We start from the raw sequence: 142686 nt of genomic DNA, 5'->3' as shown, positions 1-142686 counted from the left end.
TGATATTGTCCTGGAGGCCACTTAAACTCTCCTCAATTTTTTATATTCTATTTTTGTTTTGCTCTTCTACTTGGGTGTTTTCTGCTACCTTACCTTCTGCATTGCTGGTTGAATCCGCTTCATCTAATCTACTGTTGATTCCCTGTAATATATTCTTCATTTCCGTTATTGCATCCTTTATTTCTTACTGGTTCTTGTTCATGGTTTCCATCTCTGTTTTTATGCTTCCTATCTCTCTGTTGAAGTTCTTCCTGAGATCAATGAGCATCCTTATAACCAGTGTTTGGAACTCTGTGTCTGATAGATTGCTTATCTCCATTTCACTTAGTTCTTTTTCTGGAGCTTTGTTCTATTCTTTTATTTGGGACATGTTTCTCCCCCCGCCCCATTTTGGCTGCCTCCCTGTGCTTGTTTCTATGTATTAGGTAGGGCTGCTATGTCTTCTGGTCTTAGCAGAGTGGCTTTATGTAGTAGGTGTGCTGTGGGGTTCAGTGGTTACCTGAGCCACGTACTCCACGTGTCTCTCTTGTGTGGGTTGTGTGTGCCCTCCTCTTGTAGTTGAGCCTTGGTTGATAAATGCACATCAACGGAAGGGACTGACCCTACGGCTCACTAGTTGTGAGGACTGGCTTTGACTACAGTGGAAGAGTTGTTGTGCAGAGGCTGATTCGACAGAGCAGGAGCTGCCTCAGCAGGACTCTGGTGCCTGCCCAATCTGCCCCTTGGGTGTGTCATACTTGGAGATGGCTGGGTGATGGTCCAGCTTGTTTTGAAGCTGGCCACTGGGGGTACCAGCCCCAGGACCACCTTGGAAGGGATCCTCTGTAGGTCAAGTTTAGCTATGACCCATGCCCCAACCGGGGCCACCCAGCACCAGCCAGAAAAAAATCCACAGATGTCTGCCACCTGTGCTGTGCTTGGAGGTGCCTTGAGAGGCCAAGCCATGAACCAAGGCTGGCTGCCGCTAGTGCCATCTTAGGGCTGCTCAGCCAGAAGTACAGGATATGCTCAAGTCAGATGAACCTTTGAGAGACCCTAGGAAAGTCTGCAGCTTGAGCCAAGGCTGGTGGTCTGCACGAAAAAGCCACTGGAAGTGGCTTTGGTGTGCCCCAACTTCGGGCGGGGCCAGGTCTCGAATTGCCAGGGCGTGGTAAACGAATGGCAGAGACTCAGATATGGCGGCTGCCTGCGTCTGCACGCGGTGAAGGGGGAGGGCTAAGCAAAGAAACAATGGCCTCCATCACCTCCCCATCCAGGAGAAAGCTGCCTCTCCAGCCCCCATCCTAAGCCAGACAACTCAGTTCCCCACCATATGTTCCCGCTGCCTTTCCAGCTGCTGCCCCAGCCCTGGAGCTCAGAGCCAGTGATTCAGTTGGTGGGTAAGTCCACACGTGTGCAGTCCCTTTACGAGAAGCCCCTGTGAGTGCGGCCGCACTCAGTCTCACTTAGTCACAATCTCCGCTGGTTTTCACAGCCAGAAATTATGGGGACTTCTCTCCCCAGCACTGGAACCCTGGGCTGGCGTGGGTCTGAGACCTCTTGTTCCTCTGTCGGATGGGGAGGACCTCCATAGCCAAAATATCCCTCCTGACCTTTAATGGTCACACATGGGTGGGAGAGCAGGCGGTTCCGTGTCTCTGCCCTTCCTATCAGTCTGGAGGTGGCTTCTGCACATCTTTAGTTGTAGGGCTTCAGTTCAGCTTGATTTTAGGCGATTCTTGATAATGGTTGTTTTGTAGATTAGTTGTAATTTTGATATGGTTCTAAGAGAAGGTAAGCACAACGTTTACCTACTGTACCATCTTGGTTTGAAACCTCACATTATTAGTTTTTTAATTGATCTGTAGAAACTCATGATATAAGGAGGAAATTAGCTTATTTTCTCTGATATGTGAATTTTTTTATAGTTTGCCTTTTGATTTGTCAAGGGTGACTCTTTTTTGCTATTCAGTCATTTTATTTTTTTATTTTAAAATTTCTACATAGTTGAATGTCTCAATCTTTTCCTTTATGGTTTCTAACGCTTTGTGATATGCCTGGAAAGGCTTTGCTGCTCTATGATTATTTAAAAATTATCCCATGATTCCTTATGGCATTTGTTCAAACATACATAAAGAGAAGACTAGAATGAGCCAGTGGTTGTCCCATCAACTTCAACAGTAATCAGAACACGGCCAGAGCCTGTATTATTTCATCTATACCTCACCCGTTCCCCCTATACCTCCATTATTATTATTTTATTATTATTTTTATTGGGGTAGGGGAACAGGACTTTATTAGGGAACAGTGTGTACTTTCAGGACTTTTTCTAAGTCAAGTTGTTGTCTTTTCAATCTTAGTTGTGGAGGGCGCAGCTCAGTTGACATTGTTAGTTGTAGGGGGCGCAGCCCACCATCCCTTGCGGGAGTCGAACTGGCAACCTTGTGTTTGAGAGCCCACTGGCCCATGTGGGAATCAAACCGGCAGCCTTCGGCATTAGGAGCACAGAGCTCCAACCATCTGAGCCACCGGGCTGGCCCTACCTCCATTATTTTGAAGTAAATCCCAAACAACATAATTGTATGATTTTTTTTTTTAATGCTTAAACTTCTGATCCATATGGAATTATTTTAGAGATCCAGCTTTGTTTCTTGCAGATGCCTAACCCAATCTCTCAATGGTTTATTGAATAAACCATGTTTCTCACTGATTTGAAACGCCACCTTTATCGTACACTAAGTTCCCATATATATGTAGTTGAGTTTATTCCTGTCTGTGCTTTGTTCTCAACCTTTGATTCATCCGTTTATATACATGCTCCAGTACCACTCTGTTCTGATCGTTGTAGCTGTATAGTATATTTTGGTGTTAGGTTAGACTATTCTCTAAGCCTCCCCCAGACACTGTCAGACACTCTGCAGACGCTGTCAGAGAGTGAGGATCCGAGGTGAGGCATGGTGTGCAGGTTTGCACCCAGCTTTAGCCATAACTGTGCACATCAAGGCTCTGGCTGGGATAAGGCATAGCATCACCCTGTCAACCAGAGCAGGGTCCAATTTCTGACTTTGCCACTGAGACCTGGATGAGCTTGAACAGTTTACCTCACCCTCGGGGCCTCTGTTAGGAGGACCTCCCTCCCAGCTCCAGAATTCTCCCTTTCCGAGATTCTGGGGGTAAGGGAGCCTCAGGAGTACCAGGCAAGGTTGTGAAAAGATAACCAGTGGCCTCTACAGGAAGTCTCATAGATTAACACAGGAGATTGGCTCTCTGAGGAACGGAAAGAGTAATTAAGCAAGAGACAAAACTGTTAACAGTTCCAGAGCTTGTGAGCTCCTCGGGGTAGGGGTTGCCTCATCACCAGGTCCGGGAGGGACAGGCTGCATGCACGACTGGAGACTTTGAAAGGTGAGAGCCACCTGGAACTGCGATGCTTTTTTTCTTTGGCGGGTTGAGGCTGAGAGACGGAGTAGTGGTCCCTATCCAACTCCTATGACACGGTACAAAGGGCTGAGTCCTCTTCTCTTGTGAATTTGGGGCTCTCTCTATGGGGGTGATGGAGGGCACTTGGGCAGGAGACTGGAGTAGATTGCCTGCCTTAAATGGTCGTGAGACCTGGGGCAAGTCACCTGGCTTCTCAGAGCCTCAGTTTCTCTATCAAGTTAGTGAGGGGAAGAGAGGGTGAGTAGACTTGAACAAGGCACTAAGTGGTCTCTCAGGCCCACCAAATTGGGCGTTTGGGACCTGTGACTGTTGCTATTATTTGTAGTTATTGAAGTAAATAGGGTGAAGAGCAGACCTAGCTCTCGCCCATGTGGTGAGAGAATGATGGAATTGGGGTGGCCCTAAGGCACCTGCAGACGCTGCATTGCAATTCTGCCACTGTCCCCACCCCATCCTTCTTGTACAGCTTCCACTTGCTGACTGAAAGCCTGTGGTGCCTGCTCCCCTAACGGAACCCCACAGCAGGGAGCTGTTTCTTTCCTATAGATTGCTTGGGAGTGGGATTCATTTGCTTTCAAGTTTGGCTTTACACTTTGTATGATTTTTTGGGGGAGGAATGTGAGGGGAGGAAGTCATGCTGAGGGGTGTGCTCCTGGTAAGGGTGTGGGGCGGCAATGATCCAGTCTGGGGAATGTGGCAGAGGAGGGGGTGCTGACCGAGGGGTGCCCCTGCTGACTGACTGTGAGGAGTGTTATTCTGAGTGAATGTGTGGGCAGAGACCTCCATACATGCCAACGTCTGTGATAGTGGTCGTGTCCAACTGTGAGAGAGCTGACCATGAGGGAGTGGTGGTGACGGCTGGCTGAGTGAAGCAGGCTGAGAGGGAGGGTATGTGCGTACACATGTACACCTGTGAGAGGATTCACTGAAGGCTGTCCCCTCTGTCTCTCATGCCTGGCCATGAAGGGGGCACAAACTGTTTTCAGAGTGTGCTGTAAGGCTGTGAGGGGGGAGTACACTGCCTCTGACTGATGGTGACAGGTACTTTGAGGTGGCTGCAGGGCACCTGCTGCTTTTCTGCCCCAGGCCTCCTGACAGGCAGAAAGCGAGCTGCTGGGTACCACCCCCCCATGGGCTGGCTCAGAGGGCTGACGTGAGGCCCGAGGCAGAATGGGGGCTGGGGGCTTCCTTTTATAAAATGTCAAGGGACTGCTGAAAATGGGCTGTGGATGTGCTACACCTACCGTGTTTCCCCGAAAACAAGACCTCGCCGGACCATCAGCTCGAATGCGTCTTTTGGAGCAAAAATTAATATCAGACCCAGTCTTATTTTACCATAATATAAGACTGGGTCTATAATATAATATATTATAATAATGTATAATTATAATATATATTATAATATATATAATATATTATATATAATATGTAATATAATACCAGGTCTTATATTACTTTTTGCTCCAAAAGACGCATTAGAGTTGATTGTCCAGCTAGGTCTTATTTTCGGGGAAACATGGTAGGAACTCGCCGGGAGGGATATTAAAAACATCCTATGTCTTGGGATGTGGTCACAAGGCATTTATTTCAGGATTCTAATTTCCTTGACTTGTGGGAGCCTGACAGACTCAGCGTTGTGGTATCCATATCACATAGACTCTTCCCCCAGTACTTTGTTTCTAGAAGCTTCCGCAGTGAGAATCATATCTTGTTGCTTCACATGTTTTATCGCCATCAACGGAAATGCATGTGGCACTTGCGTTTCCAAGCCTCACCACCCTGAGCAAAGCCTGCCCACTCTGCCCTGCTCCAAGAAGCACTTGTCCCACCCACAGTCTGCTCTATCGGTGATCCACAGAGGGGCCTTCTGCCCATCAAGGAGGTACCTCTCCAGGAAGTGGTCTGGAGGGAAGTCCTCCTGTGACAAACCAGGGGAGTGGAGCTGCTGCTGGCTCTCCTACCGACTTCATGGCTTGGGCAGGTCTCTGAGTCTCAGAGCCTCCTTCCCTCAGTTTTCTCATCTGTCAAGTGGGGATAAAGCGTATCTGTACAGTACCTGGCTTGTATGAGGCTCGAATGAAATTTCACCCTCATCCATGTCATCCTCACCACTGTCATTGCCACCTTTATCCAGCCGTCACTGTGTGCTAGGCATGGCTGTGAGTGATTTACATGGATTATAGATTCAACAAATGTTTGCTGAGTGCTGACTGTATGTGAGGCACTGTTCTAAGCATTTGGGATAGAGCAGTGAACAAAAGAGTGAACTCCGGACTCACATGAGGCTTATATTTCAGTAAGAGGTGATGGAAAATTTACAAAATAATTGAATAAGAGACTATTCTGGGAAGGTGACAAATGCTAAGAGAAAGTAAAGTCAGAATGGGAGGTGGCGTTTCAACTTTAAATATCTTGTCTAATCCTCACCACGATCTTGTGGTCTCATGGTTCAGTGAGGAAACTGAGGCACAGGGATGTTAAATGGCTTCCCCAGGTCACATAACTAGTGAGTGGCAGGACTGGGAGAGGCAGAGTCTGTCTGGCTCCAGAGCACTGTGACTGGAAGTCACCTCCTTTCTTGGGTCTCCTTTTCCACGTCCATGGGACGAACTGCCAGGAGGAAAAGGCACCTTTTCCTAATTCACCCAAGGGAACCATCCGCATCATGGTATGCCTGCTTACCACTCTGCTGGCATTCAGTTGGTGCTCAGTAAATGCTTGTCACTTAAGTGCATGCTAGATCTGGGGAAGGGGTTGGGCAGAAGGAAGTCTTCTCAGAAGAGGCATGCTGGTAACTGTTCTTTGGGAGGAAAAAAATCCCTGATTTGTAGCATTTGCCAGTTCGCATGGAGTAAATACTGATTGCAAGTGGCTGATTGCAAGCCCCTGAGTTAGGAAGAGATGTGCACAATTGGTTCCAAGAGCCCCTAAGAACTGGCTCCAGCACACCACTGCCGTTTTACATCTGTGATCTGAAAACTGCATCTGAAACAGACTTTGAAGGGCCCAAGAGTGAGAGACAAAGAGACAGTGATGGAAAGAAATAAATGGAGAAGAGAGATTCTACTTAACTTTAAAGTTTGGGGGCCTCCCTGGGGTGAGAAATTGCTTCATCCAAGTCCTATGCAACCAGTGTGAGGGAATTTGCCCAAGGGGAGGCTGGACCAGTGTCTCCAGTCCACTGGAGTGAGCCCGTCATCCCTGAAGCAGAGTTCCCTGACCTTCCACTCAGCCTGTCTGTGACCTTTGGCCCCATCCAAGGAAGCCCAGAGGGGGTGCACATGCTGTTCACTGCTTCTAAATCCTGCCCGCCTCCTTTAGAGCTCAAGTCCCATGGCCCATAGGAAGCTGCCTAGCCCCTCCCACCCTATACAGTTTTGTGTACCCCAGATTTATTTTTCTCAGGGCAGGCCCCGACTCTACCCCTTCCAAACTCCAGCTTCCCTTTCTCCTGCTCTGGGGCCTCACCTGGGCAAATCCTTATCCACCAAAATCTTTATTAATTGAATGACTGACCTAAGACCTTCAACAACAGATGAAAGGACCCTAATTAATGAATTGGACAACCCTTACTTGAGCACCTACTATGTGCTAAGGAGCTGGGAGCAGTGTGGACCAAAGTGCACAGTGACATCTATGGGGGAGCCCAGGCCATCATGGGGCCACAGACAAGGAGGCACTGAACCTTACTTGAAGTGTGGGGAGTGGCTGCAGGGAGGGCTTCTTGGAGGAGGTGACCTCTATGCTGAGGAAGGAAGAGATATCAGCTAGGTGAGGGGATAAGATAGTCAGGGAGGTTGGGGCAAAGGGAAGAAGGGTGGGTGGGAATCTGGCATTCTGGGAATGGCAAGTGGTTCAGAAGGATTGACGTGGACCGTGAGGGTGTGGGGGTGAGGGAATGAAGAAGGGGCGTGTCATGTAAGGCCATAAGAGCCACTTGGGGAGCTACTGATTCCTTGGTGTGTGTGCCAAAGGAGTAGAGAACTGGTGTTGAGGAGGAAAAGAGGTGAAACTGAGAGAGGGAGGAGTCAACTGTGGAGGGATCCCCTCCCAGAAGGTGGGATGTGAGAAAATGAGTTCAAAGGAACAGGAGACAGGGCTCAGTAAGCTGTTCCTGGTCCTTCAGACAATGTGATTTTGGACGACCCTATGTAACCACCCCCGAGTCAAAAAATAGAACAGGGGCTCTTTTACATAATGGCCAGAGAAGACTTTGGACAGTTGAGCAGAGATCTGAAGAAGATGAGGGCATGTGGATACGTCGGGGAAGAGCATTCCAGGCAGAGGGAACAGAAAGGGCAAAGGCCCTGAGTGGGATCTACTGGTGGCCATGGGGAGAGGGGTGGCATGAGGTCAGAGAGACCAGTGGGGTTTTCTCCAGGGGTAATAAGGGTAATAAGGAGCCATGGGAGGGTTTTCAACAGTCACTGACTGTGCAGCAGTCTAGTGCTTCTCACCATACTTCATCTCCAGGCAAAAGCAGCATGGAGACTGGACAGAAAGTGACCCGAAAAGGCCGGAAACTGGGCTCCAGCCGCCGGCGGCAGACACGAGAGCCTGCTGATGGCCAGGATGCTCCTGTGGCTGCAGAGCCAGAGTCCTGGTCCTCCCAGGCATCTGCAGAGTTGCAGCGCTTCTTTCAGGACTCCGGTGCCCAGGAGAGGGGCTTTGTCACCCGTGAGGACCTGGCGGTGAGTCCAAGACCCCATGTTCCCCTCAATCCCTTTTCTGCAGCCTCCTAAGACTTCCCCTCCCAGGAAGGTGGGGCTTGCCTGCTCTTTCCCCTTTCTTTCAAACTTTGATTTCAGAAAAAGTGAGGAACTTGTTTATACTAATGTGTAAATGACTGATACAACTTTATGTGGCCCTCTCTTCCAGAGACATTAACATTTTAACAAAGGAAAAGGCTTTAAGCCCAAGAAGTATCTTGCAAATGATGTAATTTCAGCCCCAGTGAACAGGAAAATTTGGGGGAGCAGTTAGAGTCCTGGAAATCAGACCATATCAATGGCTATAAACTTCAGTGAAACATAAGATCAGCCATGGTTGTGTGTCCTGATAAGGAGTCTTAGGCTGTGTCCTAGACCAGACTGACTGATTTTTCTTTGTTTTTTCCTCATTCCATGCAAAGGGGCTTAGGTGGGTTGTTAGAGTCTCACCGGACCTGCTGTCTCCTCCTGATACTGCTTCAAGCTCCAGACTTGATGCTTCCCTCATTAAAACTGACCTTTCCTATATTCCAGCCTCAGGGCCACAACAAAGTATGAATGGCTGATGTTAAAATATAATTTTCTAAAGGGTAAAAAAAAAGGAGACTTTCAAGTAAATGTAAAATCAACACTTATCAAAAGTCTTACCTAATTAATTATTGTATTAGTTAATGAGGGAACCAGTAAGATGTATGATGGGTTCAAAGAGCATTTGAGAGGTTAGGATATTTATAGGCAATTTGACAAAAGAGAGTTAGGATAAATTGCTGAGTTCAATTTTAAAAATTGCTAATGTCCAGCAGACCATAAACCTTTGGGGTTGTCTGTTCTGCTAGACAAAATTATTTTCATCTCTCCTGTACACAAATCTTCAAGTTAACAAGTAACTTCAGTAAGTGTGGGAGTTTTTATTCCCTCCTCCTTCTTTCACCTCCCCTCCCCCCCACTCTGGTTCAAGCCGTTGTTTCTCAGTCTAGTTGTGTAGGACACAGCTCCCTGGCCCACGCTGGTGTTATGAGCCTTGCGCTACCCCCAGGAGGGGCAGTTGGTCTCTGGTCAATGTCCGTGGCTCACAGCAACCCACGCCCAGCTCTCCACCGCAGTCCAGCTCTCAAGCTGTTGTTCACAATCTTAGCTGTAGAGGGCACAGCTCACTGGCCCATGTGGGAATCGAACCAGCGACCTCCACCTGAGTCACTGGGCTGGCCCAAGTCTGGGACTTTTAATTAAAGGTAAACAGTGAGATGAATTAAATGCATTGTTCTAGTCCATACCTTTTTGCCTTATTTTCAAGTTTCAGATAATATTTCTAGGATCATAATCTCCACACTTTCTTCTTGATATGAAAAAGGCTGGTCTTATCAGATTTGGCTTGATTATTTCCATAGGCACAGCAAGGGTGGAAATGAAGCCTGGGCCTCCTCGAGCTTGTTCTGCAAATCTAGGCTTTTGATACATTGAGCCATTTTAGCTTCTGTCCAGAAGTTTTTATATGGAATCCGAGATTGCACTTTTAAAATCTCTGTTATTTACTCTTCTTTCTAAAGCGACCATCTGTCTCAATTTGCCTGGCACTCAATTTGCTGGGATGTGGCACTTTCAGGGCTAAAACTGGACAAGTCTTGGGCCGATGGGGATGAGTTGACCTCCCTACTTCTACTGTGTTTCCCCAAAAATAAGACGGGGTCTTATATTAACTTTTGCTCCAAAAGATGCATTAGGGCTTATGTTCAAGGGATGTCATTTTGAAAATCATGCTAGGGATTAGTTTCAAGTTAGGTCTTATTTCGGGAAAACATGGTATTCTAAAGCAAGAAAACCTACCCAAGACTCTCTCTCGACCAACTTTCACCTGTAGCCCCTATCAATGTGAAGGACGTCCTTTCTTCTTGAGGTTCCCAGTTTTTCTAGGATCCCTCTCCTGCCCACAAATGGCTTTCCTTATCACCTGGTTCCTAGGAGGACTTTGCAGACATTGGCTCCCTGGGTGTCCCTTAGAGTAGACTTTTTACACCTGATTAAATGAGAACTATTGTCCAATATGACACTACAGTTACAAAACTGATTTATCTAACTATATCCTAGCATAAAAGATTTTTACTGAACCTGTGTAAATAACTACATTGCCATGGAAAATAAGGAGATTCAGTAAAAGTATTAGTTTTTGAATCAGGAGGGGGTCAGTGAGATACAGATACCATTTAATATGTTTAATTTCAGTTTACGAAAGCAATAATCTACTAAACTGAAGATTAGAGAGAGCTCGAGAAGACAGAAAAAGAACTTTCTTATAGATCTATAAAAATAGACCAATAAAAATAACACCAACTGTATTCCTAACAAATAACCACAGCTAGATTTCCTTGAATCATTCATTCAGTTCCCTGGAATTCTTGTTCTGCTGGATCGTGGGTGAGCTGGCTGCTTCTCGACTTGAAAGAGTCCTAGAAATCGTCAGCCCCCTAGCTCAGTTTAAAGGTTGGCTAAAGTCAGCTGGGCGTCCTCCCAAGTGAAACATCAGTTGTTCAGAGAACCTGGTGCGGTTCTTTCCTACAAGGCTTTGGGTCTGTCCTTTGTGGAAGACACAAACTGTGGCCTGCAGCTTTTAACTGAGCCTGCAGGCAAGGGTAGGAAAGGAGAAACTTATTTAGTAACGACACTGAAAGGCTGTGGTTATTTATTACAGTAACCAATAATATCAGAGTGGAAGAGAGTAAAGTTCTCTCTTGGGATACAGTACATAACTATTTCATGACGTCACCAGTATTTGCCCTGAAGATAACATATTATGGATAGCAAAGGCATTGAGAAATTTCCAGGGCCTTCCCAAAAGGCATGCAACTTCTGAAATAGTTCTATTTATAGCATTTTACCTATGTAAGCTTAGCCTAGGAAAGGCTGGACATCTCTTCTGATGTGACAGTTCTTCCCATGATGCTTTTCTTTTTTGCACCAAAGCCATATTTAATATCAGATTTTGTTACAGGTGAAAGCGTCAGTTTTTATTTTCTTCTACATGCAACAAATATTACAACATTTGTCTTTATTGATAATGATCAACTTATTATATTTTAGCAGATATGAAACACAACTGTATTAATAAATCTCAATGAACTTTTAAAATACCTTATAAGTTATCCAAAAGGACATTAGAAATATTTCGGCATCAAGTATTTGAAGTAAGAATTTCTTTATAATTTTTGAAAATGATTTTTTAATGTTTTTTTTAATTGAGGTATAATTGACATAGCATTAGTTTCAGGTGTACAACATAATGATTTGACTTTTGCATGTGTTGCAAAATGATCACCACAGTAAGTCCAGTTACCATTAGTCACCATAAAGTTACAAAAATTTTTTTTCTTGAGATAAGAACTTTCAAGATCCACTCTCCTAGCTATTTTCAAATAAGCAATACAGTATTATTAACTATAATCATAACGCTATACATTTCATCCCCATGACATGCATTTTATAACTGGAAATTTGTACCTTTTAACCCCCCTTCACCCATTTAGCCCACTACCCACCCTCCACCTCAAGCAACCACCAATCTGTTCTCTATATCCATGAATGTGGGATTTTTAAAAAAATTATCGTTGTTTTTAGATTCCACATGTAAGTGAGATCATATGGTATTTACCTTTTTCTGTCTGACTGCTTTCACTTAGCAGAATGCCCTCAAGTTCCATCCATGTTGTTGCAATTGGCAAGATTTCATTCATTTTTATGGCTGAATAATATTCCATTGTATACATGTACCACATCTTCTTTACCCATTCATCCATAGATAGACATCTAGGTTGTATCCATAACTTGTCTATTGTAAATAATGCTGCAGTGAACATTGGGTTGCATATGTCTTTTTGAATTAGTGTTTCCATTTTCTTCAGCTAAATACCCAGAAGTAGAATTACTGGATCATATGGCAATTCTATTTTTAATGTTTTGAGGAACGTCCATACTGTTTTCCACAGTGGCTACACCAATTTACATTCCCACCAATAGTGCACGAGGGTTCGCTTTTCTCCACACCGTCGCCAACGCTTGTTATTTCTTGCCCACGATGCTCTTATAATAGTGGTACAGTAGTTAATAAATATAGAGAAAGATATCCTGAAGTTTTTTTCTAAATTTAGGATCTGATCTTGGGAAGCAAAATGAAAAGAGCTATCAGAGAAATAGTACTTGGTTACCTATTTAATCAAAGTGACCATAAAATAAAATATTTTGAAATAAATAAGAAGGTAACACAATTGCAAGGATGTTTAGCTCTTTCATAAGAGAGTTACCTTAGATTTTTGTTTTTAAAAAATTAGAACATGATAAAGCCAAAACATAGCAGAGAAAATTATTCTGTTGAGATATGGAATCAGTTATCTGCGCAACTTACACAGAAGATACATAGTAACTTCTTTTTAACCCTTGCTAAGAGCTCTAAAACCAATTTATCATTTTAATCGAAATGGAGCCCTATTCTAGTTTTGCATTAACTGTAACACGTGGCAGTGAAAGTTTCACACATTTTAATTTATTTTTAAACCCATCAAAATTGAGGCAAATTTGGCAAAATGCTAGCATATTTCATAGCTCATTTTCAGACTCAGGTATTATAAATCAAGGCAAATAAGATTTCCTTTCAGCAAACCCTTTACAATTTTCTATGTCTATTCAGGTTTTGCCTTTTTATATTTTTTCATGTTCTGGAACAACCAGACACTTTAAGACAAAGCCACTTCCTTATCCCTTGGAAAGTAACAACACACCCCACTTTCATTGTAGACACAATGTATTTCTCTGTCACTATTATTCCCAGTATATCTCAAACACCTGTAGTGATTATAACTTTTAACCAAAGTAATTAACCTCTATTTCACAGAATGAACTGGGGAGTAAATAGCTGACTTATATTAAGCATTTTAGTAGACTAGTAAAGCTCCCAAGGACAGATGACATGACTTTCTACAATCACACATATTCCTTGCATAACTTTTTTAAAAATTGTGATAAAACATACCTAACATGAAATTTACTGCTTTAACCATTTTTATGTGTGGAGTCCACTGATATTAAGTAATTCACATTGTTGTGCAACTATCACCACCATCCATCTTCAGAACTTCTTCATTTTCCCAAACTGAAACTCTGTACCCATTACACAGTAACTCTCATTCTCCTATTTCCCTAGGCCTGGAAACCCCGATTTTACTTTCTGTCTCTATGATTTGACTACTTTAGTTCCCTCATATAAGTGGAATCATATACTATTTGTCTTTTTGCAATTGACTTACTTCACTTAGCGTGATGGTCTCAAGATTCATCCATATTGTAGTATGTGTCAGAATTTCCTTCCTATCTAAGGCTGAATAATATTCCATCGTATGTATGTACCACATTCCATGTATCCATGCTTCCCTTGATGGACATTTGAGTTGCTTCCATCTTTTAGCGGTTGTAAACGTTGTTGCTATGAACATGGGTATACAAATACCTACGAGTCTCTGCTTTCCCCTCCATAAGTATTTAAAGTGCCAAAAATGAATTCACTCATTAACATGATCCAAAGATATAGCTGCTTTCCAGCATGTGAAAGTAAAATGACATAAACTTAAAATTATGCTTAGCAATGAAGGTTTCAGTATTAAGATGTTCTTAACTTAATTTAATATTAATTCAGGGTTTTCAAATTAATGAGGATCTTGGAAACTGTTTAAGGCGACACACTACAAAGTATAAGTACTGTTGATATAAAGTTTGTTAGAATAATTAATCAATATAGTTGAACACAAATTTACATTTTTATAATCTTAAGCATTATGTGCAGATAACGTTGGTTTATTTGATCAGTAAGACAAAATAAGAAGTGTAGGATATTCAGATTTACTAATTTATTCACAAAAAATAGATCCAGATCTTATGAAAAATAAAATGTATGCTTGTATCATACTAAATATAAAGCAGAGAAAACACAGATAACTATTTTGTGTGTCTTGCAAACCAAAATTATTAAACCAATCTAATTTGTCCAAAGATTCACCTTAATTATATGAACCTGGCTCCTTAAAAGTTTTCTGAGCAAACAATTTCTAGTAAGAGGGATTTTAAAAAAAACGTTTAGCACCTTTAAAGCATTAGAAGTTCAGTTTCTTTATTTTCTGTGACTTCGGGAAACATTAGATTTATATTAGCACTTATTTGTCCCTACAAACCAACAAACACAGAACCCCTGGAAGAGACATAGTACTCTAAGTTACTAATAACCTGTAGAAAAAGATTTCATACTCACAATAAAATTAAAAGCTACTCTGAATTACAGACACGTAGACGCACTGACATAGAGAATGTCTGGCTTCATTTCTACAACTTCAGCTGTAGGTCAAAAGTCAACACAGCAGCACAAAAACTCAGCAGTCCAGATCTCACAGAGCTGTTCTTCTTCCCAGTAGGTATACAATTCCTGACTGATTTGAGGTCACATGTAGAAAAACAAACACCACCACCAACAACAAAAGATTAGCAAGTCAGATTTTCTATTGTCTCGCAACCAACCGACACTAGGGGTCTGTCATGTATGGCAAAGAGATCACTGAATGGTTCGTCCATAAAATTGAATTCCCCATCATTGCTGCCACCAAAAGCAAAAACACAAATATAGCAAAAAGGAAAAGGAAAAAAAATAATTAAAGAAAGAAAAAAACTAGAGAAACGGAATCAGCAAACTGAAAGTTCTATCACACTTGGGATTCCCTCCGCGTGCCAAGAAAGTGCCTGGACTTCCAGAGCCCATGGGGGCACGTCTCCAACAGTGCAGTTTATTTGGTTCTGACACAGAATCCACTGGGGCATCTCCATGGAACTTCTCAAACTGTTCATTTCCAACGAGGTAAATCATGACCCTTAGGCGAAAATAAAATGAACACATATTGAAATTTTTATTATGAATGATCGAAAGCATTTTAAAAGCGAGGTAATTTAACAAAGAAATGTCAAAATCAGATGGCTGAGTTAGATTTTTAAAAGCTGATTAATGTCCAACAGGCCATAAATCTTTGGGGTTGCCTATTCCAACAGACAAAAACAATTTACATTTCTCCTGGACAAAATCTATAAGTTAACCTATGACTTCATTTAATGTGGACCTGTCATCAGTCCCATGAGATGAATTACTCGTATTTGCAATTCTATAGTCTAGAAGATGTTTATGTGGTTTTTGCTCCTGGCAAATACTGAAAGGAAGTGCTGTGCACCTTTTGGACTTATTTTTAAATGTTTATTATTTTTTTAAGTTTTATTGGGGAATATTGGGAAACAGTGTGTTTCTCCAGGGCCCATCAGCTCCAAGTCGTTGTCCTTCAATCCAGTTGTGGAGCTCAGCTCCAAGTCCAGTTGCCGTTTTCAGTCTTTAGTTGCAGGGGCGCAGCCCACCATCCCATGTGGGAATTGAACCGGCAGCCTTGTTGTTGAGAGCGCACTCTCATAACCAGCTGAGTCATCTGGCCGCCCCTCTGGAAGCTCAGCGGCAGCTCGCTGTCTTCAGTCTAATTGTGGAGGATGCAGCTCACTGGCCCATGTGGGAATCGAACCGGCAACCTTGCTGTTCAGAGCTCACGCTCTAATCAACTGAGCCATCCGGCCACCCCTGGACTTATTTTCAAGTTCCAGATAATTTTTGGACACTGAAAAACACATTCTGGGAAGGATTAACTACTGTCCTCTATTAGGGTTCTAAAGGCATAAGACGTAGAACAGATGAATGTTGGATGAAGAAAGGAAACAGGTGTGGAGAAGTTCAAGGCGCTGCTGAGAGGATGGTCTTGCATGGGGGCTGGGAGTCTCAAGGGTAGGCCGTGGGTCAGGTTAGGCATGGGACTTCAAAACATGGGGAGAGGGGACGTGGGGATGGCTGAAGACAAACATCCCCTTTTCGAGGATGGCTCAGAGCCTTCCCCAGTGGGAATAGCACTCAACTTACCCCTTCCTTACAGATGGCCAAGTTCAGCTTCCTGGTCAGTGAGGAGGAGCCGGAGATGATCTTTGACTGGGTGGATATGGAGCGAAAGGGACGCCTCTCCCTTGAAGAATTCAGCTCGGGGCTCAGTATGTCTGTCCTGGGAGGGCCCCTGGGGACTTACTGCACAGCCAGTGTGCCCAGCACGGGGCGAGGCTGGGCTGACAGGAAGGGCAACAGTGACACTTTACCAACCAGAGGACCTTCACAACATCCCTGAGAGAGTTCAAGGCAGAGATGAGAATCCTGATTACTGTGAGATGAGAACACCAGCCTGGGTGGGAAGGCAGTTGGTTGCAGGCAGATGTGATCCCTTCTTTTCCCACCAGCCAAAGCAGTTCATTGGTTGGGGGCTCCCCTGAGTATCCCCCCTCCTCCAGAGAGGCCTCCAGGCTTGCTTTCTGATGCGTGGCTTGTCTTCTCCCCAACAAAAGGCTTCTCTTGAGCAAGAGGTTAAGCACCCCCCATCCTTGAGACCACAGGCCTTGTTTCTGGCTGTGGAATTCTGGCTTTGGTTAAGGGAATTCTAGGTCCCAGTGAGCAGCAAAGGGTGAAATTTAGTGGGTGGGACTTCCCAGGTTCTTAGCCCCCACTGGGCAGGGCTACTCCGACACCTGCTTCTCCACACAGGCCCAATAGGACCTAAAGAGACCAAGGCTGACAGGAAACAGCACTCCCATTGATCTCGATGGGGGAAGACCTTTTGGCCCAGGGAATGGAAGGTGTGGTGTCCTCGTAGAGACCCTGCAAAGCATGGCTCAGCCTTAAATGTCTGCAAAGCCACCCAGAGTTTTTAAGTCTGCTGAGTCTCCAAAAGTTTGGGGGACAACAGAGACAGAGGCCAAGAATCTGTATTTATAAGTTGAGACCACCCCAGGAGGTGGTTGCTTCAGTTCTGGTGATTGAGAAGCCGAGAGTGGGAAGAAGGAATTGGGGCCTGGAATCAGGGTGGGGGGTGGGGTCAGAGAGAACATTGTCCATAGAGCTCCAAGGGCCATCTTCACATCTGTATCCAATTGTGCCCACAATGCTGGGGACTTCCCAATGCCTATGGAACAAAATCTAAACCCTTTCCTGGGGCCCAGAGGGCAGCACCATCCAGACTCTGCCAACCTCTTGGATCTCGCTCAATGCTACTTGCCTCCTCCAAAGGGCCAATATGGCTTCTACCTCAGGGCCTTTGCACGTGCTGTTCTCTCTGTCTGGCATGTATTTCCCTAGGAATCCACATGGCTTGCTCCGTCTTGTTATTCCCATCTCAGTTCCAATGTCACTTCCCTGGGACACTCCTGACCACTCCCTCTAAAGCAGACCCTGTCCAGTCTCTCAATGAAAATTATCTTCTTTACTCTTTTAGCTCACTTAGTAAATTTATTTTAAAAAATGTATCCATTTCAGCACTCACATGAATGTCAGCTCTATTAGGGATTTTGGCTAATTTTGTCCCCAACACATAGTAGATGCTCAATAAACATCCCTTGACTAAATGAATGAAGAATGTGTTGGCCGCTATGGAGCTGCTGTGTGACTTCCAGAAAGTCTTTTGGCCTCTCTGGACCTCAGATGTTCATCTGTAAAATGGGCACAGTGTCTACCTTGAGTAGACTCCCAAAGTTGACATGAGGAATGTATGAACCTGACCGACACAGATATAACTATTTTACCAACGGCTGGAGTAGGGTAAGGTGGGAGGTCAGGGGCTGAGCCCAACCCCACGCTGTTTCTTTGTGGCCCCTTCTGTCCCACAGAGACGATCTTTGGCTCAAGCCCGAGTACCCAGAGGCTCCGCAAAAGGAGGCCACTGTCGTCCAAGCGAGGATCTGTGGCCACCAGCTTCCCGGTGCTGGAGGAAGCTGACGCTGAGGAAAAGGAGGCATTTTTTGCCTTCATGGAGCAGCTGGGGGCTGGCCACTTGCTTTCTGAGTAAGGCCCGCACAGTGTGTGTGTGTTTGTGGCGGGGGGTGGAGAGTGGGAGGAGGGCAGGATAGGCACTGCCAATCAGTGTGGGCGAGGACTCCCCTGGATACAGTGTCAAGGTACAAATCCTGGTTTGGCCACTTGTTAGTGGTGTGACCATGGGCAAGTGACCTAACCTCTGACCGGTTTCCCGCACTACAGAGCGAGCATAACAGCTCTTATGAGGCCATGTGTGGTGATGCCTGCTCACGAGGAGTCCATCCTACCCCAGCCCCTCCTTCCCTGTCTGGCCCTAAGAAGGATTATGAGCTGAGGTGTCAGCTTCCCAAGTGTACTTACAGTCTTAAAAACACAAGGCTTCCTGAGGGTGCCTTTCTTAACCCAAAAAGAGGGACCCCTCTAGAGTGATGTCAGACATGGTGATGCCGTGGGTTGGCAGGTTTGGAGACAAGAGGGCATTTCCTCCAAACTGTCTCAGGTTCTGGGCTGCGGTTTACTCATGCTTAGAGAATGGGGGCCCTGCCTAAAAACGCCCCTGTCACACCCTTTAGTTCCCACTGGGTCTACGGAGCCAGCAAGAGGATCGCCCAGGTTCACCCACCCCACAGGGTCCTGTGAGGACAAGCTCTAGAGGGCGGGGCCCCGTGTTGTGGGGCAGGCAAGGTGGGATGTAAGGTACAGGCTGGCGGGTAGGTGTGGTGGGGAGCCATTTACTCACTTGGAGGCTTGGCCTGGGCTCAGCCCTCTGGCACCTGTCTTTACGACTTAATTAAATCCATGTGAAAGCAGCATTTATTAAGTGCCAAGCCCCAAGCTTTCACTGGGTACTTTCACTGGCCAAGTCTCATTTCTAGCAAACTTGCTGGGCAGGTATCAGCCTCCCCATTTTACAAATAAGCCCAGAATGGGCATGGGACTTGCCGAAGGTCACACAGCTACAGAGTGGGAAAAGAGAGAAGGCAGATGGAAGGCCTGGGCAGTCAGGCTTCTAAGGCCTCCTCCCCACAATTCATCACCAAACCATAGAGAGACGAAGTGTTATGGGGGTTAGAGAAGGGAGAGGGCACATCTGGGAGGGGTTCCTGGAGGAGGTGGCATTTGATTGCACCTGTAGGTTGTAAATAGATTTTTGTAGCCCAGGTGCCCAAGTCTCTTGAAGTGTTGCCATTAACACCAAGGGCTGGGGCTCCCCCTGCTTCTGGCCCCCCTGTGTCTCCTCCCCTCCCCAGGCAGGCAGAGATCTGGCAGCTGTGGGGGAAGCTGCGGCAGGAGGAACCCCAGCTGGCAGGCAATCTGGAGGGCTTCCTGGCCAAGATGACCAGCCGCCTGCAAGAGGCGCGGGCCGACAAGGAGGCTCTGGAGCTGACCCTGAGGAAGTGAGTGGGCCCGGGGGTCCTCTCCCATTTGGCATCTGGCACATAGTGAGTGCTCGCTACGTTTTAGTTGAACCTTAATTGAATTCCCTCAGCTCCAGAAGAATGGAGGCCAGGGCTCCACAGCAGGCCCTGGGAGCTGGACGGGGAAGAGCTGAGCTGGAAGAAGGGGTGACTTAGGGGACCTGTGGGGAGGACAGAGTTGGGCCCTTAGCAGGAGTTGGAATGCCAAGTGTGTCTTGGTGCGGGCAACTGTGGCATCCAATTCCAGGAGCACTGCTCACGAGGGTTACAATGTATGTGGTGGCCCTGGGGTTGGCAGGGGCACAGCCTGCAGCGGATCTGAATTATGGAGGTAGGGTGATAGTGGGGACAGGAAGTGGGGACAGAATGATGGGGCAATGGGGACCAATATTGTGATGGTTACAGGAGTCTGTGTGATGGGATCAGGGCGACAAATGTCAAGGGCGTAGGGGTCAGGGGCTGTGATTAGGATGACTGTTCTCAGAGTGACAGGGGTCAGTAACCACTGACCCCTGAGGTGAGCAGTAAGTACGATAGACTTCAAACTGAGGTCCAGTCCACCTCTGCCAGCAGCCGGGTCCCAGGGTGCTGATGGGCCGCCTGGCCTGCCTCCCACCCCTTCCAGGCGGGACTCTGACCACCACCGAGAGGTCCAGCAGCTGTACGAGGAGATGGAGCAGCAGATCCGCCAGGATAAGCAACGACTGGAGGCTGAGGTGAGCGGCCCGCTGCAGCCTGTCCCTTCCCCGTGCCCTGGACTCCTCTGCGGGCTAAGCAGTGGGGCCGGTGAGTGGCCTGTGAGGGGTAGCAGGAGTTGCTGGGAGTGGATCTTCTCATACCCCTCATCAGAGAGGTGGGGTGAGGACAGCTGAGTCTGAGCCCCCTGCCCCTCTCTGCCGGGTCTCACTGTGTCCCCTGAAGCCAGTCCTTCCGCCCTCTGGGCATGTTTCCTTGTTGCCATGATCTAGGGTTGCTCCAGGGAAGTTGTCCTGAAACTTCCTCCTTGCTGGGACGTCCTGGACCCTGGACCCCAGGCCTGGGTGGAGGTGAAGTGTGGGGAGGGCCAGCCCAGCCCGGCTGGGTCTTAGATTCTACAGTATGGGAGCTGAGACCTCTCTGCTCCCCAGAGCGCCTCCCGGAACCTGGCACTCAGCTCACAGATGCAGGAGGTCCTGGAGGCCAAGGAGCGTGAGGTGCACCAGCTGACGGAGGGCCAGAGGGAGGTGAGTGACAGGGCCTCCCCAGGAGCCCAGTTTCTGAGGATTCACAGCCTCTGACACCCCTCTCCTAAGGATTCACTGGGCTGGTGGGGCTCCCATATGAGAGTAGCCCCCTGGGAAAGAGGTGTCTTGGGCCCTTTTCTGAGATGAGGCCAGGTAGTACAGTGGGAGCACTGGGACACGAGTCAGAGGTCTAGGTTCAAATCTCTGGAGTTCCAATGAAGAGCCATGCAAATCTGAGGAAATATCTTTGCTTATCTTGGCCTTAGCTTCTCCATCTGTAAAATGGGAATAGACAAATCCACTGCATCTCCCAGGCTAAGTTAGTCAAGTGGGGTAATAAATGGGACATAATTAGCCTGGGCAAACATAAGGTCTGAATGCTGAAGAGGCTTGGTGATAGACTGGTGTTCAGCTCTCATCTCAATTATCAGCTGAGTGACATTGGGCAGGTTTTTAACCTCTCTGAATCTTGGTTTCCTCATCAGAGAGATGGACATCAGAACTCTTGCCTTAGCAGGCTGCTGTGATGATTAGAGATACTATATTTGAGGGCTTGAGATGGCACCTGGCACCTAGTAGGTGCTTTATATGTCACAGTTGATACTGACTGAATCTGACCTGGCTTCCTGGTAGAATACCTGCTGCGCTGACACCCAGGTCTCGCAGCCTGTGGTCACTTCCAGTTGGCACCGTGGCTAAGTCTTTGGGTCTGAGACTTTGCCCCACTGTCTCTGCCTTCCTCAATTTCCAAACCACTGACCTTAGTAAAACCGCCATCTGTGGTGACCAGGACATCTGTGTCCCTTCAGCACTGGGTACAGTCCCCCACCATTGCCTTGGCTGGCCCTGTCACCTGGTCTCGCCTTCCCAAAACGGGTTGATGTCCCAGGCACCTCTGCAGCAGCAGCTCCTTGGAAACTGAGGCAGTCCCCTTCTGCCAAGGGAGACGTTTGGACTTTCCGCATGGGACAATTATGTCCTGTCCCCTGTGGATGTGAAGCCTCTCCCCTCAGGCCCTTCATTCCTTCACCCAACAACTATTTAGGGCACACCTACCATGTACCAGGCAGAGTTCTAGGTTCTGAGGAATATGATAGACACAAATCCCTGTGTAGCCAGGGAGACGGATGACAAACAATATAAGCAAGTAAATATTAGATAATGAAAGTGCTAAGGAGAATAAAGTAACGCAGGGCCAGGGGACAGAGGGTTTTGATAGAGGAGCCAAGGAAGGCCGCACTGAGAGGATGACATTGGAGTCAAGACCTGAAGGAAGTGAGGGGTGGGCCATGGGATACCGGGGGGAACAGCAGTCCAGGCAGAGGGAACCGTGAGTGCAAAGGCCCTGCGGCGGCCATGAGCTACAAATGTTCGAGGAACAGCAAAGAGACGTGTGGGCTGGAACAGAGGGAGGGGAGAGCGGGAGTGGGAGAGGCGGTCAGAGACGGCACAGGGCTGCGTTAGGAGAGTCTGTTAAGGACCCTGGAGGCCATTGTGAGGGCTTTGCTTCCCACTCTGTGGTCAAGCAGCTCTCCATCTCCAAGTCACATGACTTGCTGCTGGATCAGGCGCTCCCTGCAGACCAGATGGGGCTGAGCAGCCATTGCAGAGCCTTGAGCAGAGGAGGGTATGGTCCTATTAACGTTTCGGGCCCTTGTGGAGCTGGCAGTTTGTGTTTCTTACACAGTTCCCTCTCTTATCCCTACCCTAACAATTCAAATGTCTCTCCTGGGTGGGACGTCATGGAGTTAAGTAGGTCAAAGGGAGGTAACCACTGCCCTGCCCCCACTCCTATGTTTTAAGCTGGCTTTCTAGGAACCTGGAGTCTGTGCTCCACAGTGGCTTTGGGAGGCTGTTCGTTGCCCTGGAGGGCAACTGGGCATCTCACGTCCTCACCCTCCACCTCCTGCAGCTGGAGACCCAGCTCCACCGCCTCAGCAGCACACACCAGGAGGCCAGCTCAGAGAACCAGCAGCTTCAGCAGACCAAGCGTGACCTGGCTGGGCAGCTAGAGGAGGTGCAGGAGCAGCTGCAGGTGACCAGGGGGCACCTGAATGTCGCTAAGGGCCGTGTGTCCTGGCAGATGGAGGAGGAACCAAGGCAAGTGACTGCCATCCCTGGTTTAGTGTGAAGACCAGAGGCTTCCTGGAAGAGGGGAGGGAGGCTCTGAGTTCTCTGAGGCTCTGGTCACCACCCAGAACACACATCTCCCTCCTTGACGTCATCTCATGGCAATATTTCCTTGCTGAGATTATCATGCCCATTTCTCAGACGAGGAAACTGAAGTACAGAGAAGGGAAAGTCACGTGCCCAAGATAACACAACTGGGATTCAAACACACACACACACACACACACACACACACACACACACACACACACACACAGAGGCACTCACTCTATTTGTTACAGTTCAGAGAAGTGGGATGGGCCAAAATAGTCAAAGAAGGATTTCTGGAGGAGATGAGGCTTCATAGAGGCCTTGAAGGACGGTCAGGATTGGATGAGGGGGAGGAGTGGGGGGTACATGCCAGGTGAGAAGGACTCTGAGCAAAGAATGGGAAGGAGGGCCAGCTGAGAGGTGTGCAACTGATGGTCAGGGACAGGAAGGAGTGACATCTACCTGTCCCTCTCCTGAGCTTGGTTTCCCACACCTTTTCTAGTGCCCCCAGAGGAGGTGAGGAGAAGGCTCCCGACGCGCAGGCAGACTCCTCTGAGGAGGCTCCCCCACCCGGACTGTTTGGGGACAACGATGACTGGGACCAGCTCCTGAGCAGCTTCAACAGCCCCCCACACAGAGCCCTGAAGCTCTATTGGAGCCCACCCCCAAGCCCGAGAGCCCCTTCAGGCCCCCAGACACCTCGAGTGGTCAGGCAGATATCCATCTCAGATCAGCAGGAGTTTCTGTTTGGTCAGGAGCCATCTTTAGATCCAGATGGAGCTCCAAGGAGCCCCCCTGGGGTGCTTTCCAGGGCCAAGGAAAGGAAAGGAGAGGACCCAGATGGGCAAGACATCAGGCCAGAGCAGCCTGTCCAGCCTCACAGCCTAGAACCTGAGGAGGCGTCAGGACCTGGCCCTGAGGCCCACTTTCCCTGGGGACTCCCCAGGGCCCCAACTGGGGAGTCAGGGAGCCTGGTGGCAGCTGCACTCAAAGTGCTCATTCCTTTGGAGGATGGACCACCTCCCCAGGTGACCTCTCCCCCTCCCCAGGCCCCAGCTAGTCCCAGCAAACAGTTCCATGCCTCGTATCCGGATGATAAGGACTCCTGGCCTGGGCCTGTCCCAGCCAAGCCACCCAGGCAGAGAGAAACCTTCCATCAGGACCCACACACTGCTGGCTCTGAGCCAGGACTGGGGTCCCCAGGAGCTGGAGCCTTCACCCCAGGGCTGGCTGATCCCTCCCAGGGTCTGGAGCCTGGAGCCCAGGCTCCCACAGAGGGACCAGAGCAGGGCAAGCCAGGCCCGGATGTTCAGGAGGGTCTTCATGGGGGGCTGAGAGAAAATCATGGCCAGGTCCTTGGGCCAGATGGGCTGCCTGCCCTCCCCCACCAGAGTCTGGAAGAGGAGCTCAGGGCTGAGGAAAGGAAACAGTTGGGTGGAGAAGGGCAAGGCCTCAGTTCAGAGCAGTCAGTTGAGGCTCAGGGCCTGAAAACTGGGCATTCAGAACACCCCCAGCGAAATTCTCTGCCTGTTCCTCCTCCACTTGACACACCACAGGCTCTGGCTGAAGCAGAAGCCACTGCTCCTGGAAAACTGTCACCTCCAAGGGGCTCTCCCCTGAGAGGGGCTCAGCTTAGGGGTGGAGCAGGGCCCCGGGAGCCCATGCAAACCCTGCCCATCACGGCTGAGCTGGAAACACAACCCGTGTCTCCACCTACAACTGCTCACACAGAAGGAGACCAAGGTGCCCTACAGGGAGGGCACCTGCTCACACAGAAGGAGACCAGGGAGCCACAGGCAGAGAACAGGCCTGAAGACCCAGGAACAGACTCCGGGGAGGCTGGGCTGATCCAGTCATCCCCAGGGGACCCCACGGCCGGCCAGCCAACAGCCGACCCTGATTACATCTTCCACATCATCTTCCTGGGAGACTCGAATGTGGGCAAAACATCCTTCCTGCACCTGCTACACCAGAACACCTTCGCCACTGGGCTGACAGCTACTGTGGGTAAGAGCCCACTTGGGAGAGGGCAGCGGGGGAGGGAGGCTGTCAACGAGCCTGAGCAGGCCCAGAGCAAGCCATCCCTGAAGAAGCTGCAGGTTCTGTCCTGGCCACAGGTCCTGCCTTAGACAGTGTTTTATATGGGCATACACTTACTATTTTACTAATCACGTCTAATTACAGGTAATTTGCTTTTTTCTGCATTGATCTGATTAGCTTATAATGTGCCACATCAACAAAGCACCCTGCAATTTAGATGCCAGTGCTAGTTGATGCTGAAAACAAGCAAGTCTCCACCCACTGGTTGGGTTTGTTCATGACTAGGCCCAGGCCAGCCAGCCAAGCCCTGACAGGAAGTCTCCTTGGGCAAGCTGAATATCTTGCACAGAATGTATTTGTAGAGTGTGGTAGGTTAGGAACCTTGGTGCCTGAGTTCAAATCCCAGTCCTGCCACTTACTAGCCATATGCACTTGGACAAATGATTTATCCACTCTGAGCCCCCAAATCTTCATTGGCATAATGGGGACAGCAATAGATCTGACTTTGTCTTTTTTAATTTTATTGGGGAATATTGGGGAACAGTGTGTTTCTCCAGGGCCCATTAGCTCCAAGTCGTTGTCCTTCAATTTACTGTGTTTCCCGAAAATAAGACCTAACTGGAAAATAAGCCCTAGCATGATTTTTCAGGATGACATCCCCTGAACATAAGCCCTAATGTGTCTTTTGGAACAAAAATTAATATGAGACCCGGTCTTGGAAACATGATAGTTGTGGAAGGAGCGGCTCAGCTCCAAGTCCAGTCACCATTTTCAATCTTTAGTTGTTGAGAGTTTGCCCTCTAACAGCTTAGAAGTGGTTGTTAAGGATTAGTTCGGTTAATACATGTCAAGCTCTTAGAATAATATCTGGGCATGTAGTAAGTGCTAATAAATATGAGTTATTTTTATTGTTATTATTATCAGTAAATATTTTGTAATGTTGAAATCAGTGGCTCCTGAAAATGAAATGTCCCAAAGCACAAAGCTTCCTCTCCCTAAACGTATTGGGATATATGGCCATTTGAACGTTGTGTAGAACCACAGAAAAGCAAGCTCACGGAAATGGAGAAAAAACCCGCTTGGGGACAAAGATGGAGTGACCCATGACTTTGTGTCAGTCCGGGTGCATGCTGACTGGGGACCAGTGCCAGACCAGTGGATACATGACAGCCCCCACACAACTGAGGCCCATGACAAGTTCTCAATCTTTTCTTTGCCTAAGAATCCTCACCTGGGCAGTCAGTTAAAAACGCAGTGTCCTGGGGAGTGGGAACGCATAGCAGGCCTGGCCTGATGTTGCGTAGAGTCAGGGAGTCTGCTGAGCCACCATTATTTATCCTCTAAGTTACTGATTACTGACCACCTACAATGTACCTGGCATCTCACATACATGCCTTATTCCTTACAACAGTCTTCCCTATAACCGAGTCTCTCCCCCATTATTATGTAGCAAGATGATTCCAGAAAATTCAATCAAGAAAAACACAGATCACATAATTGTAAAAAGACAGAGCAAGCCAGCATGCACTGCTACCCGGTTTCCCCCAAAATAAGACCTAGCCAGACCATCAGCTCTAATGTGTCTTTTGGAGCAAAAATTAATATAAGACCCGGTATATATTATATTATATTATATTATATTATATTATATTATTATGTTATGTTATGTTGTTATGTTATGTTATGTTATGTTATGTTATGTTATGTTATGTTATGTTACGTTATGTTACATTACTTTACATTGTATTATACCCTGTCTTATAGTACTATAAGACCGGGTCTTATATTTTAAGACCCGGTCTTATATTATAGTAAAATAAGACCGGGTATTATATTAATTTTTGCTCCAAAAGATGCATTAGAGTTGATGGTCCAGCTAGGTCTTATTTTCGGGGAAACAGTACCTGAGATCCCAAATTTGTGATCCAAATCTGTCCCAGTTCCAGCTGAGGTTTGGTGCCCCCTGCTGGCTGTCATCCATCTGCTTAACCATTGCTGGGGATGATTCTGGCTTCCTAAGTCATGAAAATTCCCCCACTCAGTGTCACCCTCCTCCATTTGCATCCCCCTCTCTCAGAAGATAAGAATGATAGCCTGCCTGCATTTGAGAACAGGGCTGGGTGGAGGACCAGAGCCAGAGCCAATTGAGTTATATCTGAATGTGCATTTTTGCCAGGCTTTTCCATATCTATCCCCATTTTTCAGATGAGGAAAATAGAGAATTGAAGACTTGCTTCAATTTCTTGCCCTACCTGGGCCCCAAAGTTCATACCTGGGGCCACCTGCCTTCCAAGCACATGTACCCAGAAATGTTATTCTCATTTGGGTTCAGCGTTTCCCTCTCCCTGGGGCTGCTCATGTAAAAGAACAGATTCCTTGGGAAGGAGAAAACATCATAGTCCTAACCATTTATGTGGTTACATCATAATCTGTTTGAGGGGAGAGTGTGGGGACACACGGGTGGATTGAGGGGGCATGGGCAGGGACGTAGGAAAGTGGGAGTAATGGAGGAGTGACTCAATGCAGAGAATAATTGTTAAGAGCTGTTCAGTAGATTACACAGTGGGTATTTAAGCAGAGGCTCGATGTTATTACAGGGGTTTGGATTAAATAACCTCAGAGGTTCCTGCAGACCTTGAATTTCCTAAGACCTTCAGGAAAGAGGGCAGTAAAGAGAAGTGGATGTTACAGACAAACTTCTGCTTCACCATTTTGTTGAGGTTAGGTGTCCTGGGCTGCCATTTCTCCCAGCTTCCTGTGGAGAGTACGATGGTGGGGGGAGGAGGGCTATGGTTTCAGCCACCCCCAGGGGTCAGCAGCAGGTGCTCATAGGAGTCATCACCACAAGAGAAAAGTGTCTACCAGCTAAGGCTCATATGAATAGACACCCTTGTCCTGAGCTGGCCTGTGGCCTGCCGTGGGCTCCGCAGATCCAGGGCTCTGTTAGGAAAATGGATGGGGCAAAGGAGCCCCTCTCCATCATTCCCACTCCACCTGGATTCCTTGGGAAATGGGCGTTGGCATGAGGTGGATCCCAAAGATTCAAAATTTCCCTGGGATGTCACTATTATCGCCATACTTCCAGGGACACAAAAGGTCTGGAACCATGTCCCTGGGCGGGAGGCTGTGAAATTTGAGGGGTTGGGGTTCAGGGAGATGAGAATTAAGGATGATAATAAAAATTACCACCTCGCAAGCACTGCGTCACTCCCCCAAACTAGGCTACACCTTGGACGTAAGTCGTTTTATCCTCCCAGTTACCCTGCACTGTGAGTCTTTGTAAATTGCCACCTGGCAGATGAGGAAGGGAAGCTCAAAGAAGTGAATGGCTTGCCTGAGGTCACACAGCCGGTACGGAGGTGGACGACCAGCCTGATCAGTCATCTTCCAGCCCAATCTGGCGCTCCTTCCACCTCCTAGGCTGCCCGTCCACCCTGCGGTCTGGCCGAAGGGGGAAGATGCACGCAATAATCAGGAAATTAAACAAGTATTATAAAAATAAAATAATGAAACAGATTTTCCTGAGTAAACTAAGGAATAAACATTGCTGTGCAGTTGGGAAGACACATAAGTTCAAAGACATCAAAACAATGCAAGGAGCCTCGCGCTATCACCTCCGTTAGGGTGCAGGAGAGCAGCGGGGTCAGTGAACCTCAGGGGCTGGGTGGTCAGGGACGGCTTCCTGGAAGACATGGGCTCTTGAATATGGATGGGATTGGGGAGCAGAAGGGAAGCCCAGCAGCTGAAAGGTCTCATCCCCTGGGGCTGGTGTTGGAGACAGGTGTATACAAAGTCGGACAATTAAGTTTGTGAACTCATCCTAGAAAAAGTGCTACATAGCTCTTTATATTATTGCTAAATATCACTACGGTCCCTTTCGAAGTACTGCCCTTGGGAAGCTATGCACCGACGCCAGCACCTAGTCCACCCTTCAAAGCAATTTTGGAACTCTTTCTGGAATGGCCATCAGAGCTGTCATGATATCACCCTTGAAGTCCTGAATGTCATCAAAATGTCTTCCTTCCAATATTTCCTTTATCTTTGGATAAAGAAAGAAGCCATAGGGGGCCAGATCAGGTGAGTAGGGAGGGTGTTGCAATACAGTTGTTTGTTTACTGGCTAAAAACTCCTTCACAGACAGTGCCGTGTGAGCTGGTGCCTTGTCGTGATGCAAGAGCCGTGAATTGTTGGCAAAAAGTTCAGGTCGTCTAACTTTTTCACGCAGTCTTTTCAGCACTTCCAAATAGTAAACTTGGTTAACTGTTTGTCCAGTCGGTACAGATTCATAATGAATAATCCCTCTGATATCAAAAAAAGTTAGCGACATCATTGCAACAAGTTCGCAAACTTAATTGTCAGACTTTGTATTTGGGTAAGCCTTGGCTGGAAGTCCTGGATAGTAACTTGAAAATAGGCCTAACTCCTCCCTCTTTGTGTGTCCTAGGAGTGGATTTTCAGGTCAAAAACCTGCTGGTGGACAACAAGCGCTACGCGCTCCAGCTCTGGGACACAGCTGGCCAGGAGAGGTAATGGGCACTGCCTACATTAGTGGTATCAGTGGCCAGGGCTGAGCCTGGGGTGTCAAGGGGTGGAGGGCAGCCCGACCTTGAGGAGTTCAACATGGGCAAAAGACTACACAGTGCAAAAAAGGTATCCACCCCTGAAAGCCGTAGGAGGTCGGGGGAGGAGGGGTGAGTCCAGGCCAGTGGGGAAGACGGGCAGCAGACCCAGAGGCCCCCTCGGCCTGGCAGGGCATCTGTGAGGGCCATCCCCACATGGCCCTCAGGGACAGCGACACAAATGCCTGTCCTTCTGACAACACTAGACTTCCACTTTCCAGTTAGGCAGTGTGATCAAAACTTAAAAGGCACTTCTTTTTTGACCCAGCCGTTCCACTTCTAGAACTTCATTCTTCTGATAAACTCATACGTAACTATAATACCAACAAGACTGAGAATGTTCACAGCAGCGTTTATATTATGAAACCTTGGAGACAACCTAAACGTCATCAATAATGGACCAGATCCATAAGTCAGGGTCTGTCAACACACTTGAATATCAGGAAGCCACAAAAAAGACTGAGGATCCTCTTTTTGTTAAATAGGGAAATGGAAAGTTTATTGACTGGGAAACACAAAGTATAGATTGCTGAATATGAATGAGTACAGTGAGTGTTTTACACTTTGCTTGTGTAAAACAGGGGACAAAGGGTTGGTGTTATATATGTGTATAGATAAGTGTACGTGCATAAAATACCTCCTGAAAAATATTTAAGAAACTGGTAACCCTGGTTGCCTCTGGGGAGGGGGATGGGGTGGCTGCAGAATGGGGGTGGGGTCGGGGGGGGCAGACTTTTCACTGGGTGCCCTTTTGTACCTTTTGAAATTTAAGCCATGAGAACTGTTACCTATTCAACAATAACTCCGCTGTAAGAAGGAAAGCATATGTGTATTCTCTTTGGGAAGCAATTAGAAGCAGGGAGGGTTAATTCTCCCACTTTGCAGGTGGAATGTCTGAGGATTAAGGAGGGAGGCCAGGGCTGGGGTCAGCTCACCAGGCCTGGCCTCACCCACTCTCTGGGCAGGTACCACAGCATGACACGGCAGCTGCTCCGCAAGGCTGATGGAGTGGTGCTCATGTATGATGTCACCTCCCAGGAGAGCTTTGTCCACGTACGCTACTGGCTAGACTGTCTCCAGGTGAGCAGATGGTTGCTGGAGCTGGCCCCAGTTTTTGAAGTTCAGAGGGAACTTGTATCCTGCCTACTTCCCCTTTTCTCCCAGGATTACAAATGATACAACATACATATAGGTGACACAGCCCACTGAGGGCATGTGGCTGGATGGGCTGGGAGTGAGTAGGCCAAAGGAACCACAACCACACAGTACAGCCTCCAAAACAAACTACTTCCTTTATCCTATGAACATTTCTTTCCTACATACAGCAACTCTGTGATGTCTTCTTAACACCTGGGGAATAATGCAATTCTTCTCCACACATCTCTAGTTCTTTCCCCCATGTACTCAATTGATATATATGTATATATGCTAAAATTCTGCAGCATATACTAGCACAGCCGAGGGATATAAAGTAAGACATGTTTTCTTCTTCCTAGAAATTTCTAGTCTAGTCAAAGAGTTGCAAAAGAAGTAGGACAAAGTAATATATAAGGGGAGCTGGGCTCTGGGGTCAGACAGGACCCAACTACTCCACCCCAACTCTGTGACCTTGGACAAGTGACTTAGCCTCTCTGAACTTCCATTTCTCGACTTCTCTCATAGAGAGTTGTGAGGGTTAACTGGTATGCTTGCTTTCAGAACAGCGCCTGGTATACAGCAAGCACTCAGCAAACAGAAACTATTATTATTGTTATCCATGAAACAATTAGGAAATGAGCCAAGGCATCCTGTGTCATCAAGCACTGGGCTGCTCAGCACAGTTAGAAAGAGAGGGGCATGGGGAGGAGCAATCCATGAAGGCTTCCAGGAGGAGGTACTTTGAGGTTGGCCTTCGAAAGTGGGTGACATGCTTGCAGGCAGATAGGAGGGGCAGACTCACTGCAGATGGAGGGGAAAGTGTCAAGGTGGGAAGGGTGTGGCGTGAGTGTGACATGGAAAGGTAGACGTGTGTGGGAAGAAGAGGCCCACTGCCAGCTTCCTGGAGGGCAGGACTAAATCCACCCAGGGCCTGGCACACAGCAGGCACTCAATATGTGTGGCTGAAGAAATGTGTTCTGTGTGCAGGACTCAGGGTCTGATGGAGTGGTCGTTCTTCTCCTGGGAAACAAGATGGACTGTGATGAGGAGCGGCAGGTGTCCACTCAGGCTGGGCAGCAACTAGCCCAGGTGAGCACCTCGTTGTTGGCCCCTCCTCCCTCCTGGACTGGGCAGAGCCCTCCCTGGAGGGTAGCGAATAGGTCACCCTGGCCTCAGCAACCAAGAAAGGCCCATTGACCGTTTCTACCCGTGCCCGGCCAAAGGCCAGGTCAGAGTGGACAGAAACCTGGCCACCTCTGCCTTCCACCCACCCCAGCTTTAAATCCACACGTGGGGCTGTAATGGTGGGGGTCATATTGAACCTCACTGCTGAATTAGCAGATCCCCACCCAGTGTCCTGACCTACATAAAAAATATCTTCAGAGTAAAAAGGTTTAAAAGCTTCACTTAAAATTCCCAATCAAATCTTAATTTTATCTCTGGTCTCTAATTAACATAACATTCCTTCTAATTTATTCTATCTTAAGATTCAAATTCTTCCCCAGGAAGATTGCATCAAAAGCCCCACCACCAGAGAGTAGATACTATTTATTTATGACTAGAATTTGACCACATTCCAGAAAATTGGGAGAATAATAAAGGGGGGGAAGAACGATTCCTTGCCCCACCTCTGACATAACCCCTCTTGGCATTTCCACACTACCTTTCCCATTTCTCCTCTCATTTCTCATACTTGTGAGGTCATCGCTGTGGCGCCTGGTTGGCAGGAATTTTTTTTCCTCTTAAAAGTAGTAGCTCATCTCTTTGACATAGTAATTCCTCCTCTAGCAACTTATCCTAAAGAAAGAAACAGAAATAATAACCCCTAAGAGAATAATGTAATGGATACTTGTGTATAATGTATAATCAAACAGGTTTATATGAGGATGTTCTTTTTTGTTGTTCTTTTTTTTCTTCTTTTTCATTTTTCTTTTATGAGGCTGTTCTTCACAGTAGTGTTTGTAAGGACAAACACTGGACAGCAGCTGGTGATTAAATTCTGGAGGTTTGTGGGAGAGGTTAGGATTTGCCATGAAGAGTCCTGTCCTGGTAAAATATTTAAGGGCGTGGAGGAAGTGCTTGCAATATAATGTGAAGTCAGAAAAGCAGCTGCAAATCTGGGTACAGGTTAGATTGACCCCTATAAGATTGCCGATACTTGTTTGGCGCCTACCAAAACAACAACTTCATATGGCTTAATCTAACAGTATAATTTAGCTGATCCCCCTGCCCCTTAATAAAAGAGTTATATAAAACAGAATGGAAATATATACTCAAACGCTAACAGGAGTGGTTTATATTTAGTACTTTTTTATGCTGTATTTTCCAATATTTTCCCCAATTAAATATTTTTGAAATTAAAAAAGAAAAAGAACATAACTAATGATTTAAAAATCTCAAGGACATTTTTCAAGTTGGGACCCAAACTTCTCACTGTCTCTCTGAGGGCTGTGGAATGTTTCCAGGGTGTCATCTTTGGCACCTTGGTCAGCCAGGGTGGAGGGGCAGTGGGCAGAGGCGTGAGTCTGGGGGCCAGGGGCCACACAGAGATGGGGTTGCCTCACCCATTGGGGTTGGCCTAGGGACCCACTGGTGGGACTCTGTCTGCCGGCCGGGCCCGTGGTGGTGGGGGCTGCTGCCGGACTCCAGTGGTCTCCCCCAAGGCACCAATACCCCTGTCTTTCTGGCCCACAGGAGCTTGGGGTCTCCTTTGCAGAGTGCAGTGCCACCCTGGGGCACAACATCCTGGAGCCCATCGTGAACCTGGCCCGGTGAGTGCCCCCGCCACTTCCCATCCACAATCACCGGAGCAGCCTTCCGCTGACTCAGGTGGGAAGGGAAAGCCCATTCCAGGAAGCGCCTAGGAGGTCACAGGGCTCGCCAGGCTGGGGAAGGAGAGAGCACTGTGTGGACAGTCTCCTGACACCAGTTCTGCCAGTCCCATGAGCTGCGTCACCTCCCAAAAGCCACGTCCCCTCTCTGAGCCTCAGTCATCTCATCTGTAAAGTGCAGTGGGAGAGCAAGAGTCACTGTCCAGCTCCCAACCCTCTAGTGACTTCCACTGGATTTAGAACAAAATCCAAATGTCTCACAATGTCCCGCATTGTCTCCTGTGTCATCTGCCTTGTCCCCGCCCGCACACGTGCCCGCGCGCTCCCTCCTTCACTCTCTCACTCAGCTTTAGCTCCTCAAAGGGGCCCTTCCTGACCCTTTCTCCTCCCACAACGATTCTGTGCTTTGTTTGCCTCCTTCAAAGCCCCTCTGGACAAATTGGAATTACACACGCATTTATGTTTTCTTGTTTCCTCTGCCTCTTCCCTCCCTTGGCTACAGCTCCACGAGGCTGGGGCCATGTCTGTTTTGCTCGGCCCTATCCCCCCCGCCGGGCCTGGAAAATACTGGGTGCTCAGTAAATGAATGAAATGAGTAAGGGGGGAAGGATATCAGACCAGATGAACTCTAAGCTCCACTGACAAAGCAACTAGAGTGAGCCGCTAAGCTGCTGCAAACCTGCTGGGCCAGATGCCTTCCAGCAAATAACTGCTCAATGGCCTCCCTTCTGCTTTAGGACCAAAGTTCCTTCCAGGCCCACAGAACCTTGATACCTGCTGCCTCCAAGCCTTCTTTCTGACCATTCAGTCAGTCCTTAGGCTCTGTGGGTCGCCCAAGCTCTCTCTGCCCAGAATGCACCCCCCTTTTCTGCTAGTGAACGCTTGTGCACTGCTCATGTCAGCCCCAACATCGCCTCCTTCCTCCCTAAGCCCTCTAGGACCTGGCCTGCAGTCCCTGTGGGTGCTTCCCATTCCTGGGACCTGATGTTTCCTCTCTGCCTCCCTCACTGCTCAAGGCACGATTCCTATTCCCACAGTGAAGCCTTAAGTCGTTTCTCTAGACTTCTCCTTTCTTTAAAGAGTCTCCGCCCGCACCCCAAGGCTTACGTGCTCAGCCTTGGGGTGGGGATGGCTTCGCTGTCCTATGGTGGCTTCACATCATCATCAACGTCCCTTGCACAGTACCTGGCACACAGTAGGCAGGAAAGAATGCCAGAGAAAAGACAGAAAGACAAATTCTCCATGGCCCCATTTTTCTGGTGCGAGGTGGAATGTAGGGCAGGGGCAGGGCAGGTGGGAAAGAGGAAACCTTGGGGGTGCAGCCCCGTGCCCCACCCCCAGCTTCACTCCTGGGCCCCTCCCTGCTGCCCCTGGAAGGTGAGAGAGAGGACTGATGCCTGGGTGTGTTCCTGCAGGTCACTCAAGATGCAAGAAGATCATCTGAAGGGCTCGCTGGTGGAGGTGGCCCCGGAGAAGTCACCGAAGAAAGCTGGCTGCTGCTCCTGACACCTGGCCTGGCTGGGGTGGGACAGCCAATCCCCTGGGTTTCCTGTTCCTCAGCTCCTGTCCCACCTGCCTGGACACAGCAATGACAGAGAGGGCCAGCTCGGAAGTTCAGGAGAACCCTCCTCGGGTCAGGACTCAGATCCCAGGGCAGGGGCTGCACTGACAGTGCCCTTTGCTCCCCGAAGAAGGATTTTGCTGAGCAAATAAGTCTTGGGGTGGGGTGGGGACTCTTTAAAGAAAGGAGAAGTCTCGAGAGACAACTTAAGGGAAATACACCACAATAGCAGCCACACAAGTCTGGGTGGTAAAATTGCAGGGTGACTGTGGGAGGGGGTGTTTTTTTCCTTTTTATTCATATTGTATTTTCAGATCTTCTACAATGACTGGATAGTCCTGTATGATCAGAAATGAACATAAGTGTTGGGATGGAGGGAGAGAAACTTTTCAAAAAGCTTGCTTTGGTGCTGATTACTAATTGCTCTCGCCTGTTAATTACCAAGTACTCTGTTCATTAAAGCAGTCCCACTGTTGCATGCCGGGCAAAGCCGGTGAACTTTGTCTCATTCACTGCAGCTGTTTGCATGTACAGGCGCAAGAATCTGATTCCTGGGGAAGAGAAATGTTCTGATGGCCCTGACAGGCCCCGCTTCCCGGCTCCCTGAGCCCCAGCCCCACTCCCTTTCTCAAAGACCTGCCTCCAAGTGGTCACATGCAGGGATCTCACCCCCTTCCCTGCCCAATGCCATGTTGTGGTGCTGCTCTCTGCCCTGGGGTGTTGGTCTCTGCGTGCAGCGGGGATGCGACAGGTGGGGGTCTGGGGAACAGCCGGGAAAACTGGATCCCATCACTCGTGGGCTCCTCTTGGAGATTTTGTGAGAGTTCCCAGAGTTGTGCAACATTCATCTCCCAAAAGGTGGCTGCACATTATATAACCCCAGGCTGGGGTTTTCAGTGCCCTTGGGGAGCTTGTTTTGAGAGACTCAAGAGACAGCCTATGGGTGTTGGATATCTCCTGTCATCTGTTTGCTGCAAATGTCGCCTGTGTCATCTGACTGGTAACCGCAACCATGCTCACCGCGTACCGCGGTCCCGGGTGTACAGGGCCCCCAGTTTGGTGCTTTGTTATCATTTGGGTGAATTTCTCAGCTGAATCAGAGGAAACCACAGGGTCATAGAGAGACAGGCAAAGGCACCTCACACAGGGAAGGAATGAAGGAGAAAGAGGGAGGGCAGGAGACAGAGAACGGAGCCTTCCCACTCATGGAATCAAAGTCTGCGCTCTGGGCCCCTACCTGTCTGCTCGTTTCTAAAAGGGATGCCTCCGCAGCTGTAAGCTCTGTCACTTAGAGACATACAACCAGAAGCCAGGTGACACCTGGCAAGAGGTGCGATGCAGACGAGTCAGGCATCAGAGACCACCAAAGTTGGGTCAGATATTCTTAGTGGACCCCTTTCAACCTCTAGACTATACGCAGGGTGATTCCCATGGTCCAGCCAATTCTGTTGCTGGCCCCCGACTGATCCTTTCTGACCCCCCGTGTCTTCTTCCTTTCTAGATCTTCTCTGTTGGCCCACAAGCCTCCCCCTGCTCTGAGTAGTTTCTAGGCTGTAGTACGCTCACAGAAGGACAGAGGCACAGAGACGCAGAGACAGGATGAGGTGGGCTGAAGAGTGTGATGCGGGACCCAGGACCAGGAAGGGGGCAAGTCCTGCTTTTGCAAACGACTCTCTCTTTGGGGTCTGGGTACCTGGCAGGCACCAACATCTCTGTTCCGCGGGTCTGTAAGTTAATGAGGCAGGCAGGGTGTGATTCCTAGGGGAGACAGTAGAGCGGATTGAGCCCCTGTCCTTGGGGAGACCCAGTACAGAGGTGGCCTCTGGGTCTGCCCCTCTCCTCTCAGCCTTGCTCTGGCCTCAGGCAGCTAACTCGGGTTCCCTAGAGGTGGGGTGCTAGATGGGACCGCACACCTGCCCAGAACCTTCTCTTGGCTTTCTCTGGCTAGATCCAGCTTTTGTGCAGAGTACAGCTGTGGAAGGGCCTCCAGCCTTTCCCTATGTCAAGAGGACTCCGAGTCAGCAGCAGAACTCGGAACCTCAGAGAAGTACAAGGCAGGTGTGCACAGAAGCAGGAGGGACTCAAGGGAGACTTCAGGGTGAACTTCCAGACAAGTGGTGAGTTCTCAGGGCACGTCAGCCAAGGGGGCTCTGGTCACAGGTTAGCTTGAGATTGATTAAGAAAAGAGAGATGGGGGAAAAAAGGAAGGAAGGAAGGAAGGAAGGAAGGAAGGAAGGAAGGAAGGAAGGAAGGGACTGGGCTGATGGGGCTCAGGGTGTAGAGTGAGAAGGGGAGGGGAGGGCAGGGGGATAAAATGGAGCCTGGCAGGGGTGTTCGGGAAGAGAGCTTTTTGGAACTGAGGGTGGGCAGGAGCAGAACAACAGCCATCATTTACCAAGTACGTGCCAGGCACTGTTCTGAGCACTTGTGTTACTTTATTTAATTCTCATATCAACCCTATGAGATTGGGCCTGTTCTTATCCCCATTTTACAGTCGAGGGAAGTGAGGCATAGAGGACTGGGTAACTTGTCCACAGCAAGTGGTGGAGTGGGGTTTTAAACCCACGCTCCAGCACCCACAAGATTAACCATCAAGGTATGGAGCTCCTTACATGCGTAGGAAGGTACAGATTCCTAGGTGGAGCGGGGCCAGGTCCCTTCAGCCTTTCCCTCTCCCCATCCCTTCTTCTTCCCCTCTCCTTTTCCCTTCCTCCTCTTTAGTCATGCCGTTGGCTGGCAGGCCTAAGCCAGGTGGAAGAAATAAAAGCCCAGTGACAAATGCTGGAAGAGTGCCTCAATTACAGCATTCGTCCGGGGCAGTTGGGGTATTGGGAGTAGTTTCTCTGTCCCTCCTTTCCCTGCAGCCCCTGGATCGAGGCTGAGGGGTGCTAGTGGCAGAATTCTCAGAGGCCACCACTCTGGTCTCTTCTCAGCTGTCCTCAGGCAAGCTGCTGCCATGGGGCCCCAGAGACCAAGCAGGTCCCCCAGGGAGGCGCTGCAGGAAGGGCTCAGGGGAACCCCAGCCCTGGCTCTGAGTCAGCTTGAAAGGGGTCTCTCCAGCCCCTGCCCCCACTGTAAGAGAAAAGGGGACGGGAACCCGACTACGCTGTCTCGTTTGCTACTGGATCTCCAGGACGTGGTTCAGGGTACACCTCAGGAAATACTTATCTCCCGAGTGATGGGCAAGCCTCGCCCCACTAAAGCTGGGAGGGAGTCCTAGCCTGCTCTGCAGGGTGGCAGATAGCAACACCAGCCCCTGGGCCAACTCGGGGGGTGCCTACACCCCATCTCCCAGCCTGAGTCCTCTCTGTCGGCTCCTCATGTCCTCAGCATGTGGGATAGATTAGGGGTGAGGAGGGAGATCTGACAGCTGGGGTGCAGCACCTCCCCCACTCTCCACACAACTGTAGACGGCAATGCTTCCCAAGCTGTTCTGCCCCTTAGTCACCTGGGACCTTTCAAAATGCCAAAGCCCAGACCAATTAAATCGCATCTCTGGGCATGGGGCCTATGTATTAATATGCTTAAAACCCCTCAGGTGACCCCAATGTGCAGACAAGCTTGGGAAGCACTGGTAGGGGCTTTACACCTTCTCAAAGCCCTTGCATGGACATGTTTAAAACAAAATCTTGCCCTGTCCATGAATTCGGCAGATTTTAATTAGAGGAGATATATATATATATATATATATATATATATATATATATATATATATATATATACACACACACACACACACACACACACACACACACACACACACACACACCAGGGGCGGCCAGATGGCTCAGTTGGTTAGAGCGCGAGCTGGAGCTCTCAACAACAAGGTTGCCGGTTCAATTCCCACATGGGATGGTGGGCTGCGCCCCCTGCAACTAAAGATTGAAAACGGCAACTGGACTTGGAGCTGAGCTGCGCCCTCCACAACTAGATTGAAGGACAACGACTTGGAGCTGATGGGCCCTGGAGAAACACACTGTTCTCCAATAAAATTAAAACAAAAACAAAATTAAAATTAAAATTAAAACAAAAAAAAATATATCAGATTCAATTTATACTCCCTGCAGAAATTTTAGAAATAGAGAAATGAAAAAGAAGAAAATAATAATTACCCGAATCTTGCCTACTGTTATCATTTTATTTTTATTAGTGAGAGTTACTGTTGACATCTGTTTTATTTTATTTCCTCACTTTACAATCAGGCAACTTTCCCAAGGTCACGGAGCTACCAAGTAGCAGAGTCAGGATTTGAACCCAGGGCATTGACGGAGCCCATCAAATCAGGTTGCTGTAAGGTCTAAAGGGGCTAAAGCATGCCAAGGGCACGCCCTGTATGCAGGGGTTTGGGAAAGGAGGGGACTCAACAGAGAAAGAGGGAGGCATCCCTCAGACTGGTTTCTACGCTGTCCTTGTGTACCTGGAGCGGGAGAATGAAGCCCAGACTGGAGCCCAATGCCATGTTCACTGCCAGGTTCACTGTCACAGCCAAGCGACTGCTCTGACTCGTCTTTGCCGGGCTCTGCAGCCTCATCCTGCTGGTGGGGCTGCTGGCCAATGGACTCATGCTGTGGTGGCGGGCTGGGGCCTGCGCTGCTCCTTGCCCTGACCAACAGCCTTATGGTGGACATCACTCTGTCAGACCGGCTCTTCCTGGCTGTGTGGTGCCTGTGCTGCTGCTGAGCTTCCTGCAGCACGAGGGGTGGCTGGGTCCCGCCATCTGCACCACCAGCCAGGCCACCAACAGTGCCACTATATTCAGCACTTTCGACAGCATGCCTGCGGTGGTCCTCCCATCTGGCTGGGCTGCTCGCCTGCCCTGTGGGGCCATGTGGGTCCTGGGCCTCACTGCGTCATTGCCCAACTCATTGTTCCAGCACGTGGTCATGTAGGGGGCCCAGGCCTGCGTTTCGTCTCGCTCCTGAGCCCTGCTCGGACCTGCTACTTCACCCCACTGGGAGCCCTGGCCTTCCTGCCATGTATGCTGGGGCTGGGCTGCTTTTTCAGCCACGTGGTCTGGCTCCTGAGGACATAGTGCCGTGGTCCCATGGGGGAAAGCATCCAGGAGCACCAGAATGCAGGGCTCATCCCTAATGCTGGTGGTCTTGGTGCTGATGTGGGTGCCCTGCTCCACACTGGGCTATGTGGCGGCCATGGGTTGCCTGCCTGCCATGCCTGTGGCTTTTGTGGCATCCAGCCTCTGCACCATCCTGCCCTACTCCACTTGTGCCATCAGCCCCACCCTCTGCTTTACCTCTTCCGCTCCTTCCAGACAGAGCTCAGGGACCTCTTCTGTAAGGTCGATGGCAGCCAGGAATCTGAGGGGTGTGGGAGGGGCTGGTATGGTGGTGAAGAATGTCCAGCTTGGTCATGACAGGGCCCCAGGAGGCCTATGGGATCTGGCAGGGGTCTGAGAGGAGATGCTGATGGGAGGGCTGAGAGTCAAGAGGGATGGGAAGACCTTAGTAATACCAGAACCCACCTGTCCATTTTACTAGTGGGAAGACTGAGATCCAGAAAGGGCAGGTAGCCCAGCAAAGGTGACACAGCAACTAAATGGCAACTGGGTCGATACTCCCATTCCACCTTGGGGCTCAGACACCTATAGGCTCTACTCCTTCTAGTTGTATGACTCTGACCAAGTCCCTTAACCTCTCTATGCCTCAGTTTTCTCATCTGGAAAACAGGATTATATAGTGCCTTCTTCACAGGGCTGTTGCAAAGAGAAACTTACTTAACACATATCAAGTGATTAGAAGAATGCTTGGTGCTTAGTAAGTGCTTATGAGTGCTGGTCATTACTATTATTATTTTTATTAATTCAGGGGCAGTAGAGATGAGTGGACAAGAGTGGCAAAGGGACTTCCAAAGGCAAAAAAGTGGGTAGAGGACTAATCTGGGGCTGACAGCCTGAAGCCCGGGGGATGGAATGGGGTAAGGAGAGGGGTCAGTCGCAGCCTGGGTGAGGGCTGAGCCCAGGAGAGCCCTTCAGCTGCCTCTACCTTCTCCGCCTGCACTCCCCCAGCTCCTTCATACACACACCTCTCAGACCAATAAGGGAACACAAACAAAATCAACCACGGAGCCCTGAGCTGGGCCTGTGGATTTCTGAATGCCCTCCTTTCTTCTCGGTGTTTTTTTTTTTTTTTCCAGTGTGGGTGGGGTAGGGGCCCCTTTTGAGGCCTGTTCCTTCTCTCCAGAGCCAACTGGAGGTCTCCATCTCTCCTACCCCATCTCCATGCCCTCCCCTGGTCTCCTGGGAGCAAGCCTCAGGCTTGTGTGTTGTCCTGGGAACCAAGGAGATTGTCTCTACTGAAATCCCCAAGACAATGTGGTCAGCTTGGTAATAGTGTTACAGCTAAACACACATACACCGACTCCATGGTCAAAAAGCTTGGGAAACACTGGGTTGAATCAAATCAAACTGTTCCCTTTGCTGCAGGACTTAGAGCCTCGAATACCCTACCAGCCATAGGGACTTTCTGAGAGGGGCTCTGAGCAGGCAGTCTCCCCAAATCCATGCCAGGGAATCAGTGTCCTATGGAACACACCTTGGAAAAGAACCCAAGAGAGGAGTTACGGCAAAGAGCACAGTAAAGATGCCCTCGGTGCCCTGAGGCAACGGCTCTGAGCCTCGATTCCCCTGCCAGGAGGGCATCTCCTCTGAAGCTTTCCCACGGGTGCCCAAGGAGAGGGAAAACAAGCTGGTTATGGGAACTTCCCTCTTCCACAGCTGTGACCCCACCCGGTTCCCACTCAAAGCGTATCGGAATGCAAATCAGAGGGGCAGCTAATTACAGAGACAGCCGTGAATCGGCTCTCCTTTACCGTACGATCCTAAGAGTTAAACACGTCTCAAACTTTGGTAGAATTAGTACCGCATTTCTTGTGATGTGCAGATTGAGAATGGCTGCCTGGAGGTCTAATCTGAGAGCAAACTTGCCCAGAGAAGGGAGAAATTCCCTTTCCCTCTGATCCTGGTCCCTGATGGCCACAGGGATTTATATATAAAGAGGGACAAGGAGGAAAATGGTGTTTATTGTGCACTTAAAGTGTAGCAGGTCCTGTGCGTAGCACACACTTCACGTGTGCATAGCTACATGTCACTCCGTGAGACCACACAATAATCCTGCTAAAGAAGGAATGATGGTCCCCTTACAAAAGGAGTAGTAAGCCATCCTGGGCTCATGGCCTGTGAGCCATCCTTTGGTGCCCACAGTCCCTGGACCCGCACACTGGCTTGGCACTGGGACTCCAGGGTTGTAGGATTTCCTTGCTCACTGCTTCAGAGCAGGGGGCAGCCCCAAGGGTGTAACTGTGTGTGTGAGTCAGTGTCTCCAAACCTGAGCAGGTCCCGGCACTAATGCTCAGTAAATATTTGTTGAGAGTGAATGAGTGATCAAGTACAATAAAGTGACCCACTTATTTTAGAGAATCATCTGATCACGTTACCTCTTGCACCTCCTCAATGGCTGCTTGTTTCACTCAGAGTCGTGCTGAAGGCTCTGCCATGGCCTACAAGACCCTATGCGTTCTAGATTCTTCAGTTCCCTGACTTAATCTCCTAATTTCCTCCTTTATGCAGCTCCGACCAGCTCTTTGCTGTCCTTCAAACACACTAAACACGCTCCCACCTCTGGGCCTTTGTACTTGCTCTTCCCTCTCCTTGGAGCCCTCTTGCCTCAGATATTGGCATGCGTCCCTCTCTCATTTCCTCAGGGCTCATCTAAACTGTCATGTCCTCAGAGAGGTGCTCCCTGACCACAGCATCTAAAATATCACCCTGTTACTCGCTATCCTCTTATTCTAATTTTTCTTTGTAACTCTTATCACCACCTGAAATTATGTTATTTAGCTACCATGTTTCCCCAAAAATAAGACCTAGCCAGACCATCAGGTCTAATGTGTCTTTTGGAGCAAAAATTAATATAAGACCCGGTATTATATTACATTATATCACCCCGTATTATATTATATCATATCGTATCATATTGTATCGTATCATACCTGGTCTTATGTTATAGTAAAATAATACAGGGTCTTATATTAATTTTTGTTCCAAAAGACGCATTAGAGCTGATGGTCCGGCTCGGTCTTATTTTCAGGGAAACACGGTATGTGTTTACATGCTGAGTTTTCTCCTGTCTTGTTTGTGTTTGTTGTAAGCTCCATGTGGAGACAGGGCCTGTGTTTTGTTCGGTGCCGAGCACAGACCCCGGCGCACAGCAGTTGCTCAGTAAATCCTTGCTGAACAAAAGCATCGAAAGAAGGGAGAGAAAAGAACCTGGACTCCATCAAACAGCAACCTCTGTGTTCTTTTTCCCAGGGGAAAGGAAAATAAGGAACTTTAGTAAAAGAATCAAATTTACTTCAGTTTAAGGCAAATTCCACACAGAGACTGTCTCAGACACAGGCACAGGACCAGACGGAGTAGAAACACCACTATCATGCATGACAGGAAGGGAGTGGTGTTGGGCAGCAGACAGGGTGGGGCCTGGTCTCCACCCAGGCACAGGAGGTTCAGTGGGCTAAGGAGCCCCATGCAGCAGGCATGCATGACCTGCGCCCATGTGGGCAAAGGCCGGGCAGCTGGCTGGGCCTCGGGGTGAGATCACCTTTTTCACCTTGCCCACAGCAGGGGCAAGGGTTCGGGCTCAGACGCCAGAGCCCAAGGCTGAAGGACTAGGGTGGATTTGGAGTGACAGGATTGAATAGGGTGATCCTAGAGCCAAGACGGCCTGGGGCAAGAGGCTGTATTAGTGAGCAGTGGGATGAGGGAAGCTGAGCATGGGATGAATAGACTCTCAGGACATCAGAGCCTGAAGGGAACTCTGGGACCATCTGGTCAACCCTTGTGTCTTATAGATGCGGAAACCAAGACCCACAAGGCAGAAAGGCTTTGCTTGGGTTCCCATAGCAGGCAGCACTTGAACCCAGAAGTCCCATCTCCTATTCCCATGGGCTAAAGGGGCAGCGTGGGAGTGGTGGGTCTGGGCTGTTCCTTGCCCAGGCCTCCAGGTGGGCAGCAGAGAAGTGGGCACCAAGGACGTTGTGGGGGAGGGAGGGTGCCTGAAGCCAAGAGCCAGCGTGGTGCCTGTGGGGTCACACCAAGGAGAGGCCTGTAGAGCTGAGTGTCTGGAACCAGTGTCATACGGGGCTTGAGAGGCACCCGAAAGGACTGCGCCTGAAAACCTCCATCCCCAGCCTATCATGTGGCCTGCAGTCCATCACCACAGCCTCCCGTTCATGGGTCTGCAGGGTTCTTGTTGTGAGTGAGTGTCCCTGGAAGGGGTCCCATGCTCAGGCATTTGTGCCAACCCATTAGCCTTAAGGGGTTCACTGGCAACAGGGACAGGATAGACACTGGGGTGTGGGTCAGGGGCCAGGTAAAGGAGGAGAGAGCACAGGAAGAGGGGAGAGAGGAGGGGGCTGGAAGAAGAAGGCCCAGTCCAGGTTTTGGGGCCACATAGGAGCAGATGGGATTGCCCAGGTAGGCTGAGGAGGACCCCAATCGTCCTGATTAACACCTTCCTGGCTGGGTTGGAACCAGGAGTCAGGGGAAGAAGAGAAGAGCAGGGGGCCAGAACCCCAACTCCACCACCTGTACCCCTCAACTCCCTGGGTTTGGGCCCTAAGTGAGGCCGGGAAATTGGAAAGGAGTCTCTAGAGGCCCCATGCCCTGGCGTCTTCCCAGGCACTCAGCTTCCAAAGGCTGGGTAGGGCCGGCTGTAGGGGGCTCTAAGGGCCCTACCTAACCTCTCACTGGCCACTCCAGCCCCAGCTGCCTGTTGGGGGCCAGGCTAGATGTGTGTGTGAAGGGGCGAGGCAGGAGGCGTGCGGGCTGGGGACTGCGGGGGTGAGCTCGCGGGGGCCTCAGGTGGGGGGCGCGGGCGGATGCCCTGTGCCTTCATGTAGGACACCAGCTGCTCAGGGATCTCAGCCAGCACGTCCCGGGCCAGGCGCGCCATGCTCAGCACGTGGTTGCCCGTGCGGTCCACGTAGTCCCGGAAGGGCACGAACTGGCCAGCGGGGAAGGCAGGGTCAGGCAAGGTTTCCTTCTGGACCCCAGCCCCCAGGTCTCCAGGCCTGGGATCCTGTCCCACTCCTCCTCCGTCTCTGCCCACTTCACTCCACCCCTCCCTTTCCTGGTGACTCTCTGAGAAACTCGCATCATAGTCGCTATTCTTTCATTCAGCGGTTCCATGGCAGGATACACCACGGAATCTCAATCTCTGAGGTTTTGGCACCAAGCACAAGCCTTAGCAGACGCTCAGCAGGACACACTGAATGAAGCCCTGGCTTCTGGAAATCGGGCCCTCCTGTGGCCTCCCACCTCATGGGGCAGAGCCCTCTCCATCTCTTTGGCCCTGCCTCTCCTCTTTCCTCACCGTACCAACACCTCAAGTCAGGCTCCTCCGGCTTCCGCCCAGGGGGCGTCCCTCCCCCCAGGGCCTCAGGCTCACTCCTGCCTCCAGGTCTTTCCATGGACATCCTGCCTCCCAGACGGCCCTTGCTCTGGTTTCTAGCCCCCTATCTGGTCTCTGCACCTGGAATGACTCCTCCCCCACCCCAATTTGTTTGTTTTAATCCAGGGGGTATGGAGACTGTCAGTTTTTAATTCGGAATCTCCTAAGCACTAGGACTCAAGCTGCAGGAGGTACCAGGAGGGGTGTGCTTGCTGAGGTGCATCTGAGGCTTGACGGGACAGAGACGCCCCAAAGACCAGACCGTCCGCTCATTACATCTGCGTCCTACACGGAGATCTCAGGACGTTCATTCCATTAGCCAACAATGCAGGCTCTTGGAGAGGGCTGCAGCAGCGCTAAAGACCCTCCTCTACCTTCAAGGAGTTTGCTATGTCCCTGGGAAGGCAGCCCAGCAGAAAACACCACAATGACTGGCTCTGCAGGAGGCCACGGAGGCCTGGTGGCTCAGGGGGGGCTGAGGCTCAGACATGGCCGAGAGGGTCCAGCCTAGAGACAGCTCTGACCGGATGACTGACCCCTGTTCCCTTCTGTGGTGACCAGGCTACTTTGGGGTTCCCAGTGGCTCCCTCCAGGGCCCTTTCCAGAGACCCCCCCAGCAGGAAGTGGGAAGTCAGCAGGCTGGACAATGAGCTTCACCTGGACAATGTCCCGCTCAGCCAGCTTCCCCCGGGAGGAGATCCGCACGTCATCACCGTCCAGCTCTACCATGGCTGTGTGGGGAGGGGAGGCATAGGGGTGGGCGGAATTAATGGTGGGCACCTGGGCCTGGTCGGACAGTGGACTTGTCCTTCAATCCCAGGCCACACCCCCACGTTACAGAGGAGGAAACAGGCCGGGAGACAAGAGGAGCCCACCCAGGTGAGTCTCTAACTTCTGGTCCAGCACTCCAGCTCCCCGACCCTGCCCAGGCTCCCAGGGTGGGAGGAGGGACGAGTGACTCAGTCGTCCTCTCCGCAGCCTTGGCATGTGGGTGTGGGGTGCACACCCTGACACACACACTGCTGTGCAAACAAACGCCCCGTCCCACCCTGCCTGCTCACCCAGGTTCCACACGCCCAGGTGGGAGTGCTCTGGGGCCTGATGCCTCAGTGGGAGCATGGGGGGCTGGGGACTCACCATCGAACTCTGCCTGGCCCACGCCGATAATGATGATGGACATGGGGAGTTTGGCAGCCTGCAAGGCAGCAGGGGACGGGGGTGGGGTGGGGGCCCAGCCGAGGGGCCAGTTACAAGGAAGGGGAGATCACGGGGAGGGACAGAAGCGGTGGATCAAAAGAAGAAAGTCAGGGGACAGGGAAAAAATGGAAGAGAGAAGGATGGAGACACAGAGAAACCAGAAAAAGTGGGGGAGAGGAAGTGAGGGCAGCCAGGGGTATAGACCCAGGGACATAGAGGTGGGGTGCCACAGAGGAAGAAAGGGTGGAAGAAGGAGGCAGAGGGGGAAATGGGTCACAGGTCTGCTTCTGCCAGACCCCCATCCCCACCTCTGCCCTGGGCCTCCATCACGTGGGACGCCTTTTGTGTGGGCCTAGAGGGAAGGCGGGCTGTGCTACGGCCTCTGACAGAGGGAGGCCACCCGGCAGGCCGACCCATGTTCCTGGACTTCCCACCTCCTCTACCAGGCCAAGCATGGTTGGGGTCTGGGGCAGCAGTCCTAGGCATGGTGAATGAAGCGGCTGGAGGGAGTGGACCACCAGGATGACTAAGAGGTGGGTACAGAGCTCACAGCTAGATCCCTCTTCGGCCAGCGCCCCCAACCCCACTGCCAGGCTGTCCAGACACTGCAGCCAGAAGGCAGGAGTGGTCCCACCAAGGATGGGAAGAGGAGAAGCTAGGCCTAAGCGTTTCCCTAAAATCAGGAAGGTGTGCCCCTACCCCCATCCCCGCTCCCTGCCCCCCCCCCTTGATCCTGCTCACGTTGACAATAGCTTCCTTGGTCTGCGCCATGTCCGAGATGACCCCGTCAGTGATGATGAGAAGCACCGAGTACTGGGAGCCATCCTGCACCTCGGCCGCGTTCCTGGGGTGGGGCCGGGGCGCTGAGGTCTGTCTCGGGGGAGGTCATCCCCCAAACCACAAGGGAAGGCCCTTAACCCTTTGGGGAAGACAGCCCTTTGGCTGGCAGGGGTGGGGCTCTTAGGATCAGGGCTCCCTGCAAGGCAAGTCAATGGGAAGAGACACTCCCTGCCGCTTTCCCAAGAGGACAGGTTGGAGATAAACGGCTGGGAGGTGTTTGGATGGACTAGTGACCCAGCGCTCACCTGGCCACGTGGGTGACCACGGGGGCGAAGTTGGTGGGGCCGTAGAGCTGCACAGTGCGCAGGCTCTGGTGATAGGCCTCCAGGATGCCATCGATGCCACAGCACGAGGGGTTCTCCTGGTTGCCGTTCTGGGGGCAGAGGATGGGGAAGGAGGGGTGGGAAGGTGGGCGACCAGTGGTCTGTAGGAGCAGAAGCAGGCTGTGCTCTTCTAGACTCTTCTCTGGTAGGGGGTCGGAGGCAGGGGATGGACCCCCAGGGCCCACCCTGAGGGGCAGCACAGGCCCCTGGTGAGCGAGTCCAGACCTGCTCTTTGCCCCACTCCCTGTACCTGCTCAGACAGGCCCCTGAGAGCCCTGGCTGCTCCCTCAGGGGGCCTCCTGCAGACCTACCACACCCTAAAATGACCACAGGGTCCAAGTATTTCTGGAAGAGCCAGCAGCTGGTTCATCGTCCTATGTCCTGTGGCCAGCAGTGCCCGGCACACCACAGACATGTGAGGGATGTCGGCTGTGAGGGACCCAGTGACCGACTGAGTGTCCCCAGCTCATGGGAGGGCGGGAGTGGAGGTGGCCTGAGGACTCATCCCCACAGGGCCCCCATCTCAGCACCAACTCAAGGAGTTGCTGGAATTACCTGCAGTTGCCCATACCCAACCCACATCTCTTTATCCTTATTGCTGGGGCCTTGGAGGATAGTGCAGCCACGTCTCCACTCCACTTCCACCTGCGTCTTGTCAGGGAAAGGAGGCCAGAGCCACCATGGGTGGCTTCCGACACAGAGGGGAGTTGTTTGTGAGCAAGGTGGGGAGTGGGTTTCTGGAGGCCCTGGTACAAGCTGCCCCTACACAGACAGGCAGCCTATCCCCCACCCCCAAGGCTGTGCTTTCAGTCCCTAGGCGGGGAAGATGGGAAGCACCCCCACCTCAGGCTTGTCACCACCCCACCCAGCCCTTTCTCTCTGGACCTCCTACCAGCGGGAACTCGTGGGACACCCTGCCATCAGGGGGCAGCTTGGCCCCAAAGCCGAGGGCAGGGAACATCTTGTCGCTGTCGTAGTGCTGGATGATCTCCCCGACGGCGGTCAGCGCCAGCGCGTAGGCGTTCAGCTGGTAGGGGCTCATGTAGTGCAGGGACGTGGACTGCGAGGGGTTCCCTGGGGACACAAGATCCGGGGACATGTGCCAGCCGGACGCACCTTGGGCTCAGAATCAGAAGAGGGTGTCCCAGTGCACCCCCTTTTTTATTTGCTTATCCTTGACCCCTTTTTTTCTCACCACACAGCAAACCCTGGTTGCTACCCCTTAAAAATACATCCAGAATCCTGCCCACTTGTCTCCTTCTCCGTGACCCGGGCATCTTGCCTGGAGGATGGCAGCAGCCTGCTAACGGAGCTCCCTGCTTCCTTCCGCCCCTGTGCCCTGCAGTCCATACTCAGCACGCCAGCCAGAGCAAGCCTGTCAGGCCTCGGGCAGCTAGGTCATACCTCTTCTCTGCTCAAGATGCTCCAATGCTCCCCTCTCACCCAGAATTAAACCCTACATCCTGACAAGGGCCCACAAGGCCCCACATGATCTGGCCTCCAGTTACCTCTCTCCTCATCTCCTACCATCTTCCCTGTCACTCAATCCCACCTCAGGGCCTTGGCAATGGCTGTTCCTTCTGCTCTGAGACACTTTTCCACCGATGTATACACAGCTTGCTCCCTCACCTCTTCAGGTTTCTACTCATGTTACCTCCTCAGCATGGCTTCCTCGAGTAGCCTACTGAAAGTTACAGCCTCCTCCAGTAGTGCTTAACCCTCTTCCTGCCTTGATTTTTCTCCATAGCCCTTGTTACCACTAATATTGTCCATATTTTACCTATTTGCTTATTAATGAGAGGCAGTACAAAGTACCAATCCTGTCTCTACCTCCTAGTAGCTACGTGATCTTGGGTAAGTTCCTTAACCTCTCAGCCTCAGTCTCCTCATCTGTACAATGGGGATAATAACAGTCCCCACCTCATAGTATTGTTGTGAGGATTAAACAGGTGTTATTATAACTCACCTCATTGTTATTATCACTAAGACCCCTCCCAGCTCTGACATCCTATCACTCTATGATGCCAGGGCCTGCATCCTAGGGGTTTCTGACACACCTGTGGAGTACAAGACCCGGGCATCTTCTGATTGGCACAAAAATGAGCCAATGCGCGTCCAGAATCCAAAGAATGTTGTGCTGTCTCTGACAGTGTCAAGTTTGGCACTGACTGCTCCTGGAGACTCAGTCATGGCCTGATGTGGGAGAAGGTCAGAGGAGGGAAGGACCCGGGGGCAGCCCCAGCCAGAGAGAGAACTGGGGTTTCTGGGCTGTGTTCCTGTCCTCACTGAGGACCACAGAGCTCGGTCTTGACTCCGGTTCTCCCCTCCAGCCTATGGGTTGCACTGTACAGAGGATATGGAATTTGAACCTGTGAGGAAACACCTCTGCTCCAGGGCTCGCTCTCCATGGGCCCAAAATAGCACTGTCCTGTTCCCCCGGGGAGACTGCAAGCCTGCGGCTCAGGGTACGTACGCCCAATGCCCAGATTTGGTAATGACCATGGTCTAATCCAATGATACCTTCGCCACCTTAGCTCTATCTTTGGCTCTCCAGACCTAAGTACCTCTGCTGTGGTGAGGATGAGGCCAGAAAGTACGGAGACCTGGCTCCTAGCCATGGCCACTACCACAGCCCTGAAAAATGCCCCTTTCCCTCCCTGTCCCCCCCCCCACAGCTCCCTGCCCCTCCCTCCACTCACCATTGGAGGCCGTGAAATCGATGGCCACTGTGAAGTTGATCTGAGTCCTAGAAGAGCGAGAACAATAGGGGAATTACCTGACAGAGGCAGCTCTGTGGGAGGGTGAACAGGGCTGGACAGGGAGTGGGAAACCTGGCTTCCACTCCAGCCCTGCTGCTTGCCGGGCATGTGGCCTCGGTGAAGCGACTCATCTTTCCGTCTGGAAAACTGGGATAGGAATACCAGCCACGTCCTCCCCCAAAGGACTATGTGAGCCTCACAAGAGTTACGTGGGGTGAAAACTGTTTAAGTGATTATGTTCTTTGTGGGCAAGTGGTTACTATTACTTCATTCCTCCCCAAACCCTGCCCCTGGGCCCACTTAAGGCCAGTGAAGTAGGGTCTCACTTCATTTCTGGCTCAAATCTGGAGTCAGATTCAGAGTTAAAACCTATTTGACAAAAAAAGAGAGACAAACAGACACTGTGCATCTCCTGAGGGAAGAACAAAACCCCACCCATAAAAGCTGTCTTGCCAAAAAATTGGACCTGAATCTGATGGAGCTTCCAGAGTCGCCTACCAGTTGTTTACAGGAAATAGAGGAGACAGAAGAACATGTTAAATGACACCACAGCGGGTGAAGCCAGTAAAAGCCAGTGTGTGGGAAGTGCTGGAGGCGTACTACTGGAGTGGCCCATGGACCAGCAGCATGGGGATCACCCGGGGAGTCACAGGCCCCTGCAGAACCACTGAATCCGAAGCCCTTGGTGGGGGCAGGAAGCTGTCTTAGCAAACCCTTCAGGTGTGGGCGAGGGGAGAACCAACAGGTGAAAAAGAATTAAGAGACAAATCAACCAACCACAATATATGGATCTTGCCTGGTTTCCTGCTTCAGATAAGCCAATGAAAAAACTTTATAAGACAATTAGGGAAATCTGAACACTGACTAGCTATTTGGTATTAAGGAACTTTCACTTTTTAGGTGTGATTATGGTATTGTGGTTATATTTGACGAGTGTCCTTATATTTTAGAGACACATCCTGAAGAAATGAAATATGATGTCTAGCATTTGCTTCAAAATAACTGCATGGGAGAGTGCATGGGACAAGACTGGCCATGAGCTGGTCATTGCTGAACCTGGGTAAAGGTACTTGGTTGTTTATTATACCTTGCATATGTTTGGGACTTTTGCATATGTTTGCATATGTTGCATACCTTGCATATGTTTGGGATTTTTGCTTGCATATGTTTGGGATTTTTCCATAATAAAACATTAGGTTTTGAGAATTCAGATTCACGGTCGAAACTTGCTGAGTGTTTGCCTGTTCCAAGTTCTGCACTAGATACTGACAGAACAAAGCTGACAAGACATGAGCCCCTGAGGAAGCCTAATCTTATGGTTCTCACACTGAATGAAGGTAGCCACCAGGGGAGCTTGTTTAAAGAAGGAGATCCCAGGGCACCACTCCCAGGAATGCCAATTTATTTGGTCTGAGATGGGGCCCAAAATCTGCTTCTTTTAAGAAACATCCCCTTCCCTCCTCCGGGATTCTGAGGGGATTCTGGGATCACACTTGGGGAAACTGTTCTGGTGGCTCTGAGTTGGGGCCAGGGATGAGGTAAGATGAGGCAGGGCTCACCTCACCTGCATTTAGCAGATGGTCTTTATCAGAAACCACAGCCCTCTCTCCACCCGATCACAGCGGAGCTGCTGCTCATGGACCCTTCATCCCCTCGGAAGGGTGAAGGAAACATTAGCAGGAGACCCAAGCCAGGGTCTGTTGGCCAGATACAGTTCTTCCCACACGTCCTCCCCCTCATCTGCTGCCTGGGGGCAGAGCATCCAGTGGACTGCAAGTTGAGGAAGAAGGAGCAACAAGATGGCAAGAGCCTGGGTCTTTGAATGACTCTCCCTACCCATCCCTACCATCCTATAAATGAAAAATAACGCTTATTTGTACTAAGCCTTGAGGTTGGGGGGTTATTTGTTATAGCAGTTGACCTACCCTATTCATCTTCTGTTCCTTGTCATCTCTTTGTGTGGAATATAGAGATTGGGTCTTCGTTGGAGGAAGGGAGACATTTGGAGGGTAAGAGCCCTGCTCCGGGGGCTACCCTTCAGAGGGTGGTTCTGGCCTACAGGACTGCTGCTGAGGGGTGAGGCAGGACTTACTCCATAAGTAGTCTTCTGCTACTCTGGGTTCTGAAATGACTCAGGGAAGGAAGAGACTGGAAAGCAGATACTTTTGTGGGAAAGTTACTCCCTGCAGACTCACGTCTCCTGCCTAAGGGCACAGCTAGGTAGCATTCAGGCCACTGAGCAACCAGTTCTATCTCTGATGTGGGGGCAGAGGTGCCCATACCCTACCTCTGAGCCCAGGTGGGTCGGGGAGGGAGACCAGGGAGGAGAGGATCCCTAGACAAATGTCTCCATCAGCTGCCTGCCTGGACACGCATGCTGGGCTCTCGCTCCCTGGAGCCAACTCTCACTCAGGTTCTCCGGAGAGTGTGAAGAGAGGCGTGGGGGGAGGGCTCCAGGGGCTCCACTGTTCTAACTTGCCCGATACTTGTGGTGCCAGCTTTGCACAGCAGTCAGCCTCTGAGGCTCCTTCTCGAGGAGACGTCACAGCACCCAGCCCTTTAACTCAGTACTCTGCATCTGCATTCCACCCCACCTGGTAGCTGCAAAGTAGGCAGGGCCAGGAATATTCATTACTATGGAAGAAATGCAGCATGTGGTGACAGAAGGCAGGCACCCTCCATGACCTGGAAAACTGGCGAGGCGTGTGGCCTCGGGAAACTTATGTAAAATGAAGATCATCTTCGCCCTGCCCACAAGGTTCTGTAAATTGGAGACACTATGCAAATGAGAAGGATAAACAGGATGAGGACTGATTGAAAATTACCAGGTGCTATGTAAGGGGTGGTTGCCTAATGGGATGGAGAACAGAGCAGTTTTGGTGGGGGAAGGGAGAAAGGGCAGGGTGGGGAGTAGGCTCAGAGGAGGGGCCGGGAGGCCCCTGGGTGGCTGCAGGGAGGATGTGTGCTTAGTGGGTAGGAGTGCTTGCAACCTGGATGCTGCAGGGTCAAGGCAGCAGGGAGCGGTGTCATGGGAGAGTGAGTGGAGCTTCCCAGGGCCTGACTTTTCCCTCTGCCCTGGAGAACCAGGCAGCCAAGTGCCCGCTTGGCTGGAATGAGACTTTGGCAGCTGCCCTGCCTGTCTCCTTTCCAGACAGGTGCAGTCACTCACCTGCCTGCACCTGTGGGCCGTTGGCTAACCCACACCCTGACCTGGCACCTGTGCTTGGCAGAGTCAGGCTCTTTTTCCCTGAGCTGTTGGCTGGAGCCTCTAGGCTTCTCTGTCTGTCGCGGCCTGGACGCTGACTCCTCTGGTTCTTTCTGCTCCTTAAATTCATGTCTGACCATCTGCTGGTCCTGGGAGCACCCCTGGCTCAACCTCCTGTCCCTCCTGCCCCTTACAGGTCCCTGATGACACTAGTAGGTTAATCACAGCCCCCCAGCCCATTCCCGGACAGACCAGAGCTTATCAGCAGCTCAGAGCAGGAAGGAATGTTAGAAGTCACCAACTCCAACCTCTTGTGTGTGGAGGAGGAAGCTGATGCCCCGGAAGGGAAGGGGACCTGCCCAGAGCAATCCAGCAAATGCAGGGCAAAGAGGGGTGTAGAGCCTGGGCCTCCTGACTCCTGGTCCAGGGCTCCTTCTGCCTCCCTAAACCCTTGGTTCTCTTTGTCATGGAGTCCCTACCATTCCCAGGTCCCATCTCTGCAGAGGGACCTGACGTGACCCACTGGCCTCCGTGGCCCAGAAACACCCTCTGCAGCAGCTCAAGATACAGGGGCACACAGGGCTCTGGGAGAGTTGTGTGAGCCCAGACACAAGGGCCGGGGGTGGGGGCTGCTCAGAGCCCAGAACCACAGAGGCCATGGCGGGGCCAGAGCTGCTCATGCCGAGATGTGAGCCCCTTCCCTCTCCCTGGAGCCAAAGAAATGGGGCTGCATCTCTTCTCACCCTCCTTTGATGTAGTCGAGAAACGTGCACTCTGACTCCACAGCAAAGGAAAGCAGCGTGACCTTGAAAACAAAAGGGAGCTTGGTCAGTAGAGAGCACTGGGTGGGGGACGTGGTTTGCTGACAGTCAAGAACTCAGCGTGTGCCAGTTTGCATATATCATTGTATGGAGTGCCCACAACAACTCTGTAAAGGACTATTATCATCCCCATTCTACAGCCAAAGAAACTGAGGCTCAAAGAGGTGATGCAATGTGCCCACTGTCAGGACGTGGCCAAGTGAAGCCAGGTCTGTCTGACTCCAGAGTCTGCACTTGACCCCCATGCCAAACTGCATCCTGGAAGGGCCCTGTCTCTGCCACTGGAGCACAGGGGCTCAAGCCAAGGACGTAAGTTTCCCCTAAGTAGACACAGGTGTGGAGGGTGGAGGGCAGGGGGGTCTTCCTGACACAGTCCTAACAAGCTGCCATGCTGACAAGCTCCATGCTCCCATGTCTCGTTAACTATTAATCTAGAAACGTGCTTCTCTAGTCTGCACTTATCTTAAACCTTACCTGTCCCCCTCATCCCTCTGGTGTCTCTCAGTCTCTACCCTCTCAGATCCAAGACCCTCATAAACAGCCTGTCCTTTCCCAGAGGTAACTGACCACCCGGGGCCCCCTCTCCCAAGCAGAGGACTCTTGGCCTATGCCCGCGGGCAGACTTGGCATCAACTTCCCCAAGACAGGCAACTACCTGAAAGCTCATTATAATGATGATTTAAGATTGTGGAGACAAATGAAAGCCTGGCAGCCGAAACCAATTAAATGAAGCAAGATTGGGGCAGGAGACTTTTTACCTGTGTCACAGAACTCCACTAGGATTGGTGCTCTCTATTGGTGGACATGCAGCCATGGTTATTGACTCACTTGGTGGGCCAGGTCGGGCCTCTGTTTGACAAAGCCGTTGAGCTTTATCAAAACGCCCCCCAAAATGGGAGGGTCTGTGAGTGCTGAGCTGGACCTCTGAGACCCCATCCATTGGTTACGGCATTAGGCACCTGGCTGGACAAAGCCTCCTTTCACTAGGAATGGACTCTGGCAGTGGCCTCTACCCTGACAATCATTAGACATCTTGAGGAGCTTTTAAAACATCTTGCAGCCCAGGTAAGGCCCTCAAACCAGTTACATCAGAGTTTCTGGGGTAGGGCTCTGGCCCTAGATCTTTTTTTCAGCTCCTCACATGAGTCTAAACTGCAGCCAGAGTTGACCCCCCCCCATCCAGGCCCTGGGTTGCCCGACCATATGCATTCACCCAGGGACTTACTACTCAGAGTATGGTCCCTGGACCAGCAGGGTCAGAATCATCTTGATGCTGGTTAGAAATGCAGAAAGGCAGAGGCATTTTAACAAGAACTCCAGGAGATTCTGCACATAGTAAGGTAGGAGAAGCACAAACACAGATGTCTAGACCCCAGCCCGGAAACCTGGAACTGGCCTCTGTATTTTAATAAGCATCCTGGATGCTCAGTGATTTTTTTTTTTTTTTATGGTGAAGATTGGGAAGTGCTGGAGCAAAGGAAAGTCAGGAGACCTGGGCCCAGTCCTGCTCTGTCCCTAACTCACCACGTGACCTGAGACAAATCCGGTCCCCTCTCTGGGCCTCAGGTTCTTTATCTCTAAAGCAAGAAAACTGGACGAGATGAGTGGGTTTCAAAACTTTTTTTTTTCTCAGCCGAACATCCAATATTTCTCAGCTGGGGAAGGTGCTGCCTTCTCTAAGGGCATTTGGAAAAGTGTGGGAGAATTTGGGGTCACACAATGACTGTGACTCTACTGGTAGCTATGGCCATACTGGTAGTATGGCCGAGGCCAGGGGTGCTAAGCAGCCCACATTGTATGGGGAAGTCCTGTGGGACGAAAAATGATTCCAGCCCGAAATGCCAATAGCCTCCCCACTGAGAAACACCGCAGCTTTGGACAAAGAAGATATTCCTCCAAGTAATATTTCTCCACTGAGTGGAGGACGGAAGGTGGGAGGGCCTTCAGGGGGCTGCTGCAAAGCTCCCCCACGGGGGAGATGACAGTGAGGGTAGATGGGAGACAAAGGGACAAGTCAGAATATTCAGGTGGTAGTAGGAGTAGGGTGCAGTCATGGATGGCGAGGGGCCACAGGTGTCAAAGATGGCTCCCCTGCGGCTGTGCCGCCCATGATGACAGCACAGGCTGGCCAGGGGGAGGGGAGGGCTGCGGGGAGACTTTAGCCAGTGCATTCAGTTTGGGAAGGCCGGATCTGAGGAGTGGCCAGCAGACGGCTGGCATCCAAGTTAGATACCCAGCATGATGCCAGGGCCCAAGATGAGCGTCTTCTCTGGCAGAAGCCTGTTCTCTCTTCAGGCGGTTCTGACTCTAGAAAGGCCTTCCAGAGCCTACACGGGCCTCCCAGTGACACAACTCCCCTGCCCCCGCCCTGCTCCATGGTGCAAGGCCTGTTCCAGGGCTACCAGAGTTTAATTCCTTTTCCACCTGATGGCATGTGTCTGTGAAACAGTTACAATCAGAGAAATGGGGCAGGGGGTAGGGGGTGGCGGGGGAAGACCTCTTTGAATAAGCAGAATACTTTACAGGCCTGCGTCTTCCTGCATCTCCCACATGTCTGTTATAGCCACCCTGTGCAGTAAGCAGGGTAGGGGTGACTTATTAGTCCCATTTTACAGATGAAGATACTGAGGTTCCTCAGAGGAACCCCAGAGCCCTCTGACTACGACCTCTTCTGGGTCTGGAGTTGCAGTCTGCCTGACTCAAATGACTAAGTTTGGCTGCATTAGCTGCTGGAACTACGGACCTCTGAATGGGGAGAGACAGGAAGGGTATGGACTTGAGTAGGTCTGCACTGCAGAGACATGGCTTGTTCTAGAAACGCACTGTGGGCTCTGCCTCAGGACTTGGCACATGCTGATCCCTACTATTATAGAATTCTTTCCCTGATATCCTCAGCTACTGCCCCCTCACCTTCTCTGAATCTCTACTCAAATGTCACCTTCTCAGAGAAGCTTTCCTTGACTACTTTATAGTCAAGGAAATAGTTTTGTCCCGGGCATTCCCTATCTTGTGGCTGTATTGTACTTCTTTCCCACAGCATGCGTAACCACCTGATACTCACAGGTATGTGTGTACACATACTTGTTTTCTGTGTCCTCCCCCAGGAATATAAGCACCAAGAGGGCAGGGACTCCTGTTTGTTGAATAAATGCATCAGTGTCCTGAACAAGAGCCCGCAGAAACCCCCGGGCCAGTGAGATCCAGGATGGTCACAGTCAGGCAGGGGCCGTGCCCGCAGCCGCTGCCAGCTCTGAACTTAACTGTAGTGCTGACTGCCACCTCTATCGCGTCCTAGCTCTATGACCTTGGTTGAGTCACTTCCCTGCCTGCAGCCTTGGTTTCCGCTTCATGACAAGGGGATGATGATAACTGTCTCTCAAGGAAACAACTTGTGAAAAGCACCTAAATGGGGGATTTCCCCCAGCAAGGGTCCAATAATTGCTACTCCTTTTCCGCTTCCTTCCTGCAGGAAGTCCCTGGGAGTTTCTCTCTGGGATTTCTCATTCTGTGTCACAGAGCCCATGTATCACCTCTCCCACATCTAACCCTGGGCTGTGGCTCCGTGGGCCCCATCCCTCCCCCCCGGTACCCCTCCAGGTCAGGTTCCCACACTGCACGAATACACACAGGTACACAGACTCACAGACACATATGACTCCTGACATCAGGCCGAGCTCGGAGCTCAGAATGTCTACGCCCAGCTGCAAGCAGGGGGTGGCTACTCACTGTGCCAGAATTCACGTATTTCTTTTTCTTCATTTTCTTTTTCGGGTTTATCACCTGCAGGAAAAACCAGTTACCAGGTAAGAAGAGGTTTCTAAGCAGGCAAGGCTGGGCCCCTGGGGCTTCCACTAGCCCTGGGAGTAGACCCGGACTGGCAGAGTGTGGGCTGAAAAAACAGGGGTCTCGGGGAGGAGGGTTCAGGGAGTTCTTGTGAGAGACTGGTATTTAGATTTAGGCAACTCAACTCCCTGATTGGACCTAGTGTCCCATGAGCAAACTACCAAGAATAATATTTATTTAACCTTATTTCTCACTGCCCCCCAAACATACCCTCCACCCTATTCAGCCGGAGGAGCCTCGATGTTGCAAAGGGGCCCTGTCCATGCCTGCCCCATGTCAGCTCAGGCTGCTCCCTCCTCCCCAAGCATGCTCCCTCCTCCCTCCACCATTTCCCATGCTCCAGCCCTAGGGTTGCCCTGGGGGTCCTGCGAGTCTGCCCCCCACCTCAGCCCCTACACTGCAGTTAGAATCTCCTTAACTGTTCCTCACGTGTAAGCTTTCATTTCAAACTAGACCTGTCATCAGAGAATATATCACAGCGCTGGGCATATAGTAGGTGCTAAAAACACACTTGTTGGTGGACTAATGCAGTGGTCTCAACTGGGGTGATTTTTGCCCCCCAGGAGACATTTGACAATGTCTGGAAATAGTTTTGGTTGTCACAACTAGGGGAGTAATAGCGGTCAGGGATGCTGCTAAACGTCCCACAACGCACAGGACAGCCCCTTACAACAAAGAATCATCTAGTCCAAGATGTCAGCAGTGCCGAGGCTGAGAACCCCTTGGCTGAGTGAGGGGGACCACCCCGGCCTAGGGGCGCTCTGCAGGTCTTTCACACATCTGAGCCTCACCGGCTTTTGTTTTCCACATGAGAGGTCTAGGCCCAACCTTCCCTAACCTCCCATCAGACAGAGCAAGGGGATTTTCACACCAGCTCAGGTTCTGTCACTCTGTCCTCCGTAGATTTCTGGTGAACTCATTCCCCTTGCCCTCATCTCATGTTCCTCCTACAGGGGCAGCCAGCTGGTCTTTAGCAGAGGTCTCTTCTGTTTGAATGACCATTGATATCTACCTCTGGAGATAAGGACACTAAGGCACAGAGACACCAAGCGATTTGCCTGAGGTCACACAGCTGGTCTGGGTAGTGACAGAATTAGAAACCAGATTCCTGCACTCGGGGCAGTGCTACATACATGGGTACCCCCTTGATAATAAACACACAATCCTTCACAAATATTTATTGGGTGGGGGTACCAGTTCTCTAGAATCTTCTCTTCAATTGGAAAAAGAAGATATGTCTTCAGGATAGGTGACAAGGGCCACCAAGAAAATGGAGTCAGAAATGTGAAGGGAGTTGGAATAAGGAAGGACCACTCCAGGCAGGAACATCAAAGAAGACTCTCCAGAGCAGATGGTACTGAAGGTAGACATTGAGTGACAAGAAGGAGTTGGGCAGGGAGAGATGGAGGAAGGCATTCCAGAGGAGCTATTGGGGGAGCACAGAACTGGGGTCCAGTTTAACTTCGGAACCACAGGGTGGAAGAGAGTATATTGGGCTGGCTGGAAGAGAGCCTAGAATACCAATTTAAATGTCAACAATCACCCAGCAGCCAGCAGGGAACTCTGATGACTTCTAAGACAGTAGGGGACAAGGTCACAGCAGGCTCTAGGATGCTGGGACCTGGTGGAAGTGAGTAAAAGGGGAGAAGGAGAGATATCCAAGGGGATGTTTGCCTGCTTCTGCCACCTCGTAGCTGTGTGATCTTAGGCAAGTTACTTAACCGCCCTGTCCCTCAGTTTCCTCATCTGTAAAACAGGAGTGAAAAAGTACCTATGTCATAGAAAAGTATGGGGGCTAAATGGATCAATATAAGTCAAGTGCTTAGGACAGTATATGGAATGTAGTAAGTACCATGTAAGTGTCAGCTGCTATTAGTTTTTATTAGCACCACCACCGCCACCACCACCACTACCACCACCACTACCACCACCACCAGTCCAGGTGAGAGGTAAATGAGGATGTGGGGGTGTTGGAACAGGTACTGAGCTATGGCAAAACGGCACTGTCAAGAAATGACCACAGATCTTGGGCCCCAGGCATGGCTGTGGGAGCAGGAGAGAGGGAAGTGTCAGGGGCTACCAGGCAGACACAGAAGGAAGGAAGAGCTGGATTTGAGACTCAGGTGGGAGGGCTAGCAAGGTAGAAAGTGAGAGTCTAGGGAGAGAAGCCTAGAACCTCAAATCCTCCACAGCCATGAAGGCCACCCAGAAGACAGGGTGCTCACGGACACATTCATGGGAAACTGCCTACCAGGCAAGCCCTTGAGGTGAGGGCACGGTCTCAGGTCTCAGCTGCACTGTGCCTCAGTTTCCTAATCTGTACCAGGAGGGCGTGGAAACTTTACAACTTAGTGCTTCTCAAAGTTTTACTCCAAAATAGCCCTCCCAGCTGATGAGAATAAACACGGACTCCCAGGGGTCTGGGCGTTGCCCAAAGACCTGGCCACAAGCACATCTCTTTGAAGTCTTCTGTGTTGTCTTTAAATTAGCCTGTGTTCCACATTTCCACTCTCTAATTATAACTGTTTTAATATTAAAGCAATGTTTTGTTCTCAGATCTTCATGTGAAGTGGCACTGAAGAGACGCCCTGTTTATCCTGAGGTTTCATGCACTCCCCAGCACACACTCCCACCCCCATCCATGTACCAGCCTCTCTAAGCCCTAAGACTGTACCCTGAAGTTCCATGTGTGGGACCAGCGCCCCCTAGGAGTCAGGCCAGGAATCTCCCAGGAAACTCCGTGGGCTGGAGTTCTCCTAAGCGGCCTCCTCTAGCTCTCCTCACACCCCCAGGGTCCCCAGGGCCCCCAGGGCAGGTCTGGTGTCTGCTCTCCTGTGCAAATGGGCAATGAGTGGCTCCCAGGGACCTGGAGCTGCTCTGGCGCTGGGGATACAACATGAGTGAGACACAGTCCCAACTCAGCGGCAGCACCACCATGAAGCAAGGCACGGAGGCTGAGCCGGCATGCAGGTTCAGAGAGCCTTAGATGGTGTGACTGAGCTGAAAGTGGAGTGGGCAGAGGGAAGGGCCGGGGCCAGACCCTAGGGGTTTCCTAGGGGTGTGACATGTGCGTGTACTTATACAGGCCCAACGACTGCAGATTGCAGGTAGCTGAGGCACAGCACCCGTGTGAAGGAGCTCAGACTTTACCCCCTAGGTAAAAGGCCCTGTAGGATCTCAGCTGGGGTGGGGGTGTCTGTCTGAATTTCCTCCCTGCTCCTCTGTGCGAACCAGGCAGAAGGTGGATACACAACTAGGTTGGCAGCTGGGCAGCGATAGGGTCAGGTGACCATTTTGGAGGAGCACTCCGGTTACTGAGTGGAGGACGGAAGGTGGGAGGGCCTTCAGGGGGCTGCTGCAAAGCTCCCCCACGGGGGCGATGACAGTGAGGGTAGATGGGAGTCAAGGAGACAAGTCAGAATATTCAGGTGGTAGTAGGAGTAGGGTGCAGTCATGGATGGCGAGGGGCCACAAGTGTCGAAGATGGCTCCCCTGCTGCTGCGCCCCCATGATGACAGCACAGGCTGGCCAGGGGGAGGGGAGGGCTGCGGGGACATTTTACCCAGTGCATTCAGTTTGGGAAGGCCGGATCTGAGGAGTGGCCAGCAGACGGCTGGACATCCAAGTCAGACACCCAGCGTGATGCCAGGGCCCAAGATGAGGGTCTTCCCTGGCAGAAGCCTGTTCTCTCTTCAGGTGGCTCTGACTCTAGAAAGGCCTTCCAGAGCCTACACGGGCCTCCCCCGCCCCACAGTGCAAGGCCTGCTCCAGGGCTACCCAAGTTTAATTCCTTTTCCACCTGATGGCATTTCGATGTGTGGAGACAGCACTTCTGCTTCCCAGCTCTGCAGTTTCTCTTGTCAACTGCAAAGGAGCAGGGATCCACGACCAAGAAAAGAAGTCAATCCAACCTTTTCTGCTTTTCGCCTGAGAAATTACGGCCTCTTCTGAGTCTGTCAAGCATCCTTAGAAGCCAAACTCAAAGAGATCTGACCCCTTCCCTTCCCTAAAACTCTCCTTAAAGGAGGCCAAAGAAAAGCAGAGCCTGCTTCTCTCTGCCTGGGTGGGGGGACAAAGAAGGTCTTTCCCTTTGTCGATGCAGAACAGAAAGCAATTAACTGGGAGGATCCTAGCGCTTTCAAAGAAATTCACCCATGCTCCGTCTTCACAATAGCCTTGTTCATCTGAAAACAGTGTGTGGATGTCTCGTAAGCACCTACTGTGTGCCCAGGAGGGCCCAGACCAACAGAAAGGGAGGCAAGTGAGAAGGCTGTCACCTGCCCTTGGGGAGCTTCAGTCCAGTTGGAACACAAGACCTGCCCACTCAAAACAGAGACCCAGGGTGAGGGAGTGGAAGTATGGAAGGGCTCGGGTTCACTGATGGGAGTCAAAGCCAGCTCTTCAACTTCACCCGCTGAGGGGCTGCTAATGTAAGGATAGAGCCAGTTTGTAAGAAGGTTGTAAAACGGAAATCTCCTGGCATACAGGAGCTCCACAGATGCTACTATAAGACAGCTGACATCACGCTCACTTGGGGCCAGGCATTGTTCTAGTAACTTATTTACTTCCCCATGTGCATGGCAGAGCAGTTCGGGAACTTAGCCAAGGTCCCATGGCTAGTACGTGGTAGTCAGACCTTGAGCCCGAGCAGTTATTCGGGTTTTGAGTAGCTGCAGTTTAGCGGCCTGGCACGAACAGAGCTGTCCATGAAGTTCAGAAGAGGGAGAGAGCATAGAAGGCACCATGGCTGGGCAGGACAGCACTGAGTAGGAGCTGAGCTGGATCTGGAAGACGGGAGGGTACCCCGGAGAGAGCACACACACAAGCAAAGGCTCAGCTGCAGAAACAGTCCCTTGAGGTCACACGCTATTATCTCCAGAGAGATTGGGTGCTTTCTCCAAGGTTCTCCAGGTCTAGATAGAGGTATCCTGACTCCTGTTCTTCTGAGCCTCTCCTTCCAGAAAAGGTAACAGTCAGTAGGCCTTGAAACTATTCTAATTGAAGGCAGAGGGCCACCTTGAACTCAGGACCTTGAGTCTCAGGTTCAGAACCTTCTGATACTGTCCTCTACTTTCTGCCCCACCCCCACTCCTATCCCCTCACCTTCTTGGAAGTACTCTTTGGGGGAGGGCACTGTAACTCAGTGATTGAAGTCAGATCCGCCTAGGTTGTCTGTCTCTTGATTCTGCCACTTGCTGAACCATGGGTCTTTGGACAAGTCCCCTAATTTCTCTGAGACTCAGGTTTCCTAACTCTGAGGATTGGACAATAACACCCACCTCACAGGAAAACCGACAAAAACCCTAGGCCTGCACATGCCTCACTGTAGTCCTTAGTGAGTGGGAGCTATGTCTCATCAGAGCAACGCCCAGACTTCGAGTGTCCTCCTCACCTCATAGATGTTGAATTGGCTCTGCCCGCGGGCCAGCTCCCGGTAGCTGGTTGTGAACTCCCCAATGAAGTCATGGCTGCAAGAGAAGGCTGCTGCTGAGACCACGAGGCCCAGGCTACGCCCCGCCTCTGCCCATCTCCCCACCTCTCGCATCCCTCCCCCTGGCTCCCAATTCTGCCCAGGTCTCTTTTCCAGGGACACACACCAGCAGAGAGGCTGGGTCCCTGGGAAGAGTCCAGTGTCACCCATGGAGCAAGAAACCCAACAACGGTCACGTAGAGCGGGACCCTGGAAAATGGGACCCACTTCTACTTGCATTTTTGTTTGAATAAACCAGCAACAAAAGGTATTTGGGGGGACAACTGAGGGAGACTTGAATATGAAATGAATATTATATGGTATTCAAGAATGATTATTCAATGTGTCAGGTGTGCTAATGGCATTCATAGTTATGCAGAAAATGCCCTTATTTTTTAGACATTCCCAATGAGGTCTTTAGCGAAAAAAATACCACGATGTCTACCATTGAAATTACATCAATAACATAAAGCAAATACGGCAACATGTAACCCTGTTCAACTCAGGTGACAGGCTTAAAATTGTTCATTAAGCTCTTCTCTCTACTTTGCTGTGTATTTGACATTTTTCCAATAACATTTTTTGAAAAGACTATTAGCACTACATCCATCCAGGCAGCTGGGGGTGTTTTCTGCAGTGCCTGCACCTCCTGGGGCAATGCGTGTGTTTGTTAAGTGCAGTAAAACCTTGTACAAAGCAGAACTCCCACCTCCCCTGTGGTGGGCTGCCTGACCTTCCCATGCTGGCTTGGAATACCTGTTGGAGACTGAGACCCAGGAGGTGTCCGCAGGGCCTTGCCCCGCCTTGAGCCTGCACTGTGTTTTGACTACATATTTACTGCTCTCAGAGTGCGAGTATGAGCTCCTTGGTGGCAGGAACCAATGGCATTTGGTGGCTGTCCCCAGTTCTCCCTGCTAAAAGAGAAGTATGGGGAACTCCAGGGTAAGATGAGGCAAATCATGGGTGGAAACATGAAGCTGACTTGTGTATGATGTGGTTAAAGAGGAGAGGAGAGGAACAGAGGGAGGTAAGGGACGCAGTGCGGCTGCTGGCAGTTCTCTGTAGGAAGGTCCCAGGGGAAGGCAAGCTCCCTGGAAGGGGCCTGGGCCTAGCTTAGAGCTGTGTTCTCATGGCCCTCTACAATATCCTGTCTACATCACTGACTTGAGGGGTGCCAATAGAAATTATGGCACCCCTCTACGACACCCCTTGACAGTGCCATAGAATGGCGGGGTCACAAACGTCAGGATGACACATTTGGATTTGGTTCAACAGACAAGTAAGAGGAGCCAGTGAGGGTTTTGGACTAAAGCTGTAAGAGGCCTGTTCTTGTCCTCATCTATGAATTCCTAGCGACATTGGCTCCTTGGGGGCACTTAGATTCACAAAAGAGGAGGGCACTGGCCTTCCAAAGTCCCCGAGCGGGAACCGCCCTCCCACGGCCAGCCTTGGCCCTTCCAGGCACCGCCTCATGCATTCCCTTCCCATTGCTCACTCCCTCAGCCCCTGACCCCGGCAGATGGCTCCTCTGAGGAGCCGAGGGCCTCCCCACTAGATTGTGGGGCATCTGAGCTCATCTACAGCCTGGTCACCCCTCAAGACTTAGCTTCCCACAGAGAATGTATCAACGAATGCTCAGGGCATCACTACTATCTATACTTAAGAACATGCACATTTCAGAAAATCCTAATTCTTCCCAAAGGTGGGGCTATTTTAGGCACTGGCTGGCTGCTAGGCAGTTATCTGAGGAAAAGAGGCCTATGCGCTTTGCACTATGTCCTGTAGTACAGAGGTCGTCTGGTGCCTCAGTGGAGCTGGGCAGGGACAAGTCACGAGGGCGGTAGATGCCCCACAGGAAAATCCAGGCCCCCTCACCCCAGAGCTGCCCTGAGTAGAGGCCTGCGTGCAGCTCTCCCCACGTGAGTGCAGGGCCCAACCTCCCCCAGGGGCTGCCCCCATCTCTGCTCACCTCCTGCTTTCTGCCTGCTTACCTGCCATCTCGATCCCAGTCGTACACCTCTACCTTGATGGTCCTGGAAAGCAAAGGGCCCGTGGTGGGTTGGGCTTGACCCAGCACCCACAGGACCTGGGCCAAAGGGGATGCGGGGACAGCCACCAGAAGGTTGGGGCCCTTCTCGTGCTCCCAGACTCTTGATGATAGGCAGCAGCCCAAGAGGCAAAGGAACCATCCTGAGGCCTTTCAGCAGAGATCTTCCGGACAGGCGCAGCCCCAGAGCTGTGTGAGAACTTCCCGGAATTTCAGGGAGGATGTGGAGCAACAGCCTCAGTGTACCCCTTTTTCTTGGCCACCCCAGAGAGGGCACTGGTCCCAGCATGAAGCCATACTGTGACTGTATCGGGGTTGGGACCATCATAGTGGGAATGGGCTGCTCCCTGGATCTCAGGCCTGAGCAGGGGGACTCTCCTAAGGAGGGGTAACAAGAATGCATGGGGGACCCCGAGGTCCAAGGAGTCTGAGTGGTGGGGAGCCAGTCCTGCATGTCAGGGATGGGCCCAGGGGCCCCGACTCAGGCATAGCCTGCTGAGCTGTTCCATGCCATGACTGGCTCCTGAGTGAGGGTGTAATTATCTTCACATTTTAGCCTGGCTGCTTTAATTAGTTTGTTTTGACTCCTGTGCATGGGGCTGGGCTCTGGGAACCCATTTTATTTTTAGCCCGTCTCCATAGCAACAGGCTAGGACCAGAGTCTGGAAGAGGGAGGTGGAAGGCTGCAGGTTAACCCTTGGTGCCAGTGGTCCTCCAGTGATGCCCAGGGATGGGGGAGCTGCCAGGGTCCCACTGCAGGGTCAGGCTCTGGGGAGGTGGGAGTGTATGGGGAACTCAGGTCTCCAGCCTTCAGTTCTAAACGGCTCACGCAGAGGTGGCTGCCTGGGCCTGTCTGCCATTAACACAGCATCTTGCCCCAGGCGTCTCCTTGGGTCTCTTAAGGCGTCGGCCTTGGGGCTCCAGAAGGAGGCGCTGTCTCCCTTCAGATGAGCTTCCGTGGGGCAGTGGTGGGGGTGGGGTGTGGATTTGCCTGTATCAGGGCAGACACTGTTCTGGAATGAAAGAATGCCCTGTAGGTTGTGTACCAGCTGGATTTTTGTCACTAACATGTAAAATGGGCCAGGCATAGACACCTGCCATGTAAAGGAATCTTTTAAATTCTTGTGAAAAAGCAAAAACCAACAATTCTTGTGGCAAGAAACACAAAATCTAGGTCCCTGAAAGTGGGCTGGTGAGCTGGAAAGAGGCTGGAGTGTGGACCTGCATGCCGGCTGTGAGAGCTGGAGATGTCACAGCCTCTGAGCCACAAGCCAGTGTTTTAAAATAGGGCTAACACTGGTCTTACAGAATCGCTGCAAAGACAAGTCGGTAAAACCTGTGTGCCAGGCAGGTCTCTATAAAAGTGCCCCTTTCTATTCACTTTAGCATTCAGGCATGCTCAGATAGTTTTCCATATGAATTTTACTTAAATCAGGGACCGCTAAGGCTGGGTAACTTCCGGGGATGACAAGGCTGGAAGTGATCTTAGTGGAGCTTTTCAGGCACCCAGACCCCCAGACCCAGTTCTCTGCAGCTCTGGGCAGGGCCCAGGAATCTGGGTTAAAGACGTCCCAAGTGGCTCTGCTGTGCATGTTCTGGGGTGACGGCCTCCAGCCCCCTCGTTCTCAGATGGGGAAACTGAGCCTTAATGGTACCCAGGGCCTTGCCCAGAGTTACACAGCTGGTGAGGAGCCTTCCACAATGCTGAAGTCTCCCAGTCCTTCCCCAGAACCCCCCAGCTCTGCAGGGGACCTTCAGGGACCCCAGCAAGGAGTGCCTCTCTGTGGACCACCTACACCAGTCCCTCAGTGACTGGATCAATGACAGCTACATGCTCAGAAGCTGCAAGAGGACCCCAGTCACAGCCTTGGATACCAAAAACAATCACTGGGGAGATTTTTAAATAATCCCACAGCAAGCTGGCACCGGTGGTTTGAAAAGTCCCCTGGCTGATTCTAATGTGCAGCCAAAGCAACTGAGCTCTCTGCATGACAGCATTGGTTTTCAATCTTGGTTGCATATGGGACCCCCTGTGGAGCCTTAGCAATCCTGATGCCAATGCCACACCCAGAGATTCAGAACCATTGGGTCTGGGGTGCACCTGGGCAGGGGCATTGTTGAAAGCTCCTCAGCGGATTTGAACTTGCAGCTGAGGTTGAAATCTCTGAGTGTGAGATTCTGTGCAATATCAAGGCTCCAGGTAGGCTGCAGCCTGGGGGTCTGATTAGCTTAGAGTCCGCAAACTCCAGCCTTGGTTGTGGCTGTGACTGGGAGAAGGAGGGGAAGGAAATGCTGCCCAGAGACAGGGGAAGGCAGTCGCAGAAGCCAGACACAGCTGTGACTACTCTGCTGACAGTTTTGTCACTGTCCATCCCTGGCAGTTGCCCCAGGTCACCTCATGTGCCCCTTGTGGTCTGCAGACCTTGGCTCCCAACCCCTTAGTATAGGCCCAACAAAGGCTCGTGTCAGACCAACTGTGACTTCCGGGGACAGCACCCAAGAGAAGGGGCTCCTGGGTGTGGGACAATGAAATGGGCCTCTGTTGCCTACAAAATGAACATCAAATTGGCATAAAAAGGCTCAGACATGGAGCCCCTAGTTTGGGATGCAGTGAGGTGGGCAGGGAAAACATGAGCTGTGGGACAGGCAGCCCTGGGTGGCAGCCCCAGCTCTCCAGCTACCAGCTGTGTGGCCCCATGCAACCGGTTAGCCTTCGGACACTCTGCTACGCCTCTGTAAACGGTACCATTGCACTCACTTGGGAGCTTCTGTGACATGTCAAGTACATCATCCCCACAGTCCGCACTGGACACGTGTCGTTCTGTTCCATCTAAAACACTCAAGCCTTTTTTCCAAGCTCCTGTCTCCCAAACAATTCCCATTCACCACAAAAATGTCAGCTTCACGAGACCAGACATTTTTATTTTGTTCACTGCTACCTCTTGAGCTTTGAGAACAGTGCCTAGCATATATTAGGTAATATAAAGAGTATTCTTAAGTATCTGCTGGCTGACTAAGATCTCCCATCAACGTTGTGAAGTGGGCCACACAGTAACCATACCCTCCTTCCCCCAAATTACAAAGGGAGGTCCAGAGTGTGTGCCTTTCCCCAAGTCACACAGCTGGTCAGTAGCAATGCCAAGCCTCGGGGTGGGAGCCAGTGTCCTGTAAGTCTCTGGACACCTGGGCCAGAGTGACAGGGCTGGGCATGTGTGAGCGTCTGCAGGCAAGCAGGGATGAGGGACGCTGGCAAAGACGCCAGGCTTCCCTCCCAGCACCCCCAGCAGCGCCATTATAGTCTCCTCTGAGCCAAGCTGCAGGACTGCCTCCTAAATGAGCCCCTCATTTAGGCAAGAGGAGGAAGTACATTTCGCTGCTGCTTACAAGTCATGAAGGCTGACAGGCCCTGAGGGGTTCACCCTAAACTGACAGTCAGTCCCACACTCCCAGGGGCAGGCGACACTGGATGGTGGGGCTCTGTGTACCCCCAGGCTGCAATACAGTGGCTTCACCTCCTCTGCCTGAGCTCATTCTGCAGGTGTGAGCTGGGATGAGAAGGCACCCCTCGTGGAGGTCCCACATACTGGCCTGGCCCCTCCTGGTGTTCAGCGGCTGGTGAGGTTCAAAGGAGAAGTAACTGGAGATGTGAGAGCACGCAGTGCCCTCTCTGGGGGAGGATCCAGTAGCCTTAACACCTTCTTAAAATTCATTCATTCAACATCAAGGTGTGAGTGAATGAGTGACAGCAGCCCAACCACGGGGAAGCTGGTTTAATGGGGACAAATTCTCAAGGGATAGAATGGTTAAGGAGAAAGTAGGGGGAATTCAGGGAAGGCAGCGGAAGTGCTTCTTGTCATCACCCCACTTCACCCCCCTGGAGGGCTGGACGGGCTCTGATCCTGATGCCATTTCCTCTGACTCCAGCTCTGCTCAGCTGGATCGCTTGGGTTTGGCCTCGTGGGGACTGGAGACAGGAATGCAGGGGGACCCGAAACCCGAGGACCAGCCCAGAGGGGACTGCTGGAAAGGAGAAATGTATCTTCTCCTTGCCTGGCAAGTTACATAATCTCTGGTCCTCAGTTTCCCCGTCTGTGAAGTGGGCGTGCCACCAGTACCCGCCTTCTAGGGTTACTGTGAAATTTAAATTCACAAAATAAGATAATGTATTCAAACCACTTAGGACACAATTTGGCCCCTATCCTAAAGACTCACTCAGTAACCTTAATAATATGAACTGGTTTCCACCCCCATCATTCCAAGAGAACTGCCCCTTCTCAGCAGATCTCTCCTTCTCACCCTCCTGGCCCTTTTTCACCAGCGTAGGCGATACTTCTGTTTGAATTCCCCTCAGCCCCTGATCATGGTTGCCCTCCTCTTGGTTCCCTCCTATCTCTCTGACCATCTCCTCTTCTTTCTCTGCCCCTGACCTGTGGGCCCACAGGGCCTCCCACCCCTGACCTCTGCCACCCACCCCACCAGGACTCCCAGGCTTGTGTCCTCCTCTCTCCTTAGCAGAGCACTGCTGTGCCAGTCCCACAGCCACCTCCTCTGGCTCTGTCACACTTCTCATTCCTGTCGGTGTATCATCTTCTCTTGTCCCCCACGCTCCAAACTCTAACGATCGCTCCGTCTCTTTCACTCCCATATCCAGGCAGATGTCAAGGCCTTTTGCTCCTTCCACCTCCAGTCTCAGAGCAGACCTGCCTCGCCTGTGCCCCTGAGCCAGCCTCTCACAGAGCCCGCCTCCAAACACACCGCACTCACAACCTGTCTCGGTCATTTGTCAACAGAGCATTGAGGTGAAAACACAGATTCTAGAGCCAGCTGCCTGGGTCCAAATCCTGGTTCTAGCAGTGGCTGGCAGGAAGATACTGGGTGAGTTACTTCACCTCTCTGGGCCTCAGTTTCCTTACCTGTAAAGTGGGGGATAGTGTTAGTACCTTTTTCAGAGGTGGTACTAATTGTGAAGAGGATTCATTTTGTTCATATACATACATTACCACAGACGTGCTACAGGAAGCTCTGCTATTATTATTTGTCTCCCAGCCTGGCCTGGGAGCAATTTAAGAGGGAGGCTTGGATCTGACAGCTCAGTATGCCCACAGCTCCCAACATGGTGCCGGGAGCCTGGCTGGCATGGAAGACATGGCTGCTGGATTCAACTGAATGTGTTCTGTGAGGCTTTAAGAGGTGCCTTCATCCTTTTCCTGCACAAGCCCACCCACTCCCCAGCTCCCACCCTGAGAGGGCCTCCCAGACGCCTGTACTTCCTAGGGCTGTTGGGTATGTGGGTTCGCCTAGGGCTCCACACAGAACGGCCTGCTCATTTTCACCAAGCCAATGTGACACGCCCGGCCCCCTCCATTAATCCTGCTGTCAATCATGTCACGGTCAGTCTGTTCCCAGCCAGCCTGGAGGGAGACAAGTCAGGGACTCAGCCTGGGAGGGGGGATGGGAGCCTGCCTGAGCTCTCCCTACCACCTGTATCCTCGCCTCCTCCAATGGCTGAACAGTGAACCCAGGCCTCTGGCGGGCCTCTCACCATCCCTAACGAGGCTGGGTTCTGAGACCCTGGAAGCCACTCCCTAGGGATGCAGGATTGTGGGGGGTCAGCTGGACTCCCAACAGTCTCTGGGGAGTGGGGCTGGAGACCCAATTCCTTCCACCTCATGAGACTTAAACTGCCACGCTCTCCCATTCTCCAACCTTGAATTTCCTCTCCCTTCACTTCCATCTTTCTCTATCCCTACCATTCTTTCTACGCCTGTCTCCAGGAACTGATCCTGCAGCCCTCCCTGAGTCCCCTTTAGACTCTACTGTCCCAACCCCTCTGTCTTCCCACTCCAGAAGTCCCAGGACCAGGCCAGACACGTAACAGGTTCGTTTGGCTACAATGCCTACTTTCGTCTCCGGTCTCATTTTGCAGTTACTTAGCTATCTGAAATACATGTGAGCACACGTGAGCTCCCTATGGTTAGACTACAAAGTCCCTGAAGCTGGCAATGAGGCTACATTCCCTTGAATGCTGCACAGCTGGAAGTGTAATGCTGAGCACATCGTAGGTGCTCAATGACCACCTGTGGAATAGATTGTGGCTTTTCTGTCCCAGCCAGAAAAAGGTGCCACCTCGTCTCCTGGACGAGCAGCCTAACATGGAGAGCGCCAGGGCTGCCTGGAGACCAGACATTTGCTCCTTTCCGCCCCCCTCAGCCCACCCCTCATACCCTGTCAGTTGCCTGCTCCCCGAGAGCCCAGGCCAGTGCCACCAGCCAGGACACTCCAGTGTTCCTGTCGGAGTGGCTAGCAGAGGGCCAGCTTCCTCAACGCTGCCCAGGCAGCCCTACCCGTGAACCCCTGCTAGCTCACCCACCGGCTACAGCAATTGCCAGGAAACAGGCTGGGTTCTTAGGACTGAACACAGACCAACTCCACCCTACAGCTCCCATCTTCCGTGACCCCCACTCCCCTGGCACTTACCATACTTTGTAAGTGTATGTTTCTTTGTGTGATTATTGGATTCATGTCTGCCTCCCCCACTAGATGTGAACTCCACGAGGTTGGGTGAAGGGTAAAGGCTATGTGCTTTGCTCCCTGCTGACTTGCCAGCATCTAGAGCAGTGAGTGGCAGGCACATGATGGGGAGGCAGGAACATCTGTAGATGAAATGCTGACTTTGGTACGTAATTTGTGCACACCAAAGCCTTCTTGTGTAGGTTGTGTCATGTGAACTTCGAAGCAGCCCTATAAGGTAGGAAGACGTTTAAATATCCACTTTACAGACAGGGAAACTGAGGCTCAGGCAGGTCAGTTTGCCCAGATTGACGGAACTTTTTAGCCACAGAGCTGAACAGAAACCAGGTGTGTGGACACTCAGCACTCTACACTCATAAGGCGAGCACGATGACAGCTGGCATATAATAAAGAGGCTGTGTCGCCTCAAAAAGTTCCACGAACTCTCTGTATCCCACCCCTCACCCCATTTATGGCAACTTGGCTGGCAGAGAGTATCTTGGGAGTCCCCAGAGTCCATCTGCCAGGGGCTGGGGACCAGGCCCCCTCTGCATGCTTACGTAGCCTGTATCCAGCCCCCACCAACCCCTCCAGTGGGAACAATGAAAAGACAGGCTGCTGAGCTCCAAGCCCAGACACCCGACGCCCATCCCCACCGGGGATGGAATTCCAGGCACCTCCCATCCCCCCAGCCTGGGGAAGTTCCCACCGATGGGGGTGCCAGACTGGGAGGAAAGAGTGGGGGGGCTGCGAGGAGATAAAGGGGAGAGGGGGAGTGGGAGGGGAGGGCAGGAAGGCTCACCGAGTCCCACCCTATGCAGGGCCATGGCACACAGCCCCAGGAGGCTGTGCTCACACTGAGGGCACTGCCCACGTCAGTGCAAACCACGCCTCCTGCATCTGCACTGGGCAGGGACATTCTGTCTGCTCACCGGTCATAGTCCCCATTGCACAGCGCTCGCACAGGAATGGAGAAAGTTTGCCAGACTGGGTTTAGGGTGTTCTTCATGACCTCGGTCTTGTGGCAAATGGTGAACCTGGTGAAGAAGAGAGGGAAGGTGTCAGGCCCCAAGCCAAGGGAGGCAGAATCCAGGTCAACAACGGGGCCAGTTGGTTAATCTACGCAGTTGCCAGACAGTAGAAAGTGTGGCTTCATGAGGTAATGAGCTGCCTGTCACTAGCGGCATCCATGCAGAAACCAGATGGTCATTTCCTGGGGGTGCTGCAGAGAGGCTTCCTGCATGGGTGGAGGTGGGGTCAGGAGGCTCTGGTTCTGGGGCCTGCTCTCTGTGTGACCTTGAGCCAGCCTGCCCCAAGGCCAGGCCTCTTCCCTCTAAACCCAGGGGGTTGGCCACTATCAGGTATTCTTCCTCTGAGATCCACGGACGGATCTGTGGTGGAGCTTTAGTGGTCCATGAACCCCTGAACCTGTCAGTGAAATCGAGTGTCTTGAGCTTCGTATGCTTCCTGTTCCCTTTACGGCAGCACTCTCCCCGGATTTCCATGTTCATGGGTCACCTCCTCACTTCCTGCCTGTCTTTACTCAAATGTCACCTCTCTGACATGAGTACCTGCCCTGAGCACCTTATTTAAAACTTACAACCCTCTGGCCCCCTGACACCGACATCCCTGGTCCCCTTCCATATTGTTTTTACATTTCACCTGTCACTGTTTGACATTTCACATAGTCTATTTTTCTCCTTATTTATTTTATAGTCTGTCACTAAAATGTAGGCTCCATAAGGGCAAGGGTTTTGTCTTCTTTGATCACTGGTATATCTCTAGTGGCCAAAACAGTGCCCGGCATTTAGCAAACATTCACTAAATACTTTTTTCTAAATTAATGAATAATTGTATTTCTCAGAGGAGAGTTTCCATAGCTTTCCCTGGCATTTCAAGCCAGAGAATGAAAGCCCCTGGCTGGGATGATCTCTAAGACCCTTTCAGCGTTTCCAGTCTGAATCCATGAGCTGGCTTTGCAAAGTAAAAGTACGTAATTGGCTTATCCCAGCTGGGCCCCCATCCAGAGTCCCTGACCATTCCCCACACCATGCCTGGCTGGCCCCATCCCGGAAGCCTGCCCTGACCATACAGAGGGTTAGCTGGGAGCCAGAGTAGAGCTGGGGCCAGAGGTCCATCCCCCGGAGATTTCCTAGCATCCATCTCCGGGCTTGGAAAGGTCACCCAGGAAGGTGCCCAGGCTCTGCCCGTGCCCACACAGCCTGTGCCATTTCTTTTCTGGCAATTTTCAAGTCAAAATGTCATTTCTGTCACTGAGGCTCAGCATTTCTCTTCTCTGCTCCTTCTCGCCCACCCACTGGAGTGTAGAGATACATGTGGGAGACCTCCCCACACACCCAGAGCTGGTGAAGACAACAGGAATAGGACAGAGAAAGGAGGGGCCACAGCTGCCCATGGCTGGGGCAGGCACGTAGGGCAGGAAGAGGAGGCAGAAGGGAGAATCAGGAGCAGCAATGGGCAGTGAAGCCAGGTAGGTTCCCACTGCACAGAAGCGCTAACCACTCAGAGCCTCCCCCCACCCCCAAAACAGTCACACACATCTGCGTGGACCCTCCAACCTCTCCATCCCTTTGGAACCACTGCCTTCTCTGTCTCCTCTCCCTGCCAGCCAAACTTCCTGACCAGGTCTTCTAAGCGGTGAGCCTGATTTCTCCCCTACTTGTTTATTCCTGAGCCCCGTGTAGTCTGGTTTCTGTTTCAGACTCATGCCTGAAACTGCTTTCTTTAAGCTCCCCCACCCCCACCTCCACACACACACACCAAATCCACAGGCCCTTCAACTTCCTGCTGCACTTGCCGTGGGGGACTAAGCCCTACTGTGGAAATGGTCCTTGCCATCATCTCACAACTCCACTCAATCCATTTTGACACAAACTCAGAGCTGGCGTGGGAAAGCGTTAACCACTGGGGCCAGACAGATGTGGGCCCCGTCCCAGAGCTGCTATTCATCAGCTGGGCCACCCTGAGGAAATGACTTTCTCTCTTTGAGCTCCCCTCTCACTGTAAAATGGGGTAAGAACAGTAGCTGCTGGCCCCGTTCTAATTACCCGTATTAACTCCTTAATCCTCACAGCAACCCTGCGAGCTGCTGCCAGTGAGGTGTGAGGATTACCCCCCAGGGCACACCACGAAACCGAGCTCGCAGCTTAGCGGCACATCCAGAAGGAGCCTACTTCCATTTAAATTAACTAAAATGAAATGAAATGTAAAACACAGCACCTCTGTCACATGAGCCGCATTTCAAGGGCTTAACAGCCACATGTGCCTCATGACGAGCATACTGGACAGCGAGATACAGAACACTTCCTTCATCCCAGAAAGTTCCACTGCGATAGAAACTTGCCTGAGTTACACAAGCTGGTAATCGGCAGCGTGTGGCCGGGCCCAGCAGGCAGCATGGTGGAGCCCGCTCCCCACCATCACATGCTTACTCCCAGACCAGTGACTGGATTGAGTAAGACGAGGTAGGCACAGTACCAGGAGCACAGTGTGACATTTCACTCCCCTGGTACCCTCACTGACCTTCCTCCCATCCTCTTCCTCCTAACTGGCGGTGTCTCCCAAACCTTCCACTCTTCTCCTCACACCCTGGGTGACTGACCACTCTGCTCTCACCAGCTCAGCCTCGGACCTGTGCACCTGCCCCTTCGCAGGTGCCTACTCACTAGCCCACCTCTCAGGGACCTGTGGATGGGTTTCTGCGCTGCCCTGGGTGGCCCCGCTGGAGAGATTCGGCCTGTGTTTCAGGTGAAACTCGCCCCCAGATAAACTCCCATTGCCCCCCACCCTGTGACCAGCTCTTTTGACATCTTCAACAGTTGGGGTCCCCCACAGCTCCACTACCAGGGAGGAGGCTGTGACCATGTCCTGCTGAGTGAGGTCTCCACTATGGCCCTTTGCCCCCATCCTCCTCTCCCCCTTGCTCCCCTGCATTTTCCCAGCACAGCTTGCCCGGGCGCTCAGCACCTCCCACCTGTTCACGTGTCAGTCACCAGTCTCTCCCTTTTCCCCGCCCCCTCCCCATCCATCCTACACATCTCTCTGCTAGAACAATCATGGGCAAACACTTTTTGCAACACACCCCTTTCCTGCTCCCAAACCCAAATCCCTCCCTCCCCCTGGCCAGCTGGCCCCACCTGTAGACAAGCCCAGGGTGACCTGGCATTGCCTCTCTGGAGGTGACCTGTTGTGGATATTGCCATGGACACCTAGAACTAGAACGTCATGCGGGCCTTTCCCTCCCTCCCTCCAGTCAAGTCAAAGTCAACAAGAATTATTTAAAGAAATTCTGCTGGGAGTCCTTTGGTGAGACAAAGAATCCTTTTGTTATGCAAATGAGCATACCTAATTTCCCTTGTTTTTGTACGGTTCGGGTTTAAAAATCAGTTTTCCCTTGAACTGAAACACACCTCCTCCCTGACGCTCCCCTGCCCCCCAACACACACACACACACACACACACACACACACACACACACACTCACACCCAGAATTTCAGAATCAAGAGGAACCTGGCAGAGAACTTTCTGTATCTGCTCAGGGCACACTTGCTTTACACTTGCCTTTTCTCTAGCCTGTTATTCTTCCCTGCTCCTCCCCTGGACCCATTTTCTTCCTCTCCTTCAAAACCTTCCACATTTCCCTTCTCTAGCAGCTTTTTTTCTAATTAACCTCCCTGGCCCCATCACTTCCTGATTCTGCAGAATCCCAGCCATAAGTGGTCACAGCCTCCCAGAGCTCTGGGGCTTAAAGAGACTGTGGAGACCACCTAATCCAATTGGTTCATTCTACTGATGAGAAAACAGGCTCAGAGAGGGGGCATGACTGCCTGGGGTCACACAGTGGGCTGGTGGAGAGGACACAGGCCCCCCATCCTCAGCCTGGAATCTGTCCCTCTGTAAACATCACTGACCTACATTTGCCAACATGTTGTGTTTCCAACACATGGTGGGTGGCTTCTAGATTAGAAGAGGAGAGGAGGAGATGGGACTTCGAAGAAATGTAGACTTTTGAATGGAGCCTATGGTGAGGTAAGGGGCTGGGTGGGGAGAGGGGTCTAGATTTGCCAGGCCATAAGTGCCGTAGTGGGGGGACACATGGCAATGGGGTGTTCAGAGGGCTGTGGGTGGAGGAGGACTGGGCTTGGAGATACAGGCTGATTTGTGTGGAAGAAAGAAAGGACGATCAGAGGGGCCCCTCGTTCCCGCCCTAACCCTGTTTTCGTCCACTCCCCCCACCTCCAACATACCTAGCACCCCCCATTGCTGAGGCCCTCAGTGGCACTGCCGGCTTAGAGGTTGCCCCACCCTCCCCGGGCCCACCATGGGCCAGGGCAGCACCTCGGAGCCCTGACTTCCTCCCTGATCCCTGTCCTCCCTAGAGCAGGAGCCCCAGGGCAGCGCAGGGAGGAGGTGGTCTCAAGCCACCCTGCTGGCAAGCTGCCACAACCCATCCATCCGGGACCCCAGAAAGGGGGTGAATTATTGCCAGGGAACTCACGTTCCATCCTCGTTGCTTCTGTAGAACACCAAGAAGGGGTCGGATTTCCCAAAGAAATCTTTCTTATCCAGCTTGTTGGCACAGAACTGCATCGTGGAGACATCCTGATGGGAGGGAGGGAGAACAGAGGGATGAGGTAGGAGAAGGCTGGAGGGCACCCCAATCCCTGTGGAAACATAGCCCCAGGGCCTGACAAATAGAACGCCAGGCACCAAGCCGGTTAGGGAGGGCAGCACCGTACATTGGCCCCACACCTACTATGGGCCAGGCCCTGGGCTAACAGCAGGGTTTCATTTCATCAAATGACCCCACCAGCGGGTCTAGCCAGTCTGCATTGAAGCAGATGCATTCTGGAGCGGGCTGCTTCCATTTGAGTCCTGGCTCTGTTACTTTCTGGCTGTGTGACCTCGGAGCCTCAGTTTCCCTTCTGTAACATGGGGCTGATTATAGTACACACCTCAGAGGGCCGTTGTGTGGACGAGGTGAGAGCAAGTGTATAAAGTGCTTAGCAGAGAGCAGGCACATCGCAGCCACGTGGTCAGTGGTAACGCACATGATTTCACTAATCTGAGTGGCTTAGAGAGGTGAAGGGACCAAGGCCACTCTGAGGTTGTCCTACCAACCCGAAAGCCCTCACTCTGCCCAATCGCCTCACTCCCTTACACTTTGCATGGTTCCGAGAGGACGTGCAAGTTTAGGCATCACTTTTACCCCCCTCCCTCAACTCAAGAGAGGCCCACCCAACTCTCTAAGGTAGATACGGCCGGGACCATGACCCATTCTACAGCTGAGACCTGAGGCTCAGAGCGGGGAGTGACTCCCTCAAGTTCACCAAACAAAGCCCTGGGTTTATGACTCCCCTGACGGGTTCATGGCCCCGCCTGACCCCACACGCAGCCCAAGAGCACAAAGAAGGTACTCAGGCCCAAGTGAGGACCACCGGACTCCTCCCCTCACATGGCACCCAGCTCCTAAGCTCACTGTGGCCGACTGGGCACTGGGCAGAGATGCCCACATGTCCTCCTCTCCACCTACCCCCATGTGGCCTCTTGAACCTGAAAGTTTTGCATCCTGACAAATCAGCTGCCAATGGCCAGAGCTCAGGGCTCTGTCCTGTAGTCCCCAGGGCCTGGTTTGCCTTCAAGGGCCAGGGCCTGTGGGGAAGTCAGCCAGCTTTCTCATGCTGCCCCCTCCTCTCAGTGAAAAAGAGGGTCTCTTGAAATCAGTGTCCTACAGCCCAGTGAGGACCGAAATGGTGGCAGAGGAGAAAGATGTAGCCTCCAAGTTTGAAGGACATCGTCAAAGGTCGGGTGAGGGCGTGTGGTATAAAGAGTAGGAATATTGTCGCTGGAGCCAGGCTGCATCTCTTACTAGCTGTGTGACCTAGGGCAAGTCACTTATCCTCTCTGTGCTCAGTTTCCTCATCTGTAAAATGGTGGTACTGGCAGTGCCTACCTCATACGTTTGTTGTGAGGATGAAATGAGTCAATATGAGGACTGTGTTGGGAACAGTGTAGGGTGCACACTAAGGGCTACGCGCATGCAAACTAGTGTTATATGGACACTTCTCCCCTCCTCCCAGCACAGTGTGTGCGGCCTTGGTCCCGGCCCCACCCCCACTTCCACCATCTCTCACGCCTCCCTTCATGGACATCGGACAATGGGAAACACAGGGCACCCGTCCATTCACTCACCCATTCATTCAACAAACATTTATTAGAGACCTATGTGGGCCAGGCACTAAGCTCAGTGCATTCTTATCAGAGTTAGCCCTCAAAACACTCCTTTATCACTTTTTACTAATGAGGAAGCTGGGGTTGAGAAGCTGAGTAACCTGCCAAGATCACCAGCTGGTAACTGGCAGAGCAAAATTCAACACGTGTGAACTGTTTTCAAAGTCATGCCTCCACCAGCACACCTGCCTCCCAGAGAGAGAAGAGCACATTACAGTTCAGGGGGCCCACTTCCCTGATTTCCTCAGACTCTGGGTGTGTATGGGCAGGGAGAGGCTGGACTCTGGGTAGCCTGGGATGGAAGTGCCTCCTGAAGGGGGCTCTGGGGAGGGGCGGTGCCCAGGTAACCACAGCTTTTATCATGTCGCCCGGCTGAGAGGGAGTTTCCGAGGCCTAGAAACCTGAGGAATCTTAGGGCCTCCGGAGAAATCTAGGACTTTTGACCTGGAATAAGAGAATGGCTGACTCGCTCAGTACTTACTAGATGCAGGACATCTAGGGTAAGGCCTTCTCTTTATGTACATTATTTCACTGATTCCGCAGAAAACCGTATGAAATAACTCCGTTACTCTCCCCCGTTACTCTTCCTCATTTACAGATGAGGAAACTGAGGCTTTCAGAGGTTGTCAATGCCCATGGTCATACAGTGGGTAACCCACAGTGGACTTCAGGTAACCCCTCACCCTCCCAGAGAGATCTCTAGCCTTCTATGTCCTGTCTCTCCCCAGGAATAAGTTCTAATCCCATCCCATGCTGGGTGGAGGGAACAGCTTAAATGCCTCCTTGGGAAGTTCCACCCCATAGCCTAGAAAAGGGAAGAGCCTGGGACCTGGTGGGCTTCTCCCAACACTGGAACAATAAATAGTGGGGCCCAGTGGAAAGAGAAAATGTGGGGTCGTTTGTTCAAAAAGTATTGAGAAATTTCAAGACAGTGACAGCAGAGCGTGACACCAAGAGCAGGCCCTGTGTGACTGCTGCACAGGTCCCAAGCCCCTGAAGCTGGCCCTCTCTTCCCCCCACGGAGGCACCCGGCAGTGACATCAGAAGTAACGGAGAGAGTGTCAGACTCCGCTGAGGAGAACAGTGGAGGCAGCCGGAGCAGGGAAGCCAGGGCTCTCAGTTCTACCGAGTCCTAGCAATCCTTCAAACTCTCTGAGCTTCAGTTTCCTCATCTGTAGAGTGTCGTGCTGGACAGGATGTCCACCACTGTCCCTGTACCCCGGGAAGTTTAGGCTTCAGTGGCAACGTCATGGGGGGGGATATTGGACAGGGGAAGCAGCTGGGGAGGCTCACACTGGGACAGTCTGTGACTCCAGGGCTCCTCCAGCCTCCGGGACATGGCTCGGTTGTGTCTCCAGATGTGACCCCACACATCTGGAGGTCACCTGTGTGACAGCAGTACCTAAGTGAATATAGGTGAGCCACACACAACAACCTGCACTATCAAATAAAGACATATATTTGAAACAACCAAAACAGATGCCACAAAATGCGGGGGCAAACGCTCTTTTTTTTTTTTTTGCATGGTAGGAGAATCCCTCAGGGCCCTGCAAGACCAGGAAGGGGGTTAGAAATGTTAGGGGAAAAAATGAATGTAGAACTTAATAGACAATGCTTCCAGGGCCGTTCAGTGCCCCACTGGGAGGGCCACTGTCCCAGCAGAGCACCTGACAGAGAGAAAAATACAGAGGAGTCAAGGCCACCTGCTTGGAATCCCAGCTCTGCCACCTACCAGCTGAGCGGCCTGAGGCAAGCCACTTAGCCTAAGTCTTGACAGTCTCTAATAAACAGAGTAATACCGCCCTGTGAGCCTGCTGGGAAGACTAAAGAGATGGCATATGTTAAGTACCAGTCCACAGTGCCCAGGGCAGAGCAGCTGTAAGAAGAATAGGAGCCAACACTTACACAGTTCCATTCTCCACTGGACTGGACCATATGAAACTGCCAGCGTTCAGCTACAAAAATGGTAATGCAATTCGGTTCTACCTATTGTGTGCCAGGCACTACTTTTACATCTATTAGTTCACTGAAACTTCTCAATAACCCCACGAGGTAGATAGAATTATTCCTATTTCAAAGATGAGGAAACTGAGGCACAGAGAGATTAACCCTCTTATCAGAAGCACACATCTAGGCAGAAGAGAAGCTGGGATTGGAACGAGACAGTCTGGCTCCAGAGATTAATAACTGAGATTCCAAATGATGACCTCGTATCCCCAGGTAAGTTTAATTATGTTCTGTAGTCTCCATTTGAGAAGTCAGAGAAGTGTGAAATCCATTTTAGAAAGACCTCCTCCATGCAAACTAGTTTAAAAAAAAAAAGACTGGCTCTGAAATTCAGCTTACTGGAAAAATCCACCACGAGCCAAACCTCATTTCCCGCTGACGGCAAGTACATGAGGTACTGCTGGGGGCTTATTTTGTTGGCCAACCTTATATGCCCTCCCTAACACAATCTAGACCCTGGAACATTCGCCAAAAGCCCATTATGATAATCTGTATTGTTGTGTGACTGTTGAATCCATGGGGATAAAACAGAGCAAGCTTTCCCACCCCCCATGGGTGCACACACCATGGGGAGTCCCTGAGACCAGGGACCCGTAGTTAGTTGTCTGGGGACTGAGCTTCTGAAGATGGTTCTGAGTAATGTCAGCAGTCGTATGAACAAGGCTTCAACTGTTCCCCTTAAATGAGGGTCAGGGAATGGATCAACCCTGGATATATGTGTGACCCCATATATCAGGAAACCAGCAATAAGACGGTCTGTCCCAGCAGAATTAGGCAGCAGCGAATTCTGGCTGAGGATCAGAGATGCCGCTGTTTGACAGCCTCGCCCTGCGGGAGGGGCTCTGGGAGCACGGGGAAATGCTGTTCCCAAACCAGAAGCATCTCTGGAATCAACTGCTGCAAAGATAAAGCAGCTTCTGCAATATATAATTTCCTGCAATTTCTGCCTTTTCACCCTATCTTTTTAAAAAAACATATTAAGTTCTTCTAAAACAGCAGGATTGCCTCAATTTGCATCTTTCTGAATTTTAATCAGGTTGCTTGGGAGACCCACAGCAAACAGCCTTTCTCTCCAGGGTGGCCTGGCCCACTCTATCGTGTTAGCCCTTCCTGGCCCAGAAGAAGGCTGTGGAGGGCAGAGTTCAGGCCCAGAGGTCAGCAGCTGGACTGAAGCCTAGGAGAGGGGAGCGACGCTCAGGAGGGGAGATGGCAAGGCTATTCTGGCCTGGATCTTGCTGGCAGCCCCCAGGGCAAATACATGAATAATGCAAGTGCAAATTTTAAGAGGCACCAAAAATCTCAGTCATCAAAGTAAAGATTTGGGGTGGTAGAAGAGGGTAAATGGGGTCAAACATATAGTGATGGAAGGAGAACTCACTCTGGGTGGTGAACACACAATGTGTTATATAGATGATGTATTACAAATTGTACGCTTGAAAACTATGTAATTTTACTAACCATTGTCACCCCAATAAATTTTAATTAAAAAGAATAAAGATTTTAATGTGCTATTTTTAAAAATCCATGATAAATAAAATATCAAAAGTTTAAATAAAATCCTTTTACAAATGAAGAAACTGAAGCACAGAAAGGTCAAGTAAATTGCCTAGGGTCAAACAGCTGGTAAGCAATGGCATTTGGTCTGGATTCAGAGCCCAAGTTCTTAACCACTTCACCCTAATGCTCACATGCTGTACCCTAAAAAGCACTTTTAAATATTTGGTGGAACCATAGTGACATTTATTGTCTTCTCTTTAAAGTTTGCTGGGGTTTTCAAATTTCCTGGAATTAGTACATTGTCTTTTTTTAGTTTGGAAAAAAAAAAAGATACTGATTAAAAGGAAAAAGAATCATTAGCCACAACTCTGAAATTCAGCACTCCAGCAGGAGGAAACACAGTCCATAGTTGGGGGGTGATTCTGTGAGTAGTGACCCCTGGGAGGACTTCTGCATTCCCAGGGGGGCCCAGAGCCCTAGCTTGCCAGGATAAGACTGCAGAAGCTGGAGACTGGGGGTACAGGCATTCAGGGATGTCGGCAAAGACCCCAGGGACTAGAGTTTATTCAAACACAGATGATAGGTGACGTTGGTCTCAGAGACTGAGCCTGTTTTTAGGCACTGACTACTAACCACCTTGAGATCGAAATGGTTTCTCTCTGTTGTCTTAATCACCAACTTCTCAGACAATTCAATCAGGACTTCTCAAACAATTCAATCAGTTGTACATGTGTTGATTTGGTCATTCATAGGCTGATAACCCTAGATTGACCATTTTCCCTCTCACTCCTTTGGCCCGTATGTCTGGGATAAGAACCAAAATCCATCAACTCAAGTTCAAAAGAAAAATGGAAGGATTTGGCTATGAGGATGTTCACTGCAGTATTAATTATATTGTTTCCTATAAGAGAATAGAGTAAATAAATTATAGCCCATCCATGCAGTACAGAAATAATATGCAGCTATTAAATACATGTTTTCCAAGAATATCTAATGACGTGGGAAAACAAATCTGGATGCAGTAGTCTACGGATAAATAGAATACAACTAGATACCATATTCTACCACTTCTAAGAAAAAGCTACATACATGTACACCCAGAAAAAAGCCCTGGAGGCAATGCATCAAAATGTCAACAATGATTATCTCTGGGTGATTTTCCTGTTCTTTGTATTTTCCAGCTTGTCCATTATGAACGTGTTATGTTTTCAGCATCAGGGAAAATGTGTTTGTTTTCTTTTCTTTCTTTCTTTCTTAACCAGCGAAATGATTTTTAAGACTAAAAATAAAATCACAAAGTAACTTTTAAAAGGGTGATGTTTGAAAGCTGGGTCATTCATCACATAGCACACATACCCGTGCTAGCCACAACACATATCTTTCTGAAACACCAACCTGCAGACTTCTGAGTCTCAGAAAACCATCACCACTTCCCCTACCTCTTTCTTCTTATCTTCCTGCCTTCCTCTCAGGACTCTGCCCTAGTCTCCCACATGGAGATACTGGACTTTCCCTGAAATTTGTCTTTTAAACAATGAGAGTTCAGACTCGACCGGGATTCAAGGCTGCTAAGCTCCCCTGCTACAGGTCCCACACAATGTGGCCCCCACTTCCACCTATACCCTCACCTCTCTGCCATCAGTCATCACTCTCCCCCTGCCCCAGGGTCTTTGCACAAGCTGTTAGTGCTGCCTGGACCTATCTTCTTCCCCCAGATAGTTGCACGAGCTCATTCCCTCGCCCGTATGTATTTCAGCATTATATAGCACTATCCATGAATTTTCCTTCGGGATAATAAAGTATACTATAAAATGCTTGTCATAACAAGGCAATGGGGCTGACAGGGTTGAGTACCACTGCTGTACTACGATTGCTGGTTGGGATTTCTGTCTCTTACACTAAATTGGAAACTGTGGGAGGGCAAGGACTGAACCAAAGCATATATGCTGAAATGAAATGAATGAATACATGAGCAGGCTGGTAATACCTAAGGCGTGGGGACCCCCAGGGCAGCAGCGGCAGCAGTGAAAAGCTTCGATTCCCATGGCTTGGGGGAGGTGAGCCCCACTCTTGCCAGTACGTGCAGGCAGCTGACGGGGAGGCAGTGAGCATGTGGTTGGCAGCCAGGAACTCCTGACTCCAGCGTGAGGCAGGTCTGAGGGCCTGGCAGGCTTGGGGTGGGGAAGGGGCTGAGCGTCTGGGAAGGAGAGGGCAAGGAGCTGCTCCCTGCATCCACAGCACCCCTGCCTGCCTCCAGAAGCCCACCACTCCCCGTGCCTGCTAAAGCCCACAAAGCCCACAGCTGTTCATGGACCATAAACAGGCTTCGCTAGGGTGAAGGAAAGACCCCCTGTGGACTCAGAGGCCAGAGCCTGGGCTACAATCCTGCAGGCTTAGGCAGAACCACAGGGTCACTCACACCTACACAGCCCCCAGCCCTGGGTGAGAATCAAACGGACTGTAAACACGAGAGTCTTGGTCAACTGGGAAAACCATGCAGGAGCCGGTCGCTATACACGGAATAATAACAGTTTTACTGCTGAGCATAATTCAGTGGTGACTCAGAAGCCCTCCAGGAGCTTCAAGGTCATCCTTGTCAAATCAAGTACCACTGACTAGTATTGCGGATTAAATTCTGATTGTTGGAATTTCCTTGGTATTTAAATTCTAGATGAGCAAGGCTTTTCTATAACCTATCAAAGCACACTGGTAAGCAAGCATGCTGGTGACCGGCTGGAATCCACTCTGATCCTTTGTTAGCCCCCGCCTGCCCACGCCATCCCCACGGATGAAGGGAGGGTTTGTCTACTTCAGCAGAATGTATTCACTTGAGCAGGAAGCCCTGCTCTGGTGGAAACTGTCTCTCCGACTCCACCCTCTTCCTTTGATCCTCCCACTGAATGCCGAGCTGGAGCGCACAGGCAAAGCCTCTCAGATGTAATTATTTTAATTCAGCCAGATGCCGGGGATTAGTCTCTTTTCCTTGCAAGTATTCTAGGGAAAGACAGAACTCAGCCAAAGATGCCCCAAAGAAAAGGAGCTGACAGTCTCAGGGATGGGAGGAACCTCCACTTCCCCTGCCCTAGTGCTGGAACAGCTTAAATCCTGGAAACTGCTGCCATCCCTGGATGAAGGAGGGGCAGGGAGGAGTGGGGCAGGAGGAGGAAGAGGGGGGCCCAATAGGTGTTAAATGCAGACTGCCTACCAATCCCAGAAAACTAAACCAATCACAGCACCCGGCATTTTCTAGAGCTTTAGAATTTCCATTTTCACTTATATGACCTTATTTAATTATAAACTAGGGAGGAAGTCACCAGCTGAGCTAGAAGCTTGGGGGCAAATTGAATTTAAGCTTCAAGGAATTCAGATTCATCTTTCCCAGGCATCCAGGAGGAGCCAGGAGCCAGTTAGGCACAATAGATCACCTTTCATCCTCACAGAAGCCTTCTCAACCCGAACGGACAGGTGGAGAAACTGAGGCTCAGAAGCTTAACAGAAGCTTTCGTCTAGGTGTCAGCTGGGATCCCTAGCGTCCAGATCGTCAGCATACACAGGTGTGGTTTTCACCCTCAACCTGCTACTGAACATCTGATGTGTGTTTCCTGTTCATTCAGTCACAGATTCGTGATAGGTCCTTGTGAGCACCTACTGTGCACCCAGCCCTCTGCTGGGAAGAGACATGGGGGAAGGCTTAGTCCTGCTGCCAAGTTCCTCCAGACGCACTGAGGTAAACAGACCAGTAGAGAAACCGGAATGAGCAGTTCCGAATGAGTTAATTTGGTTATCACTATACTGCCCTGTCCTATCCATTCTGTGTCTTATTCCCTAACTGGAAGCCTCTGAAAGCAGTTTGGAACACCAGAGCCTAGTGGTTAAAAACCTTGGCTCCAGCCAGACTCTTAGGTTCAAGCTCTTCTACTCAATGGCTGTGTGACCTTGGGCAGGTCACTTCACTGCTCTGTAACATGAGGACCATAATACATCAGATATTATAATACATCCTACTACATGTTACATTATATATCAGATGTGTAAGTTGATACATGTAACCATTTAGCACAGTGCGTGGCTTAGAATAATTACTCAATTAATGTTGGCTAACAATTTATACCTCCATACCAGCAATTCTCAAAATATGGACCTGGAACCCTGGCGGGGTGGGGGTGGGGCATCCATGAGGCCAAAATTATTTTCATAATAATGCTAATAAGATGTGGAGTTTTCTAGAAGTTACCTGACAGTAATATCACAACAGATTGACTGCTGAAGCAGGTGTAAGAATCCAGTTAGTTCTCTTCTGCTAAGCCAGACGTTAGAGATTTACAAAAATGTACTAAAACAAGGCCACTCTTCTCACTCAATGACTTTTGCTTTGAAAAATATAGTTATCTTTCAAAAGAGATATTATTTATGTTAACCTGTAATGGGTTAAACTATTGTTATTTTAAACTAAATTAATACATAATTTTTTTCTCAATTTTAAATAAATATTGATAGCTAATAGATGTAATAGTTGCACTGCCTTCCCTGGAAGTTCAGAAAATCTTGTTTCTCTCCTCACCCTTCCCAGGCCCTCAAGCTGAGCAGGACCCAGCCCTATGGGAAGCTGGGTCCCCAGGTTACCCCAGGCTCACACTCTGTTGCTGCCTCCACCTTTTCTCCCAGGACCCACCACCTTCCCAACTATGGCTCCTAATTAGCCTAAGAGGCATGCCAGCCTGGGTGGTTTGGGGGAATGAGCCTGGGTTTTAGGATCAGGCTGACCTAGATTAAACCCTGACTCTACCACTTCTTATCCTTGAACAGGTGGCTTAGCTGCTCTGAGCCTCAATTTCCTCATCCTATAAATGGGAATAAACAATAGCACCTACCTCTTAGGATTGTTGGCAGTAGTAGTGATAACTTGCATAAAATGCCCATCACTCAACAAATAAGAACTATATCATTATTATCAGCAATCAGGTTCCCTGAGCCCCTTCTTCCTATGCTCAGCTGCCCCTTCAGCTGTCCCCATCCCCTGCTTCTCCATAGTCCCACAAAAGCAGCAGAACCAAGGACTGCCTGGGATTGCAGACTCTGTCTTCCCAACACACACACACACACACACACACACACACACACACACGCACGCGCGCACACGCATGCACGCACACACTTGCGCACATACATGCATTCACACACGCACACACACACACATGCTCACACACATACACCCTAACCACACGCCCTCACTCCCTCAACCCCATGCAGAGTGTAACCCTACTCTAGAGCTAAAAGTGAAAAATGACAACTAAATGCCAAGCACCCCAGGCTCCAAGACTGAAAAGGCCCCTCTGCTGCCAGTGTTGGTGCCAAGGCAGTCTTGGCTCCAGGTGAGCGGTGACATGATGATGGGTGGAAGGAGCTCTGGCGTGGGAAGCGGGGATCCAGAGACCCAGGGCTCCGCGCCCAGCTCTGCGGCTGATTGTGGGCAAGTTCGTTCCCCTCTCTGAGCCTCAGACACACCCTTGTAAAAAAGGGAAGACACCTGCTAGTTCTGATGTTACAGAATTCTGACGCCAGGTCAGACTGAGGAGCCTTGCCTTCCCATTCCCTCCAAGGACACATGGTCCTGGGGGCCAGCCTGCCCCCATACCACCCCACCCTACCCCACCCCCACCAGGTCCTGTCCTGGAGGCCCTCCGCCACTTACCCTGCAGTTGCTGAGCTCCTCAGCAGACAGGATGATGGTGCCACATTTCTTTCCTGAGACACCACTGGGAGAGGAGAAGATGAAAGAATGGAGAGCCAGACACAGTCGGAGACACAGGCAGAACACTCCCTGAATCAGCCCTCATCCTCCCCCACCCCCACCCCCAGCAGATCAGCCCCAAGCTCCTGAGGAGACAGAGTCTCCTGAAACACTGTGGCAGTGTGGCCTAGTGCACTGCTTCCTGGGCCAGGCCCCAGGCCTGGAGCTGCCCCACCCCTGCTCCCCGAGAGCCCACCAGGAAGGGTAGTGAGTGTCTGCAGTGAAAGTCCCAGAATCGGAAAAGCATACAGACTCACCCGGAGGCTTCCAGCCCAGTGGTTCTCAAACTTTCCATCCATAGACCACTTCTGTGGGCAAAAGACCTTGTGGGCAAGCCACCCCACCCTGTACCCCGCTGATCCCAGAGTCCCCGAACATTCCAGCTCTGACCCGCTCTGATTCATTGAGGGAGAGAGAGCAGCAAGAGGGAGTAAAGCGGGAGGGCTAATACACTCTTGGGGGCAGCATGCCCAGCCCTCTCCCATGCCTGCCTCCCCTGGGACTCTGACTAGGGTCTCTCTCCGGAGAGATCTCAGCCAACCGTGCAACTCCTAGGGAGGTGGGCAGCCAGGCCCTGAAGTTGGCCCACCTAGAGGACCTGCACCCCCTCTTCCCTCCCCCAGGCACCAGCCCATCCCACTCTGATGTTTGGGTCTGACCCAGGGGTCCCAGTGCAGCCCCTGGAAGGCAGAAGAACATGTCAGGTTGTCCAACAGCTGCATGACTTTGGGCTCATTCCTGTACCTCTCTGGGCCCCAGTTTCCTCACCCATAAAATGGGTGTGAAGGCCCTCAAGGAGCATCATTTCCCTCCCTACCCCCTTTCCTTTACAATTATCCAAAGCTGATAAATGGCAGTCCCACACCTCGGGCTAGCCTCAGGGCCACCAGCATGCTGTCTGCGGAACACACTTTGAGAACCACTGATGGAGCTCTTCCCAGCACCAATTCTTGGGGGGAAAGGCTCACAAACAGAGGAGACAGAGAGGCAGGGGAGCCAGCCCTGGGGCTGATGTGACAGCTCAGATCTCTCCCAATCAGGTGAGCAGAGCAGGGGCCACATTCAGAGGTTCCCCTGCCACAGGCAGGTAGCATTACCTGCCAGCTTGTCCCCGAGACAGGGGCAGCTGAACCGCGTGCCCCCAAGCCCCTCCCCACCCCATCTGGCCCTCCCTGGTAGTAGAGATATGATTTGTTTGACCAGGCGATAAAATCCTCACAACCAGCCTCCTCCATCTGTTCCTCTCTTAGCCTTTGAGCCCCTTTTCTATTTCCGATCTTTCCTTCCCCTCTCTCCAGCCCTGCTTCCACCTGCTAGGCCTTACTTTCTTGTCCTCCCTTCCTCCCTCTGGTCTGTCTCAACCTCCCTCTCTGTTTCTCTCGACTCCTGCTTTCTAATTGCTTCTTCTCTACTCTCCTTGTAAATTAGCATCCACACTTTTTCCTGGGCTGTGAGCCTCCCTGGGTCCCCGGGAGGCCACGCTCCCAGATTCAGCTGGTCTGGTGGCAAATCCAGCTGCAGGAACCCCAACTCCTGGGAGCCCTCAGCAAAAGTGGTGGACCTTTGCTGACTTGGCCAAGAGGCTCCCTCCCCTGCCCCCTGCTGGGGTGAGGACTCTCCCTTCAGTCAGGAAAGGAGAGGGAAGGAGTGGGGAGGGTCTGCGTTGACCACATTTGCGTGAGGCCAGCCAAAAGCAGATGGGCAGAGTGGAAGCTGGGGGAGCGAGGCTGACCCACTGCAGCTGGTGAGCAAATGCAAAAAGTGAGAATTTAGCTGAAGCTACTCTGAGGAGAAAGCTGATGTCCAGCAGTGGAAGCAATGGAGGGGAAGAGAGGGAGAGAGAGAAGGGTAAGAGGTGGGAGGTAAAAGAAACTAGGCCTCTGCTAGTTGCCTGGCTCCTGCTTATCCCTGTTAACAGCACGTACCTCTAGGCCCCACCCTGCTTCCCAGAAGTCCCATGAGCTAGAAGCTGAGCTCTAGCCTGGATGGCGGAAAGGGCCAGCTGCAAAGTAGCCTAAAGGGTCTGGGTCCTTGAGGAGAGACCCAGGACCTTCTCTGTCCCCTGACCAGGGCTGAATGCCAGTGGACTGGGACTGGGACTGGGCCTGACTCCGAGGACCCTCGGCAGAGCTGGCGGATGGCTTGAGGACTCCAGGGCCAGAGATGTCTGGCGACCTACCCGTTGGACACAGCTGGCATGGGTTTGCCCGTCCTGGAATTCAGGCTGAATGCTCCTATCCTGTGCAGAAAAAGGAAGAAAGAGAGCGTCTCATGAGCCAAGTACACCCATCCTGAGAGGCCAGAGTACTTGGCGTCTGGATTCTTAGCGATGGGTTTCTGTTTTGGATCAAACATCAAAACAGGACCAAAAGCCACAGGTCAGGGGAAGGAGACGCCATCTTCCCAAACATTGTTGTGAAACCCTGGGCAACTCTACCTCAGGGGTTCTCAAAGTGGGGTCCCAGACCAGCAGCATCAGCATGCCCTGGGAATGTGTTAGAAATGGACATTCTCAAGCCCCACCCTGGACCCGCTGGATGTGTAAATCTGGGGGTGCGGGGGGAGGGGCAGGGGAAGGGGCGGAGCTCAGCAGTCTGTTTAACAAGCCCTGGGGGTGGGGGGGTGGGGGAGATGCTGATGCTGGCAACGGGCTGAGAACCACTGCACTATCTCTTTGAGCCTCAGTGTGCAGGCTGTGAAGTGGGAAGATTGCCGAGAGAATCACACGAGATCATGGAAGCAAAACCCTGTCTGGCCCAGAAGAGAGGCCTAGTGAAAAGAAGATGTCATAGCCAAGGAGACAACAGCACTTACGCACATGCAACCTTCAGTGGCTGGAATAGGTCCCCCTCCCTCAGAACCCCAAACATCCCCACCAACCTGGACAGTTTAGATCCTGCTGGCCCTTTAAGCCCAGCTCCCTAGCCATTTCCCACCCCAGGTTTTCCTCAATCCCCCCAGGTGTGTCCTCCACCAAAGGGCGATCAAGTGACAGAGGGCAGGAAACAGACCCAAGCGACTCCCCGGGCTTTTGATCCAAGCAGTTGGGAGCTGAGAGGGGCAGAAACACACTCACATTCACTCCTGGGACCCCAAATTCTATAAGCTTCAGAGCACCCCAAACCTGGGTTTGCTCGCCGTTCTCAATAAATGATAGCTATTACTATTTTCTGTGAACTCAGAGGTGACCTTTTGGGGGCCAGGGAAGTCTTTCTGGGGTCCCTGAAGTTACCACACAGTTACTAGGGGTCAGAGACAAGGGCCTGGGAGAGAGACACCCCCCCCACACACACACACACAGGCAATAACACATTCTGCAATTATTGGTCAGGGTGGGAGGACAGCAAGCAGTGTGAACTTGGCAGAAGCAAGTTGGTGGTTGATACCCAGCCCAGCCTGATGCCCCTTCCTGCCCACCCGGCCCCGTGACCTGGGTGCTTATCCCAGTCTTCAGGCCTCTCTTGCCTGGGCCCTGCTCCTGGGGCTTCCTAAGAAATAGGGACAAGAAAGGTCACCCCCAGCACCTGGTCAGCCCTGGCTGGTCCCTGTGAGAAGCCCTGGGACTCCCCATGCCAGAGCCTGCTCAGAGTAATGGCTTTCCCCTAAAAGCACGTTAATGCAGATGCCAGGGGCACGGTGAGATGGGGAGGGTTTCACCATACCTAGCTCTGGCCTACAACAAGGTACAAACTGAGGAATGTGCTCTGCGAGCAGAATCGTCAGTTCAAACCCCAGCTCCTAGCTGTGTGGCTTTGGACAAGTTACTTCTCCTCTCTGGCTCTGGTTTCTTCCCCTACACAATGTGAGGGGTGGGGGGAATAGATAGCATCTCAGGGTATTCCTCGGAATATGGGGCTCTAATAACCAAGCTGGGGTCCCTCCAAGGTAACTGGGTTAAAAGTCCTGCAAAGGCAGGGCCCATGGGGTCTCCTTATTCCTAATCATCCCTCACGATTGACTGGCTGCTTCACCTCTACCCTGAGCCAGCCCTGAGCAGTGGGGACAGGAAGTTGGCCCATCACTGAAGAAGCGACCCAGACAGGCCCCAGCCTCCTCTATACTTACGTAAGGGGCTTCTCCAGGCGGCTCCCAGGGGACCCCACAATTTCTCCAAGGGTGCAGAAGGCCTGGCCCAGAAAATCCTGCATATCCAGGGTACAGAAACGACCAGGGTCACCCACTCTGCTCAGAGCCATCCCACCTCCCCCATCACCCCACTCCCGAAGTGTGATGGCTCTGAAATGACAGGATGCAGCATCAGGCACACACTCTGTGTCACAGTGAAGCCCGAGGCCAACTGAGAGCTTGGCATTTAAGAGATTTTCAGAATCTCTGGGCAGTCACGGGGGGAACTCACATGTTTAGATAAGTCAGGGCTCTTCGAGTCAACGTCGTATCTGTAGGAGACACACAGAGACGTTGAGGCACCCAGAGCATGCTGCCCAACCCCGCCTGGGTCCTGGAGCTGAGTCAGTACCCCTGCGCCCCAAAAAACAGGCTCCGATACAGTGGATATTTCTCGGAGTAATGGCTGGAGGCGCAAATGGGAGCCTTCCGGGGTGCTGGCCATGTTCTGTCTCTCGATTTGGATGGTGGTTACATGGGTGTCATAGATGTAAAAATGCATCATGGCATGGACTCTTAAGATTTGTGCACCACACTATATATATGTTATACCTCATTGAAAATTGAACAAATACAATCAATGCGCTCTGCTACCTTGGCTAGTTCACAGGTGGCTGAGCCACCTTGCGTGTCACTGCCTGTTCTCCCATCTTCCCAGCTAAGGCTCGGCTGCCTTTGGAGCTCAATACCTTGCCTTGGACCTTCCCTGATTGTTTCACCCTGCCCAGCCTGCCCTCAGGCCTGGTCTCCCAAGAAGGAAGGAGGCATTGCCACCACGTTGGCAGCTGCAGGCAGGCAGATCCTACAGCTGACACTTCCCTCCACCTGCAGCCTGCTCACCTGGAGCCTCACCTGCATCCCCCCACTCACTCTGCCATCTCTGCAGCCAAACAGCCATGCCAGGCTCCGATAAGTCCTGCTGAGGGGCAGTCATTCTTGTGCCAGCCCCTGCGCTGAGCACTGTCTCTCCAAAATGTCACCGAATGACCTCTGCCGTGGGCGGCACTGATCCTCCCATCACTCCCTCCAAAATCATTTCCTTCCACTGCATTTTTTTTCTTTGCTCCCTCAGGCCCCAAAACCCCTTTCCCCCTTCTCTGTCCACAGTTCTCTGAGACACAGTCCTTTCTTTCTTACCACGCACACCCCGTAAAAACAACAAAACAACACTCCCCTACCTGTTCACAAACCATCATCTTTAACCCCACCTGGGTTTTCATCACCTGAAACCCCATCATCATCTTTATCATCAAGAGAGGGGCCCTCTGCGTCTTTGTGATAAAAACGTAGGTGCCTGGAGCCCTCTGTCAGCCCAGTTACAGGTGCAGGAGGGGCGACCGCAGGAGCCCTTCTCCCAGAACAAGTTTTGACAGAGGTCGGTGGGGACCTCCCGGTCATCTAGGAAGAAAAGGGCTCCCGGAGGTGGAGCTACAGTTGCTCCCAAGATCTTTCCTCAATCCCCCCCAGTCAGGTAGCTTGCTCAGTGCCCTCCCACACTTCACAGAGACCAATGTAGGGAGGGCTTTGTTCTCTCTCCCCATCTCCCTTCCACCTCCTGATGGGGGTGGGGCTGGACTTCAGCTAATTGTCACTTTTATTCCAGGCCAATCCTGGGCTTCCTCTAACATCACAGCGCCCCCCTCACCCACCTTCCCTGGTCAGGGGAACTCCTGCCCCATGAGAGGTCCTGCGTCCACCCCTCCCATCAGTACTTCCTCCCCCAGCTCCATCCTCAGCACCATCTTCCACTTACAGGTCGAAACGGAGGTTCTGCTTCTCCTCGAAGAAGTAATCCACAATGAATTTGCGCACGAAGTCGGGATTGAGTGTGTTGTCAATGACTTCCGTGCGTCCGAACTGCAAGAGGAGACAGGGCGTGGACCTGAGGGCCAGGCTGGCGGGCAGGGAAGCACTGGGCTTGACGCCCCTCAGTCCTGGGTAGCGGACACCACGCCTCTAATGGCTCCCGTCCCCACCTGCAGTCAAGGCGAGAGCTCCTCCATCCAACAATGGAAACTGTCCACGTTATGGCTCCAGCTTTATTCTCCCTCTATCCATCTAGGCTCCACCCAAGTTGAATGGTTTTGAGCACGTGCTTCACTTCCCCGCCTTACTGCCGTTGTCCATTGTATATCCTCCACCTGGCCGCCCCTTCTCAGCCAGTGACACATCCTCCAGTCCTTCAAAGTCCATTGCTAATGCCGCCTCCTCCAGGAAGCCTTACTGATTCCTCCAACCAGAGAGTTTTACTTCTCTCTGAACTGCCAGTGAACTCATGCCTGCCCCTATGACCACCATCCTTCCCTGACTGACTCCAGTTAAGTATGTACTTATTTGATGTCCTCATTGTAAATTTAAGGGCGGAGACAGAGACCATGGGATCTTTTAAGATCCCACCTCCTGATCCACACCCTTGTGATCTCAGGAGGTGATAATCCCTCCCTGTGAATGTGGGCTGGACCCCTCGACTCACTTCTGATGAACGGGCAAGAATACAAGCCACTTCCAAGATTATGTTATAAAGGACTATGACTTCCGTCTTGGGCACCCTCTCTCGTTCTCTCTTGCTGGCTCACTGATGAAGGCAGCTGCCATGTTGTGAGCTGCCCTGTGGAGAGGCCCATGTGGCAAAAAACTAAGGGCGGCCAACCCACTGCTCAGAATCTGAATCCTACCAACAACCGCTGACTGAACGTAGAAGTGGGTCCTGCCCCAGTTGAACCTTGTGATGACTGAGGCTCTGACCAACATCCCTGACTGCAACCTTGTAGGACAGAGGATCCCACAAAGCAGCACCCAGATTCATGACTCTCTTGTTTGAGTGGCTAAACTCTGGGTTAATTTGTTACTCAGCAACAGATAACCAATACACAGGCTGGACTTTCTCAGTATCCCCTGCAGCATATACTCCATAATTTTGTACATAGTAAACACTCAATAATTAAATCCCATTAAATTCCCCGAATGACTGAAGGGACACCACTCCCCATTTGGGGGCATCAGAAACACTTAGAGGGTTTGTTAAAATACAGGTGTAGGCCTCACTCCCACGTGTGTGATTCAGTAGGTTTAGGGCAAGGCCTGAGAATCTGCATTTCTAAAAAGAACATAATTGCTGCTGCTGGTGCCAGGGCCTCCCTTTGAGAAGCACTGGGCTACACTGTGGCACACAGGGGCCCTGAGTTCCTAGGAGTCTCCCGTGCCATGGAGGAGGGCAGCGTGGGCATGATTCCAAGCTATCAATTCCATCAAGGCAGCTCTCTTTTATATCTTTTCAATACACTGGACATTTTTGGTGAGATTTTTGTTTCAAAAAAGGGACACAGGGCTAAAAGACAAAGCATAAAAACACTGTACTTTAGGCTCCATGAAGGGAGGAGGGGACAATATTCCCCAAAGTAAACAAGACAAGCAGATATACGATAAATATTTTAAATAGGTTGTTAATCTAATCTTAATATAGAAACATGTTTTTAATTTGAGCAGTAATTAATCCTGAGTACCAGTCCTCCTTGATAGGGCTCAGCAGCACAGAAAAATGCCAACACATGGGCCCCTCTCACGTGAGGTGTGGTAGGCAAGGGCCGTGTCATCTGAGACATTTCCTAGTGTCCCCTTCTACCCTGAATTAAGTTAAAAACCTGCACAAAGAACCTCCCACCTAAGGTAGTCTGAGGGGTCATCTGAGGAGCACTAGATTTGGTACCTGTTGCCTTAAGCCCCCTCATCTAATCAACTTCTTGCTCCTGTCAATTCCATCAGCTAAATCTCTCTCCTGTCTCCGCCTCCTCTGCTGTGGCATGGGTCAGGCCTCACCATTTTCTCATCTCACCCACTGTAGCAACCTCCTAACGGGTCCCCCATGGGGGCCAATTGCTAACGCTTGAAGACTCAGCTCCCTGGAAGTCCTGTTCTCCAACTCTCAACCTCTCCTGTGTGCTCCCATAATGCTCCTCACATCCCTAGTGCTGCACTTACCACAGCCCCTGATAATGGTCTACTGAGGCTCTTTCCACCCCAGCAGACTGAACTTCTCAAGCAGCAGGAGGATCCCTCCTTTGCAGCCTACGACCCAACATTGTTTCACAGCCACAGGCTCTTAGTCGTGGATGATTTAGTACCAGGAACTATGTTAAACATCATGTACCATATTACCTTATTTAATCCATTTATGGTAGGCTTCCTCCATTTTATAGGTGAGAACATGAAAGCACAGAAAAGCTAAGTAATTCGTCCAGGGTCACATGACTAATGTTAATTGCTGGCTTTCAGGCACAACCCAGGTATTCTGGCCCGTGCTCTCTAAGCCATGTTGTGCTACATGTAAGGTCCCAGGGACAAGGAGAGCAGAAGCTTGCTGCTCCCAGTGGCTGGTACCCAGTAGACACTCAGGAACTGTCGAATGAAGTCAGGTTGAATGAGGAAATGGATGAGTGGGTTTGAGTCCTAACGTTATCACAAGCTAATTGTGTGACATGCTCAGACCTTTCAAAGCCTCAATTTCCTCTTCAGAAGATGGAGACTACTACTTGTCCTGCTTACTTCCTAAAGAGTTACCATCCAACTCAATTCAATTATTAATTCAATAAGCAGTTTTTAAGCACTTCATTACAGGCCAGGGAGTGTGCTGGGTGCTGAGCCACAAACATAAATAGGACATGAACTCTGTACTTAGTGACTTCTCTATCATTGGTGGGACAACTCATGAACAAATAAGTACAATACAGTGTGACAACAGTGCTAACAGAGCCATATACAAAGGTGTACGGCAGGGCCCTCCTTGTTGGCTGCACATTAGAACCACTGGGGAAGTGTGAAAGAGACTGAAATGTACAAAACAGCACCCAATGGGTGCCCCGTTTCACATACCGTGTTTCCCCAAAAATCAGACCTAGCCAGACTATCAGCTCCAATGCGTCTCTTGGAGCAAAAATTAATACAAGACTCGGTATTATATTATATTATATTATACCCGGTCTTATATCAAAATAAGACTGGGTCTTATATTAATTTTTGCTCCAAAAAAACGCATTAGAGCTGATGGTCTGGCTAGGTCTTATTTTCGGGGAAACACAGTATTAGTCCAGGTATCTGACTTCATAGAGGTCTGTACCGTTCATTATCTTTGAGCTACTTTACAACTCTGGAAATTGTAGAAAGCATAGAGTCATGCAAACGATTCTTATCCATAGAAATGCAAATAAATTTTCTTTCAGTGGAATGCAGTTGATTATTTGATTACTACCCCATGGATATTGGCCAATTTTGCATCTATTTGTACATTCATTTCAGCATTCCTGATTTCTTGGATGTGGACTTACAGTAAGTGCTCATTTAACGTTGTTAATAGCTTCTGTGACTTTAAGGGAAATGACATATAACAAACCAATTTTACCATAGGCTAATAATATAAACAAGAGTTAAGTGCCTATGGCATCTCATCAATGTTACAATAAAACAACACTGAACAAAAGACCTATTTGAGGACCTGCTGTATTTGAACCAGTTGTAACATCTTACTGGTTCCCTCATTAATTGATGAATTAAATAAACCTTCACCATGTGTTCATTTTATATTTGTATGGGATTAATAGTTTTACTTAAAAAAAAATGTATCCTTTAACAGGAGCTTTTAAAAAATACCCATGCTCAAGCCCCACCACAGACCAATTAAATCCAGATCTCAATGGTGGGGCCTGAACAGCTGTGTTGTTGTTGTTTTTTAAGTTTCCTAGGTGATTCTAACATGCAAATGGAGTTGAGAACAACTGATGGAGGAAGGAAGAAAGCTAACATTTACTGAGCCATTACTGAATGCTCAGTAGATAAGTGGGTCATTATCTCATTCGATTCTCACAAAAATCCTGTAAGTTATTACCGATTTACAAGTGAGAAAACTGAGAATCAGAGAGGTTAAGTGACTTGCCCAAGGCCACACAGCTAGGCAGAGCTGGGATCTAAACCCAGCTATGTCTAACTCCAAAGCCCATTATATTTTCGTTTCATCTAATTGGCAGGAGTCCTCAAGCACTACGAAAATCGAAAATCAAATCAAATAAAGACGAGGTTTACTTCAAAAGCATTTAAAGAAGCCCCACTGTGCAGGGCAATGGGGAGGGCTTCCAGTTGAGTAAGACTGGGTTCCTGCCCCCACCCTCTAAATTCGTTAACAATCTTACATAACCCTTGTTCCAAAAGAGTTCCCGCATTGTCTTCTTTTCCTCTTTCTAATGCTTAATACCTCCTGTCTTCAAACAAAAGGAAAATTTCTCCTACTTGCTTTCTTGCAGAATATTCCAGGTAAATACCCAGGTTCAAGAGAACCCTCCCTTAAGGAAGGGCTCTACCCCTCCTCAGTGCACTATCCTCTTCCCTCAAACACCTTTCAAAATCCCTCTGGCAAGATTCTGGATAAACCCGTCCAGAAGGAGCAAGCATTCCTTTATGCAGCCTGCCTCCCTCCCCACCCCACTGCCAGCAGAGACTCCAAGGAAAACACCCATTAGGGAAGATGACAGCGTAGCTTTTAAAATGGCACTGAAGCTTCAACAGAGGGGAATTCCCAAGGGAATGATCTCTGCCGGAGAAGAAAATGGAGTTCCCCTGGAAACAGGACTGGGAGGGGGACTCCAAGGGCCCCCAGTATCTTCCAAAGCAGGAAAGTGGCCAAGTGAGCCAGGCTGGGCAATGATGAATTATCAGGCCTCAGGGATCATTAACATGTGCGCATCAAAAACAACTATAAAATCTACAACCCAGGGACTTACTAAAGATGTTTTATAGCCTTCATTACGTGGGCTAATAACAAAGACAAAAAATGCGAAAACCTTGGGTTTTAAAAATCCCAGAAGCCATCGGGCCCCTGTCAGACCCAATTTATACCCCTATAAATGATGGTAGGAACACAACTGAACTGACGTTAAAAAAAAAAAAAAATGGCTGTATTTCATTCTACATAGAATTACAGAGTTTTCAAGCGGAAGAGACCGGAAGAGATGAGGTATTCGCAGTGGGAAGCACACGATGGCATGATCTGACTACACTTGGGGAAGGAGGGGTGGGTGGGTTATCTCCTCTGGCTCTGAACCCTCTTCCTGCTCCCTGGTCCCTCCTTCTGGTCCTTTCTAAACCCGTCTGTCCACACTCCAGGCTCTGAGGATGGGAGGGGACCTCATATTGCTCCCAGTCTGGAGTACAAGCCACCAAACACCAACGGGCACAGGAATTCTCTGATCAATAAAGCTGAAGGGAAGCCCCCAAATCTTTGTTTTACCAAGTGATGTTGATGCAGACAATCCTAGAGAATTGCAGGGTAGGTGGCAAGTATGGACAGGTGGACTGTGGTGTGAAACTGGTGTGGGGACAAAGCCCCAAAAAGCAGTTTCCAGGCTCTCGGCCTCACATAGAAAGGTGCTGGCTCGGGTGGTAAATGGCCATCAATTGTAATCAGATGGCCATCAGCGGTGGCTAGCTGGGAGTCAGCTGTAACCAGTGAGCCATTGGCCACTAATATAACTGCTGTGGCTACACTAGCAGAAAAGAATGGGGCTAGCAAGAAGATGGTGGCTGGCAAGCAGGGACTACTGTTAGGACGGAGGTTGCAGATTATGTAGATCCTGCTTCTTGTATCTCCAGACCAGCCGCCAGCGAGAATATAGTGATTTGACTCCCCTATCTATGGCTCCGTGGGTGTTCCTTTCTGGCCTTACCGTGTCCTGCGTTCTTATGTGGGGAGCGGGAGCAGAGACCCCACCGGACGCCCCGCATGACAAATGGCGCAGCGAGCAGGTTCCCCTGCGTGACACATAGCGTAGTCGGCAGGATACGGTACTGGCCAAAGCTTTCCGAAGGGCAGTGGAGCAGTTTGTGCGTATGAAAGCTCAGTCTGAGGAAAACCACAAGGAGCAGCTGCCGGAGAGCTCGATTCCCGTGGAGAGGTGGAAAGATGTGGATGGTTCCCCAACCAGCAGAGGCCGGAGAGAGTGAAGGTTGTTGCCGCCCTGTGGGCTGGGAAGTGCTTGCTGAGGCAGCTTGGATGCGGGACTTGTCCCGGGAGGAAACACTTGCTGAGTCCTCCTTGGGATATGAGGGTGAGGTCAAGGTCATCCCTCACCCCCAGGACAGCCCTGGCGAATGACTATGGACTATGGGGAATTGCCTTCCATCCCTAATTTAATGGACTACTTGACTGTTTGGGAACATACCACCATGTAGTGGGACTGGCGGATGTTTGCTTTTGTGTCTTGACTGGCCGCCATTGATAATATGTAAGCACCTTGATGTGAGCCGCTGTTGTTCCAGCACAGTACCCCGAGAGGCCCAGAGAGAGAGTGGCAGTGCCCTGAGAGCCCTGGCTGTGTCCAGGAAGTCTGGCTGTGCCCAGAGAGAGTGGCAGTGCCCTGAGAGGCCCTGGCTGTGTCCAGGAAGTCTGGCTGTGCCCAGAGAGAGTGGCAGTGCCCTGAGAGGCCCTGGCTGTGTCCAGGAAGTCTGGCTGTGCCCAGAGAGAGTGGCAGTGCCCTGAGAGGCCCTGGCTGTGCCTGGGGAGACAGGTGGTACCCTAAGAAGCCCAGGAAGTCTGGCTGTGACCAGAAGTACTGGGGTGGTGCCCTGAGAAACCTGGCTGTGCCGGGGGAGACAGGTGGTACCCTAAGAAGCCCGGGGAGTCTGGCTGTGCGCAGAAGTACTGGTGGTGCCCTGAGAAACCCTGGCTGTGTCCAGGATGTTGCATTCACCTCCAGGCTCCTCGCATAGGGCCCCTCAAGGAAGACGCTTGTCGCATAGATTGTGAGGCGACACCCTGTAGGGGTGGAGTGTGGGGACAAAGCCCCAAAAAGCAGTTTCCAGGCTCTCGGCCTCACACAGAAAGGTGCTGGCTCGGGTAGTAAATGGCCATCAACTGTAATCGGATGGCCATCAGCTGTGGCTAGTTGACCGTCAGCTGTAACCTGTAAGCCATTGGCCACTAATATAACTGCTGTGGCTATGCTAGCAGAAAAAGAATGGGGGCTAGCAAGAAGATGGTGGCTGGCAAGTGGGGACTACTGTTAGGATGGCGGGTTGCAGATTATGTAGATCCCGCTTCTTGTATCTCCAGACCAGCTGCCAGTGAGAATATAGTGATTTGACTCCCCTATCTATGGCTCCGTGGGTGTTCCTTTCTGGCCTTACAGTGTCCTGCATTCTTATGTGGGGAGCGGGACAGGAGACCCCGCAGGTGACCCCACATGACACTGGGGAAGGGGCTGAGCAATTATGGAGGTGAGAGAACCTCCCTGACCCTGGGTCCCAGAGGGGAGAAAGAAAGAAAATACAAATGAGAAAGAAGCCTGGAAATTAGGTTATTTGCCCTCTGAAAAGCTTATTTCTTGTCCCTGGCAACAAAACCCAGTGGGAAAAGCTTCTGACATGCCACAAAAGATGCTTGGGAGGGCTCTTAAAACCTCATGACTAAGCCCCAAGAATATCAATTAAGCAGCATTAATTACATGTCATCAGTTCCAGTGAGACCCTCAAAGGGGAGGCGGACTTGAAATTTCTTAAATTAAGTGGCTCCCAGGTTCTCTGCGTCACGCGGATGTTGGCATTTATGGAGGCAGGTGGGAAGCTGTCCTACGAAACTTGGGAGACATGGGCCTCCCTGACCGGTCAGGGGTCAGAGGGCTGGCAATCAGGAGACCTGTTCTCTGTGCTGGGGAGACGCCTCCTGCCCCCACCGCCCAGCCCCACCGGCCCAGCTCCTTCTCTGTCCTGCTCTACACTCCAGGAGACTGTTTCCTTCCGAACTCCATCACCCTCATTCCCTTACCCTGTGAGTTCCAGTTGGGTTTGACCAATGGGAGGCGCTGGCAGATGGGACATGAGAGGAGAGGTTGGGGTACTTCTTCCTGCTCTGGCCCAGCTTCAGCACCTTGGTTCTACGAGGGGCTGCTTTGCCGCAGGACCAGGCTCGGCCCGTCACTCACAGACAACAGTGCTGTCTCCTCCCACTGCTCCCCAAACCTGGGCCAGAAACAGCTCCCCGCTGCTGCTGGGTTCTGGGTACTGCACTGTCCCTTGTGGGTTTCTTCAACCTCACCTCCCACCTCCGAAAGAAGCCCATTACATCTCTTCAGTGAAACCAGGGGAGCAGCATTCTCTTTCCTGCTGGGACCCTGACACACTTTCTCCCTGGCGAACACATTCATACACACACAATTGAACATAAGCCAAGAACAATCCCCACCCCCACCCCATTCTTCTCAGATACAGTGTAACATTCATGTCGTCAATAAAATGAATGATTCCTGCCTATGCAGCCAGGACACTCAAGCTCCCTGACAGGAGAGATGTAGGGTCTCAGCATGGCTGTCCCACCGAAGGGACTCCATGGGGACTCTCAGGGACCAGGGGTCCCACCTCAGCCTCCACTCTGTAGAAAGTGGCCCTCCTGGCCCCATCCACACAGGTGCCAGGGTGAGAGCCCAGTAGGGAAGGGCTACTGCTCCATTAGTCAGGGCTTAAGGCTCTTAACCAGTTTTAAGTGGGTTTGCTTACACCCTGAAATTGAATGCAAATCTCTGTTCGTGTCTGCCCTGTTTGGGGAGAGGAGCTATGGTTTTCATCAGTTTCTCAAAGGGAAGCATGTCTTCAAAAAGCTTTAAGAACCACTGATTCTAGCTTTGAAGGCAGATCTTAGGGTTTCCCACATAAAGCAGTGAAGTGTTTAACAGAGTGGTCTGGAGTGATGTTTCCTGGGTTCAGATACTGGTTCTGCTACTCACTGGCTGTATGACCTTGGACAAATTCCTTCACCTTTCTGTGCCTCGGTTTCCTTTCTATAAAATGGGAATGATCATTTACCTACATGTAATAGGGTTGTTGGAGGCTAAAATTGTTTAATTTATGTAATATATTTAGAAGAGAACCTGGGGCATAAAATGGGTGCTGTAAATTTGTGATTCCACACTCTAGTGTTTTCTAAATCCTAAACCCTGGCCCATCCACCCAGGAAATACATATGTATCTCCCAAGACTCTGAACTCAGCCTTGTCTCTACCCTGCTCACCTTGTCTGAACCTTGCTCACCTTCCGTGCCTGAGAAGTTTTCTGTCAGTGTCTAAACATGTCCCTTATGCTTGAATCCCCTGGAGGCCCGAGCTTTGAGTGGTTTCTCTCCAGACACACACAGGATAAGACTGTGTGAGAGGGAAATGCAGGGCTGGCCCTTTGCTCTTACAAACCAGCTACTCTGTTAAGATACAGGCTCTGCCCTCCTGTGGGCTCCGCACAACATCCAGAAATGCTCAGAAAAAAAGGCAGTAGAATGTGTAAAGTGTGCTTAGAGACCTGGAGAAGGCCTGAAGACTATTCACTCTGGCCACTGGCAGGAGAGGGAAGGCAGGAGGAGCCCTGGGGCCGGGGAGTTGCTTAGTGAAAGAGGGGGAGTAGGGCCACCCCCACCCCCACTCAGACCCTGCTCAGATACACAGACTCCCTGGCTAGGAGGTGCAGCCTGGGAAAAGATTTTCTCTGTTGCTTCCAAATTTCTAATACCCAGATCTCCCCTTCTTCCTTACAACCCACCTGCTGGGGCAGCTACCGCAAGCAGCTCAGGGAAGTCTCTCAACATCCTAGTCAACTCCCTGCCAATGCCCACACGTGGAGTCATAGGGGCCCAGAACTAGGGTGATGCAGAGGGGTAGCCAGACCAGGGGTCCAGGACCCCCACTGGCCAGGGTTCTCAGCTTATTATCTCCGTGAAACAACATGGAAAACCCTTCAGAAGCTGCATTTCCTCATCGCTAAAATGGAGCAAATCATTCCTTCCCCAGGGGCAGGATGGAAAGGAACGTGCCTGAAATACTGCACAGAGTATCTGCTGCATTGTTGGTCTTCCATACCTATAATAACCCTCACGTAGCCCTGCTGTGTGCAGACACTACGTGCTTTCCATATATTAACTCGTGTAATCTTCATAACAATTTTATGAGGCAGTACTATTATTATCCCATTTTACAGATAAATTAGGAAAAAACTCAGGGAGATTGAGTGAATTTCCCAAGGTCACACGGGAATGGGTGGTAGGAAGAAGATTTGAACTCCAGAAAATTGGGGTCCAAATCAGTAAGGGGTTGATGTAGTCACTACCCAGTAAGAGATTGGAACTATATCCTACCCAGCCTTTATTCCTGCTGCTTTCCCACCCCCAGCCCAACCTCTGAACTTATGCAGTGCTTCCTGTCCCTTCCACCTTGCTGACTCTTTCTGTGGGGTCTAAGTGGTTCTACAAGTCAGGTGGCACAGGTTAGTGCCCCTGACCTATACCTCTGCTCATCCCCCCAACCCACCTCCAACCCCCCCCCCCAACACACACACACACATACACACACACAGTCCTGGTCCCTCCTGTGATTTCCATACATACTCATTGATTATCAAGTTGACTTAGAACCTAAAGATTTTAGAGCTGGAAGGAACCAAATCCTCTCAACCAAGGAGAAAAGAGAGGCAGGAAAGAGGGTTAGAGTGTTCTCACAGAGGTCACACAGCTAATTAGGAAAACGGCGTGGAGCTGAGGTGAGGTGGGGCCCTCAAAGTGCCCTGTACTCTCAGAAGCAGGTCAAATGCCCCTCTCTGGGGTTTCTTCCTTCTATCAAATCCTCTTCCTTCTTCTTTGTATCGTGACTGCTCATCTTCAAAACACTTCCACACATCCATGATCACATTTAACCTGCCACTGACCTTGTGGAGCTGATATTATTGTCATTCCCACTTTACAGACCAAGGATCGGTGCTCCAGAGGACCTCCCAGAGGCACCCAGCCATGGAGGTCAGGGGACCAGGACTCCTAGGAGTGACAGAGGCTGTGTCCTATGGTATTCACCTCAGCCCCCTGCCTCAGGAATGAGTGGGTGACTCTGAAAGCCTGAACAATGCTAATGGCCCCTGATTTAAGCAGCTCTTGCTTTTTACAAATTACAGCTGGATGGAGCTTGCGAGACCTCCCCCGAGCTGCAAAGCCCCTAGCGGCTGCGCTGGCTGGGACAGAAGGAGGCCGGAGCTGACAGACTCCTCTCTACCCTGAAGCTGTGCTCCCTTCCGCAGCATGAGCTCCCCTATAATTTTCATATATTATTGATGGCTCCTTAATTGGGGATTCTAAAAGCCCTGCTGTAGAGCCCAGCCCTGGCCCCTCGTGAATCATGTTCACCGTGATTAAAATTACAGGCTACAAAGCTATCCGACTTACACAGAAATAGGACGAGGGAAGGTGCTCGGCTCTAGGAACAGGGCCTGGGTGGGCACACAGGGCTGGGGAGGAGAAGAGCCTGAGGTGTGGGCACCTGGAAAGAGGGCCTGAGTTTCATAGGGGGACACAGAGGACCTGTTTCCATGCTAGGCCTACACCACCTTGTGTCTGGAACGTTCTCACACTGGAGGGGGCCAGGATTCTGTGGCCACCCCTCCTTGTAGACTGAGGAAAACCAGGTGCAGAGTGAGGAAGGAGCTTGTAAAATCACACAGAGAGAACCATGACTTCTTGGCCCGGCGGCCTCCAGGACCACGTCCTGTGTCCTTAAGGCCTCTGGGTGAGGAAGGGCGGAGGCTACTGAGGAGACCAGGCTCCAAAGGCCTTCCCAGTGCCCAGGTCTGGACAGAGAAGGTTCTCTCTCTGGCCCAGATTCCAGCAGTGGGCCTGTGAAATTTTACCAAGCTTATAATAAAAGACATCCTGCCTAAAAGCTTAGTTCCTAATTAGCCATTGTTCCAGATAATCTGTTAAATTATCCTGGCTCCTAGGGAAATCACCCTTTTAGCAATGAGCCTGGCTGCCAAGCTGCTGGCAAAACACTTTCCACCAGCCTGTCCCTAGGTCCAGCCTGGGTGCCTGAGCCCCTTGGGTTTGGCTGAAGTATGGCAGGGTGGGGGCACTGAGCAAGCCCCACCCTAAAGGCATATGTCCCCCCAGCACACCCCAAAAGGTCTATAGCTCCTACCAAATAACATCAGGGTGTCTGAAATATCCTCAGTGGTGCCTTCCTCTGGCTAAAAGCACTGGTTTCTCACTTAGGGCTTCTCACAAGAACAGCCAATATTGAACATTTCTACATGCCAGGCACTTTACATGAATTAGCTCATCTAATCCTCACGGTAGACTCATGAGCCTTAGCGCTTGCATAAGAGCCCCAGCTGGGAAGATGGTAGCCCAGATTCAGACCCAGTTAACTTGACTTCAAGCCCAAGCTCAGCCAAACAGCTCAGCCAAAACTTTAAATGCACCTGGGTGCTACCACGAAAGAGTAAATAGATTTAGCGGCTCCCGAGGGACCTGGCCTCGAACCCCAGGGCTTACCGGGACAGCAGACTCCTTTCTTCAAATAAAATTGAGGGCTCCTGTCTCATGTATTGCCCAGAACGGGCAAACACCTCTGGCTGACTGGGGGGAGGGGCAGTCGGAGCCTCCCACAGACTCACAGTTGGCCCCGGGGGAACCACATCAAACCCTGGAGCTAGAAAAGCCCCCTCTGAAAGTCAGGGCCTGGGCACGTGGAGGAGGGGGGACCAGACTCAGGAGGTAGCATCATACTCCAGCTCTGCCAATTACTGGCTGAGTCACTGAGCGAAGCAAGGACCCCTCTGGCCACTGTGTGCAGAAGAGTCCTGCTTTCTCGTCTGGGGTGTGGTGAGAGCCAAGGGGCGTCACAGGGTGCTGCTGATGTGAAGCCTGCACAGGGCAGTAGAAACGTCAATCATCCTCCCGTTGAAGGGGGACCCCACAGGGGCAGAGTCTTCTCCCAGCTTGTCTGCCGGTTTTGCATAATAACAATATTTACCAGTGCTGGGCATAGCCAGGCACTGTGCTGAGTGATTCTGTCATTGAGTCTCCACCACAGCCAATGAGCAGCCATGTGGGTCCCATTTCACTGATGAAAATCAAGGCTCAGAGAGGTTAAGGGAAGGGGCGGAGTCAGGGTTTAAAGGGACATCGTGACAGTGCCTCAGTGTGCCAAAGTGGGTTAAAGCCCTAACCCAAAGACTGTAAGGAGGTGCCCAGAACCCATCTGCTCCCCAAGCCTGGTCCTGGACTGTCAGCTCCTGGCGACAAGGAGTCAGGGCCCTGGAAATTCAGCTGCATGACAAGAGCAAAGGCCACTAAAGGCTGTCCAGGGGACCCGAGGCTCAAGAGCGGCATTCTTTGCAGGGGCAGACACCTGTCTGCAAAAAAACCAACCCCACACTCGTCTTGGAGTCCACCTCCTAGAGAGGCTGGTATCCTGCTTTGGGCTTTAGCAATAATAAAGGTCCATTCGTTACTTTAAATCTTTCGATAAAGGTCTCTGTTGCATGGCGGGGGTGAGGTTCTGTGTTAGTCCTCAGGGATCCCATAGTGGGCTCACTGCCTGGTGGAGGGAGGGTCATTTCATTGCAGATTTAAGCTCTCGGCCATCAGACAAACTGGATCCCAACTGCCTTTGCCCAGCATGGTCTCATCCCAGGACCTCCACAAGACCACCGTCTTCCTGCTTCTGCCCTTTCCCCTGTGATCTACTCTGCCAGAGGTATCTTTCCTCAACATAAACTAGGCTGCATCACTCCCCTGCTCAAAACCCTCAAATCGCTTCCTGTCACACTTAGAGCAATGTCTGAACTCCTACATGGCCTATGAAGCCCTGCAGGATCTTCCCAGGCTGGCCTCTGTGACCACATCACCCACTGTATTGATTGTTCACACCACTTAAACTATACTTGGCCTTTTTTTTGTCCTTTGAGTACAGTGAGCTTGTTCGCACCTCAGGGCCTTTGCACTTGCTGTTCCCTCCACCTAGAACACCCCCTCCCAGACTTATACATGGCACCACTCTGGACTCAACTCCAGTGTTACCAGCTTCTCAGAAAGGCCTCCCTCGATCCCCTTAACTAAAGCAGCCCCCTTCTCCCTGGTCACTCTCAATCTCATTACACTTTTTCACAGCACTTATCAATCAGTACCTGAAATTATGCAATTTTTTTTTTACAGATTATACTAAGCCTCTCCGGAGCAGGGACTCTGCCTTCTTGTTCTCCACTATGTGCCTGGATCAGTGTACGGCATATAGTGAATGGTCAATAAATGCTTGTTCACTGACTGCTGACTCTTTGGAAACCATTCATAAATCTACACGCAAATTTTACACCCAACAGGGTTCCCAGTGGGGTCCACTCTCCCTTCCCCACCTAACCTTTCCCCAATCTCTAACACTCTGGACTCAGGTCAGGTTGAGTCACTGCCATCTCACAGACACACAGGGCATTCCCACTTCCAGGCTTTGCTCATGTCAGGCCCCATTCCTGGAATGCTCTTTCTCCCTCCCACCATCCTTCAATTTCCAGGTCTGGTGCCACCTCCCCCAGGAAGCCTCCCCAGCCCTCCCGGGTCTCTCCCCACTGTGAAGTGCTGAGAATTCATGTCGAAACTCGTTGGGTGGCTCTTGGCCTAGTTGTGGTCTGGAACCTGGGGCCTCTGGGAGGATCTGTTCCAACACTCTCATCAAGATGAAGAACACAAGGCTTTTAAATCCTTCTACGTCTGTGTCTGGTCTCTGCAGCTCCCCGGAAGATCTCTGAGGATAGGAAACGTCTTGCTATAGCTTTGTACCCTGGAGGATACCAGAGTGTCTTACTCAAGTTACTTCCCTTCTCTTGGCCTTCATGCACCTATCTATAGAATGGGTTACCAGTGTAAACTGCCTGGTACATTGCCTGCACCCAGAGACCATCAACGATGCTATCCATAAGAGCCACCTTTTACCCAGTGCTTACCTGGTTCCTCCAAAGTATCCTATGTTCTCTCTAATCCTTAGACAATCCAGCAGGTATTACTAGTCACCTGCTTTACATGTGAGGAAAATGAGGCTCAGAGAAGATAAGTGTCTAACACAAGGCTACAGAGCTCCAGGTACTGGGGTCCTGACACAAACCCAGGTCTGTCTGACTCCCGAGAACACCCCAAGACACCACCCTTTCTCTGTGGTCCAATAGAGAGAGAACCCTGGTTTTCTAGCTGTGTCACCTGGACCAGTTTCTTCACCTTTCTGGGTCTGGGGATGATTTGTACCTGCCCGCAGAGTTGTTATAAGGATTAGAGATGATGAGTATGAAACACAGGGCACACAGCAGGCACTCAGCAAAGGGCGCCATTTTGGTTGACTCTGATTCTCTGATTCCTAAACAATCAGAGTCATCGGGAGCACTCTTGGCTGTGAGGAGGGGGTGTCTGGAGGACTCAGAGAGAGCTGAAGGTGGGTCAGAGTCAGATACAGGCATGGGCATGGCTGGAGGATTTCCTGTGGAGGAAGAGAATGAGGGTGGGGAGTACATCAGACTGTGTGGGTGCAGGGGGAGGAGGGGCAGAGCTAAGGAAGAAGGTCGGTCCAGGCCATGAGGTAGGGTGGGGAAAGCTTGAAGTCAAATAGCTCGGGTCTTGTTCTATTGTCTACAACATATTATTTTAAATTATTTTTTTAAATGAGTTTTATCCATCCTCGGCGTGGGAGTCACATTTGAAAGATACTGACTAGGAGGCCTCACCTCATATACATTATCTCCTGGGCCCTGGAGAACTCCTATTAACAGAAGGATATTAGCAATGGTTTTTCACAGCCACCAGGAAGGTGTGGAGAGACACGGGGATGGTTAGAAGTGTCCAACAGGCACTTAAGCACTTGTACAAGCAGGGCGTGAGAATCTGCCAAGACCAGCGACCTCAGGCCTTGGAAGTAGGTACAGGCTTCTGATGCCCCCGGGCTCTCCCACAAACGGGAGACTGCTGTGACATGACCCTCACCAATGCTGGAGCGTTGTCCCTCGGCCTGCCACCCGTGAGCCTTTCAAGCAAGAGGAAGAGCTTATAAGAACAGGCATGTGGCTGGGGGCCACTTGCTCCTATTAGGTTAGCGTCTAATCTAACCATTAGACCATGTGAAATTGCCAACATTTCCTAATCGCAAATCCATACAGTTTGACCCAACGTGCTGGTGCATGTGGCAGAAATCAGCCCAAGTCCTGCGTTCACAGTTGTGTAGGCCCCAGGGCCAAAGTTGTGTGGAAGCAGAGCTGTGCCTGCACCCACTCTAACTGTGGGAGGCTGCTGGGGTCTGCCCCAAAAAGCCTGACAGTTGTGGACAGCCAGCTGGGGTTAGGGGGCTTCATAACAGATATGAATCCCAATCCTGCACCGATGAGCTGCGTGGCCTCTGATAAGCTGCTTCAACTTCCCCAGGATCAGTTTCTGTGTGTGACGTGGGCCAATGACATCTCCCCACAGGTTGCTGCAGCGTCAGGGTTGAGCCAGCAGAGCACAGAGCAGGGGCCAAATCAGTGGTGGTTCCTTTCCTATGGCCACCTTGACAGTTGGAGAGGCTCTACCACCAGGCTACAAAGTTGATGTTTGTCTCAGAGGCTTGGAGAACAGGTGAAACCCCTGTGGTTTTGAGAGTCACTGGACTCAGGGGAAAGCCCTTTCCTGTTCAGGAGGAGCTAAAAGGAAGAGGAGGGACACTGGTTGCCAGGGGTAAGCGTGGGGAGATCTTCAGAGCCAGAGCAGGGAGGATGGTGGGGTCTAGAAGGAGACAGGAGCCAAATAGGCCACCACTCAGACAGGCAGGGTTTTCATGGGCAGACTAAGAGGAGATGCCCCAGGAGGGGACAAAGGCACTAGAAAGGCAGGGAATGGGGCGGGGGAGAGGGTTCCCACAATGTGCCTGTGTGCCATGCTGCAGTGCTCTGTCCGGCATGACACAGGTCCGGCATTTCCTGGAAGCGCCCCTGATGAGAGACCCTTCCACACAGCGTTAGGATACTTCCCTTCAAGCCCCTCTCTTCCTGGAAGCCCTCACTCCTTGGACTCCAGGTCCTGGAGACCCAGGCTAAGGAGGGGACTCAGGTTTTAAAGGAAGCCTGAGTCTTCAGGTATGCTGGCTGTCACTCTGCACTCCTCGGGAGGGCAGGCTTGGCGTAGTTCACACGGTTACCAAGGGTGACGGGACCTTAGGTGACAGAGCACCCAAGTACTCAAGCTGGACAATATCATATTGCAATCGAAATTTCCAGGCATTTTCACAAGTTTCTTAGTTAGGCCTCCCAAGAAGGTCTCCTAACCCCATTTTACAGATGAGTAAGCTGAAACTTGGAGAACGGAAATACCTCACGCAGATCATATAGTCAATAAATATCAGAACTGGGATGGGAACCTAGGGTTGTGAACATCAAGTTCAGGGCCTCGTCTCATCTGACAAGGCATTTGACTGTTATTCATGATGTCCTCAAGGACCATGAGAAATACGGGATGTGTTATAACAAAGTTATATAGATGCTAGGCAACTGAACAGCATACCCCAAAGGTCAACTAGAGAACCGAGGTCAACCTGGGAAAGTTCTCTAGAGGAGGACCACAGCACTCCATCCTATCCAGCCGCTTCTCACTCGTGTGGAAGACGACTGCAGCAGACTCGAGACCAGGAGGCAGAACCAAGAGGCTGAATGCACAACCGTAATTCAACATGCTCTTCACAGAGCCTACAACAGACTGACTCTACCAAATGACCCGTAACGGAGACAACTGTAAAATCTCACATTTACGTTCAAACACTCAGCTGCCAAGTCTGAGCTGAGGGAATCCTGTCTGAACAGCAGCTCGTGTGAGAAAGACACAGGAGCCCCCAAACTCAACATGAAGTAAGTCAAAGACTCCTGTCACAAAGGCCAGTGGAATACTAGATAGCGTGGACAGAGGTAGGTCCCTCAGAAACAGACACACGGAATGCAGAGACCAGGGAGGAGTGTGATTGTGTAGTGAGGAGGGAGCCAGCCCATGGTGCTTGGGGCTGGACAAGTGAAGGGCACAGGACGCACACGGAGGAAGAACATTTACAAATGAATGTATGTTCCAGGGCGCGTAGCAGGGCTGGTAAAGGGGTAAGAGGCCGTGATGTACAGAGGAACTACTGAAAGAAATGGTCACATTCTAAGTCTGTCCAACAGCAGCCTAATAGGGCCCTCTTCAAATACTGAGGAAATATTGAGCCCTCTTCAAATATTGAGGAAAAGAACGTGTGAAAGAGAAAATCAACTTACTTTGTACATCTAAGGAGGGCAGAATTAGGAACAAGTGGAATTTTACCCTTTATATATAATTATTACAGTTTTTACAACATCATGTTCTAGAAACCATTTTCTCATTACCTCTCTGTGCTTCAGTTTCCAACTCCATGAAATGGGGTCAATAATAATAATAATACCTCCTTTGTAGGGTTGTGAGGATTAAGTGAGTTAATATATATAAATGCTTAGAACAGAGCCTGTTACTGTTACGTAAGCGTACGCTATTAGCATGGCTTTTGCTGTGACTGTTACCTCCCTGAATGGGAAGTGAGTTCCGCTGGTTGTGGACAGGTCCCCATTTGTGTCCCCAGTATTCTCCCTGTCACACAGTAGGTGCCCAACACATGCTCGTTGAGTCAAAGTTACGTGAAGGCACATATTAAGGCTCTCTGAGGATATCATTCCAAATACTCAGAGTTGAACCGTCATTCCCAGCTGGTGTTAAACTAGTCAACAGGCCCAGGCTTCTCAGAAATAGACTGAGCACTCTGGCAGGGACCTGTGGTCGTGCTGGGTGGGGCCACATGCCCTGCAGGTGCTATGGGTCACCCAGCGGAACACCCTAAGATTCCGGGATACCCATCTCCTCCTTTCCAAGGGTCCCTCAGCCAGGACCACCACCTGGCAATCCTGCCTTTCCCAGGACACGCAGAAGGCCCTAGCAAGCCTTGATGCAAATAGTGCTTGATTTCCTGGGCTAAAATTACATCTCGAGTCAATTTTTATAAAATGCGGTGACAGATTTCGGTGCTGGGAAGATGGAGCTTTCTCGGAAGGCATTAAAATGACCCAAATGGTTAAAATCAGCTGAAACCTGGCAGGCCGAGGCTGCAAGAACAGTGTCCTCCTTCTGCGGCCTTGTGCAAATCCAGGGTCTGGGCCCTGCCTGGAGAAACTGCTGTGCCTGCACTTGACTCCCTCTGGTTATAGGATGATTATCTCTGGGCCAAGATTCCACTACGTGGCACTTTGCAATAAACTAGCAGGTGGGGCGGTTGTAATCGGTTTTGTTTACTTGCAAAGGCAGTCTTCCACCCCAGAGGCAGTTCCATAGAGACAGATTTGGAATTTTCTTTAAATTCTCCATTCCTGATACTTCCCTCTGGGGGTCACACAGAGAAATCAGGCAAAGAAGTAGGACATGGACACATTGGAGTGCATTGTCCCTTCTCCAGAAATACCTTGAAGTCTGAGTCCTGGGGGTACTGTCGGGGTCCAGGCCAGGCCACCCCAAAATTTCCCACAACGGCATATTGAGTCCTTGGAGTTAATATTACTTAACCAGCAGCTGGTGCAAGTAAGGCACGTTGAGCCTCTCTTGTCTCCTTCAATGCAGGAGGTAATTCTCCCCTGTGAAACGTGCCCTCCTTGCTACAGGGGGGCTAAAAGAGACACCCTTATCACTAGAGTTAAAAAATCCAGGGCCAAAAATGCTTACATAAACACAGCTGTTACTCCTTTACTAATTTACTACCCATGCTCAAACTTCGTTTCGATTCCTCAGTAGTGAACACCCAAATCTAAGTGTCTTTGTCCTGTCATTTCCTCACAAATTTATCACTTCTTTGCTTTAAAAGTATTTTTTAAAAAAAGTCTGGTTCATCATTTCAGAGAGCGTCATCATTTATGATCTCCTGTGTGCACAGATCAAATTGGTTTTTCTCTTATGTCAATTTTATTACTAGTCCAAGAACTCAAAAAAGGTGTGGGGGGATTCTGCCCCTCCCCAATAGTACCCATGTAGCTGAGCTCTGCCACTGTCACCCCTGAAGGCTGGGCATAGTGCCAATTGCCTCTCGTAAATGGGGTCAGTCTCCTTGATCTCTAGGGACCTTCTTGCTCACTCTGAATTCTGACCCCGTGACCCCACCTGTCCTCAGCTCCCTTCAGTTGCCTCTTGCCAGCCTCACACCCTGAATGCCAGCCTCGCTCTTCTGCTTGCTTTCTGTTCTGACGTCTCTGTTTGCCCCTCTGGGTCCACTCCTGCCCTTCTCCACCCTGCTCAGTGCTTGGCAGGCTGACCCGTGTGGACTGCGCCAACGCCCCGCCCCACTTCCAAGTGTGGTTCCACACAACGGAGGCCCTGGCAGGAGAGCAGAGAGAGGGGAGAGGGGGAGGTTGCCCGGGCTGACCATGTCCCTCCACTGAGGGCTCCTGCTCCTGTCCCAAAGGTCCCTTGGGAGAACTACCTTCCTCCCTTACCTCCTTGGGCCTGGAGTAGTAATGGCTTCCTTGTTGCCAGCCCCATGATTCATCACCTCTCATTAGTTTCCTTAAACCCTGCTCACTCCTTTATTTTTTTTTTAAGAGAGAGAATTTATTCTTTTTATTTCTATTTTTTTGTACTTTGTTTTTACACTTTATTTATTTTGACATTCAATAGTATTTTAAATTATTTTCAGGTGTACAGCATAGTGGTTAGACATTTATATAATTTAGAAGTGATCCCATGACTAGTTTAGTACCCACCTGGCACTATACATAGTTATTACCATATTATTGACTATATTCTCTATGCTGTACTTAATATCCCCATGACTACTCTGTAACGACCAATCTGTACTTCTTAATTCACTCACTCTTTTATAAATAGCCCTTTATCTCAGCCCCCAGCTATCCAGGACCTGGACTGACCTGCTCATTCTGGCCTCTGTCCCTGCCTTTGCTTAAGCCACCATCTTGGCTACTGGGCCTGTGTGCTGTGGCCCTTGGGCTTCACGTAAACAACCAGCTCTTCCCAGGGGACACTCCCACTGCACCCGGGTCTAGCTAGCGCTGATTCTGCCACCTGAGGCCCATCCTGTCACTCTCCACAGAATAAGGAGGTGGAGCCCAATGGTCCTTGAAGTTCTTTGACCCACGTCCTTCTCTTCTTCACAGCAGAAACCCTTTAGCCAGATGGCTTATGTTCAATCAAATTCCATTTTTAAAAATCCAACGAGTTATCAAAGTGCTTTAGCCAAACATGGCTGGAACTTTCTCTCCTCCGAACTCCCATTTATGCTCACCGATACCTCTCACCGTTTCCTGTTAGGATTATTCATGCCTGTGAATCTCGGCTCCCAGGCTGCAAACTCCCTAGTTCCAGCTGGTGTTCAGGTGAAGCTTTGTCCTTCTGACCATCTCCCTCTCTCCCCATCACCCACCCGTACCCAGTTTGTTGCCTGGCATCTCATAAATGCTTTCTGTTGCAAATATTGACTGAAAGGCGGGAATGAACGGCAAGGCCCCAAACACTTTGGATAACGCTGTGCAATGATATTTACAGAGCAATGACTACGCACCAGGCCTGTGACATACCCATTTGTTTCGCCCCCACCATTGGCCTCCAAGTTAGGCGTTATCCCCATATTACACAGGTGGGAACTGAGGCACAGGGAGGTTAAGCAACTTGCTCCACGTCCCGCTTCCAGAACAGGCTTGAGCCAGGAGTGAAACAGACAGCAAGGCCTCGCACCTTTCCTCGGCTCCACCCTGCGGAGCCGTTGGTAACAAGATGCGATGCAGGCAATCCGGGACCCTGACCCAAACGGAGACAGGTCTCACTTACAGAATGTCACGAATGGCTAGTGGAGCAGGGCCCTTCTGAAGAGGCCTCTCCAGACTTTCCTGAATGAATCACTAAGAAATTAATTAGCACATTCCTGCTTTCTAAGAAGCCTGGCCAAAAGGCCTCAAAAAAGTAATTAGTTCATTTAGGTAGGCTAAACGTTTCCCCAGCAATCTGGTTTATGCTTTAATTGGCATTGAATCTTGGAGAGGGTGAAAAAGTAAACTTTAGCCCAGCCTCTGGGGAAGTATTTCCCATACATTTTATGGATAGAATTCACCCCTTTGGCCACTTGCTCCTGCCATGCCGTGTGAGGGTTGGGAGCAAGGCGGGTGATGCTCTGGCCAGTCCACCAATGAGGAAGATGAGGGTCAGTAACAAAGCCTGAGTTACGAAAGCTTTACTGGCTATTCTCATTCTCATCACATCATCTGCCAGGGACTCCCCAAGCTGTCAGCAGAGCTTGCAAGCCAGACTAAGAAACTGGGACTTGATTCAAAGCAGAAGGGAGTCACTAAAGATTTCTGGGCAAGAGGTTCACCTAACAAAATGTTCACATTAGCAGACCATGAGAAGGCTGCTATGGGTGAGATATGGTCCTAGATGCTGTACCCATGTCTCAGGGTCATGGACATCTTGGTGGGCATGGACTCCCTCTGTATCCTGTGTCTCGCCCTCAGACTAGGTTTCCCTGAGGGCTGGGCTCTGTCTCCCCTCAGACTGGGGCTCCCTGAGAGTAGGACTGTGTCTCCCCCTCAGAGAGGGCTCCCTGAGGCAGGGCTGTGTCTCCCTTCAGATTGGGGTTGCCTGAGGGCAGGGCTGTGTTTCCACTTACACTGGGGCTCCCTGAGGCATGTCTGTCTTCCCTCAATTGGGGCTCCCTGAGGACAGGACTGTGTCTCCCCTGAGACTGGGGCTCCCTAAGCAAGTCTGTGTCTCCCCTCAGACTGGGGCTCCCTGAGGGCAGGAACCTTCCATGTCACCATTAGTTTCTTCCTACTACAGAACAGACTCCACCCTCTGCACACCTCACGATCCCTCCTGGGGACTTGGACGCTGCAGTTGGAAACATCAGGTGGGATATCTCCAAAGACAGATGAACAAGCAGACTAATCAGGGACAGGCTGAAATTTCCGGGACTGGAAAGGGGCTGTACCTACCTCCCGCCACTGCTTATTCTCCATCCCTTGAGTATACATGACGCATACTGTGGGGAGAGGAGAAAAAAAGCATTAACACACCAGGCCAAGACGAATGTAGGACCCCAGATGGTGAGGGCCCTGGCAGGGCAGGTGCCGCGGGAGACTCCAGCGTGGGTAGCAGTGTTGGGTCTGGGGGAATGGATCAGCTTGGAGAAGGTGGCATGTCTAGGAGTACCCTTTGGGAAGGGAGTCAGAGGCCATTCACATCTCTGCCAGAGCAAGTGTGAAGGCAGACAGGTGGACGAGGTGGCACTGGGTGGCAGAGGTGTGGCAGAACATCTGAAACTCAAATCATCCCTTTAGGGCTCAAGGCAGCCTCACAGGCCTATTACAATCATCAGCCTCATTTCACTGATGGGCAAACTGAGGCTCAGAGGAAGCCAGTGACCTGAGTGGCACTGCTCTGGGCTAGAACCCTGGACTCCAAAATCAGTGCTCATTCCCGCAGAACACCGCTATCTGGGGCTCTTCAATATACCAGTTTCCCTGGAACTGAGAAGTTCTGGCCCCAGACAGCCTGACCCCTCCCAACCAGCTCAGTGGTGTTGAGGCTTCATAAGTATAGGGCCGGGAGGGGTCAGACGCCCCAGTTTTTTCTCCAGACTGTATGGGTGAAATATTAAACAGCCTTGATGCACGTGGAAAGGTGCCAGGCAAACAGCGCTCAGTAAGGGCTCAAGTACTGGCTGCGGCAATCAGTCATAATGCCCTTGGTGGTGGTGTTACTGTTATTATTGTCAGAGCAGAACTTACGTGGGTCAGACTTGGAAAACATGTCTTTGTCCAAAAGGTTCCTGAAAGAGAGGGAGAGAGCAGTTAGCACAGCCCAGGAGAGGAGGATGTGGGGTGGTGGGCTTCAGGCTGTTACTGAGACCCGGAAGCTGCCTCGGGCCTGGCCTCAGGCAACACAGGAAGAGCAGGAAGCTTATTAGGCGCTCCTGACAGCCCTCAGGCTGGGCACCGGGGGGTTTCTCGCCTCTGCTTCCTAAGGAGTACGGCTCCCTACCTCTCACCCCCACCATAGCCACGCAAGCTCCAGTTCCCTGGATCCCGCAGCCCCTTGTTCTGGGGCCAAATCTCAATCTGTTTTAGCCTATTCTAGAAACTCTCCTCTTACCACATCTCAGTCTCTCCAAAAACTAAAATCAAGCAATCAAAACTTATCCATCCAGGGGAGGCCGGACGGCTCAGTTAGTTAGAGTGTGAGCTCTGAACAACAGGGTTGCCAGTTCGATTCCCACATGGGCCAGTGAGCTGTGCCCTCCACAACCAGATTGAAGGACAATGACTTGGAGCTGGTGGGCCCTGGAGAAACACACTGTTCCCCAATATTTCCCAATAAAATTTATTTATTTATTTATTATTTTTTTTTTAATTTATTTTTTAAAAAACCTTATCCATCCAGTGTCCCATTCTCTCAGGGCTCTATTCACAGTTTATTCGATTGTCTCCTCTGTGCTGATGGATTAATGAATTACACCTCCCAGGGGATGCAGACTTCTTTGAACAGGGTCCTTCTTTGGTCAAGGCCACAGCTAACTCATGGCTAACACACGGCCCGGAGCATCAGACTTGATGGCACTACAGCAAGATGACGGACACAACGTTTGAGGACTGGGAGGTCTTTGAACAGATACTGAGCCCTCCTGCCCTTCCTCCATGTAGTCACAGCATCCGCTCATTGAACCCCAGTGATGGGTCAGGCAGTTCTGCAAATATTAGCTCCCAATCCTTATGCTGCCCTGCAAGGTCAGTGTTGGTAGGCATCATCCCATCTTACAGATGTGGAAATGGAGGCATAGGGAGATCAAGCAAGGGTATGTGTCCCTCATTCTACAGTGACCTGCTGCTGGCAGGAAGTAACACAGGAAGTGACACAAGCTCTCTGAGCCTCTGTTTCCTCATCTGTACAATACAGACAACAGTGCCAGCCTTGAAGTTTGCTGGTCCCCTGCCCTGTCTCCTCAGCCCTCCCAGTTCCTGCACACTCCCATGGCTTCCTCCTGCTTCTCTCCTGAGGGCTTTCTCTGAAAGGCCAGGCTGCAAATACCAGGAAGTTTACATTCAGAGGGCAGCCCTCAACCAATGATGGGCAGGAGTTGGGGGATAAATACCCAGCTTCCTCACTCCTGTCCCCAGCCCCACCCCCAGGAGTGCTCCACACAGTCTCCCACTGGGAAATGTGCTCATTAAAGACCCTTGTGGACTGGGCAAGGCTTCCCCCCTCAGACCTCCTCCCTGAAGGAGCTTCCTGTGAGCCCCTCCTGCCTGCAAGAGCTACCCACTCCTTCCTCTACTGTCCTAAAGTTAAGCTCTACACTTCCCAGCCATCTCAGCCTTGTCCCACCTCCCTCCCAGATGTCCTCAGGGGTCTTCTTGCCTCCCTTCTCTACTCCCACACTCCCTACGGCCCCTGTGTCCCTTGAACCCCTTTCCCAGAGAGGAGAAATACTCAACGTATTTCTGTGTCTGTATAGCTTCCTGACAGCCAACTCTAACTGTCAAAGCTGGATGGACTCTCGGGATCACATGTTCCACATTCTCCTTGAGGAGGGAGACTGGTACCCAGGGAGGGACAGGGAATGTGGCCACTCCCCACAGCAAGCAGTGATACAGCCACAAAGGTCTCGAAGGGGTCACCATCACCAAAGCCATAGGAATGACAGCCTGTCTGGGTAACTTAACCCCACGGTCAACCCGATCGCCCATGCACCCCATTCTGACGCGGCAGCCAAAGGCCGCCTGACAGACAGATGCAGTAGCCACCTGGTGCCAGCACATGGCATCCCCAGCTGCCTGGGGAGGTCCCAGATTGTTCTCATGAATCACCTAGCTCCAGGCCTGGAGCAGATTCCCGGAGATGTCCCTGAGCGGGAGATCCCCCAAATCCCCATCATCCACTGCAGTCTCTTCATTCTGGGGCCTCTCCCCAAAGGCAGCCACCCCCAGCTAGCACTCCATGATCCCACAGGCATATAACCCCTCTGCTGGCCCCCGCCCTCTACCCCCACCACACCTGCTCCCAGCCAACTGTCACTTTGGAAACCATCTGATAAACCTCCCAGCCCACTGCAGTGAGCATCAAGGGAAATGACACACAGGCAGCTCTGAAAGTAGGCAGCAGAGGCTATAGATAAGATATCACTTTATATACGCGTATCCACACCAAGGTGGGCTGACCTGGACCTCCCGCAGTGTGCTAGGTTTGGCAGCAGATCTGTCTTGATTTAAACAAAGGACAAAATGCCTTAACCCCAAAGATGACTCCACAGTGGTGGGACCTCACGCAACGGTGAGGAGCTGGAACGTAAGACAGAGGGTTGGGGGAGCGAGACTTCTCTGCTAAAGCAAGTGCTGGGGGTAATCTCTGACTTCTATAATTACATAAAACCCTATCTCGAGGGTTCAAGCTGGAAGGGACCTCAGAGGTCGCCCTTTCCAATTCCTTTATAAATCGAAATGTGAGACTCAGAGAGAGGGCAAGTGACTTCTCCATGTCTGTGCCTGGAATTCAGGTTTAGTCATGTCTAGGCTAGTGAGAAAGAGTGAGATCCTGGATTTCAGCTTTGGGGTGTGAGTGTGAGTCTGAGTGTGTGAGAGAGAAAGAGAGAGAGAGGGGTGCGGAGAGAGAGAGAGACATATCTTTAAAGAGAAGCTGATGGGGCTTTTCTTGGCTCTGCCTGCTCTCCTCACTGGGAAGAGGCACACAGCTGAACCAAGGAACAGACTCTTAGCCACCTAGCATCAGTGGCTCCCTGCCCAGTGACCTCCAGACTCTCACTACACCCTGGGGCGTGGCTCACCCTGGCCATGCACCCAAGTGTGATACAAACCTCCCTTCACACTGCTGAGATCATCCTTACCGTCCTTCCAGATCCACTCCCATCCTTTCTCCTTGATTTTGCTTTCCCTGGACAGACACTGACCAACAGCCATTTCCTCTCCCCTCCCGAGCTCTCTCTGGCCTGTAGTGTGCAAACTTCTGACTCGTTGGACCCCATTACTCAGCATACCCTGGGCTGCAAAATCAGGGGTGTGTTTGTCTGTCACAGCTGCTGTGTGCTCCTCCAGGGCAGGCCTCCTGCCTCTGCGTTGGGCCTGATTCTGAGCAAGGGCCTGACAAGTAGGATAGATGAAGGAAGACCAAAACAGTGGTCAGATGGGCAAGCGAGGCCCTTGTCTCTCCACCAGCATGGTGCCTGGTCATGCTCAGGACAGACCCCTATATATCTCTTCGTGGAGAGCCAATGATTAATGCACGGGCTACTGTGAGACAAGCTGGGTTCACATGCCAGCTTTGGACAAGTTACCTGCCTGCCTTGTGCCTCAGTTTTCCCATCTGTAAAGTGGGGCTAAAACAATTCCTGCCTCAGGACTGCTATGGAGCACGTGGACACAGTGCTTGTCAGATGGGTCCGTCATCATCAGCCAGGTGCTGAGCAGAGCAGTCACTCCTCTCATAGGTTCTCAGGCTCACTTTGTGACAAAGAGGACAGGATGGATGACAGAAGCTACCTCCACCCTCACCACCAGTCAAAGGAAGCCCACCCACCCCCAACATATACTCTCCCAAGTGCCCTGTTTTGAAATGCACATTGAGTCCCCCCACTGGCTAAGGGCAGCACCCCTCATCTCAGCCTCAGGCTCCCCTTTGGCCCCCTTTCTTTCCCCCCTCAGCCCTGAGGACCCTCTGCCCCGCTGCTTAGGTCCCTGTACCCTACACCTCTCTCTGATCCCTCACCTCATCACACTTGTCCCATCTGTGCCTCACCTCAACTGCCTGTACTGACAGACACCTCGGGGCCTAATGAGCCTGCTCTCTTGGCCTTGAGATGGTGGCTTCACCCCAAGAGCAATGGGCCTCTCACTTCCTGGGACTTGCCCCTGCCCCCACTTGTAAAAAGGCAGATTCCTGGCGTCTGATTTTGTAGGTCTGGACAGAAGCCATGTTTAAACAAGGCACATACACACACACATACACCACACACACAACACACACATATCACACCACGCACACACCACACATACCACACACACACCACACACCATACACACACACACACCACACACACACCACACACATATCACACCACGCACACACCACACATACCACACACACAACACACACAACACACACACCACACACACACCACACACACCACACACACACCACACACTCACCACACACACACACCACACAGTTTCTGATGTCAGCAGTCCAAAAACCACACATCAGGACACGAGGCCTCAGTTTCCCCCACTGCAACAACATACACATGCGCAGCCCTTGAAGGCTTTTACATGACCCACTAAGGACTCCGAGGCTCAGAGACAGTGAGTGACTTGTTCACGGGCACACAGCCAGGAAGAAGCTGAGGGGAAGGAAACCAGGTCTCTGACCTGAAGCAGGGCTTGAACCACAAGAGCACGGACAGCCCAGACTGTAAGTGCTTTTTCTCCACTTTCTGTCTTTTGAGAGCTCAAAGAGGAATTTTTTTTAACAGGCAAATGTATTTTTTCCTCAAAAGAACATAAAACCCTTCAGCTGTCCACTCGGTACCCTGGAGATTGGATTCTTTTATTCTTCAAATCAAGGCCAGGGAAGCAGAGCTGAGGGCCCCTTTTCTCTCCACTTTCCCCCAAGGAATCATTTCCAATTTAGTGGCAGAGGCGCTGGGCGCTGAGCGCAGAAGTCTCCAAGGCCCCAGGAAAGGCTGAAAGTACTGGAAAGGCTGAAATGAGAGTTCTTGGTTGGTGCTAAAGGTGGGGGCCTGAGGGTGACACCCTCCCATTGGGTACACAAAAATGCTGGGAGTAGAAGGGGGGGCTCTCCAGTCAGAGAAAGAACAACATACAGCCCTACCCTCAGGGAGCCCCAATGTGAGGGGAGACGCAGCCCTGCTTCAGGGAGCCCCAGTCTGAGGGGAGACGCAGCCCTGCCCTCAGGGAGCCCCAGTCTGAGGGGAGACACAGCTCTGCCCTCAGGGACCCCCAGTGTGAGCAGGAGGCACATTTGCTCTTGAGCTGAGTTGCTGGGTGATCTGACCATCACACATCCCTTTTTTCTCTAACAAAGCTCATACACGCTGCATGGATGCACTGAGCAATGATTCTGGCTACAGCATAGAAAGAAGCACAGTAAGAGCACTCGCCCTCAGCTTTCCTGGACCAGGGGTCCTTAAGAGGGTCTGTGGATCCCCTAAACTGTAAGCAAAATATGGCATATTGGTACATATGGACGCATTCTTTTTGGAGAGCTTTCATCAGATTCCCAAAGAGGTTCACGAGGCTAAAAAAAGTTAAGAAAAGATGCTTTATCTTCTTCCTAGCAATCTACCCTAAGCATCCCTCCAACCTCTGGCAGAGGTGGGGGTGTTAAGAGCGTAGACTTGGAGCTTCATGGCTGGGTCCCAAACCCAGCTCTATCCCTTACTAGTTATATGACCTCATTACCTACTTGTGCCTCAGTAGCCCCATCTGTAAAGTGGGGATAATAACAGTCCTTCTCTCCTAGGGATTTTCTGAGAATAGAGTTTATGTATTCAAAACAGTTCAAACAATGCCCAGTAAGTTGCAGTCCAGTGCCTGGCATACAATCAGTGCTCACTAAAGGCCAGTGGAGAATAAGTGGCTTCTAGGATGCCCCCTGTTCTCCCACTGTTCCCTATCGCTGGGCTGGAGCAGGACCTGCAGTGCTGGCATGCCCTTGCCCCCCACTGCCCATCTGGCTGTGCAACCTTCCTTGAGGAGAGGAGACTGGGGATAGGTGAACCACCATCAGGGAGAAACAGGTACCTGAGGTCGCCCGCAGAGACCCCTGAGTCTGAGGGGCCCACCAGCAACACCCCACTTCTCTATGGAGCAATTCAACACCAAACATCTGGCCAACTTCCCCCCGGCCCCCCAAAGCAGGCAAAGAGGGTGGGAGAGGAATGACAATAATCAGACATAACCTACACCAAATCCTTTGCTGGGTACTTAATCAGTGATCCCCTATTCACCCTACGTATCAACGCTAGGAGGCAGACGTCCCCCCTGCTATAAGCAAGGCAGCTGGGCTTGAGAGGTGTGCCCAGTGTCACCCAGCTTGCCAGGCAACACGATGACATTGAACTCTGAAGCCCAAGCCCATTAGGACATGCCACGGGGAGCATCTGCATTACCAAAACCCAGGGTCTCCAAGGCCCCCTCCCAGCCAGAAGTGCCCCTCATATTCTGACTCTCCATTTCTTGCCCGCAGCCTCATCAGGGCTGCTCCCAAAGGAAAAACTGAACAGAAGAACTGGGGGTTTCCATCTTCTCCAGCCTTGCTCCCTGTCCTGACAGGCAGATAGTCCGAGGCAAGATGCAGGGAGAGCTGGGGAGCGGAAGGACCTTGGCACCCAGCCCTAGGCACTCGCCCATCTCCCCTTCAGATCCTGTTCCTTACCCGTGAGCACTGTCTCCCTGCCAAGTCTCCTCGCCAAGGTCTAAAAAGCAATTTTCACATGGCTTAGAGTGCTGCTTCCTGGGGCTATTTGCATTATTATTATTAATTATTGTAATAATTGTCCCTCCCATGCTGTGTGGCCAAGGGAAGAGCCTGAGCTCTGGCCTCAGAGGCATCCAAGCTGAAATCTCCAGGGCCATGTGGTAATTCTGTGACCCTGGACAAGCTACTTAACTTTAGTTTCCTCATCTGTGAATGGGGTCACATACCTGCCTTGCACAGTTGTTGTGAAGCCAAGAGCTTAAAATAGAAATCTAGGAAGCATGCTCAATTTCTCTCTCCCTTACGCCGCCTCCAGTCCCATTCATTGGGTCGTAAAGGTTTCTGCTTCAAAAACACATCTCAAATCCGTCCACTCTTCCTCATCCCTCCATCACTATTATCTCTCACTTAGACACTGCAGTGGCCTCCTGCCTAGCAATGTGCTTCAATTCCTACCTCTCCTCACCCCCCACCAGTCCATTCTCTTACAGTAACTAGAGAAACCCTTTCGAAGGCCAATCAGATCACATTACTCCCGTTTAACCCCTTTCTACTGCTGTTAGAATAATAAATCACACTCCTTAGCATGGGTCACAGGCCATGACCTGTACCCCCCATTTCCTCTCTGACCTCATTCTCCTCCATACACCTTCCTCCGCCCCCCCCCCACACACACACACTGCTCCATCCACACGAGTCTCCCTGTAGTTTCGCAAGCATACCAAGTTCTTTTCTGCCACTGGGCCTTTTCACTTGCTCTTCTCCCTATCTGAATCACCCTCTCTCCACCCCCCAGGCTCTCTCCACCCCCCAGGTGGCTTTCTCATTTTTTTTTTTTAAAGATTTTATTGGGGAAGGGGAGCAGGACTTTATTGGGGAACAGTGTGTACTTCCAGGACTTTTTTCCAAGTCAAGTTGTTGTCTCTTCAATCTTAGTTGTCGAGGGCGCAGCTCAGCTAAAGGTCCAGTTGACGTTGCTAGTTGCAGGGGGCACAGCCCACCATCCCTTGTGGGAGTCAAACTGGGACTCCAACCAACTGAGCCATATGGGAGCTCAGCGGGAGCTCAGCTCAAGGTGCTGTGTTCAATCTTAGTTGCAGGGGAGTCCCTTGCAGGACTCAAGGAGTTGAACTGGCAACCTTGTGGTTGAGAGCCCACTGGCCCATGTGGGAATCGAACCGGCAGCTTTCAGAGTTAGGAGCACGAAGCTCTAACCACCTGAGCCACCGGGCCGGCCCCGCTTTCTCATTTTTTGGATCTCAGCTCAATGTTACCTGCCCATCCTGTCTAAAGCATCCTCAATAACCACAAACTTATTTGCAGAGCACTTACCTCTATCAGACATTATTTAATAAAAACTGTGTATATTTGTATATATTATATTCCCCACCGGCAGCGCCAATGTGAGTTCTATGAGAGGAGAGAGTTTGTCTATCTGGTTCACCCATGTAACTGGAGCACTTCAGACTGTGCTTGGCACAAAGAAGCCTCTCAATAGCAAATGACGATCAGTATCAATTATCAAATAAATGAATGTGTCAGTAGTGTTGTAATTGATATCTATTACCAAGTTTATCCAGCACATTTCACTTTATACAGGACTTCACAAACATAATCTCTTTTGTTTTCATAACAATAAGATAGGATGTGGACAGGACTAGTATTTCCTCCCATTTTACAGATGGAGAGACTGAGGTTAGAGAACTTAAATGATCTGGCCAAGGTTTCAGAGAACGTAAGTCAGGAACTGCCTGGACGTTCAGTGTCCTGCCCAGAATCATTCAGTACCCAAAGGCATGTAGCTATCTTAGTGGGACCTTCAGGCACTATGCTAGGCCAGCAGAGGTGAGGGGCATTATGGGACAGAGGCATGTTGTAATGTTTTGAAATCACACTGTCTTTTTTTCTTGTCCAGGAAACTGGCAGAAAGAGAGGTAGTCAGGGGTCCAGCTAAGCTGTTCTTGGAAAATCAGTTCCCAGTCACCTAACACTGACTGTCCACTGACTGCAGGGAAATCCGCGGAGCCAGTCCTCAGAGACGCCAAACTGTAAGCCCCGTGTATCCCCAGGAGCTCAGGCAGCCTATGGGTCACTTGGAAAGCTTCCTTGTGGCAGAGTCCATGGCTGTCCACCAGCAAGCATTTCTCACTCCCTTCTGGTTTTTTTCTTTTTTCCTTTTTTTCTCCTTCTTCTGCCTTACCCCCACACCACCACCACCACCATTCCGGTTTAAGCTGTTGTTTCTCAGTCTAGTTGTGTAGGACCCAGCTCCCTGACCCATGCTGGTGTTATGAGCCTTGCACTCCCCCCGCTGAGGCAGTCGGTCGCCAGTCGTCGGTAGGCCTCTCACAACAGCTCTCGCCGGCTGCCGGCCGCTGGCCACTCACACTGACCACCGGGCACACGCCAACCTCCAGCTACTCACAGCAGCCCAGCTCCAGGGAGAGCCATTGTTCACAATCTTAGCTGTAGAGGGTGCAGCTCACTGGCCCATGTGGAAACTGAACCAGCGACTTCAGCGTCAGAAGCACCGGTGCTCCAACCACCTAAGCCACTGGGCCGGCTCTCTCACTCCCTTCCTGCTACCAAAATCCACACTGGTTCAGGTGTCTGATGGAGACACCCTGAAATCAGAATCCTTGTTGCTGTTGATTGAATTGTGTAGCCCCCAAAATGTATACATTGAAACAATAACTCCCAATGTGATCGTATTTGGAGATGAGGCCTTTGGAAGATAATTAGGGTTATTTCAGGTCATGAGGGTGGGGCCCTCGTCATGGGATTAGTGCCCTTAAAAAGAGACACCAGAGAACTTGCTCTCTTTCTCTCTCTACCATGTGAGAACACAGTGAGAAGATGGCTATCTGAAGCCAGCAAGAAAGTCCTCACCAGAACCCAATCATGCTGGCACCCTGATCTCGGATTTCCATTCTCAAGAGCTGTGATCAATAAATTTCTGTTGTTTTGCCACCCAGTCTATGGTATTTTGTGATGGCAGCCCAAGCTGACTAATATACTAGTCTAAGGTTGGACATGAGACCCAGCTCATATCCACTGAAATGTCTATTTGGCCATTGAAATAGAAGAGGAAGTCTGCTGAGAGATTTTGGGAGGGATTGTGCTTTCCAGATAAAGAGAACTTTTCCAAGAGAGGTCTTTGGCCCTATGCCTTGCTTCCTCTTTTTGGATGTGGTTGTGATACCTGGAACAGGCAGCCATTTTGTAACAATGAAGCCCACCATTGGACGATAGCAGAGTACAAAGATAGCTGGCTCTTTGATGGCAAAGTGAGCTGACAAGCCAGCACTGAGATATCCTACCTCCAGACTCACTGTGATCTGAGGAAAATAAATGGATTTCAGGTTTGAGCCACCATCAGATTTTCTGTTACCTATAGCCAAAGCATTCTTAACTGAATCTGATTCCCCGTTGCCCCAAAGCTTTACAGCCTTATTCCCCTCACCTCCACCTCACCTTCTCTTCCCAGTGGCAGGTCATCTCCAGCAATGGAGCAGCAAGAACTGTGTGCTGGGAGAGGAGGGATGGTAAGCTACCACCCTATGGCCTGGATGCCCTGGAAAGCTGGCTGCCATCCTGTGACTCTGTCTGATCTCTGCTCCCTGGGGATTTCTCCAGTTCTGCATTTGCTTCCCAGAGCCAGAGATATCCCTGAGCAAGAAAGGCCCTTCCCATCCCTGGAGGAAAGCACCTACTTCTTGGTTACATCTACCATGGTTGGTACTTAGGCCTCTTTCATGATCCTCATGGAGACCCCCATTCCCAACTTCAAGAAGCCCTCAAAGCTTTGAAGTCTGAGGAAACTGAATTCGAATCCCCCTCTATGTAATGGACTAACTGTAATCTCATGCAGGTCCTTTAATTTCGTTGAGCCCTGATTTCCTAATTAGCAAAAAGGGAAAACACTATGTGCCTCATAAGATTGTTGTCAGATTAAAAAGATACAGTAATATGGTAGGGAGAAACCTAAGATGGTCGCCTAGATTCCTGCCCCTTGGTGTACACAAGCCTGCATAATTATGCCCTTCCCTTAAGTGTGGGTGGTACCTGGGAATGTGACAAGATACTCCTGTGACTACTGTTAGTTTATATAAGAAGACTCCGTCATAGCAGACTGGGGAGAGATTCTCCTGCTGGCTTTGAAGAAGTAAGCTGCCATGTTGTGAGAGGCCCACGTGGCTAGGACCTGAGGGTGGCCTGGAGGCGCTAAGCATCACCCCAAGCTAACAACTAGCAAGAAAAGAGGACTTTACTCTTATAGCTCAAGGAACTCATTTAGGAACAACCTAAATGAGCTTGGCTTGGACCCCAAGACTCAGATGAGATTACCGCCCCTGGAGGTACCTTGGTTTCAGCCTTGGGGAGACCCTGAGCAGAGAAGCCAGTTACGCTGGGCCTGGCCTTCTGACCTACAGAAACTATCGGATAATAAAGGGCTGATGTCTTAAACCACTAGGTTTGTGGTCATTTGTTATGCAGCATTTGACAACTAATATAATAGTTTTAGTTTGAACTAATAAATTGCTATTTGACTAGGTTATAAACATTTGAATATAGGCAATTGTACGTGGCTCAGCTGTACAGATGTACAGCACCTAGAAAGTAGAAAGCACCCAATAAATCCCACTGTTGTTATTCCCTTGGCTCCACTAAAGAGTGCCTTGGCCTATTCAAGGACTGAATGCACCTCTTTTTTCTGGCACTGCCTTTGACAGCTGCCACGCTGCCCTCAGGCTTCTCTCCCCAAAGCTGCTATGCCCTGCCTGTCAGAAGAAAGCCTTCAGAGCCCATTCACACCCCTCTGCGAGGCCCAGGGCACAGCTCCTAAGCTAGGCTGCCTCTCCCACTCCAGGATAGCACAAGGCCAACCTGAACAGACAGCAGAAAACATCTCGGGGGCAGAGGCCACAGCTGCCCACCAGGCCCATGCCACCTGGTGGGGAGAGGGCAGCTGCCTGGGAAATTCTAACAGGGCTAAGCGATGACTGCCCCTGGACGACCCCCTCCTTGCCTTTGAGATCCCACGATGTGGATGTGTGCATTGCTTCTTCCAGCAGGACCCTGCAGACGCACAAGGGTTTCCTGTTACATAAAAAATGCAAATCGCACTTTCTAACCAACAGGCTGGTCCTTAGCCCTACATCAGATGATACACAGAAACTGGAAAAATAGAGCGGCCCTTGGGGAATAGGACGCCAGACAGGTGAGTTTTGATCGGGTCTGTAGGGAAGCTAAGAAAGTCAAGAAAGGTCTGGAACAAACTATCAGAAGGAGAAGCTTTTGGCTCCCACTTCCTGTAATGCCTGCTGGTATCTGGTTCCACAAACCATCTACCCCACTCACGCAGAATCTCTAAAAGTCAAATATATGTCAATAAAGCTGGAGGGGGGGATACGAATCTCTAGAAGGATCAGATCTCCTCCAGGACCCACACAAACCCTGGGACGCAGCTATAAAGACAGATTTTTATTTAGTTTCAGGAGTCAAATAATAGGCAACATAAATTACTATTCATGGATTAATCCTCCTAACTGTGATGAGGATTATCATACTTCCTTTACAAATGAGGAAAACGAGGCAGACGCTAAGTATTCGTTTACCCAACGTCACAGGGACAGAACTGGGATTTGAACCCAGGTAGACAGATCGCACAGCCCATGTTCTTAACCACTGAGCCAAACAACCAGAGGGCTTAGGATCATTGGCCCTGAATTCACCCAAGTTGGTAGAAAACAATTGTTTGGGAGCAGACTATAGGTTAGCCCCAAGATACCCTACCTGCGGCTAGGGCCCCGACATATCCATCCCACAGTGTCATCTGCCTCCAGCAGAGGCTGGGCTGGCCTCCACTGTGGTCCTGCGCTGGGGCTCAGGTGTGCCAGGTGTCCAGCTTTGCTCAGATAGGAGCATCCTAGAACAGGCACGGCAGGGGTTCAGGTCCCTCCTTGGGCAAGAGCAGAGCTCCTAGGGCTGTGGGAGGCGGCAGGGACCTTCCTAAGGAGCAGAGAGGGGAGGGAACTGGGCCCCGGGATGCTAGTTTCCCGTTCCCTGAAACACTGGCGCCTTCAACCCCGGCTGCTCATTCTGAAGCCCCCTGGAATTCTCACCCCACCACCCCCTCTGCCTGCCCTACTGTTTCCTGCCCACCAGCAGGTGTCACCTAGACGCTCAGGGCAGGGGCACTGCAGAACCTCCGCCCCTGGGACTCAGTCACAAGACTCAGGGGAAGAAGACTGGACTCCCATTAGTTGGTGACTAGGGAGAGGAGAATATACTGGAGAAAATCATTCTGTGCAGCTCTCCTTCCGCTCCTCCTACTTTTCTTTCTCCCTCTCCCTCCTCCCCTCCTCTCTCTCCTAGAACCTGGATAATTGGACCTGATTGAGGCAAAGAGATGGACTTATAATTTCAAGCTCATCTAGATTGTTTTCTTGCCTCACCTCTGTTTCGGATGACTCCTCCCTCCTCACCCCTTCCTACCAAAACCCACTTTCCCACCCTCTGGCTGTTGGGAAAGCAGGAGCAGCCTGGGTCAGGCCCTCCTCAGGCTGATGGATCACATCCCCTGAGAGGGAACGGACACCAGGGTCGATCCCAGAACCACATTCCCCAGGAACTCAAATGCATTCCTAGGTACCTTGTAGACAAAAGGTCTGATACCTCCACTTTCAGAGAGCAAATGGGAGGGGCCACAAGCCTTACAGTAAACATCATAGCTACTTATTGAGCACCTACTGTGTGCCAAGCAAGTGCAAAGTAGTGTGCTGGGTGCGTCACAATCCTCTATCCCTCCAACAGTTTTTGTTGAGTAGCTGCTACGTGCCAGCCACTCTTCCAAGCTTGTGAGCTACCCAGGCAAATGAGGCTTCTCAATGAAAACAGGTTCATTGTTTGCACTTGACAGATGGAGGAAACCAAGGCTAAAAGTCATCCCCAAGTGGTGGAGCAGATTCCATTTCAAACTGTCTGCAAAGCCACAGATGCTGCGCGCCCTCTGCCTCCTCTCTTCTCCTCTCCACTGGACGAGAGGGTCCGGGGGTCTGAGTCAGGGTGAAGATCCCGGCCCTTAAAGGCTTATATAGTTGCTTTGGGGGAGGAGAGATGACATCTACGCATCTGAGATGTCTTCAGAGGTTCAGTGCTCAGTATGTGGGTGACCCCATAGCCCAGGATGAGTACTCAGGGCCGAGGGGACACAGAAGACAGGGATTCGGGCTGGCTGCCTCATGGGTGAGAAGGATGGCTGGAAGTGGAGAGCACGAGGCCAGGCTTTTCAGGATGAGGGAGCATGAACTGACAGAGATGAAGGAGGGGTGACATCTGGATGGGGAATGGGTTGTTCAGAGCCTTGGAGGTGGGAGGATCCTGAGACAGCTCTGACACAGGTATGATTGAAGGCTGAGAGGGAGCGTCAGGCACAGTAAGGCAGAGAGATGTGCGCTGCTCCAGAAGGGAGGGCAGGCTGTGGCAGCTGCTGATGGCTGAGGAGGTGAGACTGGAGCTAATGGGCCATCAGGATCCTCCCAGCAGAGTAATGGCAAGATGCAAATGGCGCTGGGAGATAATTCTGACAGAACTGTGTGTGGGACCATGGGAGAGACATATGGAGTTATCACGGGGAGCCTGGCACAGGGGGTCAGCTATGTTCCACATCAACCCTCACTCTCACTCACCCTCAACAGCCCCCCTAATTCCTCCCCCTGTCACACTCCAGCCCAGCTCTGGCTCTATCTACACCTCTCCAATGCTTGGAATACGGGGTTGGGGGGTCACAAGAGTGGGTAAAGGGTCTGAACAAAGAGTGGCCTGGAAGAGGACAGGGTGGGTGATTTGGAACAAAGGTACAGCCAGGATTCGGGTCATTTTGGGCAGGGGGATGGCATCTAGGGGAACCTCCCTCTAGGTGAGCTATGCCTGGGCCACAGTCCCCTCACAGTCCCGGCAAGGCAGTGACCCTAGGCCAGCCACAGGATGACTGCATCCCCTTACTGCCTGGGGCAGCCTTCCCCTTAGATAGGAGAACCTGGGGGAAACCCAGCGCTGAAATGAAGAAGTTACCCCCAAACTCTGAGTAACATGACTGAGGATTTTGGGGATGGTAACCCACAAAAACACCCCCACCCACACACACCCGCTGGACTCTAAAATTCCACACTCCATTCTAAACCTTTGGCTTAAGATTTTCTCCCCAAGTTATTTTATATTTTTTTTAATGGTTCTACTTTAAATTGTTATCAGTTATCCACACCTCTATGAATGAGTCAGTCTAATATTTTTCCAAGAGTCCGTTTTGTTGTTGGAGGTGAAGAAAGGCTTTAGATTCCTGGGGTCTAGGACAGCGGGCAGGTGGGGGAGGAGAGGATGAGGGCCCTGGGGCAAAGGAGGAGGTAGGAAAGAGGAAAGGAGGGCACAAAGGCAGAGTCTGGGCACGCCTGGGAGGGACGGGGCAGATCACTCACTCGTCGATTTGGGGAGGAGTTGATCAGAAATAGCCTGTGGGAAGACCCCGGCATAGCCTTTCACTCCCTCCCCGCACCCCTGTTCCTGTGTCTTCATATCTCCTCTCAGCAACAGCCCGGAGTGCAAACTTTCCGGGATACGACCCCGAGCCTGGCTTACACCCAGGCGGCGCCACCCTCGGCTGGGCAAGGGCACTTGCCGGACAGGCAGGGGGGTGTCCGCGAGGCGACGACACTCTGGAAGGGGGCCGCGGGACTCCGGGTACAGGGGCGGGACGGGGGGACCCGGCCAGCGGGCGGCTCACCTGCAGGACACGGTGATCTCCACCTTGGTGGCCGGGATGCTGCCCGCCAAGGAGTCGAATTCGCTCAGCGACGCCATGTCCTCGGGCTGCTCCATCGCCCACCGCGCCCCCCACCCCAAATTAGTCAATCCCTGAGCGATTCACGCCTTCTCTGGAGCGACTGAAACCCTGGGCTCTCCCCCAACTCCAGAGACGAGGCTGGGCGGCAAAGGGAGGAGAGGAGCGCGAGAGGGGGCGTGGGAAGTGAGAGGGAAGGGAGGGCGGTGGAGACAGCGGGGGGCGCAGATCCAGGAGGGGGTGCGGGGGCCGTGACTGGGGAGGAAGAGGCTGGGGGCCCAGCGGGGAAGGGTGAGGAGCCCAGGGAGGTGGGGTGCAGCCGGGCTAAGGCGGAGGAGCGCGGGGCAAAGGCACCCGGAGGGATGCACGGAGTCGTGGAGGGAAGCGCACAGCTCCGGGTAGGGGCCAAAGGGGTGCAGGATAAAGAGAGGGGCGTGGGCAGCGGGGGTGGCTGGACGCGGGTTGCGCGGAGCCCGGAGCACCGGGGCTGCGCCGCCTCTCGCTGAGTCTCGGCGCGGGCGGCGGCGGGGCTGGGGACGCGGTTGCAAGCGCCACCTCCTCGGCTCTGGCTCCAGCTCCCGGGCGACCGGGCTGCGGGAAAATCAAATCTGCCCGAAGCCGCCGCCTCCCGCCACCGGGACCCAGCTGCGTACGGGACTGTGAGCGCCGGAGGGGGTGCCCGCAGGGGCCTGGGCGGGGCCGCGGGCGGGGTCTGCGCGGTGCGGAGTGTGTGTGTGTGTGTGTGTGTGTGTGTGCGCGTGTGTGTGCGCGTGTGTGTGTGCGCGCGTGTGTGTGTGTGTGCGCGCGCGCGCGTGTGGTGGGCGTGGGGACGTGGCTCCCCATACTGGGTGCCTGGGGGGATGATAGCCAGAGATGCTCCTGGCAGTGACCGTCTCCATCTGCGCTCGACCTCCACTCTCCACCCCCTCATGGGGCCCCACAGTGGGGGAGGGAAAAGAGTGTGTCAACCCAGGGCGCCCGTTTGGGAAGGGTCTTTGCTGGGGTGGGGAGGGACGTGTGCAAAAGACACCGTCCCCACCCAGAGGCTTGGAGAGTTCTCTGCTGAGGGTGCCCGCCCGCCGCGGGGGAGGGGGGGCGGGTCTCGGTCCAGAGACGGTCTCCGCCTCTCCTGGGGAGGCCTGTGGGGGCGACCCCAGCGCCTGGAGCGGCGCCTCTGTTTGCCTAGTGAGGGCCCTTAGAACTAGGAGGGGTGGGTGCCTGGCGTCTCCCCTAACGCCTCTGGATCCCTCCCGACCAGGAGTCCCTCCCGACCAGGAGTCGGCCACCTAAGCCGGGAGCCAGCGCCCTCCACTTTCCCGGCCGGTCGTGACCACTCGGCTGAGCCAGCCCCCGGGTCTAGAAGCTTCCTCCACCAGACTGAGCAAACCCGAGCTTCTTTGCCACCAGCACTGAGTAGGCGCCTGCTGTGTGCGGGGCCCTCTGGGAGCGTGGGGGGAGCTGCGGCACCTCTCAGGCGGCTCCCCGCCCAGTCAGGCCCTACCCTGCCCCAGGCCCCTAATGGGCCTGGGGTCTCAGCGCTGTGGCGTCTCCCCGGGGCTGCGCATGTGGACTCGTCTCCAGAAAATTACCCACAGCCCTTCCTTGGTTTCGGCCTAAGCTTTGCTGAGATGGAACCTCCTCCTCCTCGGCGCCCTTACCTGCCGCAGGGCCGGGAGGTGCCTCTGTGCGGTGACCGGTCGGGGAAGGCCCAGAGCCCGAGGCTGGACCGGGAAAAGCCACGCCCTCTGGGCCTTACCTTTGGCAGCTGGGTCCTAACTAGTGCGTCGAGGTTCTGCTTGAAGTTAATTTCTGGAATATCAGATACAGCCATAGTAGAAGATAAATATAAGAACAGATGCCTCTGCCTGGGTTAAGTGTTTCTTTTTACTCATGGCTCGGTATCGGGCGGAGTCAGTTCTGCTACCTGAGACAGTCAGGAAGGGGCAGAGGTGCTAGGCTTCCCAGGGCAGTGGGGCACAGCTGGGTCTGAAGGCCCCGCTCCCAGCTTGGGCCTCCTTAACTGAGGAATACAAAACTGGGCTTGGAATCTCAATGCCTTTCCCGCTTTTGCCCTCCTCCTGACCCCCACCCCATCCCTGTTGTAGACAATGCTCCCAGTACTTGGGGACTATGTTGTCCATTCCTTCCACTAGTACTGACTGAGAACCTGTTGTGTGTTTGTAGTGCCACTTGGGAAACTTCTTTGAGGACAATAACCATTTTCTTTTCTTTTTTAAGATTTTATTGGGGAAGGGGAACAGAACTTTATTGGGGAACAGTGTGTACTTCCAGGCCTTTTTTCCAAGTCAAGTTGTCCTTTCAATCTTAGTTGTGCTTTCAATCTTAGTTGTGGAGGATGCCGTTCAGCTTCAAGTTGTTCTTTCAGTCTTAGCTGTGGAGGGCACAGCTCAACTCCAGGTCCAGTTGCTGTTTCTAGTTGTAGGGGCCACAGCCCACCACGGGAGTCTAACTGGCAACCGTGTAGTTGAGAGGACGCATTCCAACCAACTCCACCCAACTGAGGCATCCGGGAGCTCAGCTGCAGCTCAGCTCAAGGTGCCGTGTTCAATCTTAGTTGCAGGGGGCGCTGCCCACCATCCCTTGTGGGACTCTAGGAGTTGAACTGGCAACCTTGTGGTTGAGAGCCCACTGGCCCATGTGGGAATCGAACTGGCAGCCTTCGGAGTTAGGAGCACGGAGCTCCAACTGCCTGAGCCACCGGGCTGGCCCCACCATTCTATTTTCAAAGAGCCTACCTGGGCCAGACACCATGCTTATTTTTTTCAAAAGATATTATTTACATACCATACCATTCACCATTTTAAAGTGCACAGGTCAGTGGTTTTTAGTACGCATGATTTTAAATTCTCAAATTTATAGGTGTGAGAAAGTATTATCTACATTTAATAAAGAAGGGAGCTAGTGCCCAGAGAAGAGATAACTTGTCCATGGTCACCCAAATGGGAACTTGGTGGTGAATTTGAACCCAGGCCATTGAGACCAAAGTCTGACTGAACAAGAGGCGTGACTGCTTCTTGGGATGGTGCCAGATGATGGAGGGGCTCAAAAGTCATTTGTGACATTAGGCCCTGTTGGAGAGGGCAACAGTAGAGAGCCATTGCAAGTTGTTCAGCGGGTGAGTGGTGATTTTGAAGTCCTACCAGGTAACCTTGTAATGTGACAGCATCTGGAATAGCAACCCCTGGGTATCTTTCTACAAAGATTTTGAACTTGTCTCTTTCTCTCTAGTCCCCTAGTCATTGCATTTCCAGTGCTGGTTCTTTGGCAAAAAAAATTGTATTAGGTACCTACTCCAGGCCAGGCGTCATCCTAGGCTCAGATGCAAAAAGGGCAGTGTCTGTCTCCAAAGAGTTCCCAGGCTAGTGGGAGCCCCGGGACCTGCATACAGATCAACCTGAGTACATTATGAGGAGTGCTGTAGAGGTAGGTATGTGGGGCCCTGGGAATAGAGAAGAGTGACCGACAGGTCTGCCCCAGGAGTAGAAACGAGAGGGTCAGAGGAAACTACAAAAAGGAGGTGATATTGAGAAGGACATTGAAGATGAAGTCTGTTTGTTTCCCCCAGAAGCAGACCCCGAGAGAAAGATTTAAATGAGTAGCTTATATTGGGGAGAGTAAGGAAATGCTATAGGGAGGGGTGGCGGGACAGTGTGGAAGTGAGACAGGGAAGGCAGCCAATAAGGGTGGTTTATCAAGCCAGTTATCACTGTGGGCAACCAGGGCTCTTTCCCGCTGCAGGGCTCTGGGAGGCCATGTGGAACATGCCTCAAATTTAGCCCGCTGGAGGGGTGAGGGACCCCACATGTGTGGACACTAGCTGCAGTCAGTCCCTGGCTCAGTGGCTGAGAGCTGCTTCCGGAGAGCGTGAATTCCATGACACTTCTGGCCTGACCAGCACAGAGCGGCAATGCAGGTTCCAGAGCCAGAGACAGCTTCAGGCCAAGAAATGCAGGCACTGGCAGTTGGATGTGGGGCTGGAGCGCACTGAAGGGGTAAAGGTTAGGGCACTGACGGGCCGTGTCTGCTACAAATGCCAAACTTCTGCCTGGAGGACAGGGCTGAGTAGGCTCTCCGGGCAGGGAACCAGCATGATCAAGGACCGGAGCACTGTGACTGGGGATCCTGGTGTGGCTGGAGCACAGGCTGAAGGTGGCAGAGGTAGAATGTGAGGCCAGGAGATGAGGGGCCACGATAGCAGGTCACGGGCTTTGGCCTCCTCCAGGCACCGAGGCTTTTCAGAAAGGGACACAGAAGGAAGGGTGGTCGGAAAGATATTCCTCAGCTACATGGCCCAACACAAAACTGGCTGATCGGGCCCAGGAAACTATGTGCCCAGTCCTTGCTCAAATGAATTGCCGATGGTTCCAAAACAGTTCACAGAGGACACTACCACTGGATGGGTCATTTCTCCTTTGAGGGCTATAATTGAGGTCACCTGTGCCGCCAGCAGGTGCTTCAGACGTGCTGTCTGGGCCTGGCAGCCAGATTAGAACTAACCATGGCCCTGGCCCACCCCACCACGTAGCCGACACTTGTTCCTCTGATTAAGGACTGTGAGCACGGAACGGGCCATGCCCAGAAGATCTGGAATAATCAGCATCAGCGTTTTGCCTTGGCCGTCCAAGACTGCAAACACGCTCTCACTGACCTAATCCGGGGTGTTAATGACGGCAGAGCAATTTTGAGAGGCAACTCGCAGCATTGATAAGGAGGGGAAAAGCACTGCAGGGCTTAGGAGGCAGAGCTCCTCCAAGGAGGCAGCTGCTGCCCTCGGCAAACAATCTGAGGCTGGGGATGGTAGGAGAAAAGGGACTCAGACGAACGGAAGGAGTGCACATAGGACAGGGAAGTGGGCGCTGCCCATACTGCACCTTAGAACAAACTAGAGAAAAAGTGTTCCTTATGCTGGGTACATGCAACCCTGTGCCAGCCAGGGCACATGGCTTGTGGGGCGAGTGTGGGCTGGAACTGAGCCTCCACTTACTCCCTTTGGCAGGGTGTCCTTGTGCCGTGAATACACCGCACCATACCTGGCAGCCCTGGAGAGAGAAGGAAACACAGAGGGCATGACGGGAACCTGAAACCACCATGACAGTAAGGAGGTGGGAGAGATGTGATGTCTGGTTCCATCCATTAATAGAAATGCTAGAAGGGGCTTGGTTGGAGACCATCTAGGTAGGGTAAACCCCTTCTTTTACTAAAAAGCTGAGGGTGGGGGAGTGATGCACTCAAGGTCACCCGACTCTTCCCTCGATAAGAAACTCCAGTAATAACAGCGAGGTTAGCTACCCAAGAGCAGTGAGGACCGGCTGGAGAACCTGTGGAGAGAAAGCATATTCTGTTGGGTAGAGGAAGAGGCAAAGCCAGCCGCAGGGGTCTCCCACTTCAAGCCGCCATTCCTCCTGGAGGGTTGCAGTCTCGCTGTGAGATGCCCGCCATCCTGACCAGAACCCCATGCAGCCCCCCTTTCCTCCTCTCCCCAGATTATAGTGCAGGTAGCTCGGTCTGGTCCGTGTGGACAAAGGAAAAACCCAGGCCCTTCTGCTGCCAGCCCAGCAGCCTTTCCTGCCCCTAAGATCCTCCCCTCCCACCCTGCCCTGCCTTGCCCTCCTCTCACTTCTCATGCCTTCCTTTTCCTTCCATTCATTCATGCTTTTCCAAGAGAAGGCGCCTTCCCTGCCCTTACAGTCTAGCTGGTGGAATCTTCATACGAGCCACGTGATCCAAGTGAACCAAAGCTAGGTGGTGGCCTGCCTCTGCTTGAGACCCTCCCCTGGCTCCCAGCTCACTCTGTGGCAAAAGGACTTTCTGGGCTACGGGCTCTGTCCCTACCCCTTTCCATAACCTCTCAGACGTCACCACGTCTTTCTCTACCCCTCACGGACCCCACTCCAGCCACACTGGCCCCATGGGCCCTGCAGGCTGCTATGTCATCTCAGGGCCCATATGGCTGTTTCCTGAGCCTGGAACATGTGCCTCTGGGTCCCTCAGGTGTCTGCTCACGTGCCCCTTCTGCACACAGACTTTCCTGACCACACCACTTAACACAGCACCTGCTTACTCTGATCCTCCCGATGCTCCATTATGTTTCCTCATAATATTATGCTTGTCTGTTTCCCTACTCGAACACAAGTTTTATGCAGGCAAGGATTTTGTCTTGTTCACGGTTGCATTCCCAGTTCCTAAGACAGTGCCTGGCACATAGTAGGTGCTCAGTTTGTCAAAATTGAGCACTCCCTTAAAATCGACTCCTTCATAAGGACCCTTCAAACAGGGCCTGAGTCTCCCCCACCCCATGTCTCCCCTAAACTTCCATCCGGCAAACACTTACTGAGCATTTCTTACGAATTTGGTTGTTGAATTGTTTGACAATCAGATGGAGGATCTCCGGCCCTGTGGCCAGTACCATAGAGAAGGGAAGGGATTCTCATATATTTAGTTTGTTTACTGAGAATCTCCCAGGTAATAAGCACAGAAGTGAGAATTTAACATCCAGCACACATTTAATGCTCACAGTAACTGCATTTGACAAAGCTTGACTCCTCTGTGTCACCAACTGTGCTCGTTCATCACTACGGATATAGAGACGAGGGAGACCCAGTCTCCTCTCACTCTGTCGCGTGAAGTGGGTGCACTCGTTTTGAGTTTATCTTCTAGGAATCTAGAATAATGGGCATTATCTGCTCCATTTTACAGATAAGGAAACTAAACTCTGAAGCGGTTCAGGACCTTAACTTGCGCAAGCTCACGCAGGTTAAGTGGCTGAGCAAGGATGCAAACCCGGGACTCTGGGTCCAGGCCCTGTCTCTGCCCAGCACCTCGCGGCGTCCTGACAGTCCTCACTCGGGGTCTGCCCTCACAGCCCAGGCCTCCAGCCCCCACAGGCCCACAGGACCTGGTCCAGCACCACGTGATCTGCGTCAGGGCCTGACCCTTCCACTTTTCACTAGGTCCAGCATACACATCACAGCCTGTCACCCCTTCCTCCTCAGGCCCGCCCCTCATTTAATCCAGTAATCCAGTATTTAGCGCGGTGTTGACTTGTGGTGTTAGAAACAGTGCTGCTGAGGACTTTAAAGATAATCCAACTTACCTAGATTTTATAGATCTGGAAACTGAGTCCTAAAGGGGGAGAGAGATTCGCCCAAGGTTGTTTTGCCAATAAGCAGCAACTACAGATGAAAATGAGCAGGAGCTCTGATTAAAAGCACTCTCCTGGATCCTTGCTTCTCTCACTGCAGCTCTTTCAAGAAGGGATAGGTCCCCTCGACTTCCCGTTGATTGATATATGCCTATGCGCCAGCTCTGGGCCTTCCACAAGAAGGGCCAAGGCGACTACACATCTCCCCGCCCCCTCACATCAGGCTTTTACACCAAACCGGGCTATCCGCACTTGGTTTGCCCCTGGCCTTTCCTCCTGCCCTTTCCTCTCTGCCAGGCACACATCTCACCCACCTCACAGGTACCATCTCTTTCAAGAAGCAAGCCTGGATTCTCCCAACCTGACTCTGTTTCTCCTTCCATTGAACCTCCAAAACACTTCTCTTGGGAAGACTTTTCTTCTCCTATCCTCCCTAGCAGGTGGTGTACCCTGAAGGCGTTGGTCTTGGACCTTGGTCCCCCAAAGCCTGGCTTTCCCAGGCCTCAGCCTCCCTCTCCGCCTTTTAGCTGGATTTAATCACATCTCAATACATTACTGCCCAGTCAGCCAGTCTGCTCTTCGGGCTCCTGAACTCTCTCTACACTTGATATAAACCCATTTCCTCTTGTTTGAGCATCTTGGGAAATACAGAATGAGGCCTCACATTTCTTCAGAAGCTTTAAAGCAAACTATCCCCCCTGAAGTCCTAGCCTCTCCCCGCACCCCACCCCACTTCCAGACACACATTTGACGCCTTCCGCCTTCCTGCTGGGTGTGGACGAACAGCTGGTTTTTCACATGGCAGGACTTGATGAAACCTATTCCCAGAAACCCCTCTAATTTCTCCCCTGCCACTGCTGCTGTGAGGCCTAGGCCTCAGGACTCTGTGCCCCTCCGCACCTCAGGCTGATGGGTGGGGTGGGGGGCTGTCATTTCACCCCAGCCCCCAGATTCTGTCACCACTGTTCCTTAGCATCTCCCCTGGCTATACCTGCACCGGGGCGGCCTGAAAAGCCACCAAGAGTGAAATCCTTCTTTTTTAAGCTCTAAACTCATTTTCATGCCAAGCCGCCTGCATTTGCCTGCCTGACTGCTGAAGAAAACTGAAACGTGCACAAAATGCCACAAGCCTGGCTTTGTGCAGAAGCTAAGTCCCGGTGGCCCTGCCCCTG

The 142686-nt window shown here is 51.2% G+C and overlaps 2 protein-coding genes across 3 annotated transcripts; one reads left to right on the top strand and one right to left on the bottom strand.

Moving 5' to 3' along the window:
* Positions 1–7904: 7904 nt before the first annotated feature.
* Positions 7905–34967, top strand: RAB44 (RAB44, member RAS oncogene family; the record flags this gene model as incomplete). Of its 2 annotated transcripts, none has more annotated exons than XM_081031260.1 (13): positions 7905–8111; positions 16115–16226; positions 17886–18060; positions 19284–19430; positions 20077–20167; positions 20579–20674; positions 22587–22774; positions 23337–24841; positions 29319–29400; positions 30459–30573; positions 31618–31719; positions 33325–33401; positions 34877–34967. In XM_081031260.1, 13 exons carry the CDS (start codon positions 7905–7907, stop codon positions 34965–34967), a joined length of 2988 nt encoding a protein of 995 aa, XP_080887386.1. The 2 variants fall into 2 exon arrangements, with proteins under 2 accessions (XP_080887386.1, XP_080887385.1); XM_081031259.1 differs by having other exon boundaries at positions 22587–22801.
* An 8401-nt stretch (positions 34968–43368) lies between these two features.
* CPNE5 (copine 5) lies at positions 43369–134995 on the bottom strand. Its single transcript, XM_081040344.1, has 22 exons — positions 134296–134995; positions 118796–118836; positions 118001–118047; positions 94926–95029; positions 93405–93444; positions 93113–93189; positions 91227–91286; positions 89305–89355; positions 88949–89012; positions 78020–78123; positions 73433–73537; positions 65935–65976; positions 63866–63941; positions 58357–58410; positions 54553–54614; positions 50545–50591; positions 48738–48919; positions 47768–47895; positions 47424–47526; positions 46623–46680; positions 46143–46216; positions 43369–45038 (listed from the first exon to the last, which is right to left on the bottom strand). Exons 1-22 carry the CDS (start codon positions 134388–134390, stop codon positions 44820–44822), a joined length of 1833 nt encoding a protein of 610 aa, XP_080896470.1. The 5' UTR covers positions 134391–134995; the 3' UTR covers positions 43369–44819.
* Between the last annotated feature and the right edge of the window lie 7691 nt (positions 134996–142686).

This window comes from Rhinolophus hipposideros (assembly GCF_964194185.1).
Source record: "Rhinolophus hipposideros genome assembly, chromosome: 3".
Taxonomy (NCBI): Eukaryota; Metazoa; Chordata; class Mammalia; order Chiroptera; family Rhinolophidae; genus Rhinolophus; species Rhinolophus hipposideros.
Note: the sequence above shows the minus strand (reverse complement) of the source record. Positions and strands in the feature narration are given on the sequence as shown.

What these genes read in the sequence shown, in the direction of transcription:
- CPNE5 (XM_081040344.1), bottom strand. Translation starts at nt 134,390, where the DNA reads ATGGAGCAGCCCGAGGACATGGCGTCGCTGAGCGAATTCGACTCCTTG. An exon ending in GAGATCACCGTGTCCTGCAG is followed by an intron (nt 118,837 to 134,295) that starts GTGAGCCGCCCG and finishes CCTCTCTTTCAG; the next exon opens with GAACCTTTTGGACAAAGACA. An exon ending in ACTGGGCTGGAAGCCTCCGG is followed by an intron (nt 89,013 to 89,304) that starts GTGAGTCTGTAT and finishes CTCCTCTCCCAG; the next exon opens with TGGTGTCTCAGGAAAGAAAT.